General features: G+C 66.3%; 4 protein-coding genes across 23 annotated transcripts; 1 reads left to right on the top strand and 3 right to left on the bottom strand.

Annotated features, from left to right (window-relative positions):
• Positions 1–9,426: 9,426 nt before the first annotated feature.
• On the bottom strand, positions 9,427–45,790 carry LOC130146682 (microtubule-actin cross-linking factor 1, isoforms 6/7-like). 2 transcript variants are annotated; one of them, XM_056333104.1, is made up of 41 exons: positions 45,551–45,790; positions 44,743–44,883; positions 34,699–34,778; positions 33,768–33,897; positions 27,622–27,792; positions 27,286–27,452; positions 26,151–26,310; positions 25,852–25,936; positions 25,185–25,426; positions 24,802–24,921; positions 24,505–24,612; positions 24,165–24,383; positions 23,741–23,944; positions 23,424–23,655; positions 23,017–23,243; positions 22,804–22,926; positions 22,314–22,415; positions 21,664–21,765; positions 20,803–20,958; positions 20,266–20,421; positions 19,291–19,488; positions 19,086–19,214; positions 18,764–18,934; positions 18,503–18,658; positions 17,985–18,191; positions 17,631–17,750; positions 17,112–17,281; positions 16,664–16,823; positions 16,191–16,388; positions 15,424–15,549; positions 14,918–15,061; positions 13,634–13,822; positions 13,171–13,285; positions 12,916–13,082; positions 12,299–12,461; positions 11,889–12,043; positions 11,734–11,808; positions 11,208–11,325; positions 10,768–10,955; positions 10,567–10,687; positions 9,427–10,335 (listed from the first exon to the last, which is right to left on the bottom strand). In XM_056333104.1, the coding sequence occupies exons 1-41, from the start codon at positions 45,788–45,790 to the stop codon at positions 10,289–10,291; spliced, it is 6,282 nt and encodes a 2,093-aa protein (XP_056189079.1). In that variant the 3' UTR covers positions 9,427–10,288. The 2 variants fall into 2 exon arrangements, with proteins under 2 accessions (XP_056189079.1, XP_056189078.1); XM_056333103.1 differs by lacking the exon at positions 45,551–45,790 and adding an exon at positions 28,372–28,967 and having other exon boundaries at positions 44,743–44,801.
• A 423-nt stretch (positions 45,791–46,213) lies between these two features.
• On the bottom strand, positions 46,214–108,797 carry PLEC (plectin). Of its 17 annotated transcripts, none has more exons than XM_056333100.1 (34): positions 95,652–95,712; positions 74,564–74,625; positions 73,541–73,555; positions 72,982–73,071; positions 72,555–72,590; positions 70,819–70,896; positions 70,615–70,707; positions 70,206–70,372; positions 68,721–68,836; positions 68,490–68,596; positions 68,293–68,412; positions 67,587–67,682; positions 66,920–67,047; positions 65,961–66,054; positions 65,704–65,858; positions 65,021–65,327; positions 64,553–64,630; positions 63,750–63,911; positions 62,443–62,547; positions 62,090–62,185; positions 61,864–61,989; positions 61,328–61,480; positions 61,086–61,240; positions 60,852–60,978; positions 60,558–60,741; positions 60,269–60,426; positions 59,878–60,056; positions 59,526–59,664; positions 59,084–59,440; positions 58,888–58,971; positions 58,618–58,722; positions 58,308–58,406; positions 53,361–56,741; positions 46,214–52,549 (listed from the first exon to the last, which is right to left on the bottom strand). In XM_056333100.1, exons 1-34 carry the CDS (start codon positions 95,695–95,697, stop codon positions 46,214–46,216), a joined length of 13,734 nt encoding a protein of 4,577 aa, XP_056189075.1. In that variant the 5' UTR covers positions 95,698–95,712. The 17 variants fall into 17 exon arrangements, with proteins under 17 accessions (XP_056189075.1, XP_056189060.1, XP_056189067.1 ...); XM_056333085.1 differs by lacking the exon at positions 95,652–95,712 and adding an exon at positions 90,450–90,948; XM_056333092.1 differs by lacking the exon at positions 95,652–95,712 and adding an exon at positions 88,116–88,258.
• Positions 108,798–114,589: 5,792 nt separating this feature from the next.
• PARP10 (poly(ADP-ribose) polymerase family member 10) lies at positions 114,590–119,956 on the bottom strand. Of its 2 annotated transcripts, XM_056333111.1 has the most exons (11): positions 119,892–119,956; positions 119,428–119,591; positions 118,795–119,040; positions 118,073–118,306; positions 117,385–117,908; positions 117,083–117,295; positions 116,800–116,947; positions 115,762–116,676; positions 115,482–115,615; positions 115,220–115,394; positions 114,590–115,124 (listed from the first exon to the last, which is right to left on the bottom strand). In XM_056333111.1, exons 2-11 carry the CDS (start codon positions 119,588–119,590, stop codon positions 114,820–114,822), a joined length of 3,057 nt encoding a protein of 1,018 aa, XP_056189086.1. In that variant the 5' UTR covers position 119,591; positions 119,892–119,956; the 3' UTR covers positions 114,590–114,819. The 2 variants fall into 2 exon arrangements, with proteins under 2 accessions (XP_056189086.1, XP_056189087.1); XM_056333112.1 differs by lacking the exon at positions 119,892–119,956 and having other exon boundaries at positions 115,220–115,358; positions 119,428–119,782.
• A 57-nt stretch (positions 119,957–120,013) lies between these two features.
• On the top strand, positions 120,014–126,172 carry GRINA (glutamate ionotropic receptor NMDA type subunit associated protein 1). Of its 2 annotated transcripts, XM_056333122.1 has the most exons (8): positions 120,014–120,523; positions 122,663–122,999; positions 123,466–123,522; positions 123,630–123,742; positions 123,823–124,023; positions 124,316–124,444; positions 124,865–125,008; positions 125,217–126,172. In XM_056333122.1, the coding sequence occupies exons 2-8, from the start codon at positions 122,693–122,695 to the stop codon at positions 125,364–125,366; spliced, it is 1,101 nt and encodes a 366-aa protein (XP_056189097.1). In that variant the 5' UTR covers positions 120,014–120,523; positions 122,663–122,692; the 3' UTR covers positions 125,367–126,172. The 2 variants fall into 2 exon arrangements, with proteins under 2 accessions (XP_056189097.1, XP_056189098.1); XM_056333123.1 differs by lacking the exon at positions 123,466–123,522 and having other exon boundaries at positions 120,017–120,523.
• The last annotated feature ends 2,769 nt before the right edge of the window (positions 126,173–128,941 follow it).

The following is a 128,941-nucleotide window of genomic DNA, read 5'->3' as shown; positions in this document are numbered from 1 at the left end:
ACACCAGAGCAGAGGCACCAGTGGGACCTGTGGAGCACTGAGCTGAGGGAAGGCTTGGCTCCTGTGAGGAGTAAAGCCCTCGCCACATGAATTTAGCCACCAGTTTGTGCAGAGATCATCTCTGCACAAAAACCTTGTGCAGTGCTTCAAAGGCCTGAAGGACATCAGGCCCTGGGGGCAAAGCACCATCCAAAAGCAGCAGCTACCAGGGAGTACCAGCACTCACTCGGCTGCTGCTGGCACTGGCACAGGGATAAGCAAATCCCCAGCCGGGGTGGAAAGGCTGCTACAGGGGGTCAGCCTGGTCCCCTGGCACACTCCTCACAGCAACACCAGTCAGCAGGGGCTGGAACTGCCAGGCACCCAAAAGAAGCTCTGGAGGCTCTTTGCCTGGTGCCCACTGCTGCAGTGAGGTGGGGTATCTTCCCCCCTTGCATTGCTCAGGAAGCATGGGAAGGGGGGACCAGCAGAAAGAGAAGGGGTTGGGTGCAGCAGGCCACATGGACCTGCATGCCTACACTCCTGTTTTTGAAAAGCTCCTAGACACTCTGGGATCAACCACAGCACAGCCATTATACAGTCAAATTATGGTGCTGGAGGGAGTATGAGGCCGTTGGGTGCTGGGCTGTGCACACTGAAAGGCTGGAGGGTGCTTGTGGCTGAGTATGGGCTGTGCAGAGGTCTGGGAGCTGTCATTAGCCCCTGGGCTATAACTGTGGCACACGCTGCTGCAGAGAAGCCTCACTGCCTGCAACCTTGCACAGTGGGGCGTCCACGTCCTCTGGCTGGAAGCCAGTCCTGCAGCAGGAGGCTGCAGTTTTGGAGCCGGTTTGAGAAGAGAGGGGGTTGGCTCTGCTACATCAGGGCAGCAGAGATGGCTCCTTATTCCCTCGCACAGCCCCTGGCACCAGTGCAGAGTGGGGTGTGCCAGGGCTGCACCAGCCCTACAGAGGCAGGTGAGGCCATGGGAGAGAGCACGAAGCTCTGCAGCATGCTGAGGAGTCCTGCTTGCCTGAGCTTCTGGGGTGGAGCTGGCTGGGTCATGCTGTTGACCACCAGCATCTCTAGACCCAGCTGCAAGGACACAACCAGAGCAGAGCTACCCCATGGTATGCACCACTGTATGTGGAAGGGCATTGGCACAGCAGCCCCAGAGAGAGACAGTGCCTTGCTGACCCTCCTGCAACGATCACACTGAGTGGGGATGGCACGGACCAGCTGTATCTGGTGTGGACCAGCCCACAACCTTCCCCACATCCCCAGTATAAAGAAACCAGGGAGTGAAAGTAGCGTGCTGGTGCCGGTGCACACTGTGCCCATGGCCATGCTCACCACAGGACCAGCCTCTCCAACGAGGCTATGTGCAGCGGCCCCATCCCTGTGTGCCCACTCCAGCTCATTCCGAGCCAGGCCAGCACCTTTTCCTCGCAAGGGCTCCTCTGTCCCAGCCCTGCTCCAGGCTGGCTGCCCATCTTGGGGGAGAGGTCCCAACAGGCACTGGCTCCATCCGCCCGTGAAGTCAGTGTGAGCGCAGCCATGTGTGCTTGGATCTGCCCAGGCAATGCTGTTTGTGTTTGCAGGTTCAGGATTGCGTCTGGCTCTGGAGCCAAAAGGTGGGGACGACGGGCGGGACGGCTACGGGTGTTGCTCCTGCTTCTGGGAAGGGCCGTCCTGAGCCACACTGGGCAAGGGGAGGAGAACAGAGTCAGGACTCCAGGGTGTGTGTCTCTGCCTGCTGGAGGGGGGTGAGGGGTCCGTCTTGCTGGCTGAGAGCTGGGGGAGTCACTCTGTCCTGTGCTGTGGGCTGTGGGCTAGGAGTGAGGGGGTCCCCTGCCTTGCAGGGCTGTCCCCTCCATCCTGTGGGCTCATGCTGGGTGCACACACCCACATGTGCTGGTGCTGGGCAGCCCTGTGCTTGGTGCCGTGTGCATGCAAAACACACGACAGGGTTGGCGGCACCTCACCACCACCTCTGCCCACTCCAGTCCTGCGACCATGCCACCTTGCAGGGCTGGGAAAGCTGTTCCTGGCCCTGCAGCCCTTTCCTGGCAGAGATTCTGGGTTAGATGGTGCAGGCTGTGCTGTGCTTGGGGGAAGCTGGGCTCAGCCCAGCCATGCCATGGGCAGAAAGGTGGGCAGCAGCAGTGTGGCTGCAGTATCCAGAGAGCCCCAGGCAGATCTCATCATGTCCCAGACCTGAGCTGGCCACCGGCACCCGAGTGCAGAAGGTGTTTGTGCACTACCACCCCTAACTGGAAAGCCCAATTCCCATCGGAGCTAGGGGTGCAGGGGCAGGTTCCCCCCGGAGTTGAGGTGGAGCCCCCTGCCCTTCACGGGCAGAGGAGGAAGCAGCGGCCATGCGGACAGGGGAAGGACTCTTCTCCTTTTAGTCAGAAGGCGTCAGCCCCGTGGAAACTTTTAGTAACCAGCACTGCCTACAAAGCCAGGGAGATTCCTGGCGGAATTTCAGGTGTTGGCACCTGCAGCCCCCCCCCGGGGCCACAGTCTCTCCCCGACGCAGGCAGCTCTCCCTGGCAGCAGCAATTGCTGCTCCACGCCTTTTGCTGCTGGCTGCATCAGGAAACATGCTGGTGCAAACCACGGCTCTGGACGGCGTTGCACGCGTGCACCCACAGCCTCTTCACACCCACTGGTGCCGCCAGCACCCGCGCGTTGAGTCACTGCAGGAGGCTCTTCCTTGTACACCCAGCACACGGGAAAGCATTACAGCTACGGCTGCCCCACGTCCCGTGGGATGATCCCGCACCCACAGGGTGCACCAGTAGGCTGGTGGTGGCTGGGGAGAGGGAGGCTGCTGGGGGCCATTGGGAGGGACGGGGAGAAGGGACAGGTTTTACTGGCAGAGTGGGGTACGTGGTTTCAGGGAGAGGGTGGTGGAGGAGTTGTCTGCCAGGGAAGGGGCAGCAGAGCACTGGAGAGGGGCTGGGGCGGTGGGTGGGAGCCTGGCAGGGCCGGAGGAAGTCTGTGAGGTGGTCTCGGGTGGGACAGGCTGAAGCTGGGGGTGTTTCAGGGGGAGGGAGAGCAGTAGAGAAGTTGTCTGAGGGAGTAATGGAAGAGTGATAGGGACAGGGTAGGTAGGTGGGGCACTTCGGGGGTCCTTGCTCTAAGCGGGGCTGGGGGGGCCCAGTACTCCTTCCCAGATGGCGCTGCCTGCCCTGCTGCCATGCAGCAGGGGACGAAGTGCCTGGGTCCCACCGATGGCCAGTGGCAGGACCTGCTGACGTGCCCTATGAGGTGCCTAGAGCAGGACCGCTCCTCCGCTGCAGCTGTGAGATGGGGCCGCACCCTGCCCATGGTGGGGCAATCCCACAGGACCGTGCACCCACCTCACTGGGTACTGTGCAACAGTGCTGCCAGTCCCCGTTGTGCCCTGCCCCGCTGCCTGACCCTTCTGCAAGGCACCCACTGCCCTGATGAGCCCCGCTGTGTCCATTGGAGCACTGAGGCATCCCGGGCTTTTCTCTGGGAGCTGTCCTGCCCAGACAGTCATCACCTCCTGTCCTAGTCCCGGGGCATGCCAGGATCATGGACCACCGTCCTCCCACTGTGCTCAGCCATGAGGGCTGGTGGTGCCTGGCATGCTGCAGCACCGCATGGCTGTTGCCCTACGCCCACTGTCCCACCCCGGCACCTGGCTGCAGCCCAGCCAGAGCAGCCGGTGCAGGCAATGCTGCATTCCTTGCATACTGGGGACCCAGGTGAGTGCCTCTGACCGCTGTGGCCCCCAGCACAACACCGTGATGCCCAGCCGAGCCCCTCTCTGCTGGACCTCTCCTACCTGTCCGCAGTGGTCGCAGGATGGGCTTGCCCGGCAGGTGCCTGCAGTCCCGCTGCTCTGCCGCTGCTTCCTGCCCGGGACCAAAGCACGTTTAAAACCTTGCCCTTCCCCGCCCCTGGGGATGACACACCAGCCCAGCCCTGCCAGAAACATGTGGGCCAGCCCTCCCTACAGCTCCCTCTGGGCGCCAGGGTCCCCCCTTGCAAGGGGTCTGTCTGAGGTCGGCCTGGTGGGCAGAGCTGTAAGCAGGGCGAGGGGTTTGCTGGTCCCAAAATGGCTGCAGTGTGGGCAAGTGGCCCTGTCCCAGCAGGCAACCTTTTGCTCGGGTAGCGCCCTCCACAAAGGAGGTGAGAAAAAGCCAGGAGAGACCACAAGGTCAGCGTGCCCATGCTGCTTCCATCCACAGCAGCCTCTCATCCCTTCTCCCCAGCATCCCATTAACACCCCATGCCCCATGCCCACAGTCCTAGCAATGCTCCCGCACCTCATCCTGGTGGCAGCTCCCCCCCTGCACTCTCCTAGGGCAGCCCCTGCAGCCCTTGCCACCCAAGCCTGCTGTATGTCCATTTCCCCTCAAACTGGCTGCACTTGCCGTGGCTATTTGGCCCGATGCCGGGCTGCAGCTGCAGGGCTAACAGACCCCAGACCTGCAGCTGTGGGCCTGCCCCTGGCACCATGGCAGCTGGGGTGGAGAGGGGGATCCTTTCCCACCCACCCCACCCCCAAACTTGCCCACATTCTTGGATGTGTACATAGAGCCTGAATTGCTCAAAACATGCCCAAGCCACCCCGTTGCCACCTGAGTCACCCAAACACCCCTGCCCTGCCTCTGTCACCAGCTCCACACCCTCCCTCTGGACCCTGCACCCATACCCATACCCAGCTCCCCCCTTCCCCCTGAGCACCCCTTCTCCTCTCCCTGCTGCCATCAGTGCTCAATGAGCCCCAAAAGAACAGCAAGCACTGTGCACAGGGGCAGGGACCTTTGGGACCACCGGACGCTGCAGAGTCGTGCCACAGCCTCCTCCTGGTGCCAGACCCACAGGGCAATGCACTGAGGAAGGGATGCACATGGCTTGGGCAAGATGTTTATGGTATGTGGGAGTGTGTTGTCTGGAGAGCTGCCGGTATCCAGGCACAGGGCTGGCTGGGCAAGCCTGTGGCATGGCACGGTGTGGTCCAGTGGGTACACAGCCCTGGCACCTGCTGCGGGTGCGGCTAACCCCAGCAGTGGTGGTGTACCCCATGTGAAGGGGTATTGCGCCAGGAATGGCATGGCCGAGCACCAGGCAGGAGCCCCCTATGTGCCCGCTGCTGGGGCACCACTGTGTTGGTAGTCATGGGAGGGCAGAGGGACCCTCGGGAGGGTGCCACACCAGAGCTACGGGGTCAAGAGAGGGGCTGGTGCAGACAATGCCCTGGACGTGTGGGACAATGTCTGGACAGGGGCAGCATCGGTGGGGCTGGTGAGAGGGGCAGGGGCTGTGTCCGCCCTGGCAGCTGCCCCCATACTTGTCCCTGTTCCTGTGGCACATGGAGAGGAGGTTGCATCCCAGAAACCAGCCTCGATTTCCAACGGCTGCACAGGCATTGTCAACAGATGTCACAGAGGTGTCACTCCTGGAAGGTCCTAAGGAGCCTTAATCCAAAGGCAAACAGGGGTAAGCGTTTGCCGTCACCATCACCGCAGAGGACGCTGCACCAGTGTGCTGGAGCGGTGCCATCACCGCAGAGCTTTCCACTGGCAAGGCTGTGGAGGTGCTGATCCTCTCATCCACCAGCGGGGTCTGGGCCAGCAGTGCCTACCTGCAGCCTCCTCGGGGTCCTGCAAGCCCACGCAGGGGGCAAGGACAGCACCAAGGCCACAGTGGGGCCAGTCATGGGCACAGCCAGCCAGTGACTGGGGAGCCTGACACGGGTGGCTGATGGGGCATCATCTCCCTGCAGGGACGGGACCTTGGGTCCCTGCCCTGGGTCAGGCAGGAACTGGCGCACTGTGCTGGGCCATACTGGGCTGGGCTGTGTTGTTCAGTGCTGTGCCTGCCGACACTGTTTTGCTTTTGCTTTCTTGGGGACGCCGCCCAAAGGCAGAGGAAAGGGTCTGGTTACAGTAATTAGCAGTAATGTGAGGCTGCAATTCATGGGTATACATTGGAACTAACCATATGTGGCTTAACCAAAGCATCTCAGCTACGTACAAAGACAAGGAGGGGACCGGCCTGGGCACCTCTCCCCTGCCCGTGGGCGGCCGTGGCTGGGGCTGGAGGTGGCAGCTGGCTGCCGCGAGCCTTGGTGACACGCCTGCTGTGCTGGCTGCTGAGCCAGCGGGGCCATGGAGCCATTTGCTGCAGGAGAGGGGAAAGCCCAGAGGCACAGGCATCGGGATGCGGTTGCTCAGTATTGCAGGAGTTGTCCCAGAGCGGGAAACCCCACGTGGGTGGGTTGGTGGGGATGGCTCACCAAGCTGGGTGTCACAGGGTGCGCTGGCAGACCCAGCCATGCCTGGCTACTGATGGAAGCTGTGGAAAGGGTGCTGCGCCCGAGCAGGAGCAGCAGGGGCTTGGGTCGAGCTGGCAGGGTGTTGCAATGTGTCGCAGACAGGGAGCTCACCACCACTACTGTGTGCTGCTGTCGTGGGTCTCAGCGGCTGCCAGTCTCCCAACGGCAAACCACGCTGCTGCCACCAGCCGGGTTCCCTTTCCACAGGGACATGCCATCCAGTACTTCCAGCATATCCCTGGTGTGCAGCAGCCTGCTGTGCTCACCCACACTGCCAGACATCACCAGGCTGCATGTCCCCCTGTGCCATGTTGGGCTTTCCCAGCCACAAGCAGTCCAGGCCCATGGACACCCTGAGGTCCAGCTATTCTGGATGTGCCTGCAGCAAAGGGCACAGCCCCATGGCTCCAGTAGCTCGGGGGGGAGACAAGTGCTGCTGGTGGCACCGATGAGATTGCAATGGCAGCATGAGGAGGATGGGACAGTTTGGGTGCAAGTCACCGTGCTCCCCATCTCTCCAGACGAGCACTGAGGAAGGGGTGACACGGTGCAGGAGCACAGCCCCTCACTGGCTGGGACAAACCACGTTAAGCCTCGGGCCAGACACTGAGCTCAGTGCCAGGAGATGCCTGCTGGGGCTTTGCTGCCCAATACCCATGTCCACACACACAAATGCTCTTGCACAGGTGACTGTAGTTGCTCACACACACAGAGGCACAGTTGCGCACATGCATCTGTCATGCAAGCGGCTCTGCGCACTCACGCGCTTGTGCTTGTACGTGTTTTGGCCCCAGTCTGAGAGCAGAGCAGGCGTGCCGATACCAACCTGTGCAGCACCGAAGCCTCCAGCCCAACCAGCCTCCATCTCCATCGTGCCATTGCCTCCAGCCCTGCAGGCGTCTCAACCCCATGCCCAGATGGTGGTGCACAGGGCAAGATGGGGGTCCTGGAGGGCTCCGGGGTCTCGCTTCTTGCCCAGCAGCACCATACCCCAGCACTGGGCAAGGGCTTGGAGTGGGATATGGGTGCAAACTGCAGGCAGGAGCACCCAAGCCTGCAGGCAGAAGCCAGAGTATCCTGGAGACACCCGTGCTGGAAGCAGCAAAGCCAGGAACAGAGTAGCTGGAGCTGGGGCTGTGTGCCCCAGGGCTGGAGGAGCTGCGGCACAGGCTGGGGGATTGCTCAGCAGGCTGGGAGCCTTGGGGTTCACACTCCACGCTGCTCCTGGAGAGGGGATTGGATGTGTCTATCAAGGGGGATGAAGCAACCACCACGGGTGTGTGGCTCCAGTCCGGGGCTGGGACGGCTGTGTGGGGTGTGCAGGGTGGGCCCGTCAGGCAGGGCAGGCCCCGCTCCCGGGGTTCCCACAGCTGGGGCAAGTGCTGGGGTGGTTGGGCAACAGGGTGGCACCCGCCTCCCTCTCCCTGTGGCGGGGGCCAGCTGGCTCTGCAGGGCTCCCACCGGCGAGAGGGCTGCTCTGCCGTGTGCGCAGGGCCCCACGCAACCCGGCTCCACCAGACAGCACAGCTGTGGGATCTTGGGTCCAAATGCCCAGCCATGATGGTGCCTGCCTGGGACCAAGCCTCCAGCCTTGCTCTCCCCCCTCTGCCTGCTCACTCGCTGCCCGAGGAGCCACTCGTGCAGCAAAGCGACGTGCTTGCAGCCATGTGGTTCTCCTCTCCCAGCCGCAACACAGGCTGCGAGCTGTGGAGGCTCCCCCAGAGCATCCCCCTCTGCACCACATCTCCCTGAAGACAGTGCAGTCTCACTTGGACCCCCATCCCCTGGGTCTGTTTGTCTGTCCATCATATGGCGCCCATCCCCAGCTCCAGCCCTGGGGAGGCTGCATTGCCAAGGTTTGCATGGCTACGCAAACATTTTGCAAACTGTGTGCACGCACCCCAGCCACCCCACACCTGTTGTCTTTGCTTCCCGAGCTGGAGTCATTGCCCAGGGCTCTGGATGTGGCTGACACAGGCTGGTGGTGCCAGTGGTGCCGGGTGTGTTGCCCCAGCTGGGAGTGGTGGAAGAGATTTCCATAAGCAGAGGAATGTGCAACGCAACTTGTACCAGCGGTCCCAGCTTGTGCTGGCAGCGCTGCACGGACCATCCCAGGACATGTTGGCGGATGCTCTGCTCTGTGGAGAGCGGCGGGGCTCAGCACCGCTCTCAGGGGGCTGCCAGCAGTGCCAGAGCGAGGGGCCTCAACCCACATGCTTCTCTGTGCATGGATGGGGACATGCCCCAGCACAGGCTCTCTGCTGTGTTTCCAAACCTGGCCTCCTTTGGCTACTCTCTGACACAGAAGTGTTTATTCAGATAAAAAAAATAAAGCGTGGAGACATTTTTAGGGGACAACAGTGCAGATATGGGACCAAAATCCATGAAGGCATGGTCAGCCAGCCAACAGGACCGAGACAAGGGAGGAGGCAACCCGCAAAGCCTCAGCCCCGCAGGGGAGATCAGAGGACTGCAGCAGCCCTCGTACCCAGGGGTCTTGGTATACAAGGGCCATGCTGCTGCAACACCTGGGGACAGTCCCCGCACACAATATGTCCCCACCTTTTGGAGTCGGGACACAGCCAGTGTCTCCAGACACCTCACCCCACCCCAACCTGCAGCCATACCCCATCCCAACTGTCCCCCAGCTGCGCCAGCATGGGACCGGGCAGACAGACACAGTGCTACAGGGGACCACGCTGGCCAGGGACCGCATGGACACTGCCGGTGCCCTCAGAGCTACAGGGTGGCAGAAGGGCAGCCAGCACACAGGGACAGGGACATGGCATCTCCCAGAGCTGCCCACTGTGGGTGTGGACTCCCAGCCCCAGGCAGAGGTGCTGGGGCACAGCAGGAATCCCAGCAATGCTTTCCTCAGAAAGGAGGCAACACGGCGTGGTGCCCGCTGGCACCCGCTGCAACACCCCGGGCTTGCCAGCCATGGCGCCAGGCGTCTGCTGGTGGCACCCAGCTGGAGGCACACCCAGCCATCCCTGGCCACTGCGTGCCACCATGCTGGGCCATATGTGCATCAGCTTTGGCAATGCTACTTGGCCCCGCACCGCCTGGCCGCAGCAGCCGCGATGAGCAGACAGACAGACTGACAGACTGCAGCAAGCCCCAGGTGCTCATAGAAAAAGAAACCTACTCTTTATTGTGGCTGGCAGGGCTGTGCCCAGCCAGGGTTACATTCAGCTCTACTGCTGTCCGGTTAGCAGGGTGACGTGAGCATGCGTCAGCGGGGCAGGGGTCCCACCACCCACGGGTGCTGCAGGCGGGATGGGGGCACAGGCACGAGGGACCCCCAGCCTGTGGCAGCCCCAACCCTGCCGGGGGCTGTGGGGGCAGCTGTAGCCGGGGCCCCGTGTGCACACACCGAAGGCCCAAGGGGTGAGGGTTAGCACCAGAAACGGGGCTCTGCATCCAGCGAGGGGCCCTGGTGCCCAGGTACCAAGCCCAGCCACCTCCCACCAGGATGCAGGTGGCAGGACAGGGGACCCCCTCGCCAGCAATGCCAAGTGCCCGGGGCCACCAGCAGTCACCCCCCACAGCGCAGGAACCTAGGGGAGAAGGATAGGGCCCAGCCCAGGAGCATCTGGGCTGCCGCAGCCCTGGCTGACCCTCCAGCTGCAGGATGCTGCCGGCAGCTGCCCCGGGTGCTTGGAGTGGGGTACCGGGGCTTGGCCCCCCACGCGGTGCCTGGTGGGGCATGGGGCCGTGCCAGCCAGAGCCCAGGGGCGGTTTGGTGTGTGTCAGGGGATGCTTGCATATAGGCTGGGGCCAGGCCCAGCGGAGTCGTTGACGGACAGACAGCTCAGCCCTTGCAGGTGGGTGCCCACTTGGGGGGCCGCAGTGCTGGGCCAGAGACCCTTGGGGCGCATGGCCACGGCTTTGCCAACCTCCAGCCTCGGGGCGGGCAGCCGCCAGGGAGGAGAGTCCTGAGTGGGGCCGGCCAAGGGTGCTGGGCGTAGGGTGGGCAGCTGGGGGGGCTCAGCGGCAGGGGCTGCAGCGCTCTGGCGGGGACCCTTCCGGCGGCTCTGCAAGGGCATGGAAGCGCTGGAGCAGCATGCCCTCCTGCACTGGCGCTCCAGGGGCTGGGGGACAGCCCCACTGCCCTGTCCCACATCACCCCATTGACTCTGTGCTTCCCCAGGCCCAACGGCCCCCCACAGCCCCCCAGTCCCCTGCCCTGTGGGGCAAGCAAGGTGCAGCCTGCAGCAGGCTGGCCAGGGCGGGCAGGGGACCCCCCACAGTGGCACGGCTCTCACCTGGGGGTGCCACAGCCAGGCTCTCCTCGGCTGCGGTGAACTGCAGCTCACCTCCGTCAGGCAGCAGGGAGCCACGGGAGCGGGGGCACCGATCTCCGGAGCGCGTCCTCCGCAGCACCGACTGGGGAGGGAGAGGGTCAGCACCTGTGGTGGCCAGGCTGGGGGGGTTCAGGACTTCTGGAGGGGCTCTCCAGTCCTTACCTTCCTGGCCAGGGGGCTGCTGGGGGCCGAGGCACTGCTGTAGAGGCTGAGGCTGGAGTTGGAGCGGCTAGGGGACAGCACTTTGGAGGAAGGGGCCGACTGGTTCCCCGCACACTTAGCTGCAGCGGCCCCGAAGGCGTCTGGGGACAGGTACTTCTCGTTGATCTTCAGGTTGGTTCTTCCCTTCACTGGAGATGACAAGAGGTGGTGAGTGGGGCTGGTGCTGGAGGTCCTGCGGCCCCAGGCCGGGCAGTGCGAGAGCCTGGGGAGCCCAGTGCGCTGTGTCCCACATGGACACCACCGACCCACATGGCCCCACAGATATCCCACCTGGGCCCAGGGATGCCCACCACACCAACGTCAGGGCTCTCCTGGCCTCAGTCCACTGCAGACCCTTGGCCATGGGTGCCCCATGCCCAGTGTGGGACATCCACACCCACCTCTGCAGGGGTCGTTCTTCACCAGGAACTCATCCAGTGCAATCCAGCCCCCACCGACTCGCACCATCAGGGTGCTGCGCAGGATCCGCACCATCCGCAGCTGCTGGGACTCCCCAAACTGTGGGGGAGAGGGATGTCAGGGCAAGGCAGGGGCCAGTGGGGTTTGGCAGGGCTGGGAGCCAGGGAGGGGGTGCCAGAGCAGGTACCAGCACCCAGATCTGCCCATCACCAGCCCATTGGGTCCCCTGTGGCACCTCCGTTCCCACCACAACTACCCTTCCTGCTGTGCCACAGTGTGCAGCATCTGTGACCAGGGATGCCATGGGACACGGGGATGTGCCCTCCGCCCACTGCTGCAAAGGGTCTGGGGCAGGGAGTCACAGCGCAGAGGGAGCTGTGGGATGTCTGCATGGTGCAGGCTGTGCACAGGTGTCAGAGCAATCCCAGGACCCCAGCTGGGGAACGGGGGCTGCTGGCCATGGTGGCAGAGCAGGAGGTGGCAGCAGTGGTGTGGGTTGGCACTTACCCGGTACCTGTTGGCGCTGATCTGCTCCACCTGGAAGCGCTTAGCACAGTTGCACTGGGCCACTTGCCTGTTCACCTGGGGACAGCACACTTGGCTCAGGCCCACGGCGGGGCCCGCCACCCTGCCCAGCCCCAGGCCCAGCCCTGCTGCCATACCTCATCCTGGATCTGGTCAGCGTCAGCGATCCGGCGCAGTGGGTCCCGGTTGGGGTGCAGGGCGCTGACAAACTCATAATAGTCGATGAAGCCGTCACCATTCATGTCGAAGATGCTCGCCACAGCATTCATCTCCAAGACATTGGTGGGGAACTCTGCAGGGGGGAAGGGGACCACCATGCCTTGTGCACCCCTGTACCAAAGCTAGCTGGTGTCAGCACCAAATCCTGGCCCCCTCCAAGGGGCATCCTGGCTGGCAGACCCTGTCCCTCCCCATCTCTGCCAGCACTGCCCCCCCTCTCCCCACAGTGCCCTTTCCCAGGCTCTCAGGGAGGGGGGAAGCCCTGTGGGGTGCAGGAGCCCAACGAGCCAGCCCCAGCCCACCCCAGCCCAGCCCCGGGGGCACGCACTGGAGGAGAGGACGCTCTCGATGAACTCTCGCTGGCTGATGCGCCCATCCTGGTCCCTGTCGATGCCTCGGAAAACATCCAGGACACGGGACTTCATTTGGCTGATCCACTGCATGTAACGCTTTCTCCAGACCCCAAAGTCAAAGTGAGCAAACTCCTCCAGCTCGGAGAGGCACAGACAGGAATTAACGCACCAGCCGGACAGACCCCCCTAAACCCCCATCATGTCAGCCTGGGTGACTGTGCTATGCCCCTCGCAGGACCCACATTCAGGCTCAGCCTCGCTGCCGTGCAGCCGGATTGCTCCCAGCCCTGACACCACTGAGGCTGGCAGAGGGGTCTCTCTGCCCAGGAGCCCAGCTCTGGGTTGCAAAGGGAAGCGCTGGCTCCAGCAGCTGGCTCTTGGCTCTCAGGGGTGCACTCACCCCAGCCCACAGGGATGCACCAGGACTCCCAGCTGCAGGGACGGGATCTGGGAAGATGCCTGCTCCATCCCACTGACCCTGAGGACCTTCCCCACCAGCATCTGACCCAAGGCCAGAGGCTCCCACCAGCAGAAGGTGAGACAAGCTGTCCACACCCACCTGGGGCTGCAGAACCACCAGGGCTGCCCCTACCTCTCGCAGGTGCTGCAGGGCTGTCTCCAACCGGTACTGCCGGTCCAGGGCCAGAAGCCAGAGCTGCTGCCAGCGGTGCAGGAGCTGGGCCATGAGGGGTGTCTGGGGCTCTAGCCCCCCGAGCGGCACCACCGGTGTGCCCTGTGCCTTCCCTGTGCTGCGGCGCCCTGCAGCCAGCGAAGACATGCGGTGAGGGCACAGCCATGGGTCCCAGGGCATGGTGCAGCACAGGGGGCAAGGCGGGGGGATCCTTACGTGTGGCCAGCCGGCGTGCAGCTGGCGGGCCCAGCTCCGTGGCCAGCTTCCGCTTGCAGCTCTTGGTGACCTTCTCCACGTCAGGCTGCTTACGGTTCAGCTCCTCCATGAAGACCTGCCACAGAGCACCGGCGCTGAGTGCCCACCAGCATGTCCCCTAGGCATGACCTGCCAGCACAGCTGGGGTAGGGGGCTGAAGCTGGGAGCACAGTCACCCACAGATCAGCCCTTCTTCCCCCTCCCCAGGACCCTCCTGCATCAGCAGTCCTTGCCACAGACCCAGTGGGCTTGGGATGTGGCTGCTGCCACGCCTGAAAGGTGCTTCCACATCACGGCTGCATGCAGAAGCTGCACCCATAGCCTCAGCCTGGTGCACCTGAAAGTCCTTGGTTGGGTTGAGTGTTTGCCCAGGGCCACGCAGGTTAGGGGGGACAAGCGTAGCCCCCGGCGCAGGGTCCTTTACCGTGTGCTGGGCATTGAGCTCCTCCAGCTGCTCAGCCTCCTCCGGCAGCGGCTCCTGGTCCCGCAGGCTGAGCGCCTCCTCGGCGGCTGTGATCCAGTCAATGAGCTGGGCCATCTCCTCCCGCTCGGCCGCGAGGCTGGCCGTCTGCACCTGCAGCCGCTCGCCCTGCTGCTGGGCCCAGCTCAGCACCTGTGGGCATGGCGAGGGGAGCTGGGCCACGGGGGCTGGCAGCGGGGGGCACGGGGCCAGCTGCCCTGCTATGGACCCCAGCGCCTGCAGCCCTGAGCGGGCATCCCAGGGCCATTGCTTCAGTGGGGACGAGTCTCTGCACGGGGAGCCTTGGCCCACCCTTGCCATGGGGCAGGCACACAGACCCCCGGGCAGCAGCCCCAGTGACTATGGGGCAGGGACATGGGGGCTCCATGGCCCACCCGTGACCATGGGGCAGGCCCGAGTTCCTGCAGGGCTGCCAGTGCTGCCCCTCATCTGCTGAGGGGCCTTTGCAGCTCTGGGGTGCTGCTGCCGCTGCTTTGAACACCAGTCCTTGGTATGTCCCTGCAGACAGTGGCCGAACGTGCCAGTACCCAGGTCTGTGCCTCAGTGGACGTGGTGGCTACCCTCACAGCGGGGCTGGGCCACATCCTTGCTATCCAGGTGAGGGGTGAGAAGAGCAGCCCTGAGGGAGGCCAGACCCCAAGGCAGATCCAGATCAGATACCAAAAATCTCTGCTCACTAAGGGCTTTGTGTAGATGAGGTCGAGGGATCGGCTGAACCTGTCAGACCCGTTCAGGGGGAGCCAGGAGCACTCTCACCTGCAAACCCACAATGGCTGGGGCGAGCCTCCAAGCCACTGCAGGAGCGGAGTCTGGGATGGGGATTCCTCAGGACACTGCTCCTAGGGGACTCCCTGCCTGGGCTGCATGGCATCTGCCATCACACAGCAGTGAGCCACCACCACACAGGTGGAACGGCAGAGGTGCCTGGTGACCCCTGGCATGGCCCCAGGATGGGCAAGCAGGGCTGGCAGGGGCAGTACATCCCAGCAGCTCACGGAAGGCCAAGAGGAGCCAAGCAAGAGCCAGCTGGTCACTGGCAAGACCAAGACCATATGTGTCGGCCAGGGATGGGACCAAGCACTCCCAGCCCCTCACAATGCACCAGTCAGGAGGGCTGTGACAAAGAGGCACCGGCGGTGGGAAAGGCGGGAGGCTGTGCTAGTCCCAGGCACGGGTGCAGATCTGCTCCCCGCCCAGGGAGGGATGGAGAAGGGGTGCCCTCCTCACCTCCTGGAAGCGGCTCTTGGCGACCGTGACCCAGGACTTGATGGTGATGACAGAGTCCGGATGGCAGGTGGAAAGGATCTCCTCCCCCAGTGAGGTGATGCACTCCAGCTCCAGCTGCTGGCACTGCAGGGACTTCATCAGCTCCTGCAGGGTGCACAGACTGTGGTACTGCCGGGTCTTAGCTCCCTGCACCCCACTGCACCCTCCAGCACTCCAGGGACCAGCCTCCACCCAGATGGGTGCAAAGGCAGGGCAAGGGCACTGGGCTGAGCGGGCACATTCCCTGAGCATAGCTGTCTTTGCATGGGGTGCTGAGGACCCCAAATCTCCACACCTCAGGGTGCTTCGTGCCCCAAATCCCATGTCTTGGTGTGATGGGACCCAACATGTCTCAGCGTGGTGCACCCCACACTCTCTCAATGTCCTAGTTGACCCCAGCAACAGGATGTCCCAGGGCAAGGATGGAGCCAACCTGGAGGTGGGGGCTGGTGGGGACAGGCACCCACCTGCAGCTGGTTCTGGCACTCCTGTACAGCCAGTTCCTCCTCGGGGAAGACACCATATTTGAGGGTTTTCTCTGACTCGGAGAGGCGACCCAGGAAGGAGTGCACCAGGGTGTGAAACTCCTCTGCCTGCCATGGACAGCCAGGGACCTGCTCAGCACCCACTTTGTAGCTGCAGCCCTAGGTCCCAGCCCCTGAGCCCCCCAGCCAGACCTCGAGCCCTGCAGCTGCTGTTCCTGCCCAGGGCCAGACAAGTACCCAGCACTGGCAGCTCACTGTGCAGCTCCAGGCCCCTGAGAGAAAGCTGCTGCCAGCCCAGCTCGAACCCCACAGCAGGACAGAGAGGATGCTCTTCACCCCAGCTTGGCACCTGGGACTCAAGTACCTCCCCACCGAGCAGCACACCCTGCGACGTGCAGCCGTCCTGCCCCGGGCACCCCACACACAGGCACACTTACAACAGGCACCAGCCTGGCACCCGGCCACGGCACCTTGCAACACAGCCACACAGAGCACCACACAGCACCCTGCAACACACGGCCACCCACTGCCCGGGCACCCCATGCAGCACCCTGCGGCTCGGCCACACGCAGAGCCTGGGCATCCCATGCAGCACCCCACAGCACAGCCACACACAGCCCCGGGCACTCCACATGCCCAGGGCTGCCTGCAGAGCCTTCCCACTAGGATGCACCAGCTGCAGCCCTGACTTTTCCACTCAGGACCAGCTGCTGCCCCCCTGCCACCCCACTGGCTCAGCTGGCTCTCACCTGCCGGAGTGCGGCCTCCAGCCGAGCCTGCTTGGAGACGGAGAGCTTGCAGACCAGGTCCCATCGGGTGCTCAGCTCCTCCATCTGCTTCTGCAGCCACTGGGAATCGACGCTGCTACTGCCACGGGTCAGGTCCCGCACCGAGCGCTTCAGCATCTTGATGCAGCTGGCTCGCTTGCCCAGCTCCTTCTGGAAGACCTAAGCAGGGGAGGGCAGGATGGGGTGGGAGATGCTGAGGAGGGAGCCAGCACCCTGCCTGGCCCGTTAAGTGGGGTACATGGGGTGTTCCAGCACTGCCCCAAGGACTGGGAGCGCAGGCTCAGGTAAAGCTGGGGCTGCTCCGGTGGGCAAAGCCCCATCCTGTGCCCGGCTCCTGCCCCAGGATGGACGGTGGGCAGGGCTGGTGCAGAGCCCGGGGCTGCCCAGGGGCCGACGAAGGGCAGGGACCTCCCCACGTGGCTGGGGACACCCACCTTGTGCTTGTCCATCAGGTCACTGACCAGGTCCCGGTCCCCTCCGACAGGCACATCCTCGCTGAGCTGCGGCTCGGCCCGGTACAGCCAGTCCATGAGAGCCTGCAGCGCATCTGTGAACTTGCCCGAGAAGAGCAGGTTCTCCTCCAGCTTGTGCTGCCTGCAAGGACGGGTGCAGGCAATGCCAGCAGTGCCCCAGTGCCACTCAGCGCCGCGGTGCCAGGAACAGCCGCCCCATGGGGAGCCCAGCAGCGTGGCTGTAAGTGCCTGGGCTCACTTATGGCCAGGGGTGGATCCCAGCTGCACCCAACACAGCCAGAGCCCTGTGGTGCTGGGGCAGGGGTCCCAAAGCAGGGAGTGGGATACACAAGGAGGAAGGGCAATGCCACAACACCGTCTGGGACCATCCCACCCTATCCTGTGCCATCCCGTGCCATCCCAGCCTCACCTCTCCACAGCCCGGCTGCACAGCGCATCCCAGCGCTCCTTCAGTTCCCCCAGCAGCTCCTCCAGCGGCTGCAGGTCCTCAGGGAGACGGGCTCTCTCCCGCAGCGCTCGCCCACTCCGCAGCGTGGCTTCATACACCGGCCGCTTTGAGCGCAGCACCTTCTGGAAAGCCTATGGGCAGAGGGGGTGATCCCACCTGGACCCCCGGCGTGTGGGTGCTGGTCCCAGGGTGGGCAGGCTGCGGGGAGACTCCTGCCTCCCCAGGTGCTGCGGGGCAGCTTGGAGTGCTGCTGCCCCTCGGTGGAGGGCTCTCCCCACCCCAGGTGTCCCCACAGGCATCTGACCACCACAGCTCTGGGTGCATCGGGGCACTGCTGTCTCACTGGGAGCTGGGGAGCCCCCTCCCTGGCCACCCCACAGCCCTCCAGCTCTGCTCCCCACTGCCCACAGCTACGCAGCTACGCCCGCTGGGACCCCCTCCCCATCTCCGCAGGGCCGGGGAGTGGGGCAGACCCCCTACCTTGTGCTCAGCCAGCTGGCACTTGATCTCCTCCTGGCTTGTGGCAGTGTCCTGCGGCACCTCCAAGCTCTGCTCCACCTCGTCCATCCAGTCCAGGAGCAGCCGCCGGGACTCGCTGAACTGAAATGGAGAAGAGGGGTGCAGAGGGGCTCTTGTGTGCAAAAGAAGGGCCAGGGCGACCCGGGCAAAGAGCCACAGCACCCACACAACAGGGCTGCATGGCCCGTGCACCACCTCAGCACAAGCCACGGACCAGCACAGCATGGTCCCCAAGCTGGATCTGCATGGCCCCTGCACCAGCACAGCTCCCCACAGGACCTGCATCCCCTGGCACCTGGCACAGCAGCTGAGTACCTGCTTGGTGCGCTTGCGGGCCTCCTCCAGTGCCGCCCCTCGCTCCGACATTCGCTGCAGCACCTTCCCCAGCCGCTCCCTGGCCGTCAGCACCAGGTTCTGGATGACGGCACCATCCTGCTTCCTGCTGAAGTCCTTCAAGCGAGATGCAACAGCCTCCAGGCCACTGAGCTTTTCCCCGTGGGCATTCGCCTCCTTCACCAGGGCCTGTGGGAGAGTGGAGGCAGCTGGGGGCATGCAGACAGCCCCAGGACAGGAGCGGAGCCTCCCAGCACAGCCTGCACCTGCACAGGGTGCTGAGCCGCCTCACTCTGCTGCTGCAGGGAGAGACGTCCCGTTGCCAGCCCGGGGAGATCGCTGCTGCCGATGCCGCTGGCACTGCTGCCGCCACATGGGATCCCTCGAGGCTGACCCAGCCCCAGGGAATCAGCCCCAGCTTCAGGGCACGGTGCTGGGCAGCGTGGGGGCACACCTGGGCAGCAGGCGGGAGGCCGCTGCACCAGCTCAGCCTCACTTGCCTTGTGCTCCTGGATCTGCGCGGTGACAGTGTCCAGGACGAAACTGGGTGGTGCAGGGGAGCTGAGGAGCTCCTCCGTGTGAGCCACCCAGCGCAGCAGGTCCTGCATGGTGCCGTGGAACTCAGTGGTGACCGTCAGCCCCTCGGACAGGCGCTCCTGCAGGCAGGGGGACGGTGCTCATGGGGACAGGCACCCGCAGCTACCAGAGCCGGGGCAGGGTCAGCACCCCTGGGCAGGCAGCACACCCCCTGCCCTGCACACCTTCCTCTCCTGGGCCTCGGCATGAACGCTCTCCCACTTCTGCTCCAGGATGCGGAGGCTGTGCTCGGTGCTGCAGGGCCGGCCGGCGCGATAGGAGGCCAGAAGCCGCTGCAGCCGCTCCCGCACGCCACTGTATGCCTCCTGCTTGGACTCCATCTCCTTGCATAGCTCCTGCCGAGAGGTGGCGGGGAGCCCCGGGGTCACTGCCCCGAAGGACAGGGATGGGGACAGGGACGGATTTGGGGCACCCATACACCTCCCAAGGAACACTCAGGGATGGCCCTGCAGTGCAGGGGGGGTCTTGCACAGCCCTGGTGCTCACCAGGTGTGCGGTGAGCTTCTCTTTGGTGGTGTCCGGGTGGCCCCATGCCGGCTTGGAGAAGAAGAGCTGCAGCTCCACCTGCTCCAGCCACTGCAGCAGCTCCGTGATCTCCAGCGTGATGTCCTGCACCTGGGGGCGGCATAGGGGGTCAGCACTGCCCCTGGCAGCACTACGGTGGGCAGCCCCAGCATGCAGTGCCCCATACCTGGCTGAGGTTGTTCTCCAGCTCCAGCTGGCGGCTCTCGGTCTCGCTCTGCACCAGGTCCCAGCGCTGGTTGAGCTGCTGCAGGCTGCGCTGGAGCCCCTCCACGCTCTCCCCCAGGCTGGAGAGCAGCAAGCCCTGCCCAGCCTCATTGACAGACTGCACTGTGTGAGCATGGGACATCACATCGTTCCGCAGCACCTGGGGATGGGGCACCGTGATCACAGGCAGTGCCATGGCAGGGAGCACCCCACATGCTATGCCATGCCAAGCCCCTCACCCTGGGCCACCTCTGCTGCCCACATCAATGCTGCCATCGTGGCACCAGAAGCCCCACGGGGCTGGGGGCTGGGAAGTGCCACGCCAGGGGAGGACGACAGCCAGGGATACCCCAGAGCCAGCACCTTGGCTCTTGTCCTCAGCATGGCATGGGGCAGGTGTGAGGCACCAAAATTGCTGCTTCGTGGGGAGGTTGCCATGACAGGGCACAGAGGACACCAAGGCCACCCCCTGTGTGTGACCCCCTCTGGGCACAGGGCCAGCCCGCACCTCACAGCACCTCACCTGCGTCACTGCACGAGCGTGCCCAGGCAAGGGGAAGCGGCTCTGGGCTGGCCGTGGCCTCAGCCGCCTCCCGGCAGGCATGGAGACAGCTCATTCCTTCCATGCTGTCACCGCGGGAGGGGACGCGTTCTCACGCCGCCCACCTCAAGCCACAGCCTGCTCAACCCGGCCGCTGTTGCCCTGGGGCTCGGTGGCAGTGCCAGGAGGTGGGGGTTGGGTAGCACCCTGCAGCCAGGATGCATCCCCACAGCAGGAGGACCACGACCAGGACCTCCTGTGCAATGGGACCAGGCTGTGGCCCCACAGCAAGACTGTGCCACATCCCCTGGGTGAGATGTCCCCACACAGACACCTGGCTGTCAGAGCAGCCCAGGATGCACCATGTGGGCAGCCCCATCCCACCGCTGCCCTCACCTTGTGCTTGGCCAGCTCAATCTCACAGCTCTGCAGGTCGAGGCGTAGCAGTGTCGGGCCCTGCAGCTGCTCAGCGGTGCGGGACAGCCACTGCAGCAGCTCCTCCAGCTGGTGCTGGAACTGCCCCAGGCCCAGCAGAGCCGCCTCCAGCTGGTGCTGTCCCAGCAAGGGTGGAATTGGGCACCCGTTTGGTGGGAGCAATGTCAGCCCGGACCACGCACCCAGCACCCGTGTGGCCCCATGCACCCACAGTGCCCTGAGCACCATGTGCCCAGAGCCTGCACGGCCCCACACACACCCAGCACCCACATGGAACCCCATGCGCCCACATAGCTCCCACATACCCAGTACCCACACAGCACCCCACGCACCCACACCGCCATGGCTCTTGCCTTGCGCCAGTGGCAGATGTGCTCAACAGCTCAGGTGCCACCACCACCTCCCAGAGCCCCCAAGCCCCCGTGCCCAGGACAGCAGTGCCCCACACCCAGCCCTGCCCCACGCCTGGGATGCCCCTGCAATGGCTGGCCCCCACACCTGGCGGCTGACGATCTCCTCCTCCAGGTGGTCCCAGCGCTGGCGGAAGTCACTGAGCAGAGCCGGGGGGTCCCCCTGCCCTGCGCCCCCCAGGCTGGTCTGGTGCCGCAGGCTCTCCACGTCAACCTTGCACTGGTAGAGCTCCCTCTTGAACTCCTGTGGGATGGCAATGAGTGGGTGACCCCAGCCCCACACATGGAGATGGGGATCTGCCACATCAACAGGCATGGCACAGCATGGCATGACATGCCATGGCACAGAGCTGGGTCTGGCACAAGCTGCATGGTCTGGCATGGCACAGCATGGCATGACAGAACATGGTCTGGTTTGGCACAGAATGGCATGGCATGGCATAACACAGCGTGGCACAGCATGGTAGAGCTGGGTCTGGTTTGGCACGGAATAGCATGGCATGGCAGAGCTGGGTCTGCCATGCACTGCATGTTTGGCATGGCACAGCACAGCACGGGATGGCAGAACGTGGTCTGGTTTGGCACAACATGGCATAGGATGACATGGCATGGCATGACATGAAACGGCAGAGCTGGGTGTGACATGCAGTGCACTGTTTGGCATGGCACGGCACAGCATGGCACAGCTTGGTACAGGCACCTTGGCTCAGCACTCCTCCTTATGGAAAGCAGGCAGCCCTGCCCCTTGGGGCGTCTTGGCAAGGGGCAGGATTTGACCACCCCAGGTGGGACTTGGCCACCCAGCGCCCACCATGAACAGGTACCATGGGGGCACTGGCCAACATGCCGCACTTTCATCCCACTGCTGCCCCAACCATCCCGCTTACCCTCGCCACTGCCCCCCTGCCTGCCCCCAGGGCTCAGGGCCCCATCCTGCAGCACAGCCCACCTTCAGCTCCGCCAGCTGCTGCTGCACCAGGTCCAGGTCCCCGCCGACAAGGAACTCCTCCGCCATGCGCAGCTCAGCTGTGTCCAGCCACTCAAAGAGCCGCTGGGGACAGACAGAGATCATGGGGTCAGGGAGGGTGGGAGGCCTGAGCCCCCATCCCTGTCCCCACACACCAAACACGCCAGCCTTGCAATGCCAGCTGCGTCCTGAGGGGCACAGGCATGCTGCCCCCTGCGCTTTGCAGCTCCATGGCCAGGAGTGGGGCTGGTACCCACCGTGGTCCCCAAGGAGGGCTGGAGCACAGGGCAGGGGTGTGCTCCATCCCCAGCCCCACTGAGGGATTTGAGCATGCCACACTGGGCCAGGACATGGGCACAGCCCGCCCCATTGCCCATCCCCCCCAGCAAGCCCCCCACCCATAGCAGCATCATGACCCTATAGCTCAGCTAGCTCCATGCTCCGATAGTCCTGCACCGCCACATAGCTCCACTGCGGGCCCCACTGCCAGGTCCTGCCTTCAGCCATGCCCAGGGACCACCATGGTGGCCCCACAGCCCCTCACACCCCCAAGTGGGAACGGGAGGGCGATGCAGGTTGCGGGGCAGGCCCCTATGTGGGGTGTCTGCCCGAGCGAACCCCCAGCACCCCACCTGCATGGTCTCCTGGTAGCTGACAGAGGTCTGGAGCTGCTCCTCGAGGCGGGCATACCGCTCCGTCCACACCTTGTTCAGGCTGTGCCAGGAGGAGTAGAGCTGCGGCCGGGCGCGGGGGTCAGCGGCACCGCGCGGGGGGTCAGGGGCACGAGGGTCAGGGGTCCGGGACACGGGGGTGAGCAGCACCATGCCTGGCACTAGTGTGTGGGGTGCAAGGGGCAGTGGCACCGCGCAGGGGTCAGCAGGCACCAGTACAGGGTGTGAGGAATGGCACGCGGTCCCTCGTGCAGGCACAGCAGCCTGGGACAGCCACCCTCCATCCAGCCCAGCCCCGGGACATCCAGGGGACATTGGGTCTGGGGGCACATCTGCCCCTTCTCCAGGATCCCACTAAGGCACAGCCCCAGGGACCTCCCATCCCTACAAGCACCCTCCCCACGCACCCAGGACCCCGTCCCTCACTGGACCCACACCCATCGGCACTCACATCGTCCAGGCTCTTTGTGACATCGGGCTTGTCGGGGTCCCCACAAGAGGACATCAGCTCCACGCCCAGGCTGCCCAGCGTGTCCAGCTCACCCTGCAGCGAGTCGATCTCCTCCCGCAGTGCCTGCAAGACAGGACGGGGCTCAGTGCCGCCTGTGCCACGGGGTTGCCTGTGCCACAGGGCTGCCCACCAAGCCCCCTCCCCAGCCACTACCTGCATGGTGCGGAGCTGTGTGCGGATGATCTCAGGCTCACCACCGGCCTCCTCCAGCCCCAGCACCAGCTGCTGGGTGTCACTCAGAGTCAGGGCCAGCTCGGAGAGACCATGCCAGAATCGGTCGGCCAGCGCCAGCAGCTCCCGCAGCCAGCGCTCCTGCTCCTGGCAGCGGCCCCGCAGGCAGCCCCACTGGGACAGCAACTGCGCCGTCCGCTCCTGGATCCCTGCGGGACACGAGAGGGACAGGGCTCAGCTTGGGTACCCTCGAAGTGCTGTGAAGGACCACTCACCCCAACACAGCCCCGAGCAGGGACGCGGCCCCGTTGGGACGCCCGTGTGTCAGCACGCGTGGCCATGCACACGCACCCACCCATGGTGCCATGCCTGCCCCTCCATGCCGATACCTCTGGCAGCAGCATCGGAGTTTGCTGCCTGCATGCTGGCTAGCAGCTCGCTGCCCTGCGCCTGGATGGTCTCTAGGGCCACCCCCAGCTTCTCCAGCTCGCCCAGGGCCAGGCTGTTCTCACGGATCTGCTCCCGAAGGTGGGCTGCATCACCACGGATGGAGGGCTGGCTCTGCAGGCGGCTCTGCAGCCGCTCCAGGCACTCCAGCAGCAGGTCCATGCGCTCAGTCAGCTGGGGAAGGTGTAGGAGGGGACGAGCCCGGTCACTTGAGGGGAAGCCTCAGGGAACACCAGCCCTCCTGGTGCTGGCTCTGTACCTGGCTGTAACGTGGCAGGGCATCCTCCAGCAGGGCAGCTGCCTGGCACACGCGCTCACGGATGCAGCCGTACTGCTCCTCTGCCTCCTGCCAGCGCTGCTGGAATGGGGCGCCCTGCTCCGGGCTCAGCTCCACCAGCTGTGCTGAGACACGCTGCAGCTTCCCCATCAGGGGCCGGTGCTCAGCAATGGCCTCCCGAAGGCACTGAGGGCAGAGGAAAGGCTGTGGGCACACGCAGGTCCAGGACAGGGCACACGGGGACATGCCCTGGTGCTGCTGCCCTGGCTCAGTACTTGTGCATGTACCCAGGTCCCTGCAGTGCTGCCACCTCTGTCCTATGCTCCCAACCCCGTGGGATGGCAAAGCACGTCCCTGCCTTCGCCTTCACCTTCGCCATGCCCCAGCTGAATCCATCTTCCCTCACCTGCAGCAGTGCCTGCTGTTCCTTGAAGGCCTCATAGCTGATGGCGTTGGGGGAAATCTGCACCCCGATGACCTGTGTCTCCTCCAGCCAGGGCAACAGCTCCTCGTGGGCCTCAGAGAACTGGGCAAGCAGGGACTGGGCGTGCTCCAGCTGCACGGCGCAGGCTCCACTGCGCAGGAAAAGCTGTTCCATGCGCTCCCGCAGCGCCTGCACCGAGGGCTGTGAAGACAGATAGCTCACCAGGGGACATGGGGCATGGCCGGCCCCTGGGGCAAGGGGCCCTGCTGTGGCAGCATCCCACCCAGCACCCACTGGGTGCAGCCCCAGCACAGCTGCTCACCTGGAGGTGCTGCCGCAGGGGCTCGGGGCAGGACTGGAGCAGCAGGTTTGAGATCCCGAGCAGACGCTCCACCAGTCCCCGGTGGTGCAGGATCTCAGCAGAGAGCAGCTGGAAGACAGAGGTGGGTGGGTGTCAGGTCCTGCAGAGACGTCAGCAGATCCATGCGCATGTGATCTGGGGGGTCAGTGCAGGAGCCCAGCAGAGTAGGGGTACAATGCCAGTGTCCCTGGGGATTTCCCTTTGGCGTTGGGGTACCAGTGGGTTGCACCCTGGCCCAGAGCAGCACTGCAGACCCACCTTCTGATCAGAGAGCTGCGAGTGGAGGGCCTGGGCATCCAGCTGCACCCGCCCGATCTCCTCCAGCCGCTCGCCGAGCCCAGCCAAGCGCGCAAGCTGGGAGTCAAGGATCTGCTCGAACTGCAGAAAGGAGACGACCTGTCAATGTGCCGGCAGGGAGAGCACACGTACCAGGGCAGCCTTGCCGGGACACAGACCCCCTACCCCCTGTGTGTCTGCTGCTGGTTAGCACCGGACCTCCTGCTGTAGCCTGGTGCAGCCCATTCAGCCACATCCCTCCAGACCCAACTCCCCCATCTCATGCTGCAGGCAGCAATGCCATGGAGCCAGGGAGGGGTGAAGGGGGCAGAGGGTGACATTGCTCAGAGCCCCATGTCCCGCACCTTCTCCTTGTCGCTCGTGCTGACCGGGGGCTCCTGGCCACCGTGCTGGCTGTCCCAGGAGCCCAGCTCCTTCTCCATGCGGCCCAGCCAAAGTGCCAGGTCCTCCTGGGCAGTGCCCAAACGGGATGAGGCCTCCAGGGTCTGCCCCAGCCGGTGCATGGTGTCAGCACTGCTCTGGCCCACAATGAGATACCGCATCCTCAAGGACTCCATCTTCTCCTGTGCCAGCTGGGCCTCCTCCCCTGCGGCAGCAGCAGTGCAGCCAGCATCAGCGCTGCTGCAGCCGGGGACCTGCAGCACTGATGCCCTTCCTCCCCCATGACAGTCACTCTGTCCAATCTTCCCCTGTGCCTGCCCCTGCCCTGCTTCTCCTGGACCCAGCTCCAGTCCCTCATCCCCACTGGAGGCAAAATTTCCCACCACACCCCTGGCCCCTCTCTACCCGACGTCCATCACACAACACTGTCCTCCCACAGCTGCCAGCAGCACCCGGTGGGGAGCAGAGGGCCCCAAAGACACCCAGAACCAGGTGTCCCCTCACTGGTGTGGGCTGCCACCTCCCCAGGACATGCCTTGGTGCCAGCACAGCAGCAGCACGCTGTGCTCATTCCCTCCCACATCCTGTGGTCCCGACCTTGCAGCCACCACTTCAGCCAACCCCACTCGCCTGTCACCATCTCCAGGACCCGCTGCCCGCTCTCCAGGGCACCATCCAGCTCTCCCAGCCGTTCACGAATCTCCTCGCAGAGGACCTGGGCAAGAGGCTCCCGTGGCAGCGGCTGCCACAGACATCACCCCACACATCCCCACTGCACCCACCGGCATGCCTCCCGTCCCCACCGCCAACCCCAGACCTCCCCATGGCCCCGCTCGTGGTTTCCCCTGCCCCACTGAGCCCCACTCACGCCCCCCACCCTGTGCTGCAGCAGGTGCCCGAGCCCACCCAGCACTCAGCCCAGCCTCGACCTGGGTTTGCCGGTGGGCGTCCTGCACACGGCTGACGCAGCCATTGGCATGCCAAAGCTGAGCCAGCTGCCGCTCCGTGGTGCCAAGCCACTCCTGGAAGGAGTCCACAGCCTCCTGGAAGCCCTGTGCTGCCGGCAGGATCCGCTCCAGGTGGCCGTACCTGTGCCAGGAAGGTTGGGTGAGCCAGGGAGGGCACAGCCCCTGGCTCCAGGGGCCAAAGCCCCCTCTCCCCCTGGCACTGGGGCTGGGTGGCCGACAGCCACATCCAGGGTCCCCCTGCCCTGTGCTCCCCACCCCAAAACTTCCCACCCTGAATGCAAGGGGGGAGGCGAGGCCAGCATCCCTCTGCTCAGCCCAGGCAGCACCACGAGCATTCCAAGGACACGTGGCAGATGCCCTGGGCTGAGCAGGGACACAGGACACAGGGATGCAGGAGGAGGCAGCCCCTGCCCGGCTGCACCAGCCCCGGCTCTACTCCATGACCTGTCCAGGACCTCCCTGCCCCGGTATCACCCTGCCAACCAGGCTGAGCGCTGGCATGGCCACACTGGGGCACCTGGCCGTGCCGCTCCGCTCCAAGCCCAGCGAGACCCCAGCAAGCTCCCCTGCCTCCTGCAGCAAAGGGCCAGCTCTTGCCCTGATGCTCCACAGCCTCATGCTGGAGCAGCCATAGAGCCACAAACCTGCTGACCTCAGGGCCAGGAAAGCACGCAAGAGGCATGGCAAGCGCTTGCCCCAAAGCAGAACTGTCACCCACCGCCCTGCACAGTGCTGGCCTGAACCGCTCCAGACCGAGCCCCTTGCGGGCAGCGGGGAGGGCCGGGCGCTGCTGTGAGGCAATGGTGCATCCCTGGCTGGCAGAGCACCGCAGAGGCTGCAGGGACCAACCTTGCACCACACACAGCTGGAGGCAGCACAGTCTGCAGGGCACGGTGCAGCCCTGGTGTGAGTGGGATGGGGACAGTCCCTCTGCCAGGGCAGCCCTGGCAGAAGCCCGGCAGAGCATGCCACTGCTGCACACAGGGATGGCAGGGGGGTCACAGCACCATAGCCCCACTGCCAGCTGTTGGGAGAGCCCGCGCAGGCAGGGAGGGGGTTGCCACCCCAGCTGATGAAGATCTCAGCCCTGACCCACCTGGCTTCAGCCTCCTGCATCAGCTTGCCCCACTTCTCCCCAAGGCCAGAGAGGCTGCCATTCTCCTCAGGCACCGCCGTGTCAGAGCCGTGCGCTGGTGGCCCAGGTCTGTCCTGCAGGAAGAGCTCCACCCGTGGCCTCCGCTCCTCCAGCAGCCGCTTCAGGAGCTGCAAGGCAGTGGGGCATAGCACTGTGCTGGGGACCCCCCTACCTCCAACGCCACCTCGGCACAGCCTGGAGAATCAGCAGCCCTGGGACAGCCGCTCTGCCCCCCGGCCCCCTAATCCCTGGCTGGAGAGCAGCGTGGGTGGGACACGCCAGCCTGGATCTGCTGACCTTCTGCTCCTCCAGCTGGGCCTTCGCCACCTTCACTTCTGCTGAGGGTGGCTTCTGGTTGCTAACCAGCTCCTCCATGTCCGCCACCCAGGCCAGCAGGCACTCCAGTGTGTCCTGGGCTCGCTCTGTGCCCGTCAACTCCTCCAGGACTGGGACGGCCCGCAGGGACACCTGGGGAGAGAGGTGGCTGAGCCGCCTGGCTGGGCAGGAGGCAGCCATGGGGCAGCTGTGGGGCTGGGGTATGCCCCTCCCCACCATGCCCTGCCCAGGAGGTGATGCGGGGGACAGGTCCTCCCCAGCATCCCCCCACAACCCCTGCTCGCCCCATCGGCAGGGCTGTGTGGGGATGGGCTCTCTGCAGACCTGCACTCCTCCTCAGGGCAGAAGGACCGGGCACTGCCCGCAGGGCTCCGCAAAGCCAGGGCTTCGTGCCATGCGGACCCCCTGCAGACACACATCCCCCATCAGCCGCAGCAGAAAGGAGGGGGCTTGTCTCATCCTCTGGCACCCAGATGCCCCAAAGCAATGAGGTGGGGGGTGCTGCCAGCTGGGCCCACATCAGGGCATCAAGGGCCGCATGCCCCGGCCGCAGATCCCCTGGCACAGGAGAGCGGCGGGAGCGCACAGCCCCACATGAGCCCAAGCCAAGAGAGACAAAAGCCAAGACTCGCTCACGGAGACAACTGTGCTGGCAGAGCAGCCCCACTGGCACAGCGTCTTCCACAGCGAGGGTCCCTGCCCGACAGTCACCTCTACGGCATCCGTGTGTCCAGCGCGGCTGCCAGCCGCGAGCTCCCCCGCACGCTCCGTCAGCACGGTGACGGTCCGGGTGACCAGGGGCTCCCCACCCTTCTCGCCAGCCGGGTACTCGGTCACCTCCACAATCTCTGTCACGATGGTCTCAGTCACCTCCGTCACCTCCGTCACTTCCCGGGTGGTGACAGGTTTCCAGGACCAGGTGCTCCGGGGGGCACTGGCCCGGGGTGGGGTCCAGGCTGCACCCCCCACCTGCCCCTTCAGCGGGATGCAGGCCGTGCTCCCGTTCTGCACCGCCATCTCTGACTGGCTGCGCTTCAGCACGGGGCTGCCCGGCCGGCTCCAGCTGGCGCTGGGCACCGGGCTCCAGCCGTTCTCCACTGGCACCAGTGGCTTCTCCGGTGGCCCCAGCCAAGCCTCTGCGATGCTCCTGGTGGGCGGCTGCCCCACGTCCAGCCCCAGGTCCCGGAGCTGCGGCTCCCGGAGGAGCTCCTCTGACCGCCGGCTCTTCTCGCCCAGGCAGCTGGGCCGGCTCACCGAGTTCCCCATGGCATGGGCACAGGCGCCGGGCCCCCGCCTCAAATCCCGGCCTGAAACAAGCCAGGAGGATGCACATTACCGGAGCCACGGCAGGGCTGCACGGTGCCTGGACCCTGTATCCTCTCCTGCCCTTGCTCCCAGCTGTGCCTCTGCCTCGGATGGCTGCTGGTGCTGCCCAAATTCCTGCACGGGCTTTGGGGGTTCCCAGCCCCCTCCCCCCACAAAGTACTACGGAGAGCCGGGGCCCTGGGGACAGGGAGGGACAAGGCGCTGGCCGTCACCCAGGACCAAGTGGAAGGAGGGGACCCCAAGGGGTTCATGGCGGGGCGTACGGCCCTGCACGTCAGGCGCGCGTCTCGTCTCGTCAGCAGGCATGTAAATGAAGGGTACCGGGAAGCAGCGCAGGGCACCCGGCAGACAAGCAGATGCTCCTGACCGGCATCGCTTTGTGCCATTAGATTAACTCAGAGGCCAGCAGAGCTGGGAGAAAAGAGCCATCTGTCTGCAGGGCCTGACAAAGGCGGCCTGGGGACCTGCTGGGGGGAGCGGGGCTGGGGGCCATCCGTCTGGGAGCACCCACCCACCCGCCCAGGCAGGGAGGCAGCCTCCCCACCCTGCCAGCCCTGCCGCAGCCATAAATCCCCCCGCGCCACCCAGCAGGACCCTCCCACGCCAGCCCCCTGCCAGAGCCTGGCTGCAGCCGCAGCGCCTGCCCGCACCCAGACCCACCGCTGCCAGTGCCCAGCCCTCACGCCCAGCGCTGGGTGCACACCCTTGTGCCCATGTGCACACGCACACACCCCCACGTGCACTCACATGCACCCACACTGGCACGGTGCACCCACACTCCACACTGGGCATCACACCTCTCTGGCTGGGCATCCCACTGCCGGCGTGGGCCGGGGTGCTGGGGGCACCCACCCAAGGGCCACGCAGCGCTGCACACCCTCCACACCCACACACCTGGGGCCACATGCACACCACACATCACACCCTGCTCTGCTGCACACCGGGCCACTGGCAGAGATCCCCAAACCCCAACGCACACCTGCGGCCACGGGGCTACACACGACACGCAGCTGTGGCCCAGGAGCACACGGGCCAGCCTGCCCCACGCACCCACAGCGGCCGGACACCCCAGGGTGCACACTCCTGCGTGGCCGGAGCGCTGGCCAGCAATCACACACACGCCGTGGCACACCGTGGCACATGCCACAGGGTCCATCCTCGTGCAGCAGGGCATCGTACGTGCTGACACGCGGCTGCAGCAGGCAGCAGACCCCGCACCCCCGAGCCGGTGTGGCCCCACGCTTGGCATCACGCCCCTGCCCTGGCCCCCCACAACCCTCCTGCGTGGACGGGCTCCCACGGGGCAGCACGGGTGGAGGAGCCACAGCGCCGGGGGAGGCGCGGGCTGAACCGGGGAGTCAAACCCCCCACACATCCCACCGCTGCCGGGGCACCCCGGGCTTCTCCCCCGCCGGCCGCCAGCCCCGGGCTGCCCTGCCCGCAGCCCCCCGCCCGCCCCGCCCCGGAGCCTCCCCAGCGCCCCCCGCCCCGGGCACTCACCCCTCGGCGGAGCCGGGCGTCCATGGGGCCGGGGCCGGCCCGGGGGGGCTCCGCCGCCCCCGCTACCCGCCGCACCGCCGGGCCATGGCGGGGGACAAGCCGGCGGAGCGGAGCGGGGCTCGGGGCTCGGGGCTTGGGCCCCCCCCCGCCTCTCCCCGTTACCGCCGCCCGGGCATCCCCCGCCCCGGCCCCGCCGCCGCCTTTGTGCACTGCGCCCGGGGGACGGGGCGGCACCGGGCGGGACCCTGCGGCACGGCACGGCACGGCTCGGCTCGGCTCGGCTCGGCTCGGCACTGCCCCGACACGGCTCGGCTCGGCTCGGTGACCCCGCCGCACCCCCCGCTGGCACAATGCGGCCGCCCGCGTTAACTCTTTGCGCGCCGAACGGCGCCGTTACCGGGGAAACCCCCGGGGACTCGCAGCCATCCCGGGCAGGGGGAGGGGAGCAGCGCGGTTCCCACCGCCCACCCCGCGCCGCCCGGCCCCCCCTCACCGGCCACCGCCGCACCTGCTCCCGCACCGGCACCGCCACCGGCACCTGCTCCCGCACCGCCACTGGCACCGGCACCGGCACCGCCGCTGCCACCGGCACCTGCTCCCGCACCGGCACCGGCACCAGCACCAGCACCGGCACCTGCTCCCGCACCAGCACTGGCACCGCCACTGCCAACGGCACCTGCTCCCGCACCGAGCTGTGCTGCCCCGGACCTGTGCACCCACTGCATCCCCGGCGTGTCTGCACCTGCAGCCCCATGGCAGCACAGCACCACAGTGGCACAGCCCCACGGTGGCACAGCCCCACGGAGGCACAGCACCACAGAGGCACAGTCCCACAGTAGCACAGCACCACAGTGGCACAGACCCATGGTGGCACAGCCCCACGGAGGCACAGCCCCACGGTGGCACAGCCCCATGGAGGCACAGCACCACGGAGGCACAGCCCCACGGCAGCCCAGCCCCTCTGGCTCTGGGGTTGCACCCCTCCGGGGCATATTGTTGTGTCTGGCCCCCCACCTGGCTCCAGCCCCTCCAGTCCTGGTGCTGCCAGCCAGAGTCTCAGCAGGCTGCTGCGGCCGCAGAGGGGGCACAGCCCTGCTCCCCAGAGCTCTTGCAGGTGCTGGGTGTCCTCAGCCAGGCTCGGTGGGACATGGCAGGGACACGGCGGCTGGACAGGGCTGAGAGATGCTACTGCCCACCACACCCCGCAAGCCAGGGTCCCCCAGGCCTGAGCTCAGGGACCCCATTCTGCCCCTGCCCTGAGTGTGGGAGAGCCTGAGGGGGGTGGGCAAGGGGCTGCCAGAGGTGCCGGCGGGGGGGGGTCTGCTCCTGCTCGCAGGGTATGTGGTGTGAGCCCCATCCTCAGCCTGCCTGGACCCAGCTCTGACACAGTGGCCCCACAGCCAGCAAGAGAGGCCCTCTAGGGTGGGGGGTCCTGCCCTGCACAAAGGAGTGGGTGCCCCTCACCGGGCCCCGGGGAGCCCAGGGGCCGCTGCAAGGAGTGTCGCGCTGCACTGATGGATGGGGCTCCCTTGGGGTCTCCTGAAAGCAGCAGGCGGAGGGGCCGGGGGCTTTGTCTGCTCTGCTGCTGGAGATACTGCAGGGAATTAGCATATCCCAGGCTCTCCTATGGCACTGCACCATCTTCACCGCTCCGCTCTGGCACCTTCCCAATGCCCACAGCTGGGAGCTCAGCACCTAGCGCTGGATCTGTGCGTGGGTGCCCTGCCCAGGCACCAGCTCCCTCAGGGGGTTCTGGGCATCCCCAACTGACCCAGGGGCCAAGCAGGTGGGACCTAGCCCTCACTGATGGTGCTGAGCATCATCAGGTGCCAGTGCCAGTGTGCTGGGGAACATGCTGCTCCACTGAGCACCAGCGGGCTTGACCTGGGGGGCTGCTGCCCTTGCCTGCCACCCTGAGCCCCCTGGAGCAGCCACCCCCTCCAGCAGTGCAGCTACCACGCTCCTCCCTGCTGCCACACGGCAAGCAGGCACCAGCCTTGGGACCCCTGGGTTCAGCCACCATGCTGGCAAAGCACCCTGGGTGCCCCACAGCACCTATCTGGGACCCCACGTGGCAGGGACTGGGCAGGGGGGCAACAAGCTGACTCCCTCAGCAGAGCAACTGGCTGCCTCCTGCCCTGTGCGCCTGCCGGCAGCTCGCCTGGCACGCTCCACAGCCCCAGGTACCGGGCTTGGGGTAGGCACGGGCGCCCCAGGCAGAGGGAGCCCAGTGCGGGGCACCGGGCGAGAGCAGTCGGCTGGAATCCGTAGCCTCAGATCCCGGGAGTGGGGTGGGTTTCTCCTCGGCCTCGGCTTTGTCTGCGCCGAGGCCGCGATGAATGGCCCTTTCAGTTTGTGCTGTCATGTGTGTGGAGGGAGCCCGTGTGCTGGCCAGGCCCGGAACAAAAGGAGCCGGCGAGGGACTGTTTGCAGGGCGGCGAGGAGGGGGCCGGCTAGGGCAGCCCCCACCACGGGTGCTCCCGCCGTGGCTTAGCGTAGATGGGGTGGTGGGAGCTGGTGGCCTGTGCTGGCCCGAGGCTGGGGGAAGGACACGCCAGTGCTCTGCCGGTTGCAGGCAGGTGGGTGGGCAGCAAGCAGAGGGGTCTGGGCAGCAGGGACGCCTCTGCACGTGTCCGGGCAGGGGGCAGCCCTCGCACAGCTACACACATCTTACATGGCTGCATGGCCCTGAGCATGGCTGCACACACTTTGCCTGGGCAGGGTGACACGGCTGCACACACCTTGTACGGCTGCACACACCCGGTGCATGGCTGCACATGCCTTGTGCATGGCTGCACACCCCTTGCCTAAGCAGGGGGACATGGCTGCATGCACCTTGCATGGCTGCACATACCCTGTGCACAGCTGCACATGCCAACTGGGCAGCAGTGCGGTGGGACACGGCTGAGCTGGAGTGGAAGGTGGCCGTGGCACCAGCAGGGCACCTAGGCAGCGATGCCACCAGTACCAGCAGGACCCCAGGTACAGCAGGCTCCAAGCCCACAGCAGCCGATGGTGCCGTTGGTGGGGACGGAGGCGTGACTGGGCGAGCACTGTCAGGCTGGGGAGCAGCAACCGGGAACAGGGGACCCTGCCTGGCTCACGTGTCACCAGCAGATCTGCAGGGCTGTGCCACAGGGCCTCCCAGCTGGCCATGGCCCAACACCATCATCCCTTTCAGGGACCAAGACCTCACCAGCCTTGGTGGAGACGTGGCCTGGGTCCTGCCTGGCTCTGAGCGGTTCTGCCAGCTGCCATGCACCTGGGGGTGAACCCATTACCTGCAGGGCATGGCCAGGCTCCGGCAGGGTGGGCAACCTCTTCTCCACCGCATCCAGCCAGTGCCGCAGGGCCAGCAGCTGCTCGTGCACTTCCAGCCTCCGCTCCATCCATTCGCCCTGCTGCCACGCTCTGGGGAGACAGCAGGGACACACCGGGCTGCTGGGCTGCACGGCTGCCACCTGCCCTGCCCACCTCTGCCACGGGCATCTCTGCCTGGGACCCCCTTGGCTGCTCTTGCATGGGAGAGGGATGAAATGATGCCCAGGCTGCCAGCATCTCTCTGCCCACAGCGCCCACCTCTCCCCTGTGCTGCTCCAGGGAGAGGATGGCTCTAGGAGTCTGCGGACCAGGGGACATAAGGACCACAGAGGTGACCCCACTCAGCACCCCATGCAGCTGACCGATGACCACCGCAGATGCCAGGGAAGGCAGCTCTGCAGCTCCGCTCCCAGGAGACCCTGGACAACCTCGCAGGTTTCCCGTAACCAGCCTTGCACACCATCCCACTGGTGGGGCCAGTGCTGGCTCAGCCATACCTCCCCTGCCTTGCCTACATGCCACCGGGCAGGCATCCCCGAGCCACCCCCAGCCCCACATGCCCCTCGGCAGGGGACGCCCCTCAAGGGTGCCTCGGCCAGGTTTGCAGGCAGTACCTCTCCTCATGTCCGTGTCATTGGCAAGATAAACCCAGCGCCCAGCACCCAGCGCTCACAGCTGCGCCTGGTCCCATCCCTGCTCGCCACGTGGGGGATGTACCTGCACCCTCCCCATCCCACAGCAGCTGGCCCAGACCCCCCGGGGCTGTGCAGGATTTGGCCCAGTTCCCCTCCTCATAGTGCAGATTTCCAAACGCACACATGCAGACCCCAGCCCTGGCCTGCCCTGACAAGGAGCCCTGGCACACCCCGCTGTGACCAGCACTGCCCGTACCTCTCTATCTCTTCCCCATCCTGCGACGACTCCTCCACACTCTGTCCAGAGAGACTGGTGTCATCTGCAGCACAGCGCTTCTGCAAGGAGAGCAGGAGAGGGACAGGGTGTGGGGATTTGGCAGCTCCGCCACCCCGCCAGCACACCAGTGCAGATGTCTGGGGGTGTTGCTGTGTCCCCCCCCAGGGACTGCCATCCCCACAGAGGGGCAGCTGCTGGCCCATCCTCACCAGGCAGGACAGAGCACCCCTGGCCGGGACACCCGACCTCCATCCTCTGCTCCAGCCTTGTGGCACTGGCCCACCAACCATTGCCAGTACCTGTGGGTTTCGGCTCTGCTCATCTCTGTCTCCTCTGCTGGGACGAGCACCACTCGACACAGTGATTCCTGCAGCTCTCCTGAATTTCCTGACCCTTTTTCGCCTGGGATTGCTCCCAGATCTCACTTGCTGCCAGCTACACCTTCCAGCCCCTTCAGCTTGTTCTGGTTGCTGGTCCCTGGTGTCCCTACATCTGTCCCTCGTAAGGCCACACACTGCAGAGCCCATGGTCCAGCGCCTGGCTGAGCCCAAACCAAGCCATGGCAAACTGACCCACGGCTCTTCCCAACCCGGCCAGGGGCTGCACCGCTTGCCTGCCTCATATTTCCACTGACCCCACAACCACTCCATTTCCCTAGCCCCATGCACAGGATCTGTAGAGGGATTTTTAAAGGACCGAGGACATATGTTACCATTGTCTGGGTTGGACAACCCAGGCCTGTTAGTTGAAGCTGCAGAGCAGTTTTAAATTGTCCTGGGAACAAGCAGTGGGAGAAGGAAAGAGAAGGAAAACAAGCTATGCACAAAGAAGAAGCCAGGTGCAGAGCAAGTCCTGGGAACCGTGAAATTAACGCACTCTCATCAGCACACTCTGATAAGGCACCTGCAGCATGCTCACCGATCAGCGACACGGACCCCCACGTGGCCCAGAGACTTTTATCCAATCACCTGTGTGTAAAGTCAGGTGAGCGGTCGGTTTAAGTTATAAATATGACCTGTTTGTTTAATAAAGGGAGCACGTCATTTATTGGTGTGATTGTCGTGACTTGGCCGACTCTCCACGGGGGACCCTCTTCGAGGATCAGGCCCCTCTGCCCCAGCACAGCGGGTGCCTTCGCTGGGGGCAGGCACTATGTGCTGGAGGTAGCAGAGCTTAGGCAGGCAGGGGCAGTGGGAGGGGATCATCCTGATCTTGCGGCTTTTCCAGCATTATGAGTTGAACCCAAACCTGCCTTGAGCACCCTGCATGCCCTCGGAGCACCCCAGAAGGCAAAGCCAGCCCACTGTGGAGGCACGGAGCAACAGCACCTTGGACAAGAAGAAAAGGCATGGGGCTGGGCAGTGCCCCTCGAACCACAGCAGGCAGCGTCTCGGAGCAGCCCACGCAGCCTGTGGCACCCAGTTGCATGCCAGCAGCACACGTGGTCCCATGCAGACAGCACGTGTTTCTGGGCATGCGTGTCCACGTGCAACATACTACCCACTCCAGCACGTGCCGAGGCAAAAAAGGGGCTATGTTAACAGGGCCCTGTGGGGAGCACGGTGTGGCAAGGCCATTCGGCATGCTTTGCCAAGAGCCTGCAGGTACAGTGCAGTCTGCCACCCTCGGGCACCAGCGGTGGGGCTGGACTTGCTCCAGGCTGGGACACTGGCAGAGCTTGGCTGGGGCACCTCAGAAGGGTCTGGCCAGGGCATGGGCTGTGTGGGGCTGGTGGGGTCAAGGAGCAGCCCCTCATGGCATCCTCTGAGCTGCATGCCCCTCCCCCCGAAATGCACCTCAGGCTGCAGCCTGGCCCAGGGAGATGCAGGTGGCTGCCCCCTGCCTCCCTCCCCACCAGCTCCCACAGGGACCAGGGTCTTCCCAGCGGAAACCTCCTTTGCTTCTGTGCCAGTGTCAGAAGGACTGGGATGGCATGGCCACCGTGGTAAGAATGATAACACGTTACCATCCCTACGAGCCCTTCCCTTGCTGCAGATCACCGCCCTGTGGCAAGAGGCATCTGCCTGAGTTCTGCCAGCCCAGGAACCCCTGGAGACATCCCCAAGATCTCCTCTGGCTGTGACCAGCCGTCCAAGCTGTTGGCAAGCTCAGAGCCTGCACACCTTGTGCAGAGCCTGCAGCTGTTCCCAGCTCTGGTGCTGTTAGCTCAGCTGCGTTGCTGCAACAAGTGGAAGGAGATGCTACGTGAAAACGAGCCTAGGAGCAACGCTGCTCGCACAGGCACGAAGACAGGGGGAGGAAGAAGATGCCAGTGGCTGCTCCATGCCCCAACTGGGAAGCTGGGTTTGCAGGAGGGATCACACCATGCCTGTACCCAAAGGCTGAGGGAGATGCCCACACTCCTACACAGTCCTAAGAGCCCTGCAATTAACCTGTCATTAGCCCTGCTAATGCCTTGCCAGGTCACCTGGCTGAGCATAACGAGGGGGAGCAGCCTGTAATGCTGCAGATGCCACTGGGAATCCCATGGAGGGAAATGGGAAAGCGCACAGTGCCAGCGGCCAGAGCCCTGGAGAGGCTGGAGGAGGCCAGAGCAAGCAATGCATATGCCACAGCGAACAGCAGGGTCTGGGACAAGCTCCAGCCTGCGGCGAGGGACTGCATCCAGCATGAAGAGCTGCAGAAGCATGCCCAGGGAGGGGAAGGAGGAAGGGGAGATGCAGCCAGCTCCGAGGCTTTCATCAGAGGAGCAAGGGAGCCTGGTGCTCAGGACCCCTGGTTCATTTTAGCTGGGGCGCAGCGAGGGCGGCTGCTGAGGTGTGGGAACGAGAGTGTGGGCGCTGCCAGAAAGGCGGCGGGAGCAGGAGGCAAAGCTTGAACACAGGTTACGGTGGTGCCATGAAGATGGTGATGACCACAAGACCTGATCAAGGATAGGTTGACCATGTGCCATGATGTTCGCAGGCTCTGCCTGCAAGGGGAAACAGCTGAGGACCGTGGGCTTGATAAAAGGGAAATAAAACTGATTCGATGCAGAAGCAATGGCAGCAGCCCTGTACAAGGCACCGGTAACACAGCTGAGCATCACAGCCGGGTACATGGCAGAAAATGGGGCTGGATGAGGCTGGGGGTCACTGGGAGGAAGCGGTTACCGATGCAGCTGCTGAGGAGGAGCAGCAGGCAGGGCTTTGGTCAGAAACCATGCCAGAAAAAGCAGCAAATTGCTGAGAAGAGGGGAAGCAGAGCCAGGCTGGTGCCTGGTACCTGCTCCTGCAGCCCACCTAGGTCAGGCGTGGCTGTGCACCGAGAGCTGCCGTGCTGTGCCCATCTGTGCTGGCATGCGGGTCACAGCTGCAGGAGCCTCCTCACGGCTGCAGGGTTCAGGGTGCGGGCTGCAGCACACCATTACGGCTCCTTCTGCCGGTGTAACCGAGCAATTTGCTTTATGCCAGCTGCAACCACAAGAGCTGCAGCATCTGGCCCCAGTAAATTTGCATCTCTTGGGCTCATGGTAGTGGCAGGTCCTACCAAACATAGTCAGGGCCCTGGGGATGCACAACAGGACAGGACAAGACCCCTCTGGGATGCAAAGGTGATGTGAGGTCACATCCTGGCAACACTTTGCCTCCCGTAGGCACAAGCCAGGTTCCCAGGGTGGGAGCAAGACCTGGTGCTGGGTGTGCAGGGCAGCAAGTCACAGGGCAAACCGGGGCACGGGGCAAATGAGGTCGTGGGGAAAAGGCAAAGTTTGTCCTTGGCTGCAGAGTTCAGAGCTAAACCAAAGCGCCTGCGAAAGGGGCTGCAAGAAGCAATGAGCTCCCCAGGGATTATGTCTTCCAGACGCAGGGGGATGCTCACCAAGAACATGGTCAGGAAGAGACGGATGTTTGTTCACCCCCCAAAACCTGAGTAAATACAGGAAAAGGACCATATTCCACAGTGCTAGGAAGGGAGTGTAGCAGCCTCTCATTAGCTGAAGTGCCAGCAGGGCATCAGAGATGCTCCCGGGCATGTGCATTCACTGCAGACCCTGCGTGCACGATGCCATATGCTGCAGTGGGGTCCCGCAGCCCCACGTACACTGCAGCTGTGGCTGCTCACCCCTGGAGCTGGCACTGGTGCCCCTCGCCGGCTGGCCAAGCCAAAGGCTGTGGCTCAGCTCCCTCCTCCCCTGGGGACAGGCGAGTGTCCAGGGGAGGGAGCAGGGTGGTGCGGTGGGGGGCACTGAGGCATGAGAGGTCGTGGCAGCTCTGGTGCAGACCGGTGCAATCACTTGCTGTGGTTCTGCAGCACTCCTGCCCCACACCACCGGTCCCGTGTGCCCCACAGGTGAGCCCTCACCCCAGGGCAGGACTACAATGCCTGCAGTGCATGGCACCAGCCCTGCTGCTGGAGCTTGGGCACAGGGAACCCGTGCTGCCGGGGAGCTGGAGGATGCTGCCACAGCTGGGTGGTGGACAATGGCACAGGGAGGCCTGATGACCACAGCGTCTGCAGTGGGCAATGGTCTTTCAGCAACAGAGCCCAAAACCCAGCCCAGGCTGGTGGGGATGGAACCCCAGCTATTGCTGCCAGCCTGTCCCAGACACAGCACGGCATCACACCTGCACAGGCAGGACTGGCCACCTGAGTCCTGGGGACATGCCAAGAGACACCAGACAACGAGAAGCAGCAAACCCCAAACCAGTTCAGGGATGCCCACATGCTTGGTGCTGCCTGTGCTGGCAATGGCAACAGCCATGAGGCTCCCCACAGCTGCCTCCTGCCCCAGCACGTCAGATCTGGAGCAGCCCCCAGCCCCAGCTCAGCTGCCGGCCCGGGACAGCCACCAGGCACAGTGGGCAGCGCCAGCCAGTTACACCCTGGGACATGACAGCCGGAACAAATGGATTTGCAGCTGCCTGACAGCAGCAACGCGGTGCCTCAGGAGGGAGGCACAGGTCCCCACACCACACTGCCCACACGGTCCCACTGGCGGCTGCACATCTCAGAGCACCCCGAGGTTGCTCAGCACCATCGCTATCCCCACCGTGGGCACCCTGGCCATGTGCCCAGCAGCACCGCTACCTGCAGAGCTGCCCGGTGCCCGGTGGGATGGGCAACGCAATGGCTGCAGCCCTGGGCCAGGCTCCCCAGCAAGCAGCGCCACCACTCCAGGACCTGCAGCAAGGACAGGGGTGGATTCACCAGCCCAGCTGGCACCAGCCCCTGGCACAGACCACGCTGTGCTCCTTGACGGCACAGAGAAACGCAGGCACATTACTGCGAGGCAGTGCTTGCCCTTGGCCAGTGCATGTCGGGATTTTGCTGGGGAGAGGCAGGGACCCCGCCTGCAGTGAATGGGCTCTGTGCACTGCAGGGATCTCAGGTCCCTGCACTTGTCCCCTAGGCAGCTGATCTCCCTAAAGAAAGGTTTAGTGCCCCAGTGAGGGGGGGCGTGGGAGAGGCCGGTCCAGCTTTGTGGCTGCTGGGTAAGCTGTACAGAGAGTTCCCAGAGCGGCACACTGCGGGCTGGAGCCAGCAGTGCCCGGGGCGGCAGGCACGCGGAGCTGGCAGCTGGTGTGTGCCAGCAGGGCCGAGCTGGCTGCTGCGGCTCTGCTTGTGACAGCAGCCACAGGTCCCATGTGCCAGGCCACGGTCAGAGGCGGCTACTGCAGGACAGGGCAGTACAGCTGACAGTGCTACCGTTCAGGCAGTGATGGGCAAGCACCCACGCACTTGGGGTGTGAGAACCAGCCTCACAGCAGGGCCATGGCCTGCAGGGTGCCCGGGCACAGCCTGGCTTGGCCACGGCACACCTGGGAGCACCATGTGGTGCATCCACCCGGCAAGTATCCCACCAGTCCCGCCAGATAGGCTATTTGTGGACACCAGTGAGCACCGGGTGGCTGCTCCAGGGGCGAGGGAGCCCTTCCAGGGCTGCCTGACAGCCACGCCAGCGCGCCATTCAGCGCTTCGCCTGCCACCGCCCCGCGGTTTTAACGCTGCGTGACAGTTTAGATTGCAGGGCCTGAAAGGGGAGAACTCTGGCCCATGCATCAGAGGGGCAAGCTAAGCTGCAGTGCGGTAAAAACGGGAATATAATAGAGTTATCCCTCACAATTAGCTTGGCCCAATTACATGCCCACTAGATCGCTGCTGGTGTGCAGTGCAGCTTCATGGCTGCCGACACTGCTCACGGCTGAGCTGCTGCTCCCTCTTGCCTGGTCACCGACCCCCGTCGTTCCTCACACGGCACTCAGCCTCAGCCAGCTGTGCCAAAGCCAGCAGGGTGACAGACACAGGCCTTCTCCGCCACATCGACTCGGAAGGAGTGACGGGACAGGTCAGCGCTGCCAGCCGCTGCCACTGCTCTGCCCCAGACCCTGCTCACCCAACCACCCCGGTGTGGCAGACCTGGAGCATCAGCTGCATTCTGCCCCACAGACTCCAGCTGCCCTTGTGACCAGCCCTCCCACCACCCAGAGGTATGGCAGCATGGGGAGTGGGGGCTGTTTTCCCTACATGGCGCATTTCTTCTCCCTGAGCCATCGGCGGTGCTGTGCTGTGTGATTCGGCCTGTGACTGCTTTGAGGACCAGCAAGCAGCGAAGCCACTGCCAGCCCCAGGGCAAATGCCCCACTTGCCACTGTCCTGGCACTGCCACTTGCCGTCACGCTGCCTGTGCCATGCCTGGCTGATGCTGAGCCCTGCCAGATGCTGCTTGTTGGTTCCACACCATTACTGCCATTGCCCATGGGAAGCCAGGCGGCTCTAGGGTGAGCGCATGGGAGGCAGATGCTGCCCATGGGAAGGGGCTTTGGGAGGGAACTGGGGGGTCCCAGGGGATCAGGAAGGTGACGTGGAGCAGTGTGAGACAGCTGGAGGTGAGGGATGCCTGGAGATGGATGAGGAACATCATGCTAGGTGGGAGGACAGACTGTCCCCATGTACCACACAGCTCACCCCACGGCTGGCCCCACGACACCAGGCCGCTGGTGGCCCCACATGCCCAGCAGGCAGCGGGGAGCAGCCAGCCTGGATGCACGGCGTGTCCCTCTCCACCTCACCCTCCTGTGCCCCTTTTCCAGCCACCACGGTGGAATGCCACCATCCCCAGCTCACCCATTGCCCCTGCGGGTGGAGCAGTTCCTGCTCAGCATGAGCCTGGCTCACCCGGCACCCCGCCAGGCCGGGGAGGGTCCCCATGCTGGGGCCAAGGTGGGCACACAGCTGAGGGGTGTGTGGGGAGGGGGGTCCCCTCCAGCAAACAGGTGCTGGTCCCCAGGGATTCGTTCAAGAACTGGGGGGATTCGCACCCGGGGAAAGGGAGCTGGACCCCACAGATGTGGGTAGGTGGGGGGCTTCTAGCCAGGACCATGGGGTTTAGCCCTGGATGCAGAGGGGTCTCAGGGATCTTATGAGGCTTGTGGGAAGTGTCCAACCTTGAGGGGGGATCAAGAAGTTGGAGGGTGGGATCAGGGAGTTATCTGAGGTGGAGCACAGACCTGGGCTGCCTGTGCCCTCCCCAGGGAGCCATCCTCACTGTCGCCCCATGGAGCCATCCCGAGTCACAGCAGCCTGTCCATCCCAGCACAGGGGATGTACGTCCCCCACAACCCCTCCACCCCAGCTGTGTCCAACGGCCACGTCCTGCTGCAGGCTGGCCAGCAGGGAGGGACGCCACTGCTAATTGCAGACACACAATGCAATTAACGTGCTCCCAAGCTGCTGCCATCTGTCCCGGCCAGCCTGGGCTCCCTACCCAGGTGCCGACACACTCAGCTGCTCCCAGCACAGTCCCGCTGCTCCCAGGCAGACTCCCACTGGCCTCAAGACATTGCACGGGTCCCGCGAGGTCCCACGCAGCTCCGGTGCTCCCGGCATGGTGCCTGGTGGGAGGCACTGCCACAGGACGAGCCTCCTGGCTCAGGGAGTCCCAACCTGGACAGAGCAGTGGCACGTGGCTCACAGCACTGGAAAAGGCTCCTTGAGCCGTCCAAGCCAGCGCCAGTGAACCTCTGCGTGGGCGTCTGTGCTGACGTCTCCCAGGTTTTCCCAGGCTGCCCCTAACAAACCCCGCTGGGGCCGCCACCAGCTGGCTGCCCGACCAGCTTGCCCTTCTCCCTCACCATCATCCCAGCCACAACGGCTCCAGCACTGCCAGGCTAAGGGAGTGCCCGCGGCGCACTGCCCGCTCCGTGCAGAGGCACCCGCAGGTACAGCCCCAGCCCAGCAGCAGCACATGTTGGCACAGCATATGAGCGCCCTGGCGGACAGCAAGCCCGGAGCCCGGCTGCCAGAGGGATGGATCAGTCCCTGTGCAAAGGACACAGCTTCAGAAGCCTCCACACCACCAGCAGTGCCTGCTTGCTGCTGCTCCCTGTCCCCAAAACTGGGGACCCACCAGCATGAGGCTGCAGCCTCCCAGCACAGGAGAGACCCCAGCCCCGCTACACCCACACACACCACTGCCCATCCAGGGCAGCTGGGCAGCTCTGGGGACAGTCCCGGTGACAACCCCACAGCCCTGCTCCGTGCTCAGCAGCACAGGGCTGGGGGGATGCCCAGGCACAGCAGCGCATGAGGCCAGCACAATGGTGCAGTGCTTGCACCAGGAGCTGGTCAGACCTCCAGCGCCCCAGCATGCTCCACCATGACCCGCAGCGGCACACGGCCTGGACAGCACGGCCCGTGGCACGGAGGCGTGGGAGGTGACTGGCAGCCCCTAGCCTGCACCTACAGTGGCGAGGCCGGGGCATGGCCACCGGTGGGGAGCAGCGAGGGCGAACAGACCACGCGGAGCTGCCGGCTGGTTTCATAGGATCTCTTTTACTGACCTCGCTGGGGAGAGCCATGGGTCCATACTGCATGTTTTACAAACACTTCACGGTATATACAAGTCAGGTTTTAGTGTTTTGCCCCCAAAAAGAGATGCTTTTGGATTATCGATCAGCCCCTGCTGCCCTGATGAGAAATGACTGGGAAATCAGGGGAGCACAGGGCCCCGACGGAGCGGGAGCCCTGGCTCAGGCTGGGCTACAGTACAGTTGCCCACATTAGCATGTCATGCAAAAGCAAAACTGGATAATGAGAATAATAATAACGAATGCTGAGGAATAACATGACTCATTTTACACGTGGCAAATGAGAGCAGGCAGAAAAGAGGAGAGGTGCTGTGGAGATCCGTGGGCGAGCCATGGCACTGTGCCAGGCGGCTCTCCCTGGGAAGGAGGGGGTGCACCTCAGGCATGCTGGCACGGGGCAAGGGGAGGGCCAGGCGACCGCACGGGTGCCTCTCGGGGGGACCGGGTCAGCCAGGACAATTGTGGGGGCTTTGGCGCCAACAGCCCGAGCCGGCACGGCCCCTCCGCTGCATCACTTATTGCTTCAGCCCCTGACCGGGGCCCTGGTGGAGTGTGGCGTGGCAGGGGGACGGGGGGCTGTGTGCTGCCAGGGGGCAGGGGCAGCGGGTGGGCCAGGGCACCCCGCTGCTGGTGGGGGGGCTCCGGTGCTGCAGGGCAGCCCCCACACCCAGGCAGCGTGGCCCCCAGTTTCTGCCCGGGGACTCTGGCAAGTGCAAAGGGAGAGGGAGCACGTCCCAGTGTCCTCAAATGCGGTCCCACTTGCCCCGGGACGGGGGTACGGGCTCCGTGGCAGCGGTGAGGGGAGTTGGGATGGACATCCAGCAACACTAAAACAAAGCGAACAGAAAAGATGGGATGAGACAGGGAGACTGGTCCATGAGATGAAGCCATTGAGCCCAGCCGGCAGCACTGCGCACCCGCCCTGCACCAGCCTGCTCACCCCCACGCTGCCTCGGCGAGCCACAACTCCTAACCAGGGCCAGCCCTCCCGCAGCCGGAGCAGCTGGGTGCAGCCGTGGCTGAAAAGCCTTCACCATGGGCAAGTGTAGCCCAAACTGCACATGGGAGGAAAACGATACCCCCACTGGACATCTCAGCGTCACCGCTGGGAGAGCGCAGTACCCAGCCAAAGCCCCAGCACCAGCCCCGCCAGCCCCGGCAGGGAACGGCAGGGAACCCCGGCTCCAAAGAGTGAGACTGGAAAGGTTGGCATTACCTGTGCTGGTGAGCACGGCCGAGGAGCTGCCGCGTCCCGGGCTCCCCTCAAGCCCATCCACGACTTGCTGACATCGGAGACCCAGCTAAGGAACTCACCCAGCGGCAAGGGGACTTCTTTGGTGGGACTGGAAAAAGATGTCTGCCAGAGAGAGAGTGCGTTATTGCGGGTGAAGGGAAGGGGAGGAAAACCAAGAGGAAAGGAGTTACCACGAGGAAGAAAAGAAGAGTCCGGCTTTACAGAGATCCGCCTCTTTTCTAACACAAGAGCACACCAGGCTGCTTCAGCGTCCCATGACCCACCCTGTGCTCAGAGGGTCCCATGGCCTCCGCACCCCTCAAGAAGGTCTGGAGAACCCCCGTGGCAAGGTGGAGGGACGCATGGCCAGGCAGTGGCTGGGGTCTGGGCGCAGGAACCGCGCACGGAGCCAGGCTGATTTTGGCAGCGCAGGGCTCTGCTGAGCTCAGGCACGGGCTCTGGTGAAGGCCTGTCAATTCGTTAAGCTACATGAGTGTTAAGAAATCAACCTTGTGCGGAGCACTTCCCAGATACACGGAGAGACAGACAGACAGACAGACAGGCAGACAGACAGGCAGGCAGCAGCAGGTGCGGCCGCCGGCTGGCTGCGACACGAGCCACGTGGGCAGGGAGAGCCAAGCATGGCTGGTGTGTCCCAGCGAGCAGGCGGGCGGGCTGGCGGAGGTGGCAGTGGACACGCAGCAAAGCCCCTCGGTGGGCGAAGCGGCGGAGCGGAGGCAGGTCCCTCCGCATGGCGCGGAAGCACCGGGCAGCATCAGCGCGCACTTACGGTCGGGGCACCGGCTCCGCGGTGCGGTGGTGGGGTTGTGCCAGGAGGCCAAGCTGGGGAGTTGGGGCAGCTTGGGAGCCAGGGTGCAGAGCCCCCTCCTTGCCATGCTGAGGGTGGGTGGAAGGGGTCCAGGCAACAGTTCTGGGGCCGGTGCAGAGTGTCTGGCTGTCCGGCACCGAGCAGCGGGGAGCCCACGGTGTCCTCCTCTGTCCTGCCAGCATGCCGGCTGTGGTGCACCATGGGAACAGGGTCCTCTCCTCCTTTGGGGTGCAGGGGATGAAGCCGGTAGGGTTAATTACAAAAGAGTCACTAAGTGGTTAGATCAAAAAGACTGAACTGTTTTCCTGTTTTCTGGCTCTGCCTAGCCATGTCCGAGCAGCTAAGTGGGACCGGCTCTGCAGAGGACAGGAACAGCAGCAGGCTCCCGGGGCAGCAGATCTGGGAGGGTAGTGTGTTTTCTCTCTCATCTCTTAATATACAAATACTGTCAGAACAATTGTATATATTAATATATTAGTCTAGTCTTTTTGGTTAAACTTTAGGCACTGCTTTGGAAGAAAAATGGAGTTTAAAAATTAAAAAAAATACTAGTGATTAGCCAGCAGCGTTGCCACATGCGGAGCAGGCGAGGCGGTGGGTTCCTCGGGCAGGGGCCGGCAGGTTTCACGCCACGCGGAGCAGGGGCCCACACAGCCCGAGGTGCTCCCTGCTCGCCTCCTGCCCACAGCGACTGCTTGCGAGGGACAAGGCAAGGGTGAGGGCAGCCACCTCCACGGCACTCTGGGGACCCATGGCGTATCTGCGCCCAAAACTCGAGGAAGAGTAGGAGGAGGAAGAGAAGGTCATGGAGAAGCCAGAACCGGTGGCGTCGAAGCTACCTCGCCTGGAGCCCGACCGGGACCCAGTCCGGGAGCCTGACCGTGAGCCAGAGGTGGAGCCAGCACTGCTGACATTGTAGGGGCTGTAGTAGCCCTTGCTCGACTGGGAGGAAGCCTCCAGCAGCCGCAGGCCAGTCCCATCCTCGATCATGCTGCGGTCCATTGCGTCCTTGTAGGAGATCTTGAGCTTGGTTTTGGGGCAGGTGAGATACTTGGAGTAGGTGTTCACATCCCGCAGCTTCTGGGCTGTGCGTGTGTCGATAGTGCCTTTCTGCAGAGCCTCATCCAAGGAGACACGGCCCTCAACATCGGGCTCGATCAGGCCCCCCGTCAGGTACTGCACCTCCAGGAAGCGCTGCCCGGCCTCGTAGTACAGCCAGCCCTTCTTCAGGGCCTGGGCTGCCGACATCTTCGTCTTGGTCCGCGGGTCCTCAAAGCCATAGAAGGCCTTCTGTGCCAGGTTGATGCGGTCCACCATGATCTTGTCAACCAGACCCTTGTTCACTGCATCAGCAACGGAGCACTTATCCCCGGTGTTGGGGTCAATGATGCCCCCAGTGCATGCCTGGGCTTCCAGCAGCCTCTGCCCCGTGATGTTGTCCACGAGGTTGCGGCGCATCGCCTCTGTGATGGACACCTTCTCCAGAGTGTCCGTGTCCAGGATGCCTGCCACTGGCCCAGTCTCCTCAGTTGGGTCGCTCCACATGGATATCTGCGTTCGCGTTGGGGCTGGGCTGACGGTGTAGGAGGAGGATGATCCCACAGAGGATGACCGTGACCGGAAGCCGCTCATGTTGCCAGAGAGCATGTCTGCGAACTCGGTGATGGAAAGGGTGCCTGAGCGGTACTGGTCCAGGGCTGACTGGTCAATCAGGCCCTTGCTGATAGCATCATCAATGTCATACTGGCGTCCCGAGCGCCTGTCAATGATCATCGACTTCACCACACCGTCAGAGGAGGAGGTGGTGATCTCCTCCCACTCGCATTCCTGTTCTGACAGCTCCAGGTAGGTCTGGTGGTCGATGAGGCCCTTGCGATAGGCTTCGTACACGGACATCTCCTTGCCTGTCTCTGGGTCAACAATCACCACCCTGCGCTTGCGGACGGAGGACTTGGAAGAGGTCTTCCTCTCCCGCTTCTTCTCCTTCAGGGGCAGGAGGCAGAGGCCGGTCTCTGGGTCAGTGATGCATCGCTCCATGAGCTGCAGGTAGGTGAGGTTCTCCTCCGTGTTGGGGTCGAAGAAGCCCTTGGTGTCATCGCTGGGATCCAGCAGGATCTCATTCATCTCCTCGTCAAAGAGGCCCCTCTTGTAGGCAATCTCCACAGGGAGGCGGTGGCTTTCCTCAGGATCAATTATACCTCCTGTAGCAATCTGGGCCTCAAGCAGGCGGATCCCATGGTCCTTCAGGATCAGACCCTTCTTCATGGCCTGGAATAGGGAGATGAGCTTGCCAGAGTAGGGATCCCGGTAGCCAGTGACCGCTCTCTCAGCGGAGAGCAACTTGTCCTTGAACTCAGGACCCACAATGCCCATCCGCACAGCTTCCTCCACTGTCAGTTTGAGGCCCTTGATGGGGTCAATCACGTACCCTGTGGCTGCCTGTGCCTCCAGGAGCTCAAATGCGGTGCCTGGCCTGATGATACCCTTCTTCATGGCCTGGTACACAGACAGCCGCTCCTTTGTGGAGTCCACAAAGACACCAGCAATGCAGCTGGTGCCCTCCAGGAACTTCTTCAGGTTCTTAGAGACCTCTTCGATGGAAGTGAGGCCCTCCTGGAGGCGCTGGGCAGTGGCTTCGTCCATCACCTGTGAACGAACCAGCTCCTCCACCGTGATCTGCTTCCGCAGCCCCCGGAAGGTGAGCTTCCTTGTGTCACAGAGTGGGAGCAGGAGGAGCCCAGTGTTCTCATCCTTTCGGCACCGTTTCAGGAGCTGTGTGTAGCTGAGCTTCTCCTCCGTGGAGGGGTCCACATAGCTTCGCACCTCGCTGGGCTCAGACAGCATGTCATATGTGTCCTTATTGATGAAGCCCCGCTGATAAGCGACCTCCAGGGGCAGATGGAAGCCCAGGTGCGGGTCAATGATGCCACCAGTGGCTATCTGGGCATCCAGGAGCTTTAGGGCCTCTTCGCTAGGAATGAGGTCTTTCTTCATGGCCTGGAAGATAGAAATCTTCTGTTCACTGTATGGGTCTCTGTAACCAGTCACGGCCCTCTCTGCGGACAGGAGCCGGTCATGGATTTCAGGCCCCACCACACCTTTCCTGACCGCTTCATCAACAGTCAGCATCTCATTCTTTGTGGGGTCAATCATGAAACCGGTGGCAGCCTGGGCCTCTAGGAGGGAGCGGGCCACCTCAGAGTTGATCAGCCCCTTCTTCAGTGCCTGGTAGATACTGAGCTTCTGCTTGGAAGAGGGGATGTAGATGCCAGCCACACAGCCCGACCCATAGAGGTACTTCCAGACAGTTTCCACATCCAGGAGCTCCCGGAAGGTTTTGGAGCCCTGCTTCAGCAGGTTGTAGATGTCTAGAGAGATGATCTTGGCCTCATAAAGGTCCTCAGCTGTGATGCGGCGCCGGACATAGTCATAGGATGTAAGATTCTGCTGCCGGATGATCTCAGTCTTCTCAATGATCTCAATAATGATGATGATCATACGCTCCTTGGACACACGGCCTGACTGGAACTCCTCCATGAGCTGCTTCCGCTGCTCCTCAGGCAGCAGGTCTGAGTGCATGATCTCCCACAGCGACATGGAGGAGCCTGCCCTGCTGCCCACGGGGATGTCCACCTGTGTCTCCTCAAACACCTTCCGTGTCTCTGCCTCTGTGTACACCTGGGTCGTCTCCACCACTGCAGGCTTCTCAGGCTCCCGCAGAGGCAGCAGATACAGGCCCGTCTCAGGATCCTCAATGCACTTCTCCTTCAGCTGCTTGTAGGTGAGGTTCTCATGGGTGTTGGGGTCGAAGAAGCCCTTGGTGTCATCAGTGGGGTCAGAGAGGGTTCGATTCATTTCCTCATCAAAATAGCCCCGCTTGTAGGCCACCTCCACGGGGAGACGGTGGCTATTGACAGGGTCAATGATGCCACCAGTAGCAATCTGGGCCTCGAGCAGGCGGATGCCGTGCTCCTTGACAATAAGTCCTTTCTTCATGGCCTGGAAGAGGGAGATGGTATTGCCCGAGTAAGGGTCCTTGTATCCAGTGACAGCCTTCTCGGCAGACAGCAGCTTCTCATGCAGTTCAGGCCCAACGACACCAGCCTTCACCGCCTCATTGACATACAGTTTCCGGTTCTTCACAGGGTCAATCAAGAACCCGGTCGCCGCCTGGGCCTCCAGGAGGACCACAGCAGTGCTGGGCCTCAGCAGGTTCCTCTTCATGGCCTCGTAGATGTTCAGCTTCTCCTTGGTTGCCTCCACATAGACGCCAGCAATGCAGTCACTGCCATGCAGGAATTGCCTCACCGCATCTGTCTCAGAGAGTTCCTTCACTGATTTCTTGCCTTCCTTCAGCTGCTCATACTGGGCTTTGCTGATGATGCGGGACTCCACCAGCTCACTGGCAGGTACAGGTGCCCGGAGACCACTGAAGGTCAGCTTCTCCTGCTTTTTGGTCTCTGCCTCCTCAATGATGGTGATCACGATCTTGATGATCTTCTCGATGGTCACCTTCCCGGTCTTGTACTGTCGGAGGAGCTCCCGCCTGTGCTCCTCCGTGAAGTACTCGGAGTGGATCAGCTCCCAGATGGTCATTGTCTGGCCCTTCATGCTGCCTACTGGGACCTCTACAGTCGCCTTGTCAAAGCACTCCTTCGCCTGGCTGTCTGTGTAGACCTCCTCCTGCTGCGACTGGATGGCTTTGTCTGACAGGGGCAGCAGGCAGAAGCCCGTCTGCTTGTCACGGTGGCACTTATTCTGCAGCTGGGCATAGGTGAGGTGCTCTTGGGTGTTGGGACAATAGAAAGCCTTGGCATCATCTCGGAACTCAGTCAGAGCCTCATTTATCTCTGGATCAAAGTAGCCCCGCTTGTAGGCGACCTCGAGTGGGAGCCGGTGGCTGTTCACAGGATCGATGATGCCTCCAGTGGCAAGCTGGACGTCCAGCAGACGAACCCCTGTATCGCTGGGGATGAGGCCCTTCCTGAGTGCTTGGAAGAGGGAAACCGTCTGGCCTGTATAGGGATCCTTGTAGCCAGTCACTGCCTTCTCTGCAGACAGCAGCTTCTCATGAAACTCTGGCCCCACCACCTCAGCCTTCACTGCCTCATCAACAGAGAACAGCTTGTTTCTCACAGGGTCGATGATGAAGCCGGTAGCAGCCTGTGCTTCCAGCAGGGACAGGGCAATCTCTGGCTTCAGCAGGTTTCTCTTCAGGGCGTCATAGAAGGTGAGCTTCTGGCCAGTGGACTCCACTAGGACACCAGCAATGGCATCCGTGCCCTTCAGGTACTGCCGCACAGACTCCATCTCCGCCACATCCTTCACAGACTTCTTGCCCTGATGCAGCTGGTTGTAGAGGTCCTTGTTGATGATTTTGCTTTCCAGCAGCTCAGCAGCAGGCACAGGGGCCCGGAGGCCCTCAAAGCACATCTGGCTCTTTTTCTCGCTTTCCTCCACAACTGTGATGATGATCTTAATGATCTTCTCCACTGTGATCTTGCCAGTCCTGTACTGCTGGATCAGGTCGCGCCTTTGGTCCTCAGTGAAGTATTCAGAGTTGATGATCTCCCAGATGGTCACTGTCTTCCCTTGGAACTTGCCAAACGGTGCTGTCACCGTGGCCTTCTTAAAGACATCCTTAGCTTCTTTGTCGGTGTAGACCAGCTCTCTTGTTTTAGCTGCCTGGTCAGTGAGTGGCAGGAGACACAGCCCTGTGTCTGGGTCAGTCACGCACCGCTCCATGAGCTGCAAGTAGGTGAGGTTCTCCTGTGTGTTGGGGTCAAAGAAGCCCTTGGTATCATCGCTGGGGTCAGAGAGGACCTGGTTGATCTCCTCGTTGAAGTAGCCCCGCTTGTAGGCAGCTTCTACAGGCAGGCGGTGGCTGTGCACGGGGTCGATGATGCCACCAGTGGCAATCTGGGCCTCAAGCAGGCGAATGCCGTGCTCCTTGACAATGAGCTCCTTCTTCATGGCCTGGAAGAGGGAGATCTTGTCGCCCGTGTAAGGATCCTTGTAGCCAGTTACTGCCCGTTCAGCAGACAGCATCTTATTGTGCAGTTCTGGCCCAATCACGCCCTCTCTCACCGCCTCATTCACCGAGAGCCTCACATTTCGCACAGGGTCAATTATGAAGCCGGAGGCAGCCTGCGCTTCCAGGAGAACTAGCGCAGTGCCTGGGCTGAGCAGCTTCTTCTTCATGGCTTCATAGATGCTCATCTTTTGATTGGTGGGTTTGATTAGCAAACCAGCAATGCTGCTGTTGCCCTGCAGGTACTTCTTGATGTCTTCCCGCTGTGAGAGCTCGCCAACACTCACAACACCCTTCACCAACTTGTCTAAGCTCTCCTTGCTCAAAATGCCAGCATCAGCCAACTTCTCTGCAGATACCTTCTGACGGATGCCATCAAACGCAAACTCTGGCTCCCCATTCTGTGCTAAGCCATCCACTGCATCTCTGCCATTGGGCACAGCTTTGATATCCAGCAGCTGCGTTGCTGTAACCGTGGCCTCCTCGGGCAGGTCATCTGTCTGGATCATGATCTCTCGTGTCTGGGCCAGGGCAGCCTTGTATTCCTCCTGCATCTGCTCAAGCCTCTCCCTAAGCTTCTTGTTCTCCTCCTCCAGGAGTTTCTCCTGCTGCTGTCGCTGTTTCTCCAGCTGCTGCAGCTCCTCCTGCTTGTGCCGGACGTTTTCCTCTGCTTCTTTCTGATGTTTCTTGGCTTCGTCCAGCATGGCTTTCAGCTGCTGCTTCTCCTGCTCCATCTCCTTCTGCTGACGCTCCTGCTCCGCCTTCAGGTTCTGGGCTTTGTTCACCTCATCTTTGAAGAGCTTCTCCAGCTTCATTTTCTCCTCCTCGATGAACCTCTCCTTCTGCAACAGGGCATCCTTCTCTGTCAGGAAGGTCTGCTGGAGGAGCTGTGTCTCCTGACGGAGCTGTGCCTCCTGGGCCACCTGCATCTGGGGTGGAAAAGAGAACAGCATGGTCAGAAGGCACTGTATGCCCACGAGGGCAGGGCTGGTGGGACTGCAGGGGCAGGCTGGGGCAGGAGGACAGGCAGCAGGGCTGGCACTGGGCTGGCAGGGCTGCAGAGTCACCCAACCGCTCTGCTGTGTCAGATAAAGAGTTAAGGGAGCTGGGGTTAGGGAGCCACAGCAAACAACACGTGGGGGGAATGAGCAGGGAAAAGACACAAGCTCTTCTGTGGGGGCCAGGGACCCCCGCCTGGCACCAAGGTTGGGAGCTGGGGACGGCTCCTGTATAAGGAAACGAAATACAGCAGGATGTGCCACAGGGCCAAATAAATGGCATGGGTGGTGGGGATCACCCTACACAGCAGGAGGTGCCGGCAGCAAGAGAGGGCAGGGGGTGGGAGGTCCTGCTCCAACACCCCACTGCAGGGTTTGCCTCACTGCACCTGATGTTGGCTCTGCTCACACCCCTGACCCCCACGTGGGGGTCCTTCCCCACAAGTGGCCACTCACTGTGACCCCAGCAGGGGGAGACAGACACTGGGGTGGGAGACTCAGTGATGCCTCCACCTCCTGGATGGTGCCAACAGCCAGCTCTGCGCCCACCAAGAGCAGGGTGCAGCTCCAGGGGCAGAGGCTGCATGCCTGTGCTACAGTGACGGTCCTTGGAGACCGGCCAGCATGGCTCCCAGACCCTGGCCGGCCACCCATGCACCTGCTGTCCCAGGACACAGGGCGAGGTGGCTGGGGAGAGGGAGGGCCTCCCTGCATACCACCACCGCTAAGGGGGACCCAGTACCTCCTCCGCCTTCTGCTGCAGCAATGCCGCCTCCTGCTTCAGCTTCTCTTTCTCCTGCTCCAAGTCGGCAATGGCCCTCCGCAGCTTCTCCGCATCCTGGTCGCTCTGCTGCCGCTGGATCTCCAGAGTGTGCACCAGTGTCATCTTCTCCTGCGTGGCCAGCTCAGTCTCATGCAGCCTTTCACTGATCTCCTCTGCCTGCTTCTTGAACCGCTTGGCTTCCTCCTCAGCCTTGGCCTGGGCCATGCTCATCTCCGCCACGTGCAGTTTGAGGCGCTCAGCCTCAGCTGTGATCTCCAGCTGCCGCCGACGCTCAGCCTCCAGGGTTTTCTGGAAACCCTCAGTCTCCTCAGCCAGGCGCTGCTGCATCTGCTCCTTGTCCTCCTGCAGCCGCTTGGCGTGTTCCTGCGCCAGGTCCTTCTGCTTTTGCAGCATTTCCGCTTCAGCTTTCAGCCGTGTGGCCTCCTGCACCGCCTGCATCTTCTCCTTCAGCATCTTCTCCGCCAGTGCCCGCTGCTGTGCCAGGTCGTCCTCAGCCAGCTTCCGCATGCGGGCAGCCTCCTGGGCCTCCACACTGAGCCGGGCGACCTCCTCTGCCACTTGCTTCATCTTCTCAGCCTCCTCCGCCAGGAACTTCTGTGTGTTGTCCTTGTCTTTGAGGATCAACGCCTTGTTCTCCTCCTCAATCCGGCTTTTCAGCTTCGCCAGCTCCTCCATCTGTACCCGGACCTTGAAGAGCTCCTCCTCCACCTGGGCCTTCTGCCGGACAGCATCTGTCACCTCCTCCTTCAGCCGCTGCAGCTCCTCATCCAGAATGCCCTTCTGGTGGTCAGTCTCATCCAGCTGCAGCTTCACCTTGGTCAGTTCCTGCTCCACCTGTGCCTTCTGCCGCAGCGTCTGCTCAGCAAACTTCTTGTGCTTCTCCATCTCAGCATCTGCCAGCTGCTTCTGCCGCAGGGCTGCCTGCTCCGCCTGTGCTCGCTTCGCCGCCTCCAGCTCAGCCTCCTTCCGCAGCTTCTCCGCGTCCGCCTGCGCCTGCGCCTTAGCCTGTGCCTCCTCCTCCGCCCGCTGCTTCAGCCGCTCGGCCTCCTCCACCCGCTGCCGAGAGAGGCTGGCATCCTGCTCAGCCTTGCTGCGCGCAAATTCAGCCTCCTCTGCCGCCCGCCTGGCCCGCTCAGCCTCCTCCCGCAACCGGTCCAGGAGACTCTGCTCCTGCTGCCGTGTCTGCAGCAGCTCTTGCTCCTTCTGCTGCACAGCGGCCAGGTGGGCCTTCTCCTCCGCTGCGATCCGCTTCTGTGCTGCCTCCCGTGCCAGCTGGATCTGCCGTTCTGATTCCTTCTCTGCCAGCTCCTTCTGCCGCCTGGCCTCTTCCACCATGGCCTTCAGTCGCTCTACCTCCTCCAGGGCCAGCCGCCGCTGCCGCCCGGCCTCCTCCTCAGCTGCCAGGATAGCCTGCACCTTCTCCTCCGCCTCCCGCCGGCGGCCCTCCTCCTCCAGTGCCAGCGCACGCTGCCGCTCAGCCTCCCGCTCAGCCTGCTCCCGGCTGCGCTGCACCTCCTCTGCCTCCCCACGGATGCGGCTCAGCTCCCGCTCCAGGTCAGTCTTGCCTGCTGAGGCCTTCTCGAAGCTGGCCTTTAGGGCACGGATCTCCTCCTCCACCTGGCGCCGCTGCCGCAGTGTGTCCTCCACCAGGTTTTTCTGCCGCTCCAGCTCGTTCTCTGAGGAGCGCTTCAGCAGGGCAATCTTCTCCTCAATGTCCTGCTTGTGCTGGGCAGCCTGCTCCTCCAGCAGCTTCCGCTGGTAGGCCTCATCTTCCGCCAGCCGCCGCAGACGCTCATTCTCTGCCTCCTTTTCCTTCAGGGCGATTTCCGCCTCTGCCTTCAGCCGTGAGGCCTCGTTGATGGCCGCCAGCTTCTCCTTCAGGATGCGCTCAGCCTCAGCCCGCTGCCGGCCAGCCTCGTCCTCTGCCAGCTGCCGCTGCCTCTTGGCCTCCTCAGAGAGGGCCCGCAGCCGGGCAGCCTCCTCGGCCAGCTCCCGCAGCTTGCTGGCCTCGGCCTCCAGCCGCTGCTTAGACTTCTCGCTGGTGGAGCGCGATTCCTCCTCTGTCTTGGCCTTGCTCTCCAGCAGGATCTCCATCTCGGCCCGTAGCTTGGCCAGCTCCTCCTCCACCTCCTTCCTCTTCTGGATGGCTTCGCTCACCTCCTTCTTCAGCCGGAAGAGCTCCTCCTCCAGGAGCAGGCGCTGCTGCTCACCATTCTCCATCTCCGCCTTCAGCCGGATCAGCTCCTGCTCTGCCGCCAGCTTCTGCTGGGCTGTGCCCTCCGCCAGCTCCCGCTGCTTCTCCAGCTCCTCCTCTGCCAGCTCCTTCTGCCGCAGGGCTGACTCCTCTGCCTTGGCACGCTTGCGGGCCTCCCGCTCTGCATCCTCCTTCTGCTTTTCAGCCTCCTCCTGTGCCAGCGCCTTCTTGTGGGCCACCTCCTCTGCCTGCAGCCGCAGCCGCAGTGCCTCATTGGCCTTCTGCCGCCAGTGCTCCAGCTCCTTCTCAGCCTCCTCCCGCAACTGCTCGGCCTCCAGCTGCTGCTTCTTCAGCCGCTCAGCCTCCTCCTGCAGATGGGTCACCGTGATGTGCTCCTGCTGCAGAGACAGCTCCAGCTGTGCTGTCTTCTCAGCAAAGGACAGCCGTTTGCTCTGCAGCTCAGCCTCAGCGCTCCGCTGGGCCACCTCCTGGGCCACCTGAATCTGCCGCTCCTTCTCCACCTCCGCCTGCCGCATCCGCCGCTCAGCCTCCTCTGCCTGCAGCCGCAGTTTCTCCAGGTCTGCCACTGCCTTCTGCTTCTCCCGTGCTGCGTCCCGCTCAGCCTGCACCTTGCGCTTCAGCTCCTCCTCTGCCTCCCGTTTCTTCTGACTCTCTTCCTTCACCTGCCGGCGCAGGCGCTCAGCCTCCTCCTGCGCCTGCCTTTTCTGCCGCTCAGCATCCTCAGCACGTGCCCGCAGCTCCTGCAGCTCCGTCTCAGCGCTCGCCCGCTGCTTCTCGGTGTTCTCCAGCTGGAGGCGGATGACGCGGATCTCCTCCTCCACCTTCTTGCGGTTGTACTCGGCCTCCTCAATCAGCTTGACCTTGGACTTGATCTGGTGGTCGGAGTTCTGCCGCAGCTGCATCAGCTCCTGCTGGATGTTCTGCTTCTGCTGCTCGGCATCCACAGCCACCACCTCCCGCCGGGTGACCTCCTCCTGCATGCGGAGCTGCAGCTCCCGCGCCTCTGCCTCCGCCTGCGCCTTGGCTTTGGCGTGGGCCTCAGCCAGCTGCCGCTGCTTCTCCAGCTGGGCCTCCACCTCCGCCAGCCGCTTCCTCTCCTCCTCCTTCAGCTTCTCGGCGGCTTTCTGGAGGGGAAAGAAGGTGCAGAGAAAACAAGAGAGGGGAGAGAGAGAGAAATCACAAGGGATGCGACCAAGCCATGGTGCCAATGCCAGCCACAACCACGCACCACCGAGAGACTGGACGGTCCAGGGCAGAGGGGTGGAGGATGCGCATGGAATGGCTTCGTGTCCCTGGGCCTCCCCATGAGCTGGAGGCGGTGACGCCAGCTTCCAGAAGACGTATGGCAGACGGGACACACGACTACTGTGTCTCACTTAGCACAGCGCGGGCGGACGGGAGACAGGACTGAGAACAGCAGCGTGGAAAGCAGGATGGCCCACGTACCACAGACAAGGAATGGAGCGCGAGCAAAGCCCGAAGCGATGGAGACGAACCCGAGCAGCTTGCACACCACCACCATGCCCAGTGCTGCCTGGGGAGAGCCCTGCCCTGGCCCCCCGCAGAGGGGAGCCTCCTCTCATGCTTGCCGGGGCTCCCCATGCGAGAAGGGCCAGCACAGAGAGCCACCACCTTGGGAAAAAGAGAGACCTGGCTGGAGCAGGAGGTCAGCAGGACAGAGGGGAGCGGGTGTGAGAGAGGTGCCAGCAGAGCCTTCCCTGCCAGGAAAGCCTCAACGACGTGGAGAGCAATCCAAGCTCCGGCCCGTGCGGCCCCACCTGGTCTGAATCCCCCACACACTGGGCCTCCTCCAGGCAAGCCAGCCAGCCAGATGTCTGCTGAAGGGCTGATGTGGCTTGTGCGTGGCTTGGGGCCATGCCACAGAGCACTCTGCGCTGCATGCACCACAAGCAAGGCAGGCATACACTCCGTGCAGTGCCTAGGCACAGGCAGTGCATGTGCAGGTGAGCCGGACCCCTGTGCTGTGGGGCTGGGTCCCCTCGCACCACCCCAGGCCCTGCAGCAAGGGCCCAGGAACAGAAGCAGAGAAGGGCGACGAGCATGGGGGTGAGTAGATCTCCAAAGGGCAGGGGTGCAGCAGGCAGGAGGGGCGCGCAGGCTGCTGGCAGCCATGAGGTGAGGCGGAGGGGTGCCGTGGGGAAGGGGACATGCGCAGAGTGAGTACCTGGTGCAGGGATGCCAGAGTCATCCTGGTTTTTTACCCTCCATTAGATCCCCACCAACACAAACATCCCCCAAGACAAAGCACTGGCAAAGCGGCTCGACTTCCAAGGGCAGAAACCAAGAGTTAGAAAGGTTACCAAGACAGAACACCCGAGGGCTCCGGTCCCGCGGCGCCCGAGCACAGCTTTCATGCGGAAGGCAGATGCTGACTGCACTACGTGTATCTGGGAAGTGCCTACTACCACCAGTCACACCAGAGCCCGGTGGTGCCTGGAGCTGGCTCTGCATGCTGCCCCGGCCAGCCCTCTCAGCTCAAAGACCTGCTGTACCCAGAGCCAGTGGCTTCAGTGCCGAGGAGCCCAGATCAGAGCAGGGTTAGAGGCCGCGGGCCAGCGTTAGTGATGGGGGGCCGGCAGTAATCATGAACCATGTTCCCCGTTGTTATGCAAGAAAGAGAATGCAGCCGGACTCATGCCACCCCACGTGCCCACACGCCGCTCCCCTACCTCCTCCTCCTCCAGCCGCCGCAACGTCTCGGTGATGAACTTGATGTATTGGCTTGTGAGTGTGGTCAGCTCGCTGTACCGCGTCCGCAAGTCCACATACTGCGGCAGACAGCAGGGGTTAGCAGGAGGGAAGCACACCCATGGCACACCCCAACCCAGCTGCCTGGCACTCCAACGGTGAAGGGGCCAGATGGAGACAAGCCTCTGCGCCAGCCCCCCATTGTGCCCACCCCTCCAGCAAAGGGCTGCAGCCCTCTGCTCCTGGGGAAGCAGGCACCCCAGGCACGGGCGTGGAAGGTCCCCCCCTCACCTCCTGGATGATGCTGTCGGATGCAGACTGCACTTTGGGCTTCTTGGCTGGAGAGGCCATTGGCTCCACTTGTGCCTTGAAGCTCACCAGCTGCAGCTCATAATCCTGCCGGGGAGAGAGGTCCTCAGCATGCCGGCCAGCCTCCCTGGCGAGCCCCCCTAGGCCCTTCAGGGCTGCCCGGCACTAGGCTGCCACTCCCCAGCCCCACATCTGCCCCGGCACCCCAGGGAAAGGCAGCCCAGAGAGGGCACGCGCAGCTGGCAGGCACACCTTGATGGCATCGATGTACTGCTTGGCATAGCGCTGACATTCCTCCACCTTCTCCTTGTTGCGGTCACACTCCTCCAGGAGTTTCTGGGCAAAGACACTGGGGTGAGCTCAGGCACCCCGTGGCCACCCTGCTGCAGCCAGGGACAGCCACGATCACTAGTCAAGCCAGCCCCACTCGCCCCGCTGTGCGCGGTACCTTCTCCTGCAGCAGCTGCTCCCGCACAGTCTTGCTGTCGGTGATGGGCACTGCCTGGATTTTCTCCTGCCGCTGCTTTGCATCCTGGATCCACTGGAGCAGCCCATCACAGCTCTCGCGGTAGTACCGCAGCTGGCGTCCCAGCTGGTCCAGCTCACGCTGGCGCAGGTCTGTTTGGGTGAGGACAGCTTGCCAGCGCTCCAGCAGCTGCTGGACTCTTTCTCGGTAGCGGTCCAGGTCCACGTCACGCTCGCTGTGGCCCCTGACCATCCGTTCGTTGACATCCTTGGCCTTGCTCAGGTCAGTTTCCAGCGTGCTGAAGAAGGGCTGGTGCCCCTCCGCCTGCGTGCGCAGCCGCTGCAGCAAAGCGAGAACAGGTCAGCCCTGGCCCCAGCCCCCACCAACTCCCCCCCACTGGGCACGGTGCTGCCCCAGCCACTACCTTCAGCTCAGCCTTGCTGGCCTCCAGCTCTCTGAGGTCAGCTGGCACGGTCTGCACATCCTTCAGCTGGTCCTCATACTTCTTGACCAGCTCCTCCGCCCCCTGAGTGCTGCGGATCACCAGGTTGATGGTCTTCAGCCTGCAGAGAGAGAAGATGGGCTCAGCCAGCGTTGAGCAGCAGCATCAGTTGGCACACGGCCACGAGCTCACAGGAAGGGAAGGACACGCTGGCACAGCCAGCTTCCTCCAGACCTCATCAGCCCACCCCTAGCCAGAGCAGGCTCATCCCAGCTGATGATCATTTTCCCCAGCCCAGGATGACCAAGGAGCCGCACAGGGACTGGGCACTCACTTCTCCAGGTAGATGCTGGAGAGGCTATACACCTGGTCCATCTTCTGCAGGGTGATTTCCAGCTCTGAACGCAAGACGGGGGCTGAGCTGGCCTGCTCTGGCTGGGCCAGCACCTTCTCTGTCTTCTCACTGACCTTGTCCAGGTTCTTCTTGATGCCCTCCAGCTCCAGGTGGATTTGCTGTGGAAAGAGAAGGGTCCCACACTCCCTGCTTGTGGCTGATCTCCCACGTCACACCATGTCAAAGACCACATCCTGCCAGCCAGGACCTGGGCTGCAAGGCCCCCCCAGTCACCCCCAACCCCAGCAGAGGAGCAGAGCAGAGGAGAACCATCCCCGTCCTGGGTGCCAAGGTCCCCATCCACATGCGCTGCACACCTGCACACACGTACCTGCTGCTCGGTGATGCGTTGGGCGCATTCCTTGACCGGGTCCTTGTCGAGGGGCAGGCGGATCTTGTGGATGGTGCGGGTCTCGCAGCTCTCCAGCTGCAGACGGATGTCCTTCAGGTGGGAGATGTAGCTCTTGCAGAGGGACTCATCCTGCTCTCCTGTGGGTGCACCGGGGACAGCTTAGCACCTTCCCACTCCCTTTGTGCCATCTGCATCCCCAGGAATGGAGGGGACACCCCTGAGAGAATGGGGTGACAGAGCAGTCCATGGCAGGGAGGAGGGGGCTCACCTTTCTCCTGGCTGCGCAGCAGAAGCTCGTACTTCTGGGTGCAGGCATTGTACTCGCGCTCCACCTGCAGCCGGTCGTCAGGCTGGAAGCTCTGTGAGTCCTGGCTGTCCCGCAGGAACTGCTGGTAGTGGGTCTCCAGGCTGCGTAGGACCTGCCGGCACTCCTCCACCTGCATCGTGCGGAACTGGAGGGGGACAAAGGGTACCTTTAGCCCTCGCTGCCTGAGCAGGACTTCCAGGGATCCTGTGCTGGGCTTGGCACTGCCCCATGCTGGCATCGGGACCAGGGACTCACCGTCAGGTGGGACCAGGACTGGATCTGCTGGATGTCACGGATAAGGTACTGCCAGGAGAGGAGGCTCCTCATGTCCAAGTGTAGCTGGTGCCAGAGCACGAGGAGGTGCTGGTGGGTCGTCTCCAGCCTGGGGAGACATGGTGTGAGGTAGGGGGCAAGTGAGTAGAGTGGCGGGGACTCCATGGTAGGGCAGGGAGCCAAGGTGGGGCCACTGGTGGGTCAGCTGGCGCTCACCTGTGTACGGCATCCAGTGCCTCCTTGTTGGGGGGTGGCACAAGGAAGCAGACGGAGGGAACGATGGCCTCGCTGCCAGCGGCACTCAGCACCTTCCACTTGTAGGGCTGGGCATTACTGAGCAGGGCGCACTCATCGTTCTTGTGCACCGTGATCTGCAGGGCCAGAGCGGCATGAGCCCATGGTGAGGTGTCTCCGCGCAGCCCCCCCACCCCCCCACTGCTCCCCGTTTCTCCTCGCACCTCCATTTGCTTGTAGTCACAGACAGCCTGGATGGGCGGGCGGCCCTGGAGGGGCGTGCTGGGGCTGCGGGGCTTCAGCTGGACAATGGTCTTGGCGCGGCGGGCCAGCCCGGCCAGATGCCCCTCATACTCGGCCAGCTGGTCCTTCTGCTCCTGCAGGTGCAGCGGGGTCAGGGGCACACTGGGGTGCTCCCCTCCACACTGGGCCCCACAGCTGGGGGGGGTGGGGAGCTGGTGGCAGGGTGGGGGTGGGAGGTTGCCCAACCCCACAGGGGTCCCAGGGTGTGGAGGGGGGTCACTGCAGTGGGGTCTGCAAGGGGGAAGAGGATTACTGGGGGAGCACTGGAGGGGAGGGTGGAGGGGGTCACTCCTGCAACAGGGTCTGCATGGGTGTGTAGCGGTCACTGCAGCGCTGGGGGTCACTCCTGGGGCTGCAGTGGGGCTCACACACTGGGGGGTCACCCCGGGGCTGCAGTGGGGCTCAGGCATTGGGGGACACCCCAGGGGCTTCTGTGGGGCAGGTGGGGGTCCCTCACCATGCAGTCCTGCAGTAGGTCCTCCAGGCGCGTGACCGTGATGCTGCGGTCACACGAGTATTTCTTCTTCATGTTCTCCTGCATCTTCCTCAGGAACTCCTCAGCCTCCTTCACCTCGGCGAAGAACTGGAGGGAGGTGGAGGAGTCAGCAGGGGTGGGTGCCCATGGGCAGTGGGGCCGGGGAGGGCCCTTCCTGCCCACCCCCCTTCCCTCCCTGCCCCCCTACCTGGAAGTATGCACTGTTCTCCTTCAGGTGGGCTTCAATGCAGCAGCAGAGCTGGAGCATCCAGCTCCACTGGGTCTGCAGGGCTGCCTGGAACGCCTGAAACAGGGATGTGTCACCCTGCCCTGCCCACATCAGCACCAGCATCGCTGCTTCTGCCCGCTGCCAGCCCCCACCCAGCCCAGGCAGCTGCTTGCACTGCCACAGCACCCCCCGTGCACTGCCCACCACCCCACAGGCTGTGCCCCACAGCACTCCACATCCTACACCAATGAGCCACGCTGCACCCCACAGCAGTGACCCACAGTGCTCTACACCCTGTGCCCCACACCAGTGCTCCCCCCGCTGCCCCTCACCTCCAGGGTCTGCCTGCCTGGGTGCTCCTCCCGCAGCAGCCGGTCCCCGGTGCTCTGCAGCTCTTTGATTCTGCGCTCCCGCAGCTCCAGCTCCCGCATCAACCCCTGGGGGTGGGGGTGGGGGTGAGTGCCCACCCCCGCAGCGCCAGCACACACGTGTGTGTGCGTGTCTGCGTCTGCATGTGCCTGGGGTGCAGGCACCTTCCTGCCCCCACCCCAGAAAACTGCTGGGGACCAGCAGGAGGAGGATGACCAGGGCAGTGTGGGTGGGTCCAGCACCCATCAGAGGAGCCTGCTGGGGTGGGGGGCGCGGGGCTGGCAGGCATGGGGCAGGGCAGAGATAGGGTGTGGGGGGACAGGATCAGGGGGGATGAGGGACAGGGCTGGGGGTGCTTGTGGGGGAAACACAGAGGCTGGGGGTGATCGGGCGGGGGAGGACATGGGTGCTGGGGGTGCTCAGGGATGGGATATGGGGGCTGGGGGTGCTCAGGAATGTGACATGGGTGCTGGGTGTGCTCAGGGGGAGACACAGGGGCTAGGGGTGCTCAGAGTGGGGACAGGGGTCTGGAGGTGCTCGAGGACGGGACATGGGTACTTGGGTGCAGACACAGGGGCTGGGAGTGCTCGGGGATGGGATGTGGGGGCTGGGGATGCTCAGTGTAAGGACGTGGGTGCTGGGGGTGCTCAGAGGTGGGGACATGGGGGCTGGGGGTGCTCAGGGATGGGATATGGGGACTGCAGGGTGCTCGCAGGGGGGACACAAGGGGTGCTCAGAAACTGCTGGGCGGGACAGGCGTGCAGAGGTTTGCAACACTCCAAATGCAGCTGCGGGGCCGTGTGACCATCAGTGGCAGTGCAAGTGCAGCAGCAGCAGCCATGGCAGAGGCAGGGTTAAGGGACTGAGGGTGCTGAGCGATGCAGAGCACAGATTCGGTAGCGATAGGGATCAGGGAGCTGAAGAAGCAGAGCTGGCAGGAGGAGATAAGAGCCTCGAAAGCAGAGTTAGGAGGAGGAGGAGATAAGAGCCTCGCAAGCAGCAGCGTGGCACGGCAGGGCTGTGCAGCAGCCAAAGAGCATCCTCTGCCACAGCATGCAGGGAGCACCTCTGAAAATCTGTCACCACCAGGCTAGGGGGACAGGGACCGTGCAGGATGGCCACATGCAGGGACAGAGACTGTGCAGGACAGCCGTGCATAGGGACAAGGAGCAGGCATGATGGCCGTGCGCAGGGATGGGGACCATGCAGGATGTCTGTGTGCAGGGACAGGTACCACACAGGACACGCACTCCCCAGGCTCTCTCCATACCGAGTAGTTCTCCTTCTTGGCCGTCATGTTGGGGTTGTGGTCACTCCAGTCAAAGTTCACCTCCTCCTCCTCCTTCTCGTTCAGCCACATCAGCTCCTTGGTGGCAGCGCTGACAAAGCCATGCAGGCTCTCCAGGTGCCGCAGCCGGGACTTGGAGGAGTTCTGGGGACGGACGCAGGGATGGGCTGTGTCCACATCCTCCTTCCCACGTCTCCTTCAACATCTTCCTCCCCACACATCTCCCCCTTGCATCCTCCTCTCCACACATCTCCCCCCTGCATCCTCCTCTCCACACATCTCCCCCCTGCATCCTCCTCCCCACACATCTCCCCCCTGCATCCTCCTCCCCACACATCTCCCCCCTGCATCCTCCTCCCCACACATCTCCCCCCTGCATCCTCCTCCCCACACATCTCCCCCCTGCATCCTCCTCCCCACACATCTCCCCCCTGCATCCTCCTCCCCACACATCTCCCCCCTGCATCCTCCTCCCCACACATCTCCCCCCTGCATCCTCCTCCCCACACATCTCCCCCCTGCATCCTCCTCCCCACACATCTCCCCCCTGCATCCTCCTCCCCACACATCTCCCCCCTGCATCCTCCTCCCCACACATCTCCCCCCTGCATCCTCCTCCCCACACATCTCCCCCCTGCATCCTCCCCACACATCTCCCCCCTGCATCCTCCTCCCCACACATCTACCCACATCCTCCTCCCCACACATCTCCCCCCACATTCTTTCCCCACAGGTCTCTCGCATGTCCTGCACCTGCTCCTGTCGCCCCCCACCTGGGCACTCACCAGCAGCTTGCCGTACTGCAGGTCCAGCTTGCCCAGACACTCCTGGTAGGCGTTACGGGGGCCAGGGGAGAGCTGTGCCTGGGGGAAATGTGCTGTGAGCTGGGGGTCCTCCCGACCCACCTCCTGGGGATGGTAGCACCCCACCCCCGCAAAGGTAGGGACCAGGAAGGAATGCTAACGCCAGGAGCACCGCAGCAGCATCCAGAGCCGTGTGGGGCTCCGCAGGGTACCGGAGGTAGCAGCGCCCACTCCCATTGCCATGTCCCCCCACCCACAGGGGCTGGGTATGGGGCAGCGCGTGGGCAGCGGAGGAGCCAGTCCTGGGGCAGGAGGGGTGCCAGAAGGGCAGCGGCATGTAGCCCCTGCCTGACCTGGGCACCCCAGGGCACAGAGGAGCTCCAGAGTGGGCAGTGGCAGCCACAGTGCCTGGGGGACCCCCAGGAGCAGGGGCCATGGGGGGTGGCTCACCTCATCAGCCCGTGCCCGCTCAATCTTGGCACGGAACTCCTCGATGGAGTGGTGGAGGCCGCGGTGGCTGCCCAGGTGGGACTCCACAGTGGGCAGGTCGACGCCCCACTCAGCCGCTGCCAGCCGCCGCTGGTTCTCCTCCACCCAGGCCAGCAGGTCCTGGAGGTACCGCAGCGTGGCCTCATCCAGCTCCTGCCGTGGCCGCTGCCCCAGTGGCACTGACACTGCTGCAGCTGGCGCACCTGACTTGAGTCGCAAGTTGTACTCGGTGCGGATGGCCACCAGGCGCTCGTGCAGGCGGTACACCCTGTGGGCAGGCGGCACATCAGCACGGGGGGGACAGGGAGCAAAGGGGGCACGGGGGCCACAGGTGACATGGAGGACTCAGAGGACACAGGGGACAGGGAGGACATGGAGGGCTCAGAGGACATGGAGGCATAGAGGACGTTGGGGAGCACAGGGCACACTGGGGGCACAAGGGACGTGGAGGACAAGGGGAACATGGAGGGCTCAGAGGACGTGAGCAGCAAAGAGGACATGGGGGACATGGGAGTCACAGGGAACATGGAGGGCAAGGGGGACATGGTGGGTAGAGGTCGTGGGCTGTTCCTGCAGCCAGGCAAGTGCCAGGGTGCCCTGCGTCGGGCACACTGCATGAGGCACCAAACCCCATGTGGCCATACCTGCGGTACATCTGTTCCCCCTGCGGGTGCCGGCCGTCCTTGAGGGTCTGCACATCGTTGAAGAGCAGCCGGATCATGGCGTCTGCCTTGTCCAGGTCCCGCTCGATCTCAGCTGCCTTCTGCGGTGGCTTCCCCGCATTCAGCAGTCGGATGTCCTGGGGACAGGGCATGGTCAGGGGCACAGTCAGGGCACGGTCAGCACCCCATGCACCACTCAGCACCCCCCCTGCACTCCCGCAGCCGGAGCCGCCTCTCACCGACTGAAGCAGGGTGTCAGCCTGGTTGAGCTGCTCCTCGCAGAGCCCTGACTCCATCTGCAGCTTGCTGACGATGCGCTGCAGCCGCTCCAGCCTGCGTGGGGAGATGGCGGGGCTGGGGTCAGCACACGGGCATCAATCCCACCCGTGCACAGCACAGGTCCTGCCCTGTGGGGCACCCATCCCATCCCTGCATGGCACAGATCCATCCCTGCACACCCAGCAAGGACTCTGTGCCAGCACAGATGCTGTACATTCATGGCACAGATCCTGTCCCTGCATAGCACAGATCCAAACCCCACACAGCATGGATCCATCCCTGCACATCCAGTAGGGACTCTGTGCCAGCTCCACTCTGATCCCGCCCCTGCAGACTGGGATCTCATCCCTCTCTGGGCCAGGAGCCCTGTCCTGGCTCCCTATCCCACTCCTCATCCTAGCCTGCTCCCCGTCCCTCCCCAGCCCAGCCCGCTCCCCATCCCATCCCATCCCATCCCATCCCATCCCATCCCATCCCGCTCCCAGCCCCGCCCCCCCTCCCATCCCATCCCGCTCCCGCCCACAGGCAGCGCTCCAGCCCCACCCTGCCTGCCCGCCCACTGCCCACTCCTGCCTGCGCTGCCAGCTCCAGCCCCGCTCCCTGCCCGCGCTGCTGCCCCGGCGAGGCCTGGTGTCCCCTGCTGCCGTGCGAGCCCCCGGGGGGACAGGGCAGACCCAGCTGGTGGCAGAGGCAGCAGCGCCCGGCTGCCGTGCGGCGCCTCGCTCGGGGCCAGCGGCTGCTCCAGCTTCCCGGAGCCGGGCAATGACTCACGCACCGCGGTTCCATCGCCGGCGGGACGGGACGGGGGGGCCGGGACACCCCACCCCGGCCCAGCCCAGCGGTTTGGCAGCGCGGGGCGGGGAGCGCGTGCCAGCCCAGCTCAGCCCCCCCGGCACCGATCCCCCCCCGCGGCACTCGCCTCTCGAACTCGGCCCGCAGCAGCTTCTCCCGCTCCAGGACGGCCACGTGCAGCTTGCCCCATTCCTTCTCCACGTCCAGCGGGTGGTACCCGGGGGGCACCTTCAGCTGCCCGGACTGCACAGCGCCCTGAGCCCCACCCCCCACCCCCCCGGGACGGTCAGACCACCGGCCCCGGCCCCCCCAGGCAGCCGGTGGAGGGGGGCCTGGCAGAGCAGCCCCAGCTGCGGGTGCCACGTCTCCGCTGCTTCATGCTGGAGGCAAAGCTTTGCGGGAGGTGGGAGAGGCACGGGATGGCCTCTGCCCCAGCAGGACGTGGCGCAGCGTGCTGAGGACTGCTGTGGGACCCCACTAACGCCAGGACCCCCAGGAGCCCAGATCCCATGACACTTGCCCCTTTGGACTCCCAGACCCTCAGGACCCTGGCCCTCCTCACCCCTTGGGACCCGAGACCCCTGGGACCCCAAGCCCCCCAGAACCCCGGTTCTCTGGGACCCTCGGCCCCTCCAGACCCTAGCACCCTTGGGACCCCAGACCCCTGGGACCTCCACTCCTTGTGACCCCCCAGCCCTCAGGACCCTGGCCCCTTGGGACCCCAGACCCCTGGGGCCCCCAGCCCCCCAGGACCCTCAGGCCCCCAGGCATGGCTGGCACCGGGTGCTGCTCACCTCCAGGGACTGGAAGATGGCCTTGGAGCGATTCTTGTCGGCCTCCTTGGCTGGAAGCTCTGTCTCCTTGAACTTCAGGAACTGACGCCAGAGAAACTGCCAAATGGGGGGCAGCTAAGGTAGGCAGTGCGGATCCCCAGGCGTCACGACCCCCTTTTGGGCATTTCCCCCTTGCGCCGCGCCCCCCCCCCCCCCCTATTTTCCATGCATGTGAGGCCAGTGGGAAGGAAGGGACCGGGTGGGGAGCTGGTGTTTGCCACTGGTGACTCAGACAGAGCCTGGAAAGAGTGAGTCAGAGAGGCCCTCCCACCCAGGGCTCCCCAGCTCTGCCACGGCACGGCTGCCCAGCCCCAGCACCTCCTGGCCAGCACCAGCACCAGCACTGGCACCGAGCCCTCCTCTGCTTCACATCCCCCAGGGTCAGGCTGCGTGGACCCAGCTGGGGCTGGTGGCAGGCTCAGTGATGGGCACTGCCATGGCTGCAGCTGGGTCTCCGTGTTCTCCCAGTGGCCAGCATGAGCTTGCAGCACGGCACGGCTGGGTGTGTGCTGGCCCGGGGTTGCCGCACTGGGAGGACTCGCCACAGCATGAGCCAGCCCACAGCCAGGCCACCAGCCAACTGAGCCACTGCCAAGCACCTCCCCGGGCACCGGCATGGCTCACGGGGGACTTTCATCCCCTGCCAACACTGTCCCAGCTCCCTCACCTCAATCTCCTCATAGCTGGCGGGGAAGCGGCGCTCCTCAAAGAGGACGGTGTGCTGACGGATCCACTGCAGCAGCATCGTCACCACCTCATAGTACTCCTGCCAGCGCAGCTGTAGCTCCTGGGCAGGGGGGGAGGCACGTGGGGCCGGGTGCCCACCACAGGGGGAGGTGGACACGCCCCGGCCCCCAGACTCACATTGGCCTTGACGCCGTCCTGCACCTCGGGCACGCGGGGCATGGCATCGTAGAGTGAGGAGACGTAGGTGATGATGGACTTCTCATCTGGCTGTGGCACATCCACGTCTGCAGAGACGGAGGGCGGTCAGGTGGGGGGAGATGTGACCCCAGGTTGGGGAAGGATGGGAGCTCTGCAGGGAAGGTGACACCCCCCTGTGACACCCTCGCAGCTGGGTGCCCCAGCCCATACCTTCGGGGTCCAGCAGGCGCGTCACCCCCAGGTCCCGCTCCGCCACGGTGAACGCCTGGTCCAGGTTCTCCAGGTTGCTCTGACGGTACACTCGGTTCATGTCGATCAGCATGGGCCTGCGGGCAGCAGGGACTGGTCTGTACAGGTCCCGCTGGGGACCCCACTGCCGCTGGGGCAGGGTCCACACTGACGGCACTCTCCTGCCACACATGGCAGACAGCCGGGCCGGGGCTGCCGGCAGCGCCCTCCACCCACCCTGCCCCACAGCACAGGTTTCCAGCAGGCATGGGTGCCGGTTGTTTGAAAAAACCCCTGGGGACAGCGGGTCGAGCCCCCTGCACCCCTGAGGGGTCACCCCACACCCTGCGCACCGTGCCACAGGGGCACCGGCGGCTGGCGAGACCCCAGCACCCTTGCCCACAGGCAGTGGGAGCCAGGGACACCTTGATGGCCCCGAGCATGGGCCCCGGAACAGGCAGTGTCCCTGTGGCACAGGCAGCAGCCCCCGCCCCCCCAGCCCACTGGGGGTCCCAGCCCCCAGCCCCATGCCTACAGCTCCCTGAGGCGCAGGCTGCGCTGGATGGAGTAGAAGGAGCCGCTGATGCCGGGGGCCACCGGGCACTCGGGGACGTCTTCGCAGACCATCACCACCCCATCCTCCGCCCCCGGCAGAGCCCGTGCCAAGCTCCCTGTGCCGTGCCGCCGCAGCTGCTTCCTAGCCCGATGTCGCCCGCTCGGCTCCATGGCGGGACCAAGCCTGGCGCAGCAGTCGGTGAGCTCCTGCTGTGGCGGCAGTTTGGTGCCGAGTGCGGTGTGGCGTGGTGCGGCACAGCGCAGGTGCCTCCTCCCACCCCGCGCGGCACGCCTGCACGTACTTGTGCTCCCCAAAGGCATGTGGCGGCCCCGGCAGAGCCCACGGGGGCCTGCCTGCCCGCGCCCCGGCACGCTGCGGAGGGCACAGCGCCCACCGCCTGGGGAGCTCAGCACCCACCTGCCCGCACAGGCAGCAGGTCGGCAGGTCGGGCGGGAGCATGGAAAGGTAGCTGAGCTGTGCGGCTCCCCGTGCCGCCATGGCACTGCTGGCACAGGCTGATGGGCTGGGACTTGTCGGATGCACGTGCCTGCATCGCCCCAAAGCGGGACTGGCGCAGCTGGCCCTGCCAGCAGCTGGTCCCAGTGAGCACGCGCCTGCCCTGCGCGTGGCATCACCCTGCACTGCTGGCTGCTGCAAGGAGCCAAATCCTGCCAGCACCGGAGCTGCTGTCCCCACCACAGCGGCCAGGAGCCTGGGCTCACCCAAGAGCCGGCAGCCCAAGCCAGGGGATGGTTGTGCCAAGGGAGGCTCGGCACCATGGGGACAGGGCTGGCGGTGCTGGGTCCCTGCTGGGGAGACAGGAGCTCTGTGCCCACTGTGGGTACAGCACAGCCCAGCACGCTGACCCAACACACAGCAGCCAGAAGCAGACCTGGCTCCGCTCTACCTACTTGTGCCGGTGGATGATGGCATTGAAGAGGCGCCCATCCCGCCAGCTCGTGGTGAAATTGTCACAGCGCAAGCCCTGGTAGTCCTCCACCATCCGCTGGGACCAGAGCAGCAGCTTCTCCTTGGCTGTCATGTCCTCTGACTGCCCCGTCACCTGGATGTCTGAGATCTGCCAGGACAGGGAGGTTTACACCGGCCCATCCATCATGCACACGCACACTCCATGGGGGCTGCCACCTTCTCCACCGCAGCCTGTGCTGGTGATGCCCCTGCTCCAGGGACCAAACCAGCACCAGGAACCCCCGCCAGCACTGCAGAGCCCTAGCCTCCCAGCATCACCAGCACCACCACCACTGCCCCCAGTCCCACCACTGCACGCAGCTGAGACAGGCCCCAGGGCTCTGGGCTCACCTGGAAGTGGAGGATGATGGTCCAGATGAGCCCCAGTGTCAGCTTGGGGTTGCCATCAGCAATGTCATCGTTGCGGATGTTGACAAGCTTCACCTGCGAGGCCAAGACACACAGGAGCTGTAGGGAGGGCAGGGAGCATGCCCCAGCCCCAGGGGTCCCTGGGGGGTGTCCCACCAGACCGGCAGCCCCGCATCCCCCCCTCACCTGGCGATGCTTCAGGTAGTTGAGGGCAATCTGCACGTTCTGCAGCTTGTGGAAGCGCATCCTGCCCTTCTCCCGGGGCTGTGGGGAGAGCGGGGGGTGATGAGCCACGGCCCTCACCAGGCACAGCCCCACCAGGACACCAACCCACCACCCTGGCTCCCCCACGCATGCGAGGGATGCTTGGCACCGAGCACTGCGTCCCCATCATGCACTGTCCCAGCCCCTCTCAATGCTACACATGCCGATGCCACACGCCCTCTGCACTTTGTCCCCACGCTGCCGCCGGGGAGGGGACATTTCCCGACTCTCCCCTCACAAAGCTGCCAGCTGGGGCCAGTCCAGCCAAAACTGTCCCCAGCCCCAGCAGGGCCGTGCTGTCCACACAGTGCCGGGGCCGCCAGCTGCCGTGTCAAGGGAAGCCAAGCACCAGGCATGGTGCGAGAGCAGCATCCACAGCACCCTTGCTTCCCGTCACACCCCACCGAGCACCGGCCCCTGCCTGAAACACGGCAGCTGCCTGTGCAGGCAGGACAGGCAAGATGAGCGCAGGCATCAGGCACCCCACTGCCACAGGGGGTGCAGCACTGGGGCCTGTGTCCCCTGCCACCGCGGGCGGGCATTGCAGCTGCTGCCCAAGGTAGCTCTACCAAACCGGTCCCGGCCAAGGTGCCACCATGCCCTGCACTCCTGTCCAGGCAGTGCACGTGGAAGCGGGCAGCACGGACCCGTCAGGAAATCCTCTGCCCGTCCCACGGGGCCGTGGGCAGGAAGCACGGCCGGACCGAACAATGGCAAGCACGGCTGGCCTCACCACCGGATCCTGTGCCTGCGCTTCCCTGGCCACAGAGCAGTGCCGGCCCCACAGCACAGGCACAGCCCAGCCCTGTTCTACCCCTGCCCACGGCATCCCAGCAGCACCGCTCACCCTGCCCTCGCCAGATCCTCGCAGCCCATCCTGCCCACAGTGGGGCCGCGCTGGAGGTAGCATGCAGCTCCCTAGCACGCTCCAGTTTCAACCCACGGCAGGGACAAAGTGCCACCACATTGGGCAACTCACCCAGCAGGAACCTCCCCACCCCAGGGGTCCCCAGCTGGGGTCCCCTGGGCAGCTCCTGCCTGGACAGACTCCCCCACAGCCACCGGCCCAGCGATGAAACCAAATGCTTCACCAGCAGTGGCTGTGCCTGGCAATGGCTGCCAGAAGGGCCAGGGAGCCCCCCGAGTCCCCCGTCTGCCGCTCAGCAATGGACCAGGGTCTCTTCTGCCCCACAGGTGTGGGGCACAGGGGAAATGCAGCTGGTTGGGGCACAGCCAGGCCCCAACAGGGGAGCTGGGGGGGTCAGCGGCCGCAGGGGCATCCCCCTCACCAGGTGCCCTGGGACCTCCAGCAGCCCCAACCAGACAGGGGTCATGTGGCACATCTTGCCGCAAGTCCCAACGCAGCAGCACTGCTCCCAGTGATGCTGCGCTCCTATCTCGCCACTGCAGGCCTGGCCCGGGGAAACCCGCCCCAGCTGACACTTGGCCTCAGCCGCCCCAGTGGACCCTGCTGCTGGAGCACCCGTGGGTGCCAACACGCCTCCCCCCGGCACAGCATGCGGCGGCGCTTCTCCTCCGCACCCGCACCGGGATGGGACGGTGCAGCCACACTGGACGGTGGCGGAGCGTCTCCCAGTTGCCGCGGCGGGCGCTCACCACGCGGGGCCATGCGGAGAGCAAACGGCAGAACCACTCACCAACCGCAAGTTCCTGATCACGTCGCGCTCCCTCGGCTGCCCGGCCAGAGCAAAGAGAGGAAGGAGGCAAAGGCCGGAGGGGGACGGTCAGGGCAGAGCCGCCGACAGGAGCCCAGCGCAGAGAAGCAGAGAGTTCACCAAAGCAAAGAGACGTCCGGGCGTTAGAGGCTGCGGTGGGGCTGGGGGGGGCTGCAGGACAGAGCAGGGGCGGCCGCACCAGCGGGACTCGGGGTGCTCCAGCATGGTGCCGGGCAGCTCGCCAGGATGGGACCGAAGGCAGGGGAGAGCCCAAGCAGGAGAAGGAGTGGGATGCAGATGCGGGAAGCAGAGGATGGGATGGATGGCAGTCGGGGGTGCCGGCACGCAGAACCGGCGCAGGGGGAGCAGGATGGCAGCGGTGCAGCAGCAAGGTCGGCGCAGCACCTACCAGCGTGTCCCCCGAGAGCACCTCCAGCAGCGAGATGAGGTTGTGTCCATCTCGCAGGTCCTCATAGAGGTCGTTGACGTGACGCTGCGCCTGTGGGGATGGCGACAGTGTTACAGGGATACCAGGCGGGCAGCTGAGCCCTGCAAAGCCCCAGTGCCCCCCTGCCCCACGCCAGCCAACACCAAAACAGGGCAGCCAGGGTGGGAGCCCAGTGACTCCCCCATGCACAGCAGGTGCCCACACACATCCCCAAACACAGCCCAGTCCCCCAGCCCTGTGTCCCCCCTGCCAGTGCACACCAGCAGCTCTCCCCCATGCCCCCGTGGAGCAGCAGCCACGCTGGATCCGGCATCACAATGCCATGTGCGGGGACCCACTGCCCACCAATGCTGGCAGCCATGGTGGTTTGGATCCATGGCCCACCACGACAGCAACCATGGGGGAGTAGTACCCACGGCCCACCATGCCGGCAGCCACGGGGTCCAGCCCCGGCACAGGGAGGGGAAGGCATGAGAAAAGAAAGAGCATGATGAAGGCAGCCAGGGAGGGAGAGACCTACCTCTGCTCGCCAGTGCTGTGCGGGGAGAGGCAGAGAGAAGAGAGAGATGTTAGGGGAGCCAGCAAAGAGGAGACAGCCCTGTGGCGGGCAGGGGGCAGCCAGGACCAGCCCCAGGCAGTGGCAGCCCACGGCAGCACGGATGCCGCAGGAGCGACGCCGCGGGGTTGGGCGCCTGGCATGTGGGGACATGTCTGCGCGCGGGGGCCAGGAAGACGTCTTGGCACATGCCAGGCACTGACTTGGGGCTCTGCCCACACTGGCAGGGCCCCAGTGGGGTTCGGCTGGGAGCGCGGCATGGGGCAGGAGTGGGGAGAGAAGGACAGCTGGAGATGGGAGAGTAGGACAGGACAGGAGGGCATGGGGCAGGCACTGCCAAGTGCAGGCAGCACAGTGGGCATGGCCACCCCGGGGGTGGCAGGAAGGGTGCGGGCATTGCCGTGCCTAAAGGAAGTCACGGTGGTGCCAGGGCAGAGGGGAAACGGGCAGGGAGCCCAGCAGAGCTGCCAGGCTCTGTGGCATCAAAGTCCTCGAAAGGTCCTCTCGTGCCTGGGGCCAGAGCACCATCCCCTCCCAGAGCCTGCATGGCCTTCCCGACGTGGGTGGGAGGGCATGGCCGGCAGCTCCCAGTCTGGCCAGATGCCCTGGCATGGGCACAGGATGGCACAGCCCCTCAGCATAACTGGGCAGGGGAAGCCAGGAGGCAGGGCAGGCAGCTCCTGCCTGAAAAGACCCCCGGTGCTGCCCTCAGGCCCCTGCAGAGCCCATCACAGATACAACTGAGCAGCCTCAACTGCTGCCTGCCTGGTGCCGAGGCAGCGGGAGCACCAGCACAGGCAGCCGGGAGAGGCTGTGCTGGCACAGCCGCTGCCAGGAGCCTCCACTGCCCACATCCCACGGTGCCCTGGGGGGGACGCAGTTGGGGATGCTCCAGTGCCAGGGACCGGGTGCTGCCACCGGCACAGCCTCACCGGGACTTTTCCATCGGGACGGCCAGTGGCTGCGGGAGGCGGCGCGTGCCCGTACCTTGATGAGGTGCTTGTTGACCCATTTAGTGAAAGTTTTCTTCTGGACCCGGTCTCGTTCATCTGTAAGAGAGAAGACGGCAGGGTGAGCAGGGGGCACAGGGGGTCCCAGCGCGGCGGTGCTGCCAGGCAGCACGGCTGGCGGGCACACCGGTGCAGGAAGTGATGAGCCAACCGCTCTGGTGAGCCGCGGTGAGTCACAGGGCGTGCGTGCGAGGGGAAGGAAACAGTTAACGTGGATCGGCTCCTGCGTGCCTGCACCCTGCCCCAGCCAGGCTGAGCAATGCCTGTAGCGGGGAGGGGGGGGTTGCCCAGCCCTGCCCTGCCCTGAGCCCCCCTACCCTGTACCCCGGCTGGGAGCCAGGGGAGCTGCCCAGGCACCATGTGTCCTGACCAGGTTCGATGTGTACGGGACAGGGACGAGCACGGGATGACTGCCGGCCCCAGTGGGATGTGTCCGGGACCAGGACAAGCCCAGGGGTAGTCTGCACCCCCAGAGCCCCCAGCACTGCATGTTCACCCCGAGCAGGACACGAAGCCCACGGGGCGTCTGCCCCGGTGCAGCCCCAGGCACGGCACGTCCTCCCCGAGCAAGACACGTATGGGATCACGATGAGCCCACGGGGCGTCTGCCCTGGCACAGCCCCAGCGCCGCCTGCCCAGCACCAGCCTCAGGGCACAGATGCTGCTCCGTGGGGTGGGGAGAGGCCTGGGGGGTGCCAGTCCTGTCCCTGGGGGTTCCTCCTGGGGCTGGAGCACCCACAGGGACCCCCCAGGCCCCGTCCCAGGGTGATGGCCCTGACAACTCTCCCTCCAGCTCTGGTGGGCAGCTGCGGGCAGAGCCCCGAGCAGGCAGCGCTGCGGGGCCAGTGACTCACGGGCACTCCCTGCCCGCTGCCCTGTCATTAGGGGACGAAGACAGCTGACACAGCAGGCTGGGCACCCAGGCTGGCACTGCCCACAGCTGGGTGGCCCCGAACCCCGATAACAAGCACACATCCCATGCATCCCACTAACGAGCACCCATCCCACCCATCACCACTCCCTACGGGGAGCAGCCCACTCTTCTCGCCCCATTCCTGCCAGTGCCAAACTCAGCCCAGTGCCACGGAGGGTTTGGTGGAAGGAGGCGACACCCTAGGCACATGGGGTGATGCCACCAGCTCCATGGCCGCCCCTCCACAACACCTTCCCTGCCCACGCCGCGGCGATCCAGCAGGGCCAGGGTGGTGCATGCTATGTCTTGCCCCGCTGGAGCGTGCCGGGATCTGCCCACGCAGCACCCAGCACCCTGCAGCCAGCGCCTGGCCCACGCCCACCCGTCCCAGGGAAAGCACACCGGCACCTGGGGACACCAGGGGTCCCGTCTCAGCGGGACCCACGGGCAGCTGGGCAGCAGGGCTGGGGTGTGACGGGCAGGGAAGCAAGGGCTGGTGAGCAGCAGCGGCGCAGGAGGAAGGAAGGAAGCGTGGGGCACGCTCACCGGGCATGGGTGCACCGAGGGGGGAACGCACCCGCGCCGCTCACCCCAGCAGGGCCCGCACATGAGAAGTCCTCGACACCCAGGCAAGCCCCAGCCGGCGGCACCCATGCCGCGGCAGGCTGCGCGACGGGCTGTGGCTGGGCCGCAGGCAGGATGGGCAGGGCGTGGTAGGAAGTGCAGCGCCTGGTGCTGCCATGGCGTGGACGGGGACAGGTGCCAGCATGGGACACAAGGACCCCACTTCCCCCACTGCCCAGCTGTGGGGGGGCTGCTGGTCCTGGCCCATAAGCACCCCACGGTGCTGCCCCATAGCCTGCCCGGGGACACCACCCTAGCGTGGGGGTCTGCCCCATAGCCTGCCCGGGGACACCACCCTAGCGTGGGGGTCTGCCCCATAGCTTGCCCGGGGACACCGCCCCAGTGTGGGGGTCTGCCCCATAGCTTGCCCGGGGACACCGCCCCAGCGTGGGGGTCTGCCCCATAGCTTGCCCGGGGACACCGCCCCAGTGTGGGGGTCTGCCCCACAGCCTGCCTGGGGACACCGCCCCAGCGTGGGGGTCTGCCCCATAGCTTGCCCGGGGACACCGCCCCAGTGTGGGGGTCTGCCCCACAGCCTGCCTGGGGACACCGCCCCAGCACTGGGGTCCACTCTGGTGCAGGGTGCAGGCACCAACCCCCTGTGCTGCAGGATGCATCCAACACCAGCGAGATGGCGGGGTGGTCCCACGGAGGGCAGCCACCGCCCCCCACACCATCCCCACCACCGCGGGGTCCCACTACCTTTCTTGCCCTCGGAGGCCCTCAGCACGGCCAGGTAGAGGTTGTCCTCCGAGCCCGTCCTCTGCCCCCCAGACAGACCCTCCTCCTGGCTGCGCAGCCGCTGCCGGGACATGGTGGCCGCTGCCGCCAGCCTCGCTGAGCACCCACACGGCTCCGTTCGCTCTGGCTCTGCTGCCAGCCGGGTCCCTGCCCTGCCTCCTCCCGCCGAGGTGTGGGGCGGCCCCAGGGAGGAGACTGGGGTTCCCCTCCCTCCCTCCCCACCCGGGCACGAATCCTGCCCACAGGAAACCTCCGAGCCCACGGCTCTGCTTAACTGTTTCCTCCCCGCGCCCCGGGAGCTGCCCCGGGGGCCATGGGGATGGGGCAGGGACCCCACGCACCCCCCAGGGGGTCCCCGCAGCGCACCACGGGGAGCCGGCACACCCCCAGCCTCACACCCTGGGGCCTCGGGACCCCCAGGTCTGCAAGCCTGGGTGGTTTGTGACCCCCAGACCCAAGCCCTGGAGCTGAAGGCCCCCCAATCCCCATACCCCAGAGCTTCAGGACCCCCAGGTCTGCAACCCCAACATACTCAGAAACCCCCAGCCCCATGCTCTGGAGCTGCAGGACCCTTGGTCCCCACACCCTGGGACCTCGGGACCCCCAGGTTTCCAAGCCCAGGAGGCTCGGGACCCCCAGGCTCACAAGCTCAGGACATCCTGTCCCACCGCTCAAGGTCCTCAGGACACCCCATCCCCGTGCTCAGGGGCCACAGCTCCCCAGTCCCCAAGTCCCCTGCTGGGACCCCCAAGAGCACTCAGGCCCTATCTCCAGGGACCCTGGCACCCCTCAGTTCCCAAGTCCAGGGCCCTCTGGACCCCCCAGCCCCATGCCCTGGTGCTGTAGGACCCATGGTCCCCACAACCTGGGGGCTCAGGACCCCCAGGGTTGCAAGCCTGGGCCCCAGGTTCCACACTCGAGGGGCTCAGTGCACCTCCCAGTGGGGTCGGGTTCCCAATCCCCAGGGCCGCAGGACCCCCGGGCAGGGAGGTGCCATCCCCACACCCACGCCGGCTTGGGGAGCCAGGCCAGGCTTCTCCACCCCAGCCAGCGCTCCCGGCGATGCATTCCGGGCGCTCCTGTGCCGCCTCCAGCACGGCCAGACCCACGCATCCCGCCAGCCGGTCTGCTCCCAGCCCAGCACTCCGAGGAGTCCCCCACCCCTGCGTCCACGGGGTGCTCGCATGGGATGGGGGCACCGGCAGTGCTGGGGTGGGATGCCAGGAGGAATCCCCCTGCCCAGGGACGCACCACGGAGCATCTCATGCCACACAGCCATCGGGCACACGCCGTGCTGCCCGGTGACACCACCAGCCTTGGGGATTCAGCATTTGTGCCCCATCAGGTGCAACATCCCAGCTGGGACCGTGCAGGACCTGGCCTGGCCACACGCCCCTCCCTGGGGACCCACAAGCGGGGGTCTGGCACAGGGTGGGAGCCCACAGCTGCTCAGCTCCCTGCCCTGCACCCCCCACAGCTCGGGGACCTCGGGGTGGCACAGGGCTGGCAGCTCTGACTGTGGCAGCACCCATGTCACCACCCAGCACAGGGGTGCGGGCAGCAGGGAAAGTGCAGCCGCAGGCACCCTGAGCGCTGCCAGCTTGGCATGACACCACGCAGAGGCCAGCGCCCACATCCCGCACACACAGCACCAGCACCAGCGCCGGCGTCGGCAGGCGCAGCCTGACCCTTGCATGGAGTCCAAGGGACACGGGGAGGGGGACGACGCATCGTCCCACCATGACTCATGGCCCGACTGGCGCGCCCTGCCCCAGGCTCCGGCGCGGTGAGCGGCGCCATGGGGTGTGCCCACCGGCACCCACCTCCGCAGGCAGCGGGTGCCGCGGGGGGCTCAGCCCTGCCCAGCCTTTGCCGTGCCGGCGGCCAGCAGCTGGGTTGTGGGAGGCAGAGCGTGGGGCCATGAGCCAGGCGGTATGGGGAGCCACTGTGCAGCGCCGGGAGAGTGGCCTGGGGGTCTGCGACCCCCACCCTCGGGCAGCCGGGTGGCAGGGGGCTGCGGGTGGCCAGGCCTGGCAGAAGCTGCCCGCTGCCGGGGAGGAGGCAGCTCGGTACAGGCAGCACCGCTTTGCCGGCCCGCTGCCCACGGGGGCAGGGCCAGGGCGGCCGCTGAGGAATGCGGGCGGCAACGGGCTCCACACGCACATTTTCCACCCAGAGCACATCTGGCGCAGAGCACATCTGGCCCGTGGAACCACAACGGGAGCACAGTTGACGCCAGCGCACGTCAGGGGGCAGGGACATACCAGAGCTACAGCTCGCCGCATCGCAGCCAGCACAGGGGCACTGGCACAGGGGCGATGGCATTGCCAATGGGGTGACACAGGGCAAGAGAGGGGCCGGGGCAGTGGCAGTACTGGGGTGGCACCGTGCCAAGCCAGCGGTGCCTCACACTCCTCCACCTGCGCCCAGGTGCTGGCACAGCAGGGCCGGGGCTGGCACCACGCTCACATGTGCCACTGACCTGCTCCACCAGCACAGACACTGCTGCCGTACCAGTGCTGGCTCTGGAGGGATCAGGGCAGTGTGGCCCTGAGCCCCCCTTGCTGCAGCAGTTACCCCCAAGGGCCATGGCCCAGATGGGCACCCTGGCAGCCACCGGCACTGCTCCCACCATGGCCCACACCAGCGCGATGCTGGCAGAGCACCGTGGGGGACCTAGACCTAAGCAGTGCAGCCTGCCAGCAAGGGCTGGACAGGAGGTACCGCCAGCTCCAGCACATCCCGGCACAACCAGTGCTTCCCAGGATGAGGCACCAGGATGGACACCCCTGCCCCAGCTCAGTCCCCCCAACACCACCCCGCGGCCCTGGCACCCACGGCCCCAAGCTGGTGACAGCCCCGCAGCTTCCCACAGGCACCACCTGTGTCCCCAGGGCTGCCACAGCTCCCGGCAGAGCCGAGTTGCCTCAGTCACCGGACCCCAGCAGCTGTCCCTGGCAGCCACCATGCTGGGCACGGGGCCACGGGCTCCTCTCCATGCTGCCACCGCAGGCAGGAGGCACCTGGGGCCGGTAGGCAGGCCGGCAGGCAGCGTGGGAGCAGACATGGCAGGCGGCGGCGCGGCGCGGGCACTTTGAAGATCTGAAGAAGCAAAAGGCCCGGCACAGCCCTTGGGACAGGCAGGGCTCCCGGCGCAGGCAGCTGCCCAGACGGGCCAGACAGGCAGGAGCTGCCTCACCTTCAGCTCCGAGCCCCTGCGGGTGCAGCACCCAGCCAGGCCGGCCCAGCTCCTTCCCACAGCATCTCCCCACCAGCCGGGGCTGCGGCACCCACCGGGCCAGCTGCCCTCGCCGCCCATCCCAGTAGCAAGACCACAGGTGACCCCCCAACCTTCAGCCCCCAGAGCACGCCGGCACCTCCAGGTTGGCACCAGCCTCTGCAGGTGCTGGGACAGCGAGGGGCTGCAGGAGAGCACCTGGGCACCCCGCCAAGCACCGGCACACGTGGTCCAACCGAGCTGATCTCTGCGCCGTCTCCCTGTGCCAGGGCATGGCAGCCCTGCGCACCGCAACGGGCGCTGCCTGCCTGAGCCAGCTGCCTGCGGGCAGGAGATGGGTGCTGCCACCAGACAGCTGCTGGCACCCAGCGCCGCAGGGGGATTACCAGCACGGCCCAGGGCGAGAGGCCCCTGCCAGGCCTGGGGCCCTGCACCCGCTGCCGCCTGCACGTTTGGCACAGGCAGCCAGCGGGAAGGAGCTCCGCGCCATGCCGCGTCGCACCCCAACCGCGATGATGAGGCAGTGAAAGCGTCGCATAACGCCGTGGGTGCTTCCTGCCGCCGGCCCGGGAGGAACCCAGCTGCACCCAGGGGTGGGGGGCACCGAGCCGGTCCCGCCAGCAGCCTCCCTCCTGCCAGGAGTGCCATGGCCGCGCGTGGGGATGCTGGCAGGGCGCCGAGGGCTGCAGGTGCCCAGCACTGGTAGCTCGGTGCCAGCGCCTGGGTCACCCTTCAGTGACACTCGTGCCTCATATCAGCAGGACGGTGCTGGCAGGGCGGCAGAACCAGCGCAGCCACAGGCACTGACAGCAGCCGGGGCGTCCGCACTGGCAGCGCTGGGGAGTGGGGTCACCACAGCCCGGCAAGATGCCACTGCAGGACACCCCCCCCGGTGTGTGGAGGGGGCACGGAGAGCCACATGTATGGACACATGCCCAGGCGTGCCAGTGCACACACACGTGCACGTACCTACAGGCTGGCACACCGTCGCACGTGGGGCTGCACACCCACGGGCACACGTCCACCAGCACACACACGGGGTGCGCACCCACAGAGGGGCATAAACATGTGTGCACACGCACACTCATGCACACATGCACAAGGGCACACACATGGGACAGACACAGACCCCAGCATACACATGGGCAGGCACGCAACACAGGGTGAGCACACACGCATGCAGGCACACGTGTGGGGGGCACACGCATGCAAGGGCACACATCACACACACACAGGGGCACACGCATGCAGGCATGCAAACACACATGCAGGATGCACAAACACGCAGTGGAACACACAGATGTAGGGGTGCACATGAGGGATGATACACATGCATGAGCACACATGCAGGGGCACACATGTGGAGAACACGTAGAGAACACACATGCGGGAGTACACACGAGGAATGATACACACATGCAGGCACACACACATGTGGGATGCAGACACACGCATGCAGGCCACACACACATGGGATGCACACACACATGCAGGCACACACACACATGCAGGCATGCACACACGCACATGGGGCACGGGCACACATGCAGGCACACACAAATGTAGGATGCACACACACACATGCAGGCATGCACACACACGTATGCAGGATATACACACACATATGCAGGCGCACACACACACGCAGGGCACACACATGCAGGGGCACACATGCAGACACACACAAATGCAGGATGTACACACACACAAATGCAGGTACGCACACACACGTGGGGCATGGGCACACATGCAGGGGCACACATGCAGGCACACACACAAATGCAGGATACACACACACACATGCAGGCGTGCACACACACAAATGCGGGATACACAAACACACATGCAGGGGCACACATGCAAACACACACACAAATGCAGGATACACACACATATGCAGGCGTGCACACACATGTGGGGCAAGGGCACACATGCAGGGGCACACATGCAGGCACACACACAAATGCAGGATACACACACACACATGCAGGCATGCACACACACATGCGGGGCACACACACATGCAGGCACACACACACATGCAGGATACACACACATGCAGGCACACACACACATGCAGGATACACACACACATAAATGTGGAATACACACACATGCAGGCACGCACACACACGTGGGGCATGGGCACACATGCAGGCACACACAAAAATACGGGATACACACACACACATGCAGGCACGCACACACACATGGGGCATGGGCACACATGCAGGGGCACACATGCAGGCACACAAATGCAGGATACACATACACATGCAGGCACGCACACACACGCGGGGCGCGGGCACACATGCAGGCACACACAAAAATACGGGATACACACACACACATGCAGGCATGCACACACATGTGGGACGCACAAACACACATGCAGGCACACCCCCACACACACCCCCGCGGGCACACGCAGCCCCCCCGCAGCGCACGGGCACTCTCGGTCCCGGCCCCAGCCGGCCCCCACCGTCCAGCCGCGGGGCTCTCGAGGGCGGGGCTCTCGAGGGCGGGGCTCTCGAGGGCGGGGCTCTCGAGGGCGGGGCTCTCGGGGGCGGGGCTCTCGGGGGCGGGGCTCTCGGGGGCGGGGCTCTCGAGCCAGGTCCCGCCACCCCCGCCTTCCCACATCTCGCCCCCCCCGTCCCGGGGCTCCCGCCGGGCTCGGAGGTCCCCTTCGACCCGCAGCGGCCGCGGTGCCCCCCCGACAGCAGGTCCTGGCCCCACGGGGCTCCCGGCCCCGGACACCACCACCCCCCGCCCCGCCCCCCCGCAGCCCGGCCGCGCCGCCGCTCCCGCTGCCTCAGCCGCCCCACGCACCGGCGCAGCAGAGCCGGTCGCTCAGGTACCGCCGCCGCTCGGGCTCGGAGCCGCTGCTCAGCCACCCCCCGCCGAGGCCGGGGCCGGGGCCCGCCGGGCTGCCCGCCATCCTCGCTCCGCACCCGACGGCACCGGGCGGGACGGGGACGGGGACCTGGGGGGACGAGCAGGGCCCGCCCCGCGCCACCGCCCCGGCCCGCCCCCAGGGCGGGCCCGGCTCCGCCCGGCCCGGCCCCCCCGGCCCCAGCACGGACCCCCGCACCCGGCCGCGGCACCCCTGCGCTGGGGAGGCTGCGAACGCGCTGCCGGCCCCCGGCCCCCTTCTCCTGCGCACCCCTGCTCTGCACCCCGGCACCCCAACCCTGCACCCAGTGCCCCTGCACCCCGGCACCCCAACCCTGCACCCCAACGCCTCTAACCCTGCATCCCGGCACCCCAACCCAACCCTGCACCCAGTGTCCCTGCACCCCGGCACCCCAGCCTGGCACACCAACACCTCTAACCCTGCACTCCTAATTCTGCACCTCAATATCTCTAACCCTGCACCCCAACACACCAGCCCTGCGCCCAGTGCCCCTGCATCCCAGCACCCCAGCACCTCTAACCCTGCACCCCTAACCTTACACCCTGACACCCCAGCCCTGCACCCAATGCCCCTGCGCCCTGGCACCCCAACCCTGCAACTAGTGCCCCTGCACCCCAACATCTCAGCCTGGCACCCCAACGCTGCACCCAACACCTCTAATCCTGCACACCTAACTCTGCACACCAACACCCTAACGCAGCACCCCCTGCCCTGCACCCCAATACCACTAACCCTGCACACAGTGCCCCTGCACCCTGACACCCCAATGCTGCACCCCCTCCTCTGCATCCAGTGTCCTTGCACCCCGACACCCCCTCCCTTCTGCACTGCCTCCCCTGCACCCCAGCACCCCTAACCCCGCACCCACTGCCCCTGCACCCAGGCATCCCCTCCCCTCTGCAACCTTCCCATGCCTGCAGCACCCAATGCCCTTCTCCCCACTGCACCCAGCCTCCACACCCCTGCCCCTGCTGCACCCCAACACCCCCCTTCCCCCCACTCCTCCCTGCACCCCTCTGCCCAGGAAGGCGGGGGAGCAGCCCCCTCCTCCCCACCGCTGCAGGCAGGGTAGCTGCCCACACTTTCCCCCGCCTCTCACAAGCCCCTGGGATGCCCCCCACTACTGCAGCCACAGGGCACCCCAAGATCTGCAGCACCCACCTCCAGACCCCCTGCCCATGCACATTGCTGCCAGGGTGGGTGGGGAGCGGTTTCTGCCCCCCTGCGTTGCCTGTTCCAGCATCCACCCCTCCCCGGCAGCACCCCCTGCAACCTCCACCCCACCACGCCACTGGCCGGACAAGGCCACAGCAAGGGGCACCCACAGGGTCTCGGTGCAGAGAGGACCCCTGGGCACAAGCTGCCAGCACTCCCTGCACCCGCACCCACACAGCAGGTTGCGCCCCACGCCACATCCCACAGCCCCCCAGCCCGCCAGCCCCACAGCCCCGGTGCCACTCGGGGTGCCTGGCTGCAGCCCCCCTGGCACGAGCAGGACGAGCACCGCGGGCATGCAGAGCCTGCCGGGAAGGAGCATCCCGCGGGGACGGTGGTCCCAGGGGATGCCACCCACACCAGCACCCCGGCACGCGTGGGACACCTGCCTCCTGGCCCGCAGCAGCACCAGCAGCAGAGCTCGCACAGCATGGCGCAGTCCCGGCAGGACCCTGGCTCCTGCTCCCACCGCCCCGCTCGGCGTTCGGCCGCGTCTGGACAACAGCCGCGCTGCGGCCGGTGACTCAGACAGCCCACGGCCTCTGCCAGGCCCGGCTCTTCCTGCTCCCAAGCCAGAGATGGAGCCCACCCCCGGAGCGCTCCGGCTGGGAACCTTTCTGTCCCAGAGCAGCCGTGGGCTGAGCACGGCAGCTGGCCAGGCCACGCGGGAGCCGGGGCTCAGACCAGCAGGCACTGGCATGGGCATGGGCATGGCCATGGCATGGGACCCCCGAGCAGGCAGAAGTCCAGGTGGCACGGGGTCTGTGGCAGCCCCTGGCAGCACCCATGGGTGCCAGGGGGGGCTACCGGAGCTCGGCACATTCCCATCAGCCTGCTCCCCACCGGGGAGCTGGGCGGGGGGTGGGGGGGTGTCGTGTCAAACCCCAGCTGTGGCGCAACCAGATCGGCCACGAGTGTGGGGGCTGGGCACAGCACGGCACAGCACAGTGCCGCCCCACATCCCACAGCTCTGCCCCACGGCACGGTGTGGCCCATCTGTGCTGCAGAGATAAGGAACTGGGGGAGCAGTGGGGAGGGCCGGGCCGGGGCGATTAGCGCCTGGTGAGCAGGAAACACCAATTGGAACTGGGACGCGTTTCCTTCGGGATGTGTGTGCTGCTCCCACCAGGCTTGCCACAGCCCCTGCCACGTTTGCCACAGCCGCACCATGTTTGCCATGGCCCCACCACACTTGCCACGGCTGGCCCCCAGCTGATGGCGAGCCCCTCAAACGCCAGCAGAAAGATGGAGACCGTGGGGCCGTGCCAGGAAAAGCTTCCCCATGCCGGCTGGGCGCCGTGCCAGGGAGCCCGGCTGCTGCCAGCCACAGCCCTGAGCCACAGCATGGCCATTTCCCCCGATGCTGGTGACTCACCGGCCACCGGCAGCAGCGTCCGACCCCCCCGGCCCCTGGCCTGGCACAGCCAGAACCACCAGGGTGGTGGAAAAACTGAGCGGAGCGGATGGGGCGGGAGGGGGGAAGACGGGGCGGGGGGGGGGAAGACGAGGCCGGGGGGGGGTTTCCCAAAGCTCTGGGGGCCTCCCCCACCCCGCTGTTGCTGCCGCCACGTCTCTGGCCACAATTCTGGCAGCCTTGGCAACCGGAGCAGGGCCCAAACAAACAGCCAGCATCCTGCTGCCGAAACAGCTAGTTCTGCTGCCGCCGGAACCAGCCGGGCTCTGCCGCCACCAAGCCTCCGCGCTCTGTCACAGCCCCCAGGTCTCCTCTCCCAGCCTGGCCCCAACCCCTCCACAGCCCCAAACCCACCTGCTCCCAGTCCTGGCTCCATCCTGGCCCCCCAGCACCTGGCGGGGGCAGCACCTGGGTTCTGGCCCCACCTAGGGATGGGCCAGGGGCTCCCACCATGCTGCCCCCCAGGGCAGCCCTGCTTGGAGCATGGGGAGTGGGGGCACTGAGCTCTCAGCAGCACCCCAGGCTCTCCAGGAGCATCCCCCCAGGACCCTGGCTTCTCCCCAGGGCAGTGGCAGCCACAGGACAGGGATGCCCACACCCCCACCCGAAACAGCTGGGTACAGCTGGAGATCTAACTGGGGATGAGGATGGGGATGGGGTTGGAGAAACCAGACACGAGCACCAGCTGGGCCATGGTGCCCAGGGTAAACATCCACCCCAACACTGTGCCGAAACTGCAACAGAGAGTGGCCACGTGAGTGCCAAGGCAGCCCCCCTGCCCCACACGTGTTCCAGCAACAATACTCACAAATAAACCCCTCTCACCCCCCCAACATCCTGGCCTGCCTGCCACACCATGGCACAGCACAGGGACCCCAGGCAGAAGCCCCCCCTAAGCCCAGGGGGGACCAGGGAGGCACAGAGCCAGGCAGGACTGAGCATGGCCAGCACTGCTGGAGCCCCCCAGCACCCCCCATCTCAGGGGAGCGACAGCACAGTGCGGCACGGCCAAGATGATGGGCCCCGGCAGGTGTGACCTTGGGGGTGCCCTTCAGGCAGCCCTGGGTAGGTGCCAGGGATAGCGGCCCCCCCCAGCGGGGAGCAGCCCGGGGCTCCTGTCAAGGTGCCCTGCCTGCCTTATCGGGCCGGCTGCAAGCAGTGGCACAGGCAGGCCAAGCCACTCGCTGCCAGGATGGCTGCAGCATCTCCCACCGGCACAGGTGACAGTGGCAAGCGGCACAGGGGAGCGCACACCAGTGGTTTCCCAAGCTCAGCTGCCACGGCGGAGGGGACCAGGGCACTCCCTGAGCAGGCAGCACGAAGCAGGCAGCGTGACAGCGCCCAGTGCCGCACACAGATCGACGGAAACCACAGCCAACGCCCTGGAAAGCGCCGAGGGAGGGGGAGCAGGACTGCGGCGGGGGGCCAGGACCAAAGCAGCTCGCCCCGCAGCTGCCAGCATCACGGCGGACACGGATGTGGCACTGGCAGGAGGGATGCACGTGGCTTCAGCCACAGCAGCTCTGGGCGTGAGGGGTCTCTTGGGGGCCCAGGGCCTGGCTGTGCCCACGGGGACTGCGGCAAGAGCCAAGGGGGCTATGTGGGCATCGCTGGCACTCGGCCACAGCCGCGCTCCGACCGCAGGCCCTGACCAGCCCAGCCGCTGCCGGCCCAGCCCTTCTGCAGCACAAGTGTGCCGCACCGTGGGCAGCCCCTGCCCACACCCTGGCAGCCGGCGGCTTTGCCCCTGCGCTGCTGCCTGCGCTGAGCACAGTGCCCCCAGCAGCCACAGCGTTTCAGTGAGGACGCTGCCCACCAGCAGGTAGATGATGGCACAGAGGTGAAGATAACCCTGTACAAAGGGGGGGGGGGCTCCGTGATGAACCCACAAAATAACCTGCCCACATCAGGAGCTCTTTTGCACGCCAGCCGGCCCTGCCCGTCCTTCCCGCAAGGACACACATCCCTGCCAACACCAGGATCCACTGAGATGCTCCCACCCGAACCAGCGAGCTGCCATGTCCCCTCCCAGCCCCCACCCCCCCTTCTGTCACCAGATCCCTGTCCCCAAAAACATTTGGCACCTTCACGCCTCGGGAAAACACCTGCTGCCTGCCAGCAGCGAGATTTCGGCTGTCGGATACCCAAAATTGATGGGGAAGGGGGATGGGGATGCTGGGGGGGCTGCGGCGTGGGTGCGTGGAGGGGCTGCTGCTGGCCTCTCCCACCCCGCAGGGTGTCGGGGGGGGGGGCCGGCCGGGGGGCCCAGCCGGCAGTGCTGATTCACTGGGGGTGCCGGTATGCGCTGCATCCCGCTCCCGCGATGCTCCCCGGGCAGGCGGGTCCTCCCTAGAGCCCCCCAAGAGCCCCCACCCACCCCCCGCCCCATCGGGACAGCAGGGCCCTCCTCCCTCTGCCCCCCCCGCGGATGGGCGGGGCGAGGGGCCGAGTCGAGTCGAGCCGAACTCACCTGCATCCCCCGGTTCGGCCCGCCGCCGCCAGTACCAGACCAGGGCGAGGGATGCTGCGTGTCCCACCGCCACCAGCGAGGGGAAGAGGGACCCGGTGTCCTCCATGGGGACACGGCTCGGCTCGGCTCGGCTCGGCGGGGCAGGGACGCACCAGCGCCCGCCCCCCCGGGGCAGCTCCCGCTCCGCCTTAACCCCTCCCGGTCCGCGGCGAGGAGACGCCTTCCCCCCCTCGCCGTACCGGCAGGCTGCCCCCCCCCCGCCCCAGCCCGCTCCGCTCGCCCCCATCACTCACATCCCGGCTTTTTATATCCCGGGATGTTCCGCCCGAGCGGCGCCAGCCTCCCCCCGCCACCCCCCCGATGTCCCCCCCGCCTCGGCCCGGCGGGTCTCACCTACCCGGCACGACCTTCATGAGCGGGCAGGGAGCGGGCAGGGAGCGGGCAGGGAGCGGGCAGGAGCGGGCAGCGCAGAGCGAGGGCGCAGCGCCGTGCCGGCGGCGGCGGGGGCACCGGGGGGGGGGGGCGGGCAGGGAGCGGGCGCCGATATAAATAACCGGTGCCCGTCACCGAGCCCGAGTTAGAACATGACACGAGCGGGGGCGGGACGGGGAGGCCAAGACACCCCGGGACCCTTCGGACCCCCCCCGGCGCCGGGGGGGTTAACACGGCCGCCACCTCGGGGAGTTAATTACAGCGGCACTAATGGCCTAGGAACGGACCAGGGGCCGGAGAAAGCCCCCCCCGTCGGGCCGGGGACCGGGCGCGGGGGGCGGCGGGACCCGCTCCGTCCCACGGGGACCCCCGCAAGCACCCGCCGCCGGCGCGACCCCGTCCCCGCCAGCCGGGAATCCCGGCCGGGTTTTCCCGCAGCGGCTCCCCGGAGCGGAGGCAAAACCCGGTCCGGAACACACGGAACGGCGGGATGGCGGCGCCCCACGGGGACGCACCCCGTGGGGCTCGGGCAGCCGCACGGCCCGTCCCCTCGCGCCGCAGCACCCAGCGCAGGGTGCGACCCCCGGGCACAGCTCGGGGACCCCCCCCGCGGGATGCGGGGGCACGGTGCCCCAGGGGCGGGCAGGGGGCTGAGCAGGGGCTGCAGGGATGCTGTGGCAGGGCCGGTCCACGCAGCACGCCCCGGGAGCTGCAGGGCCGAGGGCCGCCCCCCCACCCGCCCCCCCGCCGGCCTGGTGACTCACGGCGCTGGCAGGGAGCGGGCTCGGCGCCTTCGCGCTGGAAACTTGGAGCGGCGGCAGCTGCGGGGCTGAGTCACGGCCAGCAGCGGGAGGGGGGGTGCAGGGGGGCGGGGGGGGGTTGCGGGGGGGGCCCTCACCGCGGCCTCGGGGCGCCGGCCGCAGCTGCCCCGCCCGGGGTGGGGGGGGGGACACACACGGCAGCCCCGCAGCTCCTGCCGGACCCAGCTGCCACCGATCCTGTGTCGGGATCGCATGTCGCTGGGGGGGGGGAGGGGGCCAGGACCGTGGGCAGGGCAGGGCAGGGACGCCCCCGCAGCCCCCCGCCGCAGGCAGCCCCCCTCCCCAGCCACAGCCCTGCCCACCCCAGCTGCCGCTGCCCATCCATCCAGACCCATCCTGTGCACAGCCGGGATGGCGGGGCTCAGCCCCCACACACAGCACGGCCCCCCCATGACACGGCCACCTCACCAGCACAGCCACCCCACTGCATGGCCACTCCACGGCACAGCCCCCCCCTGCCCCAGTGCAGCCCTCTGCCCGCCCCGGGGAGCATGGGGGAGGGGGGTCAGTAGCAGTGAGATCCCCAGCAGCACTGGAGGTACTCAGCAGCCCACCTGCCCACCCACACACCCCCCCCGAGCATCACGGGATGCTGCTCCGCTGCACAGCGGCACACCCGGGCCCGGGGGACCCGCACAGCCTCCCAGGGACCACCCCAGCCCCAGTACTGTGTGCCCCTGTCACACCCGGTCCAAGGGCAGGTACACCAGCAAGGCACAGCCTCCCCCTACGCCGTGGGACACCCAGAGCCCTGCCTGACTATGGGGTCCCTGTGGATGCATGGGGAACATAGTAGCCCCCAAGTCCCCCCCTGCACCCCTCCTCCCCAGGCTCAACACCCCCCTGGACAGCACAGGGGCTGCAGGTGCCCCCTGCCCTTGGCAGCGGGATGGGAGGGTGGGGGGGCTGCCCCTGGAGCTGAGGAGGGGGGCATGGCGTCAACTCAGCGCTCTGCAGCAAGCCCCCAGAAGCATAAGGGTTAAGGTGCCCCTGCCCCCTGGGGGGCACCCAGGGGCGAGGGTTGGGGACCCTCCTTGCACCTAGCCTGAAGGTCCCCCCCCTCACGGATGCGGGTCAATACCTGGGGCCGGGCTGGGCTGGGGGGGCGGCTGGGACACTCCCCCCACAGCGGTGGCAGCAACGACAGGCTCCACGTGCTGCTCGCCTTCGTCCTTCCTTCGGTAAAGCCGGTCACCACCGGCGGGACGTGGCCTGCCAGTGCTGGCGGTGTCAGCAGTGCGGCGAGTGGGGATGGCGGGACGGCGGGTGCGCTGCAGGGAGAGCGGGACGATCTCGGGTGGCAGGCGCAGGTACTGGCGCAGGTAGGCGATGCCCTCGTCCGTCAGGTACCAGTAGAAGTGGCGCCAAGCGAAGGTCTCCCGCACCAACCCGCGGGACCGAAGGGAGGCCATGGCACGCAGCACCTCCACGTTGGGGACACCAGGCAACTGCGGGTGGGCACGCCGAGGCCGGGGGTCCTTCTCGGCCACCAGCACGCCCTCACGGAACAGCAGCTCCAGGATGGCACGCAGCCGCTCCAGCGGCATCAGCATCCCGGCCACCATGGTGCGGCTCGGCACGGCACTGCACACACGGCACGGCACGGCACGCCTCTGCTCAGCTCAGTTACGGCTCGGCACGGCCGGTATGGCCTGGCACGCCTCACCACCGCTCGGTGTGGTCTGGCACGGCTCGGCACTGCTCGGTACGGTCTGGCACGGCTCACCACTGCTCAGTGTGGCTCGGCACAGTTCAGCACGGCTCCGTACTGCCTGGTATGGCCCAGCACAGGCCGGTATGGCACGGCACAGCCCAGTATGGCCCGGCACGGCTCGGCACGGCGCTGGCTGCCTGCGGCGGGCAGACTGGCGGCAGCTCCACCCCCGGGCCGGGGGGGCCGTGGGGGGACCGGGGCCAGCCCTGACTCAGTGGCCCCTCCCCGGCCCCACCACCCGCCCGGGGGGAGCCACGGCCGGGCTCGCTCCCCCCCCCGCCCCGACCCACCCGGCCGGTTCCCGCGTGGGAACCTCCGCGGGTCCGATCCCGCCCCGCCCCGGACACCGGGACCGCCCCCCCGAACCATCCCCGGGGGCGCCGCCACCCGGGGGGGGGAGGGGCCCGGCATGGGGAGGTGACCCTCAGCCCGGGGGGAACCCTCAACACGGCGGGGGAACGACTCTCAGCCCTGTGGGGGACGGACCCCCTCAGCCCCGGGGGAGACAGACCCTCAACCTGGGGGGCACACACAGCTTAGCCTGGGGGGGACGACCCTCAGCTCTTGGGGGTGCACCGTCAGCACGGGGGGGGGGGGAGACACCCTCAGCTCGGGGAGGGACCCTCAGCCCCGGGCGGGGCCACCACCTGCCCGGGGACGTGGCCCCCGCGCCCCCCCCGGGAGCATCCCATCCGGCAGAGCTGCAGGCAGGGCTCCAGCGGCCGCATCCTGCCAACGTCAATATTTGCTCCACTCCTGCCCCTGTTTGAGCAGCGCCGGGGGGGCCGTGCTGGCTGGGGAGGGCCACACCCCATAGGGACCCACCCGTCCCCACAGCCCCCACGGACCCCCCATCCCCACCACCCGGGTGCCCCGCAGCAGGCGGCACAAGCGCAGGACCATGGCATCATGGCCGCGGCACTGGCACTGCTTCGTCTACCCCCACACACCCCCCGCCGCCTGCTTGTCCCCAGGGCTGGCAGGTGGGGATGAGGCAGCTGCCACCCACAGCCACCCCCCCGTGCCCTACCAGGACCAGCAACTGCCTGCCACCCACACACCAGCACCACGGGGACCCCGGCACGGCCCCTGCCACGCCAGCTGGGGACCCTGAGCACCACAGCGGGGACAGCCCCAGCACCCAGGGTCCCCACCCCACGGCCGCACCCAGATCACGGGTGGGTGGGTGCTAGCAGCCAGCTTGTGGGCACCCGGACCGTTTCCTCCTCCTGTCACGTGCCAGCGCTGGTGCCAAGAGCAGGATGGGCTTGGGGACGGCCCGGGGTGCCTGGGGCTCACCCATCACCGGCACCAGTGCTGGGCTGGCAGCAACCCCCTGGGAGCCTGGGGGTTCCCCCACACCGGGGGCTGCCCCACAATGGGGGGGTCGCACCCCCTCAGCCCTGAAACAGGGCCGCCACTACCACCAAGCCTGGTGTCCCCTCAGCCAGGGCTCCCACAGCCCCCCCAGCCCAGTGCGGTGGGGCCAGGGCAGCCTGGCACCAGGAGGCTCCGACTGCCGCAGCAGGAATGCCCTGGCAGCAGTGGGGCAATGCGGGGGTCTGGGGGACGCTGTGGCTTTGGGGACAGCATCAGCTGCAGAAGTGGCACCATCCCTGGCACCCCCTCCCTGCTGACGCCGCTACCGGGAGCAGAGCAGCAATGTGGCGCGCTGAGATTTACCAGTGGGGAGCAGCGGCCCCGGCACAAGCACGAGGGGCTGCGCAGCCCCCGGCCATGCTCATGCTGGTGGGGCACCCACCCCAGAGCTGCTGTGCCCCACGCGCCCCAAACCCACCGGAACGGGTGATGTAAGTCACGCCGGCATGGCCGGGTGGGGGGGCCCACACCACGACTTGCACAACTTCCCCATCCCTCTGATCCTGGAGGGGAGAGCGGGGGCTGGGAGGAGCAGAGCCCCCAGCCCCATTCCCTGAGGGCCCCCAACACAAGGCACCCCCGGCACAGGAGCTGGGGGCACCAGGACGTCCACCCGCACCCCATGCAGGACTGTGGTACCCACCGCCCGCACACGGAGGGACCCCCCTGGGAAAGCATTCGCTGCCTGCCCAAGCACCCACTCGTGTGCCCGTCCCCACGGAGCACCCCCCCTAGCACCCACACCTCTGCGGTGCCCCCCGGAACACAGCACCCCACGCAGGGGGTGCGAAGGATGGGGGACACCAATGGGGGGCAGCCAGCCCCGTGCGTGGGGAGGGCCCGAGTTCACCACAGCCAGGCCTGGGCTGAAACCGGGACCTCCAGGCAGGGCAGGGCACCCCCAAAGATGGTGACAGGAGCCATGACACCCCAAGTCACCCCAAACCCCCAGCATGCTCCCCACCCCACAGCCTCAGGGGGGCCCGGAGGGGAGGGAACGCGCCAACCGACCCAGCACAGACAGACAGACAGACAGTGCCGGGGGGGTCACAGCTCCCCCAGTGCCTGCACCAACCGGTCCCACCCCTCCGGAGCAGGGATGGGGCTCCCCGGGGGGAGCAGGGACCTGGGGCCCCAGCCCACGCTGTGGGGCACACGCTGCAGTGCAGGGCCGGTGCAGCCAGCACGGTGCTCCCCGTGCCTCGCCGCAGCCACAACCTGGCTCCCTGCAGGTGGGGGGGGCCCACGTGCCCCCCAGACAGCCCCCTCCTGCCTCACATGTTCACCAGCGCTGGCCCCCGACCTGCTGCCCCCAGCCAGACCTCGCCAGCACCAGGTCCCCGTCCCCAGATCAGTGGGTGCAGGGATGCAAGCGTGGGCACGGCTGGTTCATGGGGCTGCCCCCCGCCCCGCCGCCCCCCCCCCCCCCCCCCCCCCCGGGACATCGCACCCCCCAGACAGGTCATGGCCACGCCATCCGGCTGCCCACCGGGAAGTGCCGAGTCAGCGCCTGCCGCAGTGATCCAACACGATGTGACAGTGGAGCCGGCTCCGGCATCCAGCCGCTCCCCCCCCGTGCCCCCCATCCGCCAGGGACACCAGGCACAGTGCCGGCACCCACCCTGCACCCACCAAACTGGGGTGCACCCCGGGGGCCAGGCACCACTCTGCCCTCCCCGAGCCCAGCTCAGCACCAGCTCAGCCCACCCCGGCACCACCGGCCCCGCCGCCACCGGTACTGGCCCCACCACTCGCACCCCCGCCTCACCACATGCTCCAGCACGTGCCCATGAAGCGCCAGCACTGCACCTCGGGGGTTCCAGGGGGGCAGCAGCTTCCAGAATGCAGTGCCTGGGGTCATCCCCCCTCAGGTCCTGCCGTGCCCCCCACCCCTCCGACCCACAGCCAGGGGTCTGACCCACAGCAGGGGCTTTGCCACATGGAGACCTTGGGCGGGTTGCAGACCCCCAAACCTTGGGGCGGGCAGGTGGGCAGCGGCAGGACCCTGCAGCCAGCAGCTCCTGGCCATGGGCCCATCTCTCCCCTCCTGGTGCCAGTGCCGGTGCTGGTGTCCACCAGACCTGGCCTGGCGGGGCCGGAGGGCTCCCCGTGCCGAGGCAGGAACAAAGGCATGGCTGTTCGCGGAGGGCACCGCGGTCAGAGCTGGGGGGGCCAGGGGGGGCACCACCGGCCAGATCTGGTTATTAATGAGGCCAGGGCTGGCAGGGGTCCCCCGGCTGCGCCTGTTCTCACCATAAATCAGCCCTGCCGGCAGCCTGGACTTTGTGGGAGGGGGGCACAGCCTGGGCTCCCGCTGGCCAGGCCTACAGTGCTGCCACGGCTGCCAGCCACCCCAGCGCCAGCCCCTGCCCGGCTGCGCCCCAACCCTTGCCACCATCCTGCCAGCCTGGCCCCATCCCCACAGCTTGCGAGGGGAACAGGCCCCGCGGCGGCTGCCTGCCCGCTGCAGTCACAGGCGGGCCAGTGGCGGCCAGCGGCCCCGTGACCAGCATCTGCCGGCGCCCGTTACTCACGCCCCAGCGCCCCAGCTCTGCGGCACGGCTCTCCGGCACGCACCCCCAGCCTGGCGGAGCCTGGGTGACGCTAGGAGTACGGGGATGAGTGACCACCGCTCCTCCTGCCTGCGCCGCAGGAGGCTGCCAGCACGGCCAAGCCAATGCCGGCGCAGGAGGGATGTGGCTGGAGCCCCCCGGGATGCTGTTGGAGACCCGCGGGATGCTGTTAAAGGCCCCCGAGATGCAGCCAGAGATCCCCGGGATGCTGTTGCAGACCCACGGGATACAGCCAGAGACCTCCGGGATGCTGTTTGAAGCCCCCGGGATGCTGCCAGAGACCCCCTGGATGCTACCAGAGATCCCTGGGATGCAGCTGGCGACACCGGGGGATGAAGATGGAGACCCCTGAAGCAGCCAGACCCCCTGGGAATGTGGCTGGAGCCCCCCGGGGATATCACTAGAGCTCCCAGGGATGTGGCTGGAGCCCCCCGGGATGCGCCCGGAGACTTTGGGATGTGGCCGGAGCCCCCCAGGATATGGATGGAGCCCGGCAGGATGCAGTCGGAGCCCCCCGGGACGCGGCAGCGGAAGAAGCCCCTCACCCGTGGGTTCGGGCTCCGGGGGCTGGGGCTGCAGCGGGGGTCCCGCGCCCCCCGGCCCCCCCGAGCCGTACCTTTGAGGGAGATGATCTCGTGGTGGATGGAGCGGGACGCCTCCATGGCTGCTCCCGCCCGGCTCGATCGGTCCCCTCAACTCGGGGGTGGCCCCGCCCCCCCGCCCCGCCCCCCCCCCGCCGCAGCCCACCCGCCGCTGCGGCACAGCGGCCCCCCCGCCCCGCCCCGCCCCGCCCCCGCCCCCCCCCCCCCCCCCCCCCCCCCCGTCGGGGACCGGCTCCGCATCCCGCCCCCCCGGCACGGAACGGAACGGCACGGCACAGCACAGCACGGCCCCCCCATCAGCACGGCCCCCCCAGTACAGCACAGCCTCCCCGCCCCCCCCAGTACAGCAGCCCCCCCCCCACCAGCATGACACACACCCCCCCCATCTACACTCAGTACTGCAAGGCCCCCTCTGAGTACGGGACATCCCCCCCCCCATCGGTACAGCCCCCTCCAGTACAGCACAGCCCCCCCGATCAGCATCACCCCCCATCCCCACCCAGTACAGCACAGACCCCTCCATCTGCACAGCCCCTCCCTCGAGAGGGCCCCCCCAGCCCCCCCAGCCCAGCACAGCCCACCTCCAGTACTGTGCAGCCTCCCGCAGTCCAGCACGGCCCCCCTCATCCCTCCCTGGCCAGCATAGTCCGCAGTGCAGATGCCCCCCCATGCACAGCCCCCCCAGCCCCCGCTCCCTCTGCCCCCGCTCCCCCAGCCCCCGCAGCCCTGGCAGTGGGGCCCATCAGGCCTAAGGGGACGAAGGGGGAGAGCAGGAGCATCCCCCCAATGCGCCCCCACCATGGGGACGGGGGTGCTTGTCTTGGAAGGGGACAGAGAAAGGGGATGCCTGTCCTGGGGGTGGGGTGGGGGGGCAGGGGGACACAGGGAGAGGGGACATCTGTCCTGGGGGAGGGGGGACATGGGGAGAAGGGGTGTCTGTCCTGGCGGGTGACAGAGAGATAAGATTCCTGTCCAGGGAAGGGGATTGGGCGACATAAGGAGAGGGGATGTCTGTCCTGGGAGGAGGAACAGGAAGTGGCAATGCCTGTCCTGGGGGGGTACAGGGAGAGGGGACGGCTGTCCTGGGATTGGGGGGTGGGGGGGGCGGAATGGGGACAGGGAGAGGGAACACCTGTCCTCAGGGGGGGACAGGGGGACACAGGGAGAGGGGATGCCTGTCCTGGGGGAGAACCAGCTTGTCCCCACCCCTACCTAAGACACAGTAACCAGTGTCCCCACAGCATCCCCCCCTCCACAGCACAGTTCAAACCTGGTGGCAGCTGGGGGGGCAGAGCCCCCCTTGTGCCTGGGGCAGTGGGGGATGCTGGAGGGAAACCTGGACCCATGCCAAGGCCCCCGGTGGGATCCCCCGGCCCCAATCCCCCTCCTCAGGCCAGGGGGGCAAGCAGTGGCCCCCCGAGAGACGCAGCCTGGGTTGTCCTCCCTCCAGCACCCTGCTCCTGCCGCCGGCACCGGCACCACCGCGCTGCCCTGGCCACTCTGCCTGGTGGCAGTGGGGGGCTGGCGTGCAGCCCCCCGGCACAGTGCCAAGGCGGCCTCCCGGCTCCGCGTGGCCGCGCCAGCCCCGGGCCCTGCCGGGAACTGCCGCTGCCTGCGCCACGCTGCGGCCAGCCCCGGGTGACAGCCAGCATGGGCCTGAGCCCACCGCCACCGGGAGATGCCCGGTTCCACCCTGGCACACCCGGTGATGCCCCCTGGCAGAGTCATCCCCACAACCGTGGGCCTGGAGGGGTCCCGGGGGTCTGGCTACCCTCCACATGGGTGACATGCCAGATGGAGCTGGCCTGGCTGGAAAGCCCCAGTTGTCAGTGGTGGTGGTGCTGGCCCCCGGCCAGTTTTTGGTTTCTGCCGCGCTCGCTCCCGGCGCTGCGCACAGATAATGTCTCTAATCGGGAAGCCCCGAAGCTGCACAGCAAACACCCACCAGCCCACCAAGACATCTGGCACACCCGGCTACCCCAGCACCCTGACCTGCTGCCAAGGCCACCGGCACCTCTGCCAGCCCCTTGCCCCATGCTGCCCACCCACCCCAGGGATGGGGACCCTCCTGCTCCTGCCCAGCACCGGGCAGATACCAGTGCGGCACAACCACCCACCGCAACCCCTTCACTGCGGCAGATAAGGTCACTCCCCGCCCAGGGTCCACCCTGCCACCAACACGCGACACCTCGTCCCCACACCCAGCCACCTCTGCGGCAGGACACCAGTGTCACGTGCTGCCAGCCCAAACCATGTCCCCCATCACAGCCCCCAGCAAAGCCCCTGTTGCCAGGCCTTGGTGCTGGATCCCACAGGGCTCCAGACACTCAGACACGGCACGTGCCAGCGGCACTGGCCCAGGCGGAGCTGGCAGGTACTGGTGGCTCTGATGGGCTCCTCACCAACCATCTCCTCTCCACGGTGGTGTCACTGCGTTCCGCACAGCACCGAGGCTGGGTAGATGCTTCCTGGCTGCCACAGCTCAGCCCCGGCATTGCCCATGCATCTCCTAGCAAACCACAAGCCTGTGGTCACCCACCGGCTATCAGGGATATGGCAGCGGTGCTTGCCAAAGACCCCCATGTGTCCCCTTCCCCACATGTCCCCTTCCCCACTGGCTCCTCCACAGACCTTGGCGCAGCCAGGCAGGGCCTTCCTTAGCATTTGGCCTGCCAAAACTCAGTGCCAGCAGCTGCGCTGGGCCATGTACACCTTGTCCCCCTGCCCCATAGGGCCCACGGTACCAAACCCGCTGATGCCCGTGTGGCCAGCACCCGGGGACGCCGAGCTGGGCAGAGCCACACGCAGATGACACGGGCCCCACAGTGCCCCCTCGGCACCTGCTGGCTGAGCCACGCTGACCTGCCCTGCACTGCCATGGTCCTGCGGAGGGGTGCCGGGTCCCCAAACATGCACCAACCCCGGCAGCTGGCCCTCGCTGGGCCCCGCCAGGCGCATGCCGGCACACATGCACACACACGCGTGTTCACGCACACGCACCCATTGCCAGCACCACGGCACCGCACCAGAGCTCACCTGCCACCACCACCCTCCAACGCGGCTGCTCCTGGCACAGCAGGCTCGGCCCCAGGGCTCCGGCGCTGGCAGCACAGGGCACCCCAGACCAGCAGCATGGGTAAGCAGGTGGGAGGGTCGCACCCACAGAACCCCCTGGGAAGCCCCACCAGGACCAGAGGCTCCCATGCAGTGGCAACGCCAAATGTCCCCTAGCACCATGCACGTCCCGGCACCGGGTGGGGGGCTGCCCCCCTCCTCCCCCCCGGCAGCTCTGGCCATGCAAGGGCAGAGCGCAGGCCGCGCGCAGGCAGCTCTCGCTCCCCTTGTAAGGGCATGGCTGCCGGAGGCTGCCGGCCCCACACGGAGCCACCATGGCCCCCCCCCGGCCACGTGCTGGCCCCGAGGGGCACTGCTGGAGACCAGGGCAGCTGCAGAGCTGCCGAGGTGCCCATGTCACCACCACTGAGCACCGGAGCCTGTGCCCCAAGATGTCAATGCCAGAGGCCACCACCGACACCCACGCCCCAAGACACCAACGTCACCGATGCCACCGGTGCCCATGCCCTGTCCCTGGCACTCCTCCCAGGCTGCCAAGCACCCCAGCCCCCCGTGCCAGTCAGGCCCCACTGCCCACGGGTGCCAGCTCCTTCCCCAGCCTCGCTCACACCACCCCCCGGGATGCAGACCCCACATGGCACCGGCCAGCGGGGACCTCCACAGGTGCCCCCCCCCAGGGGCTGCCCCTGAGTGCTGCAGACCGCACCGGTATCCTCCAGCCGGCGGGGGAGGGGGGGGGGGGGGTGGGTGGCATGGGCATAGACCCCCTGCCCATCCACACCAAGAGCCCAGCAGGGCACTGACACCGCGGCAGGGGCAGCCCCCGGGTGGGGGCACCTGGGGGCGTCCCCGCTCCCCAGTGCCGGCACCTGGCCCCCAGCAGCACCGAGCCCGGTGCTGGCGGGGCTCCGGCAGCGCCTGACGTGCCCTATTATGGGAATGAGCCGCCGAGCTCTCCCCGGGCGCCCCCCCCCGCCGGCTGCCCCCCTCCGGCCCCCCCAGCCTGGACCCCCGCGTGGAGCAGGGTCTGGGGGGTCGTACCTTTATATCGCTCCCGCACGTCCTCGTAGGCCTGGATGAAGTCCTGCTCTTCGGGGTTGGGGGGCAGGCGCCCCAAGTCGTAGCTGGCCATGGCGGGCCGGGGCGGGGGCGGGGGGCGAGGGCCGGGGGCTACGGCGTGTCCGGCGTGTCCGGCCGCTGCCCGGCGCTGCCCAGCCCAGCCTGGCCGGGACACGGACACGGGACCGGCGGGACATTCCAGCCCGCCCAACCCTTAAAGGCACAGCCGAACGCCGTCCCGACACCCGCCGGGGCTGCGGGGCACGGCACCACATGGGGCACGGCATCCCTGTGGGGCACGGCCACTCCATGGGCACGTCATCCCCATGGGGCACGGCCACTCTGTGGGGCACAGTCACCCCACAGGGCATGGCCACCCCATGGGGCATGACATTCCCACGGGGCACAGCATCCCCAAGGGATGCAGACAGCCCCATGGGGCACAGCCACCCCACAGGTGATGGCACCCCACAGGGCATAGGGCAGCCGGGAGCACCCCGCGCTCCCCCCTCCCCCGTCAAACAGTGCTGGGGACATGGCACTGCCCTGCAGCCTCAGAGCTCCACAGCATATGGGGGGCACCGCCAGCCCCCACCATGGGGCACCCACATGTGCCCTGAGGAGCACGGTGAGGTGGGTGACAAGGGGTGGGATGAGGGGTGCAGGTGATGGGGGACAGCATGAGGCTTGGGGGGCAGGTGATGAGGGACAGGATGGGGGGTGCTGGATACACAATCCCAGCTGGCACGGAGCCCCCCACTCCAGCTCCCACCCTGCTGTGGCCACCCACTGCCCCCTCCCCAGCCTCACTCAGGGGGGGCAAACAGGGTGCCCCCTCCTCCAGCGGGTGCTCAGCCAGCCCCGCGGAGAGCCCCAGGTCCCTCACCATGGGGAGCCACAGCATGTCCCCTCCCCGGCAGAAGCAGCTCTGCAGCCCGTGGGGACAGGGACGTCACGGGGCCAGCCGCCCCCCCGGGCTGCCGGCACCATGAGAACAAGGGGGTATTTTTAAAGCTCCTTCTCTGAAACCGGCCCCAGCTGCACCACCCCAAACCCCCCTGGGCACCGGGTGGGCACCACCGCAGCCCCCCACTGCCCACTCAGGGTGGAGAGCTGCCCCCTCACCAAGCCATGGGGCTGGCCCGCAGCTCTGCCCCACAGCATGGCCAGGGGACCCCACAGGAGGCTCTGGGCAAGCTGGGACCAGGCAACACCGGCCCCAGCAGGACGGAGCTTCGTCAGCCCTAATTATAGAGGCCCAAAGCCCCCGAGAAACCCAATCTGCGGCTGCCAGCCCAGCACAGAAATAGCCTGGGGTGCCGGGGGGGACACTGGGCACGCCCTGGGGACACGCTGGATGCTGCACAGGGGGACACACGGTGCAGGCTGCACAGGGACAACGTCGGCACACCATGGAGAGACGGCAGCTGCTGCATGGGGACACGGTGGGCGCACCACAGGGACATGGTGGGTGCTGCATGGAGACACACCAGGTACGCCATGGGGACACACCAGGCACATCTTGGGGACACGCTGGATGCTGCAAGGGGGGGACACAGCAGGGGCTGCATGAGGACACATCGGCACACCATGGGGAGACTGTGGCTGCTGTATGGGGACATGGTGGGCACAACACGGGAACATGGTGGGTGCTGCATGGGGACACACCAGGCACGCCATGGGGACACGGAGGGTGCTGTAGAGGGACACATGGGGTGTAACACAGTGACACAGCAGGTGCAACACAGAGACTGGTGGGCATACCATGGGGACACACTGGGCACTGCATGGGGACATGGCAGGCACACCATGGGGACAGAGCAAGTACTGTACAAGGACACATCAGGCACACGGCAGATGCTGTGTGGGGACACACTAGGCGCACCATGGGGAGACAGCAGGTACGCCATGGGGACATGGCGGGTGCTGCACAGGGACACAGCAGGCACACCATGGGGACACACCAGGTGCAACACAGGGACACACCAGGTGCTGAATGGGGACACAGCGGGTGCTGCATGGGGACATACTAGCACACCATGAAAACGCAGGGGGTACTGCATGGGGACATGCCAAGTGCTGTATGGGGACATGGTGGGTGCTGCATGGGGACACACCAGGCGCACCATGGGGCACATGGTGGGTGCTGCATGGGGACACGTCAGGCACACCATGGGGAGACCCTGTGTGCCAGGTGGGGACATGCTGTGTGCTCAGTCCTTGCAAGGGCAGCAGGTCCAGGGGCAGTGCTGGCAGCCAGACCTGACCCTCGGCCATCTGGCACATGGCCACCACACACCCTTGCTGGGCGCTGGCACCCACGGGGTGTGCCAGGGTCACCCCTGCCGTGTCAGGGGTAGCTGGGCTCAGGAGGCAGAGGCACAGCTGCCCTCACACACATGTGCACACACATCCCCCATGTGCACCCCCCCTCGCACCCCATGCCAGCTCAGCTGCCCCTCTGCAACTCAGGCACCCCACCCTGTGACTCAGCACCGTGGTGTCACCAGGTCAGGCTGTGCCGGATGTCACCGCTGTTCCCATGCCATCCCAACGCACCCCACAACCCCCTGGGCCTCCAGCCCCTCTGCCTTCCAGCTCTGGGACCCTCTGGACCCACCACATCCCTGAGCGGAGACCCCCAGCCCTGTGCCCAGGCCGGGGTGGGCCCGTGAGGTGGGACCCCAGGGACCTGACTGGAGGGGACAGCAGAGACCCCTACCAAACCAGACTGTGGGGATGCCATCACCAGCTGAGACCCCAGAAGACCCAGAGACCCCCTCACCAGCTGGGACTGGGGGGCCATGGGCACCCCCACATGCTGGGACCCCCAGTCCCTGTTGGTGGCTGTGGCATGAGGTGGGGGGGACACAGGGCAGTCAGGCAGGTGCACGGTGACTGGGGACAGCCTGTGTCCCCCACCCCAAACCCCCTGCGGGGCTGTAGGTCCCAGCTGCCTCCCTGGAAAATGGTGCTGTGGGGCTCAGGCAGGGGCTGCAGGGCTGGGGGGGACCCAGTGCCAAACCAGGGAGAGGATGGGTGGCGGAAGCAATCCCAGCCCTAGCAGGGAGGGGGTGTCACAGCCGTGGGACAGCACAGCCATGGCCAGGCCATGGCCCATGCCGGGCAGGGGGGCAGAGCCCCACGGTGGGGGTGGGAGGGGGCACATGGCTCCCCTCAGCGTGGGGAGGGCACAGGGCCCCGCTGCTGGGGAGGGCTTGGACCCATGGAGGGCATGGGGCAGGATTGGGACCCCCGGGGCGCTGGGCACTGCGGGGGATGCTGTACCCCACACTGGTGGGCATGGGGGGGTACAAAGCTCCACGAGCAAGGACACCTGCAGGAGGTGGGCAGGCAGGAGTCCCCTATCACTGTGGGGCAGCCCCCCACGGGAGGACCAGGGGGGTGTCCATGGTCCTGGTCCTCATGGGACCCCCAGCAGCAGCAGTGCTGGAGATCAAGGGGCCATGTGGGTCTTCCCACAAGGACAGGGGGGTGCTCCATGGGCACCCCACCACAGTCCCCCCAGCTGCTGGGGCCACTGCGGCTCCCCCCGCCCAGGACAGCCCACGGCCCCAGGAGCCCTCTGACACACAGCCTGGGGACAGCCCAGACCAGCACATGTCCTGTGGGGACACACTGGGGACACGGCCATGTAGGCACACCCTGCGGACATGGCCTGGGTGCTGTGGGGACACCCTGGGGACGTGTCCTGGGTGCTGTGGGAACACAGCCGTGCAGGGACACCCTGCAGACATGTCCTGGGTGCTGCGGGGATATCCCGGAGCACCACAGGATCCCCAGGGATGTGTCCCCGGGTGCTGCAGGGACACCGTGGGGACATCCCAGGGACACAGCCCTGCAGGGACAGCCTGTGGACATGTCCTGAGTGCTGCGGATATAACGCAGGGATGTGTCCTGGGCACTGTGGGGACACACCAGGGATGTGTCCCTAGGTGTTGTGGGGACACTGTGGGGACATGTCCCTGCGTACTGCAGGGACACTGTGGGGATGCATCCTGGGTGCTGTGGGGACACCGTGGGGACACATCCCTGGGGACCCTCTGATGACACCCACCTACACCGCACAGCACCAGGGACAGCCCAGCCCTGTCCCCAGCACCAGCCCACCTGCCCCAGGCGACCCAGCCCTGGCATCCCCTGAGAGACACGACCCCTTGGCACAAGAGGACCCCCAAGCACTTGGCCCCAGAACCAGCGGAGACCCTTGGGGCCCCCTGGCCACCCCTGATCAGGACCAGTGGGAGCCATGTAGCCCCCAGCACGGTACAGCCGGACCTGCACTCACCCCACTGCTGAGCTGTGTCCTGCCCCGACATTGGCCCCTCGTGGGGACACTGTGGGTGCCCAACACCACCGGGCATCCGCAGCATGGCACAACATGGTATTGGCATAGCAATCCCCACGGCGGCGGCACCGTCCCCACCGCAGCACAGCTCCCAGCCCCAGTGTCACCCCTTGGCTCCCCAGCCCAGCACAGAGGTTGCTCCGTGGCACTGCCCCCCCAGCACTGCACGGCATCATCCCATGGCCTGGCACAGACACACCACTGCACAGTCCCCAGGTCTCCAGCACCCCTGGGTCCCCATCGGCAGCTACCAGAGCAGAGCCCACCATGACAGATCCCAGCTCACAGGGACCCCCTCCCCATCACAGCACAAGCTGCCACCCCCCCGGCACACGGCGCCCCCAGCATGGTGCCAGCCACCAGCCCTACCTGCAATCCTGATGACAGCCCTCTCGGCGGGGTCCAGCACCGTCCCGTTGCCGGTGGTCGCCTTGGTGCGCTTGGAGCGCTGGTGCTTGGCCAGGTTCCAGGGCAGTGTGTCCCCGGGGCCCGGGGAGCTGCTGCTGCCACTGGAGCTCTCCTCTGCCATCCCCGCTGGCTCCCGGCCACCCCACCGACGTCGGCTCCTGCGGCAGAGACACGGTGTCAGGGACCACCCAGCACCCAGGGCACCACTCGCCAGCACCCAGGCCCTACCCCAGCACTGCTGTTCCCCAGTGACGCCCCAGCCGTCCCGGCTCACACCTATTGCCAGGTTCCCATGGCCGCCAGCAGTGCCTGCAGCACCCACACCGTGCCCAGCCCTGCTGCAGAACCAAGGGGCACCGGGAGGCACTGCGAGCCCCACGGGATGGCGCACGGCTGAGACCTCGTGTACATGACCCTCGGGGAAACATGGTCAGTGCCAGTTGGTGCTGCTGAGCCCATGGTTGCAGCAGCGATGGACGGGCAAGGAACCACGGTGGTGCCCAGAGGGGCAGCGAGTGGGGAGCAGGATGCCCCGACGATGGAGCTGTGGTCCCGGCTGAGGCAGACAAGGAGCTAGTGTGCTGGTCCCACACCGGGAACGGCTGCGGGGCCACCGGGCACTTGCCTGCAGGGACCCCCCACCGGTGATGCCCGGACAGCCCGTCCCCGCGGTGCAGGGCAGGGGGCACAGGCAGACTAGAGCCGCAAGGGACGATGCTGCACCAGCACCTAGAGCACCGGAGGCTGAGCGAGGTGCCGCAGGGCTGCCGGCTGGTGTGGCTCCGCGGCTGGCAGAGGCTGCCAGGGGCTGCCAGGGCCCAGCCAAGCCAGCAGCCCCGCAGCACTGATCCCAGCCCTGCCGGGAGCGTTCCCGGGAGTACAGTGGAGGTTGCCAAGCGAAACCGCACGTCAGTCAGTAGCGGTGCGGATGCCTCCGCCATCCCACCTCCGCAAGCTACCCGCCGTTACACCGGCTCCGGCTATTTTTTTCCCCACTGGATCCCACACTGCTCGGTGCTGGATAGCGCTAGGCAGTGAGACAGAGCCACCATCGCAGGGACAGCCAGGGGTCCCAGGGCACACAGGAGACAGGGCTCAGCCGACCCCCGAGCCCAGCACCCACCCCCGTGGCATTTGCCGCTGCTGAGGCGCCATTTGCAGAAGCTCCAAACGTGGCAGATTCCCCGGCTCTCCCAGGGGCTGGTGCCGAGCGCGGGCAGCGACGCGGTGCAACGTGCCACAGCAGCAACAGCAGCAGCGGGTAGTGGTAGCAGAATTGTCACCCGGCCTGCCGCGGTGAGGCCATTTCAGCCAAAACCCTTCCAGAAAGTGCCCTGGCCCATGAGCCACTGGCTGCAGCCATCGCCACGGCCGGCACTGGGAACCGAGCCAGCCTGCCCCCCCCCCCCCCCCAGCCCAGACCACAGCCCCCTCGGACCCCCCAGCCAAGCACCTGAGGATGGGGGCAGGCACGTGAAGGGCAAGCAGGGGTGGGCACACGCGCATGTGGGGCGAGCAAGGGGCGGGCGCAGGCGCGTGTGGGGCGAGCAGGGGGTGGGCAGCGCGGCACGTGCCTGTGCCAAGCCTGACTCACCAGCTCCATCACCCACGCCTCCCCCACAGACCCTGGCCTTGCAGCCCCCTCACGCCCCAGGCCTGACATGCTGCCTCCCCCTGACCCACAGCCCTCCCAAACCCCGCACCCCCTGCCTGCCCCACACACTGCCCCAGACTGCACAGCCCCCCCGCTGTGCAGCCTGCACCCCACAGACCCCACACCGCACAGCACAGACCCCCCTCCAAACCCAATACTCACAGTGCAGCCCCCCCCACCTCACAGACCCCACACTCACAGCGCAGCCCCCCCAACACCGCACAGCCCCCCCAAGACCCCACACTCACAGCACAGCCCCCCCCCAGACCTCACACCCACAGCACAGACCCCTCCAGACCCCACACTCCCAGCACAGCCCCCCCCAGACCTCACACCCACAGCACAGACCCCCCAGAACCCACACTCACAGCACAGACCCCCCCCAGACCTCACACCCACAGCACAGACCCCTCCAGACCCCACACTCCCAGCACAGCCCCCCCCTCAGACCTCACACCCACAGCACAGACCCCCCAGAACCCACACTCACAGCACAGCCCCCCCCCCAGACCTCACACCCCACAGCACAGACCCCTCCAGACCCCACACTCCCAGCACAGCCCCCCCCTCAGACCTCACACCCACAGCACAGACCCCCCCAGACCCCACACTCACAGCACAGCCCCCCCCCAGACCTCACACCCACAGCACAGACCCCTCCAGACCCCACACTCACAGCACAGCCCCCCCCCAGACCTCACACCCACAGCACAGACCCCCCAGACCCCACACTCACAGCACAGCCCCCCCCAGACCTCACACCCACAGCACAGACCCCTCCAGACCCCACACTCCCAGCACAGCCCCCCCCCAGACCTCACACCCACAGCACAGACCCACCCTACCCCACAGACCCCACACTCCCAGCAGACACACACACACTCACAACACAGCCCCCCCACCCCACAGACCCCCACACACAGACACCCCCCCAGCACAGCCTCCCCACCTCACAGACCCCACACTCACAGCATAGCCCCCCCCCTCACAGCACAGTTCTCCACCCCACAGCCCCCCCACGCTGCACCCCCAGGCCCCATAGCTCCTGCAGCACCAGCCCCCTCAACATCCCGCAGCCCCTGCAGCCCCAGCTCCTGCGGCACCGCCCCCCCCGCACCCCCCAGCGCCCCCGCTCCTGCGGCACAGCCGCCCCGCACCCCCCAGCCCCCCGCACGTCCCGGCTGCGGGTGCCCCACGCGTGGGGCGGCACCTGCACTCACCCGAGCGCCGCGCTGTCCGCCGGGGCCGCGCCGGGGGGGGCATGACCGGGGGTGCACCGGTACCGGGGGCTGCACCGGCACCGGGGGCTCCGCCCGCACCGGGGGGCCGCACCGGCACCGGGGGCCGCAACGGCACCGGCTCCGCTCCCGCTCCCGCAGCGGCGCGGGGGGCGGGGCGGGGCGGGGCGGGGGGCGCCTATCTCGCCTCCCCACCCGCGCCCGCCCGCCCCGGGCGCCCCGGCACCCAGCGGGGGGGGAACCCGCACCGGTGACCCGCGTGGGGAGGGCGACGCCTGGCCGCGACACCCGGCACGGCAGGGGTTAACCGTGACTGCTGTGCGCAAAGGGTTCACCCTGAGCAGCGCACCCAGTGCGGCCAGTACCCGCCCCAGTGCACCCAGCAGGGTGAGGGTGCCCCCCCCAGCCAGGTGCAGGCAGGGCCCTGCTCAGCCCCTCCCCCAGCGCTGCCTTGGGGCTCCCCACCCCCCCCACATCCCCACCCGGTCAGGGCTGGGAGCAGCCGCTCCCACCCTAGCCCTGGCCAGTCCCCCGGGGTCCCCACAGCTCCCCGTACCACCCCAGCCCCCATAGCCCTTGGGGCCCCCACAGCCCCCTATACTCCCCCCACAGTCCCTGGCCCCCCAGCCCCATAGACCCTGTGTCCCCCAGCCCCCCCATACCTCCCCAACCCCCACAGACTCTGGGTCCCCACATTCCCCCAGCCCCATAGACCCCAGCCCCATAGGCCCTGGGTCCCCACAGCCCCCCAGGTCCCCAGGGTGGGCATCGCAGCTGCTGCAGCCCCCAGCACCTGGCACTGCCCGCCCTCACCGGTGCAGCAGGCAGGCAGGGCAGGCAGGGCAGGCAGGGCAGGCAGGGGCAGCCATGGCCCCTCGCCAGCCACTTTCCCCACCTAGGCAGCCCCCACCAGCAGGGCCTGGCCAGGGACCCCCAAGGTTGGCCAAGTGCCACCACGTGATGCCAGGCACAGGCAGCGCCGGGAGCTGAAAGGTCTGGACAGAGGGGTGGGCAGCAGCCTCGCCAGGGGCACCCCAGGCCATGCCGGACCCCTGGGAGCTGCCTCATGCCAGGGCCAGGAGCGGGCAGGAGGCCCTGGCCACGCCGGCCACCAAGGATACGCCAGGCCTCGTGCCAGTTCCAGCGGCACCGGTACCACCCTCTGCAGCCTGGGCCACCACCGGCGCCCCCCTGCACCCCCGCGGCCCCTCTGCCTGGCCAGCGCCCCGTTACCCACGCACCGCCACCGCTGCCGAGTCAGGCAGCGTGCCTTGCCCGCCGCACCCGGGGCACTCGTGCCAGCTCCCAGTGCCACGGCAGCCAGCGCAGCACCGGGTGGCATCAGCCACCCTTCCACATGACCCAGTTCCTCCTGGCCCCAGGCGCAGACGCCCTCAGCTCCCAGCTTAGTTTACGCCACCGCGGCACCGGCGCTGCTTGGCAAGTAGCACCGGGAGACTGGGGAACACCTGCCCGGCGGGTGGCACTGCAGGGATGCCCCACCAGCTCAAGGGGTCCAGGGACAGTGATGCAGGATGGCAATGCCAGCCTGTGGCGTGGGCACGGGGGGTGCCAGCTCCATTCTCCCCCTCCCCCAGTGCTGGCTGCCCCAAGCACAGCCGCGGGCACACCGCGGGCAGGTGTCCAGGGCAGGCAGGAGGGTGGCACGGCCCAGGCAGGCGTGCAGGCAGCACGTTTGCCGGCTGCCTGCCTCAGCAGTAGCACAGGCTGCTGCCATCTGCCGCATCCAGAGACCACGTGAGCCATCGCAGCAGAGGGATGACGCCAAGATCCCCGGCTCGCCCCACCGTACAGCCTCCGCACCTGCTCCCCGGCACCAGCACCGGTCGAGCTGCCCACACCCTGCCTCCCTGCCTGCCTCCCTCTCCTCTGGCTGCAGCCGCCGCAGAGCCGGGCAGGCCAGAGCAGCTCTGGCAGTGGGGATGGAGCTTGGCCCCTGGGGAGCTGGTGAGCCCCTTGGCAGCCGGTGAGCCTGCCAGGAACCGGAGGATGGTGTTGGCAACTGGAGATGGTGCCAACTGGCAGCCTCAGCCACGCAGGCTGGCAGCTGCTGTGGTGCCCAGGAGCTCTGCGGTGATGGTGCCGAGGATGGAGCAAGCGACCCCAGGTGTGGGTGCCAATACACAGCACACGTGCACTATCCTGAAGGCACATGCGTGTGCACACGACATCACAGACGCACACACGAGTGCACACACACCTGCCCTTCTGCCCCATGCACACACATACAACATTACACAGGAAATGCACACGTATGAGAGTGCACACGTGGTATCTGCCCAAACACATGTGTGCAACCCCCCCCCGCTGCGTGTGCACACGTGCAAATGTGGGCATACATGGGCATGGACACCCATGAACATGCGTATGCCCACACCTGCCTGGCTGCACGCACACAGAGTGCGTGCCAGCACACACCAACACAAACACTGGTGTGCACACGCATGCAAACACACACGTATGCACACCTGCACACATGCACACCAGGGCAGCTCAGGGACTCAGCATCCTGCGCCCTGATCCCCCCTGCAGCATGGCAGAGCCAGCAGGTGGCGGGGCTGGCGGGGGGCCTCAGCCCTGCTCCTGTTCCGGGTCTCATCCAGCTGGGCGCCATGCCCCAACAAGCCCTGCTGCCAGCACTGCGCCCTACACGCCCGTGCGCCCTGTAGCATGGCACCCACACCTGCCAGCCACCCACCGCATCCACCCCCACGGGTGGCACAGCTCTGACCCACGGTGCTGGGGGAAGCCAGGCAATGGGTGCTCTCCCTGCCGCACCATCACACCGGCATGTTGGCCTTGTGCCTCCCAGTGCCCTCTGGTGCCTTCCCAGTGCCCCTGTGCCTCCCAGCCACATCTGGGCTGCCGGCTACGGTGTGGCATAGCACAGCACCCACCCCAGCCCCACAGTGCCACAGCATCGGGGCCAATGTGCCAAACTCATTCCACAGACCCACCGCAGCCAGCACCCACCACGGCTTGCAGGGTGTGAGGACCCCTGGAGACCCCAGGCCGGGGCAGCGCAACGCAGCAGCTGGGAGCGAGATGGCTCAGGGCAGGGCCCCCCTCCCAGCTCTGCAGGGGCCCCGGGGGCCCTACCGTGGGTGCGGTGCGTGCCACCGGCGGACGCTAGCCTCTGACCTCTGCTGATGCTGGGCTCGGCTTCGGGCCCCTCCTGTGGCCCCTCTGCAACGCAAACACACCGCCCTGTGACATCCCCGGTGCTGCCTGCGGTACCGGGAGGGATTGCCGCTGCCCAGGGCTGTCGGTTCCTCCGGGCACTCAGGCAGGACTCCGTGCTTGGCACAGCCGCCCTCACCGCGATCATGTGCTGGCCCCGGCACGGGAGCAGCGAGCGACTCCCCTCGCCAGAAGCCCAGACAAAGGGCCCCTTTTCAGCACCGCGCCCGGCCCCACGGGCCCCTCAGGGCCAGGGGACAAAAGGTCCGGCACTCTTGGCACCAGTGGCGCCCAGCTCTCCTGGCTCAAGGCTGGCAGCTGATGCAGCACCCACAGAGCTAGGGGCAGAGGGTCTGGCAGGGGGTGGGCATGTGGCTGGAACCCCCTGGCATCGCCAGTGTACCCCTTCTGCACTCCCCAGCACCGGGCATGGGGAGCTGCCAAGGTGCTGGCACGTTCCCTCTTGGCTCTTACCTCTATGTCTGCTGGTGGACTTCGCGCTTCCCAGCAGCTTTCCCGGGGGAACAGAGCGAGTGGCTCAGAGCCGACATGGTGCACCGGGGCCTGGCACGCCGCCCTCGCCGGGGATCCCGGCACTTGCCGCCCTGCGCCGTCCCCGAGCGCAGCATCACGTCACGCTGGGTTGGCACACGTCGGCGCGGTGCTGCCTGCCAGCCCTGCCCCGGACACTCGCCCTGAGCCTGCAGTGCTGGTGCCGGAGCCGGCAGTGCGACACTCGTTGCACACTCTGCCATGTGCTCCCGAATGGGCGCATGTGCCACCGAGAGCCCACGGCACTGTGCCAGCTTGTGCCCCATGTGCCTACACGTGCCCCAGTGCATCTCAGTGGGTGCTGTTGGCAAGCAGGGATGCTGCGGGGGTGGCCGTGCCCACCTCTGCCTGCAGCCTGCCTCCTGTTCACCCACGGGGCGGGGGGGTGAGCTGTACCGCAGTGGCTGCCATAGCCCTGTGGGGGTGGGGGGATCCCTGGCACCAGAGGCAGGTCACCTGCTGGCTGCCCCAGTGGGCTCTAGCACCTGGGCATGATCCAGGGCTGGCCCCCCCAACCCAGCCCCACTGTGAGGTCTCTGTGGCTCAGAGGGTACCCATGGGGACCTTCCTGCCCCAAGCCACCCCTGATGCATGGTGGCATCCCTGGGACCTACCTGGGGTGCCGATGGGTGAACTCCCCCGCGACAGCACGGCCGTGGGTCTGGAGGCAGAGGCAGCACCGTGGGCAGGACCCCCAGAGTCGCAGCCACAGGGTGGTCACCAGTCACCCCTCACCCGGTGGGGACACGCTGCAGCTGTGCTGTGCTGGGGGGCTATGTGCTGGGCCTGCCGGTTACCCCCCACACCCTAGTCCAGCTGTGGGAGGGAGAGCTCCAGATGTGCAGCCCCTCCCACTGAGTCACGCCGCTGGGATGCTCCCAGCCCTGGTCCCCCAGATCCCACACCCCCAGCCCCCAGACCTGCTGTTCCCACCGGGTCCCCCAGCCAGGGAAGGAGCTGGGCATGGCAGAGCAGGAGCAATGCCAGGATCCGGGCCAGCCACAGGGCAGCATGGGCCAACACCGGCAAGGGGACACGGCTGTCCCTGACCAAGCCAGCCTGCACCAACCTGGCAACAGCTCTGCCGCACAGCTCTGTTCCTGCGTCCTCTACTTCCCCCGTGTCCCCTGTATCCCTGTGTCCTCCATGTCCCACCCATCCCCCACATCCTCCTTGACCCCATGTCCCCTGTGTCCCTCATTGTCCCCTGTATCCCCGTGTCCTCCATGTCACACCTATCCCCCACATCCTTGCCCCACGTCCCCTGTGTCCCTGTGTTCCCCCCATCCCCCTTGCACCCCCCCCATCTCCCATATCCCTCACGCACCATGGGCACCCTGCCAGCAGTGGGGTGATGGCGTGGGGTGCCCCCTGTTCCCATCCAGCTGTGGACATGTCCCCAGGCAGGCAGGCTTCCTGCAGCCCTTGGCCACTGGCAACTTCACCCCCCACCCCCACCCCACCCCGGCCCTGCCCCAGCTCCAGCAGCTCCCATGGCCCCAGCACTTCCCCTGCCTGACTCATCCCTGCCTGCGGCTCATGCTGCCTGCTTCAACCAGCCTGGGCCAGTGCCAGGCCAGCAGCAGCAGGCAGCTGCCTGCAAGCCCTTAACCCTCTTGGTGAGCGGGACAGGGCCATGGCTGCCCCAGCTGAGGGGTCCTGCCATGTGCCACCCCCAGCTCTGAGGGGTCCCCATGGCGGGTTGGCCGGCACCAGCACCAGATGGGGCACGACTGCAGCCCTGAGGCCACTGCAGCCAGCTCGGCTGGTGGTGGGGCTCCCTGCCAGCACCCAGCAGCGCTGCTCCCCGAGTCCCTCCCCAGCACAGCTCAGGTTGGGGGGCCAAGGGGCCCTCTTACGTCCCCATGATGCCCACCAGTGACCTGGGCAGGCAGCACAGGCAGGGCGCACTGCAGGCAGGCACAAGGTGGGCAGGGTGCACTGCAGAAGCATGCCGTGCAGGCAGGGCGCAGTGCAGGCAGGGTTAATGACAGGCAGAGGAAGGAATGCTCTGGAGCATTCTCTGGTTGCAGACACCACGGTGGTGCCAAACCGCAGGCCTGGCAGGGCCACGCTGCCACTCCCAACCCGCCAGCAGCTCCCGGCCCCTGGAAACCCCATGGGAAGGGGGAACGGGAGTGGGGGGCAGATCCAGCCCCCGGGGTCCGATGTTCCCAGCATCGCCGGGTCTCGGGTCTCCGCACACTGCCTGCCCCCACCCCCCCCCCCCCCCCCCCCCGCCCACCCCCAGCTCTCTGCCTGCACACCAGCCCCGTGGGAACAGCCCCATCCCCAGCAGACCAGACCAGCAGCACCGCCAGGTTTAACCCCAGCTGGAGCACGCCATGGCAGCACAGCTGCTCCCACGGGCAGCCCCCACACTGCCCACCCACCTGCCTGCCAGCATGGGGTGGGTGATGCCAGCGTGGGGGGCAGTGCTAGCGCAGGTAGGTGATGCTGGTGTAGATGGGCAATGCATGAATGGGTAATGCAGGCACAGGTCAGCAAGGCATAAGCTTGTCCCTCACCAGGCCAGGCATGGACACCCTCAGAGCTGGCATCCCCGGGCTGGCAGGACATCATGCTGCAGCAGGCACAGACGGTTCCCAGCACAGGCGCCAGCCGGAGCCCAGTCGTGGGGAGGAGCAGAAATGCCATCGCTGTGCAGCTGCCAAGGGGATCAGGGCCAAGGCAGGCTGCCCGGCGGTGCCGGTGGCAGGGCTGCAGCACCCTCAAGCGTCATCGGCACCAGGCTGGAGCCCATGACCTGCAGCCCAGCTAGCACCGTGTGGCCGTAGGGCACAACCTGTGCCGGCAACCCCCATGGGCATCTCCAACACGCCATGGGCCCCACACGTGTGGCCCTCACCTCCCCACCAGATCCACCCACAGCCCCGCCGGAGCCCCACTGTGGTTCCAGGGGATGCCTGCCCTCCCAACACTGGGGGCTCCCCACAAGGGGCAGAGGAGGGGGGGAGCAGCCAAGCCCCCCGGGACCAGCAGATGTTGGGTGCTGTGGCCTATGCTCACACCAGGGCTGCAGGGTGAGCTGGGAGGGGGGCTGGTGCCCCAGGATGGCAGGAGGGGACCCCAATGCCAGGACAGGGACAAACCTAGGGGGGCCCCATGTCCCCCAGCCAGGGCAGGATATGCCCAGAGGGGGACTGTGTCCCTAGCATGGGGGGGGACAAGCTGAGGGGACAGGATGACACCCACTCCCACTATGGGGGACCATACCCCAGGGACCACTGTGGCTACAGGTGGGTCTTCAGCTTGCAGTCCTGCACGGCTGCTGGCCCACCCAGAGCCCCAAAGTGCAGCCCACAGCAGCACCCTCCCTCCACGGCCACACACACCCACCCCCCCCAGCCCCCCTGCACCTACTGGACACTGGGAAAGGCTGCTCCAACTTTATTCCCAGTTCAGTTCTTGCACTGGTGACCTCCGAGCCTTCCTGCACCCCTTCATCCCCAGGGGCTGGAGAGCTGGGGGCAAGAAGCAGCCCCCAGCTGGGAAACCCCCTACTCCGAGCTTCCCAGGCAGGGCAGGGACCCCCCTGTACCCCAAGCCCCCCAGGGCAAGGTGGGGGGTGCACCAGGACAGCAGGTGCCAGGGAGCCATGGGGCTCAGGGCGGGGGTCCGTGGCGACGGCAGGTGATGAGGTACTGAGGGTAGGCCTGAGTGTCGTTGAAGATGACAAAGATGGCGGGCTGCAGGCAATTGTCCACCACACTGTCGTAGCGCAGGGGGACCCCAGCCCCTTCCCGAAGCGGTGGGGCCCGCAGCCCCTGTGCCCCCACCACATAGTCCCCAGTCAGCACCTTGGCCACGAAGATGTACTTGCTGCCATCGGTGCTGCATGGCGAGTACTGCTCCTGCACCGACACCGCTGCATGCACCGCGAAGTACACGCCAAGCCCGTAGAGAGCAGCTGTGGGGCAGGGGGGGTGTCAGACCACAGCGCCAGGGGGAGGGCATGGTGGCACCACCATGCCCAGATTGGTGCCATCCTGCTCCTGCACTCACCGTTCTTGCCACAGAAGCTGCGGTTGAAGCCATGCAAGCAGATCTCGCGGCTGGAGGTCTCACTCGTGCCATGGAAAAGAACCCGCTCCACTGTGCCGCTGGCACAGGTCTTCTCCATGCTGGCTTTCTTCAGCTGGTACTGCTTGTACAGCAGTGGGTGGATCAGCTTCTCCACCTGCCGGGCAGCACTGTAGCGTCTGGGGCTCTGCCGTGGAGACACCCCTGGCCTGTGCCCCCCACCCCCATCACCACCAGGACCCACCTTGACGATGCTGATCTTGTTGTGCAGCTCCTCCAGCGTCTCGTAGAAATGGTGCACGGTGTCACAGAACTCCTCTGAGTCCTCAGCCAGTGGCATCAACCTCACCTCCTCCTCCAGGCCCAGCACCTCTGACCCTGCCAGACACAGCTCCGGTGAATGCTGGTGTGCCACAGCACCTCCCCAGGCCAGGGACCCCGTGGTGGGGGGCAGGGCTGGCTCCATGGCACCATCCCACTTGCACGGCCGGGGTGGCACTGCACTGGCAATGCTGGGCACGCACCAAGCAGGCGGCGGGCGCTCTCTGTCGGGGGCTTGCTGCGGGAGATGGCCACGGTGCAGGCGTTGCCGATGTCATACTCCTCCATCCGCTCAAAGTCAATGGTGAAGGGCTGTCCATCCAGCAGCAGGTCCAGCCGGTGCTCCCGGCGCAACCAGGCCTGCTCCAGCAGCACGGCAGCCTCAGGGGTGTAGGGGATGGCGGTGCCGGAGGGGTCCCAGCGCACCCAGCACGCAGCAGTGGTGACAGCAGTGGGGGGTCTATGCTCCAGCGGCGGCAGCCGCTGGAGCAGGAGGGCAAGTTCACGGGCAGCAGCGGCAGTGTATTCAGCGAAGCCATGCAGTGTGGCAGTGCTGCCACGCAAGCAGAGGCGCACGGCGTGCTTGCGCTGCAGGAAGGTCAGGCAGCGGTGGCAGGCAGCCGGCAGTGCCCGCAGGCGCTCACTCTCCACCTCCTCTGCATGCAGGTGCCCCTCCAGTGCCTGCTCCAGTGCCTGTGGCACCGCCGCCACGTCCCCCTCGAAGGAGGAGAACAGCGTCACCCGTGCCGTATCTGCCACAGGCAGAGTTTCCTCCAGGGAGGCCTCCAGTGCAGCCAGGAGACCAGCATCTTCCTCCTCCTGCACACTAGGTGCTGCCTGCTGCTCCCGGTGGTAGGAGCGGAGCGAGAGCGCAGTGGCACGCGCCAGCTCCTCCTCCTCATGCCACGTGCTGTCCATGGAGCGCTGGATGGCCAGCACCATCTGTGCCTCCTCATCCATCCCGGTCCCCGGCCCGCCCAATGGCATCTCCTCACTGTCATCCCCATCAGATGTGGCAAGGGACTTGGCATCACGGTCTTCCTCCCTGTCCAAGACATCACTGATATCGCCAGTGGCCTCACCAGTGCGCAGGGCTGCCAGCAGCTCCTTGATCTCCTCTGCAGGGAGAAGCGAGGTGTCAACTGCGAGTCTCAACCATGGTGCGGCCAGGGGAACCAGCACCCACAGCCCCCTCCCATCACGGTGCTGGGATAGCCCCCTCACCCCACCCCACCCCTTACCTATGTTGGAGCAAAAGTCATCTCCATCAGCATCATTGGCACCATCAGCATCGTTGGCACCATCCTGCAGGTTCCAGTGCCAGGAGCATGGTGCTGCAGGCAGAGTGTCCAGGTGGCAGCTTGGGGGGAGCAGCTTTGTCAGGTCCAGCTGTGTGGCCAGAGGAGCAGAACATTGTCACCAGTGCCACACATGCATGGCAGGGATCAGCACGATGGCACCTGCCACCCGGCAGCTCCATTGCTGGCCCCCTGCATTCCTAGTCAGGGTGGGGGCTGGCTGTACCTGGGGGTCCAGGGGGCTCCAGCGGACACCCTCCAAGTCGAAGATGCAAGGGAAGCGGCTCTCCAGCTGCTGGAGGATGCTCTGCCCGCCCTTGTCCCACAGGAAGCGGGTGATGCCTGGGAACTGCAGTGTCACCGACTGCGAGCCCACGGTGCCCAGCAGGCTCTGTAGGAATTCAGCTGCTGCCCGGCACTGGCCCGTTTCCCCGCTGACCTGCCGGTGAGGGCCAGGTGGTCACGGCCTGCTGCATTGGCACCCTGGTGCCAGCAGCCCTCGATGCTGGACACCTGCCCACAGCTCACCCGGAATCCAGCGACATCCCCCCCCTCCAGTGGCAGCAAGGAGACCTCGGGGATGCTGGCCAGCAGGTCCTGGTAGTGCCGCTGCAGATACCGCAGTGCTCCCGGCTCCGCTGGCACCAGCACCTCGTCCTGCACTGAACCTGCCAAAGTTGACACTATCTGCTCCTGGAGCTGGCCCTGGCTGGCCACATCTTCATCCCTTGCCGTGTCCTCACTCCTCCTGGGGAAGGCAGCCAATGGCAGCACCGGCCTCAACGCCGGTGGCTCTGCCAGCTCTGGGCAGGCATCTGGGTTGGCAGGAGCTGGGGGGACAGTGTCCGGCAGGGGGGCCAGGGCTGTGTCTGGCAGGGTTGCTGTGTCTGCAGGGGTTGCCATATCTGGCAGGGTTGCGGTGTCTGGTGGGGTCACTGTGTCCACTGCGGTCGCCATGTCCTCCTCCAGTGGCTCCAGAAAGGGGTAGTGGGGTGTGAGGACCAGCACTATGTCCTGCAGCTGGTGGGACCTCTGCAGCACCCGCTCTGCCGCTGTGGGGGGAGAGGATGGGCAGCCAAGCGCAGCCCCCTCCGGCACCCGGCCCTGCCCTCGCCCCAGCCAGGGCACTGGCAGGATGGGGCAGAGAGGCCAAAGCCTGGCAGCGGCAGCCGGCTGGGGCAGCGCCAGTGTTAGCGTGCCATTTGCCATCACTCACCTGCCGGCTCCTGGAAGGTGACAATGGCTTCCTGGCCACCTGGCAGCAGCCTCACTGCCTGCACACTGCTGCCACCGCTGCGCCGGTTCTCGAAGTAGAGCTCCAGCAGGTCACGGCTCAGCTCCGGTGCATCCGCCCGCACCAGCACACTGGTGGTCTGTGGCAGCCGCAGCAGGGCCAGCGTGGCACCCTCCAGTTCCCACTGCTGCGCCCGCTGCTCTGCTGCTGCAAACTCTGCTGGGACAGGGGCGGCGGTGACAGTGGGGCTGATGCTGGGGACCCCCAGGCAGCACTAGGAGTGGGATACCCCTACAGCTGCCCAGGCCATGCCAATGGCACCATTTGTCACCGGCGGGTCAGGCCTGGCAGGAGGGAACCACAAGCACTCCAACGGCAATTAGCCCCCTGGCAGGACCCCGGCACCGCCGCTCACCCACTACGGGGCTGCGGCACCCAGCAGCATCGGCCTTGTGCCGTGCTGGCCGTGTGCACCCCCCAGCACTGGTGACACCAGACAGGGAGCACGCGGCCAACGTGGCCCCAGCGCTGCTCAGTGGCACGGAGCCCATGCTGCAACCCAGGACAGCACAGGATGTGGGGGGCCTGCAGAGCCACCAAATAGCACCGCAGACCCTGCACCCCAACCACTGCCCGGCACTCCCGGCAGCAGCATGGCACCGCAGCGAGGGTGAGCGCAACACCCCCTGGATCCCCGCACCCACCTTGGGGGGTGATGGGGTCCCGCAGGTGCAGCAGCACCCAGTCGGGCCCCGGGCCCCGGTCCAGGCTGAAGGTGCTGCAGGGGCGTCCCAGCAGCGGCTCCAGATGTGGCTCCAGCGCCTCGGGGGCAGTCTGGGGGCCAGGGCCCCGCAGCAGCAGCCGGGTGGGGTCCCAGGGGGGGGCAGGGCGCACCCTCAGCTCAGCCCCCCCCAGCCGGTGGCTGCCACGGGCCAGGACATTCTGAGCATCTGCACAGGAGTGGACAGGGGTCACTGGGGGGAGCAGTGCCCGAGCCCAGCTGGCACCCAGCCCCACACTGGGTCCTCCTGGGGGGCGCAGGGTCACTCCCTGCTGCTCCCAGTGGGGCTGGGCCCCCCCTCAACCCATCCCAGTGTTCCCAGTTGGGACTGAGAGCCCCCGCACCTCATCCCAGTACTCCTAGCTGAGACGGTGACACTCCCCCCAACCCAGTACTCCCAACAGGACTGCGATTCCCCCCCAGTACTTAACCCAGTGCTCCCAGTGAGAGTGGTGTGCCCCCACACCCTCTCCCAGTGCTCCCAGCTGGGATAGGGATGCCCCCGCACCCGCTCCCAGTGCAGCTGGCAGCAGCTGCCCCCCAACCCCGCACTCACCCTGGGGATCCTCGAAGGTGAGGAAGAGGAGGGGGCCGAGGCGCTGGCAGCTCCGGACGGGGCCGCCCCCCGAGCGCCGCCGGCTCTCGAAGTAGAGGACCACCAGCTCCTCCTGCGTGGTGGGGGGCACGGCCCCCACCTCCAGCACCCCCTCCTCGGCCATCCTGCCAGCACAAACACGTTGGGGGGCGGGGGCCGGTACCAAGGACTCCCCCGCACCCACGCGTGACCCCAAGGATCACGTGTTCCCGCAGCCCCTATGGACCAGAGACCGCCCCGGTGCCCCTACACCCGTCCCGGGCCCCCCCAGGCACGCGGCCGTGGGGCAGGCCCCCCGCTCCAGTCATGGGGCAGGACCCCCCCAAGCGCCCCCCCCCCAGCCCCGGGCAGACACCCCCTCCAGTCGTGGGCCAGGACCCCCCCCAATTCCCCCCCCCAGCCCCGGGCAGGCCTCCCCCACGAACCGGCTGCTGCTCGGCCCCGCCCCGGCAAAGAAACGAAACCGAAACGGGCCGGGGGGCCGGGCCGGTCACGGGAAGAGGAAGTGCTGGGGGGGCGGGGCCCCGGGCGGGGGGCAGGGACACGGAGCCGGCCCCACGCGTGATACGGGGACACGGGATCGGCCCCTACGCATGATGCGGGACCGGCCCCACGCGTGATACGAGGACAAGGGACCGGCCCCACTCGTGACAGGGGGACACAGGACGGACCCCTACGCGTGACCCGTGACCGGCCCCACGCGTGACAGGGGGACACGGGACCGACCCTTCTGTGTGACACGGGAGTGGCTCCACGCGTGACAGGGGGAAACCAGGAGAAAAGCCCCGTTCGTCAACGGTGGGACGAAGCGGGCGGCGGGGCGAGGGCGGGCAGGGGCTGCCCACGGGCAGGGCCCACCCGCGGGGGTCCCCAGCTCCCCGCTCCCCAGCCTCGCTGCCGCCACACGGGGGCGCTGTGTCGCGACGCCCCGCCCCATCCCGTGTCCCCGCCCCTCCCGGAGACTCCACCCCTTCAGGCCCCGCCCCCGAGGCCCCGCCCCCGCCGGAGGTCCCGCCCGCAGCGGAGCGGAGCCAGCGCTGCCGCACGGCCAGGCCCGGTGAGCGGGGAACCGGGAGGGGCTGGGGGGGGGCCGGTGCACCGGGGGGGTGGGGGTGGGGTGCGGTGTGGGGGGGGCCTACGGAGACCCCACCGCCGCCGTCGTCGCCGTCGCCGTCGCTGAGCGCGTTCCTCCCCCTCCCCCGCACCGCGCTGCCGCATTCCGCAGCGGACCGGGTCGGGTGGAGGGGGGCGGCAACCGGGTGGCGGGAGCGGGGCCCCGAGAGGGACCCCCAGTCCCCTGGGCACGAAGGGGGCCCCCACGGCCGTGTCCCCCCCGCAGCGGCAGCGCTCAGGGGATTAGGATTGCTGCTGCCGTAAATAGGCCGCGCTGGGGCATTACTGGGCGTCAGGGCAAAGCCGCTTACCGGGGCTCCCGGGAAAATCCACCGGCGGGGGGGGGCGGCCGACAGGCACCCCCCCGCCCCCCCCTGCCGCATGCACCCCCGTGCGCCCCGTGTGTGGTGCACCCTGTGACGCATGCACCCACCCCCCTGCGCCCCGTGCCGCATGCACGCTGCGCCCCATGCTGCGTGCACCCCCATGCAGGGTGCACCCCCATGCACGCTGCGCCCCGTGCTGCGTGCACCCGCATGCAGGGTGCACCCCATGCTGCGTGCACCCCGGTGCAGCCTGCGCCCCCGTGCTGCGTGTGCCCCCATGCACGCTGCCCCCCGTGCCGAGTGCGCCCCCTGCGCCCCGTGCAAACCCGCACCCGATGGTGCGCGCACCCTGTGCACGGTGCACTCTGCGCTGCATGCACCCTGTGCCCCCCACGCAGGGTGTCCCCCGTGCTGCATGCACCCTGTGCCCGGTGCACCCTGTGCCTCCCGTGCTGCGTGCACCCTGTACCCCCCCCGCCCCGTGATGTGCCCCCCCGTGCCGTCTACAGCCTGGGGTGCTTCATCGACCCTCTGCGCCTCCCTGGCGCTGCCCACGGGGGTCCCTGCCCTCCCCCGGGGCTGCCTGTGCCGGGGGTCCAGGCTGGCAGCCCCTCGCTGAGCCAGGGGGCATGTGCGTGCAGCCACGGTGCCGCAGGGCCGAGCCCCCCGCCCCCCTCCCCAAGGCCCGTGGCACTGGGCTGGGGCATCACGCGGGCAGCTGGCTCCGGCTGCGCCACCGGCCAGGCGGGCTGTCACTTGGCCGGGCCTTGGCGCTGGCACCGGCACTGGCTGCAGACGGCCCCGTGCCCGGGGACGCCGGCGCTTCGCTGCGGCACTGGCCCCGACGTGTCCCACCTGCCGCGGCGTGGGACTGCGCAGAGCTGGCCGGGGGCTCTGCCCGCCAGCTGCCGACCCTGCGGGCAGCTGCCTGTCCCCGCCGCCTGCCAGGCCGTATTTATGGCGGCGGCACCGGTGACGGGCCATCACCGCGCAGGGCCGAGCTGCCGCCATTCCCGCAGCCGCCTGGTTTTGTAACCGCGAGCTCCACGCAGAATCGGCATCCACCGGCAGCTGGGCCCGGTGGTCTGGAGCGGGGGCGTCCCCGGTGCCTGCCGCAAACCCCTCGCCGCCGCGGTCCCGCTCGCTGCCTGCCCGCCCGAGGTAGGGCCGTGGGGCACGGCACGGCACCGCTGGTCCCGCTCCTCCCCCGGCGGTCACCTCCGGCGAGGGGAGCCCGTGCCGCCGGTGGTGCCGGCGCTGCTTGGCCCGCGGTGCTCCGGCAGCGGGGCTGGCAGAGCCCTGGCAGCCGGCCGTGCCGGTGGCGGGGGAGGCGGCGGCGGGCAGGCAGCAGGGCTGGTGACGGGCAGCTGGGCAGCGCCGGCGCTCCGGTCGCCACTGGTGGCAGCCACCGCAAGGCACCGGCCCCGCCGCCGTGGCCAAGGCCTCCCCGCAGGGCCCAGGCCGGGGCAGCCGTGGGGGTGTCACCGTGGCAACGGCCCTGCCACCGGGGCGGCCATCTTGTGCTGGGGAGCCAGCGGGACCGGGGCTGAGACCCCCAAACTGTGAGGCTGCACCGGGGCTGGGACCCTCGTGCTGAGGGGCTGCGCTGGGGCTGGGACCCCCAGAACTGCCTGAGTGTGGGAGTGATGGCAGCGGGGCGTGATGAAGGGGGGGGAGAGTGACGGCGGTGGGAGGGTGGTGGTGGCAGGGAGGTGATGGCAACCGGTCGTGACCACCCCTCTCCCTCCTCCCTACAGCAGAGAGGCGGCGGCCAGCCCGGGGGGAAGATGTCCCACGAGAAGAGCTTCCTGGTGACGGGCGAGGGCTTCCCGGGGCAGCAGCCCACGCCCCCCCCAGCCTATGCGCAGCCCCCCTACCCTGCTGCACCCTACCCCCAGCCCCAGTTCGCACCAGCACCCTACAGCCAGCCGGGCTTCCCGCAGGGGCCGGGGCCGTACCCCCCACCGGGGCCGTACCCTGCCGCGGGGCCGTATCCCCCCGGGCCATATCCCCCCCCGGGGCCGTACCCCCAGGGCCCCTACGCCCAGCCGCCGTATGCCCAGCCACAGCCCATGGTCCCTGGGGACCAAGACTGTAAGTAACGGGGCTCAGGCTTGGGGGGGGGTCCGTCCCAGGGTGCAGGCGAGGAGGGGGTTGCCCTGCGCGGTGGGTGCTGGCAGCAGCTCTGGGAGAGGGGATTCCAATGGAGGGAGGGTCCTGTTTTGGCCAGGCAGGGGCTGGTGAGGGGGGGTCTGGCTGGTAGTGCAGCTCGGGGCGCATGAGTGGGGCTGCAGGGACCCCTGGGGAAGGGGTCCTGCCCCACGAGCCCCCACAGAAAAGCCGAGCTCTGGGGAGCACCCCAGGGGGCTTCTGCCCACGGGAGAAGGGTGCTGGCATGGCCCCAGGAGAGGTGACACTGCCTGGAGCTGTCGGCTCGGTGGGGGTGCCGATGCGAGAGCCAGCTCTGGGGGGTGCAGAGCTCCACTCCCCCCATCCCCTGTCCCCTCCTCGACCCCCGTCCCCCTCAGCCCCATCTCTCCTCTTTCCTCACCACTGCCAGCTGGAGCTGGGCCCCACCGTGGGCTGTGGAGACCGGGCATCATGGTCATCCGAGTCGGTGAGCGGCTGCCCTGGCGGGCAGGTCCTAGGATAGGGACTCGGTGTGGTGCAGGCAGCCCCCCTCCCCAGCCCCCCTTCACCCATGCCCCCCACTTCTCTCCACAGCACCCCTGCACAGCACCTACCACGAGGATGGGCCACCCTCCTACTACGACAACCAGGACTTCCCCACCGCGCACTGGGATGATAAGAGCATTCGGCAGGCCTTCATCCGCAAGGTGGGACTCGGCCGGGGTTGCTCGCTGCTGGGGGTGTGGGGGTTCTGGCTGCCCTGCCGTCACGTGTCCCCGTCCCCCAGGTCTTCCTGGTGCTCACCCTGCAGCTGACTGTCACCTTCGCCTTCGTGGCCATCTTCACCTTTGTGAAAGGCGTGAAGGGCTTCGTGCAGCGCAACGTCTGGACATACTACGTGTCCTACGCCGTCTTCTTCATCTCCCTCATCGTCCTCAGCTGCTGCGGGGATTTCCGTCGCAAGCACCCCTGGAACCTGGTGGCCCTGGTAAGTGCCATGCTGGGTTGGTGGCAGACTTGGCCGTGGCTTTGGCAACCCCAGCCCTACACCCTGGGGACACCCAAGGTCCCATGGAGGACATGGCTGGGTGGGTTTGGGTGTGCGGGGGGCGTGACTGCCTGGCCTGATGAGAGCAGAGCCTGCTCTGGACTTGGCAGAGCCAAGAGCTCCGCACCAAGGCCGTTACGTGCTGCGGAGGTGCCGGCTGGACACAGCCATGGGTGGCAAAGGCGGGGGGCACAGCTGAGCCGGTGTGACAGGGTGCCTCTCTGCTCCTCAGTCCATCCTGACCGTCAGCCTGTCCTACATGGTGGGGATGATCGCCAGCTTCTACAACACTGATGCTGTCATCATGGCCGTTGGCATCACCGTTGTTGTCTGCTTCACTGTCGTCATCTTTTCCCTGCAGGTCAGCCCAAGGGTGGGGGCAGGTGGCTGGGCAACACCCCCAGATCCCTGCTGGGTTTGGGGGCACCGAAGCAGGTGTACCAACCCCCCCACCTCCCTGCTGGGTTTGGGGGCACCGAAGCAGGCGTACCAGTTCCCCCTGGCTCCCTGCTGGGTTTGAGGGCTCCAAACCAGGTGTATGACCACCCCCTCCAGCTCCCTGCTAGCTTTGGGGACTCCAAACTGAGCATTTGACCCCACCTGGCTCTCTGCTGGGTTTGGGGACACCGAACTAGGTGTACGACCCCCCTGGCTCTCTGCTGGGTTTGGGGACACTGAACGGGGTGTATGAACCCCCTGGCTCTCTGCTGGGTTTGGGGGTTCTGGGCTGGGTGTATGACCCCCCTCCCTGGCTCCCTGCTCACTCTCTCTTGTCCCACAGACCAAGTACGACTTCACCTCCTGCCGCGGCGTGCTCATCATCTGCCTCGTCGTCCTCATTGTCTTCTCCATCCTCTGCATCTTCATCCGGAACCGCATCATGGACATCATCTACGCTTCCCTGGGGGCCCTGCTCTTCACCTGCGTAAGTGCCAGAGGGGCCCTGTCGTTTCCCACCTCCTGCTGCTACCCCATCCCAGGGAGGGGCTGAGCTGCCTGCTGGATCCCTGGGTGCTGGAGGGGGAGGGATGGGGGTCCGAGGACCCAGTCATGGGGTGTTGTGTGGGGTGTGGGATGCTGCTGGCCTCCCTGCCACCCCCTGCCCAACTCCATGTGCCTCCCCTCTCCTGCAGTTCCTGGCAGTGGACACGCAGATGATCCTGGGGAACAAGCAGCTGGCGCTCAGCCCTGAGGAATACGTCTTCGCTGCCCTCAACCTCTACACAGACATCATCAACATCTTCCTCTACATCCTGGCCATCATCGGCAGGGCCAAGGAGTAGCAGTCCCTCCTTGCCATGCCACCTCACGGCGTGTGTCCTGGTTCGTGCTCCCCCCGCACCGTAGCCGGTTTCGTTTGGTGTTCTCATTGCACCCCTTTGTTGGTATGCCCGTTAGAGTTTCTTTGACCCCGGCCACTTCCCTGGCTCCAGCCAGGAGTGGCTGCAGGGGCTCACTGGGCCGGGGCTGGGGGGGGGCACAGGGGGCTCCTGTGGCAGGAGGGTCCTGGGTTACAGCTCTGTCCCCTCGCTGGGAGGTGAGTGCAAGGCAGATGGCGCTTGCGGGTGCCTGCCTGCCTGCCAGGGTGCTGCAGCCACCCGCTGCCCCTCCTGCCCCCCCCAGCAGTCCCCTGCCTGGACCCTCGCTTCCCCCCTCATGCTGTGAATACGGCCTTTTCCCCCCTCCCCCACTTTGCGTTGAACGCGGACTGGAAGCACTTTCTCCCCCTGCCCACGGTGGAGCTCATCCCCTCCGTCCTGCTCCCCCTGCGCACGTGCTGTCCTCACCCCTCGCCACCCTCCTACCCGTGCAGGCAGGGTCAGCGCTGGTGGCCGCCCTCCTTGGGCTGCAGGCAGGGCTGAGGGCAGGGTCCTGGCCAGACAATGGGGGGGTCCCTGCACTGGGCATTGCTGGAAAGTCCCTCTTGGGACCTGGCACCCTCCCAGGGCCCGAGCCGCTGTCCCTGCCCATCTCTGCCTGGGCAGCACTGGGACCCCAGCCCCAGCCCCCTCCTCACGTGGCCAAGGCTCTGTTCTTGCCCCGTTCTGTGACTCCAGCTCCTGCTGTTAATAAACCTCCGTCTAGTTCATCTCTGCCAACTCTGGCTCTCCGTTCCCCACCGATGCCAGCAGGGCCTGGCACGGCCAAGCTCGGGGCTGCCAGCTCCCTGCCGCAGGCATCCTCTGCCTCCCTGTCCTGCTCTCTTGGGGTCACAGGGACTCTCTGGTTCAGGGCTGTCCCTGCAGCTGCTGTCCCCTGAATCTCCCTGCCCTCCTGCCTGCTGCACCCCAGTCCTTGGAGGAGCAGGCAGGCCTGCCTGCACCCTGCCTGGGACTGGCCCAGCCCCCCAGCTCCCTGCCTGCAGTCCCTGGCTGCTCCCGGGGGCGGGCAGGCAGGCAGGCAGGCAATCCCTGCCTGCACAGGCAGCAGTGGCCAGGGTGCCTGCGTCACCCATCTCCCTGTGTTCCCGTGGTGTTCCAGCCTCAGCAGCACCCAGCACTCCTCAGGGTCAGTCACCAGCAGCACTCACAGTCACCACGGGCAGGGGTTTATTTGGCAGCTGGGGAGCTTGGGTGTCTCCACTGTGCCACCTGCCCTCCCCTCCATCACAGCTCCTGGCTCTGCTGCCCTGGCAGGGCTGGGCTGCTGCTCCCTCTTGGCTTGTGCCACATCCTGCTGGGCTCTGAGATCAAAGGACCTGCCCACGAACTGCACTGTCTTTGTGGTGCCTGGGCAGGGGCTGGGGTCCTGCTGCAGGGCAGGGGGCTGCTGCCTGCTGTTCTTCTGCCACTGCCGCAGCACGGCAGGCCTGGCTGGCAGCCCGGCACCGAGCTGGTGCAGCTGTGTGCCGACTCTCCATCGCAGCAGTGCGGCATCCCAGTGGGTCCCTGCAGCCAGGAGGGATGAGGCAAGGAGCTCGTGGTGCTGCAAGGGGCTCCTGCGCCAGAGGGCAAAGGTTGTGCCTGGCTACGAATGGCTCCGCACCAGGCCAGCACGCCAACGGCTACCTGCTGGGTGGGCTCTGGGTCCCGGGGGAGCTCCCTGCTGGCCCTGGGAATGGAGCCGGTGGCTCCCTGGCAGCGTTGTGCCTCAGGACTCGGCATGGCACAGGCAGTGCTGGCGCCGGACGACTGGCCGTGCCCGGGGACACTGGCAGCACCATGGGCTGGCCAGACAGCCAGCACATCCCATGGGGAGCACCAGCACTTCTTCAGGTGCTACTGGGTGCAGGGGGCTGGCTCAGGGCCAGCGCCCAGGTGCCAGGTGGGTGGTATGGTGTCACCTCGATGCCCTGGTCCATCCCGGTGGCTGGCGGCATGGCACCGCTCCTGGGAGCGCTCCTTGGAGGGCTGGAAGCAGCAGTTGTGTCAGCGCAGCCTCTCCAGGGAGGAGGAGGAGGAGGAGGAGGAGGAGGAGGAGATATGGCGCCGCTCATTGGTTACGACACTGCTCGGAGCCTTCGGCTGGCCCTGGCTCACTGCTGGTGGCTGCTGGCTCAGGAGCTCCTCCAGCAGCTGGGAGGCCAGGCTGCTGGCTATGAAGGGGCACCGGTCGATGGCCACACCAGTGCTGAGCGGGCAGGACACCACCGCCGTGCTGAGGGTCTCCTCCACTGGCCCCTCGGTGCTGGGGCAGGATGGTGCTGGTGGTGCTGGCAGATGAGATGGCTGTGAAGATGGAGCTGGTCAGGATTTCCACGGAGTGTGCTGGCACACCGGACATGCTGGCTGCGGTGGGGTGACCCTGGCTGGGCATCGGGTGACCCTGACTGGGCACCAGGCACCCACCGAAGCTGCCCCATCACTCCCCTCCTCAGCTGGACGGGAGAGAGAAAAGAAAACGAAAGGCTCGTGGGTTGAGATGAGGACAGGGAGATCGCTCAGCAACTACCGTCATGGGCAAAACTTGACTTGGGGAAATTAATTTTTTACAGATCAAATCAAAGCAGGGTCGTGAGAAATAAAAATTATATCCTAAAACACATTCCTCCCACCCCTCCCTTCTTCCCAGGCTTAACCTCACTCCCCAGTTTCCCACCTCCTCCCCCCTCCCATGGGACACAGTCCTCCACTAGCTTCTCCAACCTGAGTCCTTCCCACGGGCTGCGCATCTCCACGACCTGCTCTGGCATGGGTCCCTTCCATGGGCTGCAGGGGGGGGATCTGCTCCCCCGTGGGCTCCATGGGCTGGGGGCACAGCCTGCCTCGGCGTGGGCTCCCCACGGGCTGCTGGGGAATCTCTGCTCCGGAACCTGGAGCCCGACCTGGGGTCTGCAGGGCTGCTGCTCTCACGTGTTCTCACTCCGCTCTCTGGCCACTGCTGTGCAGGTTTTTCGCCCCTTCTTAGTTCTGTTACCCCAGAGATACGTTATCGCTGTCGCTGATAACGGGCTCGTCGCGCTGGGCCCGTCTGTGAGCCGGCTGGTGTTGGCCCATCGGGCACGGGGGAAGCTTCCAGCAGCCTCCTGCAGCAGCCACCCCTGTAGCCCCCCACTGCCAAAACCTTTCAGCACAAACCCACTGCGCCGGGCCAGCTGGAGTGGCAGGGGTATGGCAAGGGGCTGCAGCACAGCCCTTGAAGGGGTCCCAGCAGCAGGAGGGGCTGTAATGGCCCCCCATGTGCAAGCCCCTGGCACCCACAGCAGCAGGCTGGTGCTGGGGGGGGGGGGGGGCGGTGTCCTGCGACCAAGGCAGAATGGGGATGGAGACAGGGTCCCCACCATGTGTCCCCCACAGCGGTGGCACACAGGGATTGTTGTCTCATAGGTGGGTTTGTTAGCTGGTGTGTGGTGCCGATTCAGACACTGAATTGAGAAATTTCTATTCATTTATTCTAGTTTGCACAAAGTAGGGAGCAA

This window comes from Falco biarmicus, chromosome 3 (genome assembly GCF_023638135.1).
Source record: "Falco biarmicus isolate bFalBia1 chromosome 3, bFalBia1.pri, whole genome shotgun sequence".
Taxonomy (NCBI): domain Eukaryota; kingdom Metazoa; phylum Chordata; class Aves; order Falconiformes; family Falconidae; genus Falco; species Falco biarmicus.
The sequence above is the reverse complement of the archived record's forward strand: the minus strand, read 5'-3'. Positions and strand labels throughout refer to the sequence as shown.

What these genes read in the sequence shown, in the direction of transcription:
- PARP10 (XM_056333111.1), bottom strand. Translation starts at nt 119,590, where the DNA reads ATGGCCGAGGAGGGGGTGCTGGAGGTGGGGGCCGTGCCCCCCACCACG. An exon ending in GGGATGTCGCTGGATTCCGG is followed by an intron (nt 117,296 to 117,384) that starts GTGAGCTGTGGG and finishes CCTCACCGGCAG; the next exon opens with GTCAGCGGGGAAACGGGCCA. An exon ending in GGAGCCCCCTGGACCCCCAG is followed by an intron (nt 116,948 to 117,082) that starts GTACAGCCAGCC and finishes CTGGCCACACAG; the next exon opens with CTGGACCTGACAAAGCTGCT.
- PLEC (XM_056333085.1), bottom strand. Translation starts at nt 90,933, where the DNA reads ATGGTGGCCGGGATGCTGATGCCGCTGGAGCGGCTGCGTGCCATCCTG. An exon ending in CCATCTTCCAGTCCCTGGAG is followed by an intron (nt 67,048 to 67,586) that starts GTGAGCAGCACC and finishes GGTGGGGCTCAG; the next exon opens with GGCGCTGTGCAGTCCGGGCA. An exon ending in CTGACACCCTGCTTCAGTCG is followed by an intron (nt 65,859 to 65,960) that starts GTGAGAGGCGGC and finishes CCCTGTCCCCAG; the next exon opens with GACATCCGACTGCTGAATGC.
- LOC130146682 (XM_056333103.1), bottom strand. Translation starts at nt 33,879, where the DNA reads ATGGATGGAGCGGAGGCTGGAAGTGCACGAGCAGCTGCTGGCCCTGCG. An exon ending in AACAGCAGGCACTGCTGCAG is followed by an intron (nt 23,945 to 24,164) that starts GTGAGGGAAGAT and finishes CTCTGCCCTCAG; the next exon opens with TGCCTTCGGGAGGCCATTGC. An exon ending in CGAGAGCGTCCTCTCCTCCA is followed by an intron (nt 12,044 to 12,298) that starts GTGCGTGCCCCC and finishes TCCCCCCTGCAG; the next exon opens with AGTTCCCCACCAATGTCTTG.
- GRINA (XM_056333122.1), top strand. Translation starts at nt 122,693, where the DNA reads ATGTCCCACGAGAAGAGCTTCCTGGTGACGGGCGAGGGCTTCCCGGGG. An exon ending in GGTCCCTGGGGACCAAGACT is followed by an intron (nt 123,000 to 123,465) that starts GTAAGTAACGGG and finishes CACCACTGCCAG; the next exon opens with CTGGAGCTGGGCCCCACCGT. An exon ending in TCGTCATCTTTTCCCTGCAG is followed by an intron (nt 124,445 to 124,864) that starts GTCAGCCCAAGG and finishes CTTGTCCCACAG; the next exon opens with ACCAAGTACGACTTCACCTC.